This window comes from Chelon labrosus (genome assembly GCF_963514085.1).
Source record: "Chelon labrosus genome assembly, chromosome: 16".
Lineage (NCBI taxonomy): Eukaryota > Metazoa > Chordata > Actinopteri > Mugiliformes > Mugilidae > Chelon > Chelon labrosus.
The window spans coordinates 24929496-25073674 of record NC_140349.1 but is presented as its reverse complement, the minus strand read 5'-3'; the positions used below and the strand labels follow the sequence as shown (position 1 = coordinate 25073674).

Below are 144179 nucleotides of genomic sequence, written 5' to 3'. Positions count from 1 at the left end.
TCCAGGTTGTAAAAAACAGTAGTTCCCCTTTAAGTCCTATTCCAAATCATGAAACGGTGCAGGTAGACGTATGTAAGATGAGATGCAGTACCTTTAGTATAAGATGTACAACTAGCATATAGTCTAAAAGAGGACATAAGAAGTTCTCAAATAGCTGGACAACCGCTAACCCAAGCTGCCTCATGCCAGATAACCATCTGTGCAGCCAGGATATTTTTCTCAGCAAAATTTTGACCCAGCAAATCATGTCATCTCAAATCCAAAAACCAGCTGAATTGTTAAGAAGGGGAACTGAATAAGAAACTGTGCTCCACCAAATACTAAACACTCTGTATAGTAGACACTTGTGAATGTGTCACTGAGCAAGACACTTAACCCCCGGTTACAGTGGGTGAGCTGCTCAGTGCCTGGAAATTAAATGCACCATGATGCCATTTAGTGTGAATGGCATTACTAAAGAAAAAAAAAAAAAAGGGACAAAAAGGGACATGCATGCTCAAATAGTCTCAGTTCCAAGAATTTACTTGAAAAAACTTTGATCGGACCATTTGCCATGCTATCAAATGTGTGCACAAGCCTGAGTGACCAGCTTTAATGCCCAGGCGCTCTGGATTACACACACCACTAGTCCACTACTGGCTCCACAGCTCCAGTCAGAACCTTCAGAGGGGAGATAATTGAGTGTGTGTACATAGACACATACATAGTGACACTTTATATGAGCCACCATAAAGCCTGATCAAACACGTGGACAAGGAGCTACAGAATACTGAATTGCTTTTTATCTGTGATCTCCTGCGTGTGTGAAAGCTCTGCGTACCGTGACACTTATTGCTTTGTATGTGTTAATGGGACTTGCTGATCAAATATCTCTTATCATGGGCAAGGATATGTGGCTGACACAAAGTCAATTGACCCTCATCCATCACAGTGTACACGGGCATCTGTGTGTGCAGGGCCATACTACTATACTACTGTAAAAATGCTTTAAATATTTAATGAAAGAGTAGATATACAAAACTTTTTCAAACCGAGAAGACAAAAAGAATGAGCTTCCCATGCGCTTACGCCAAAAGTCCAACTGAAATTGGAATGCTTGTGTGTACAGAGGATAAAACTAAGGTTTTTAAAAGCAGGACCTTGTTGTGATGAGCTTGTCGTATAGCCTGCGAAAAATAACTATCTCCATATTGTGCTGATTTGAGATGCCTTTTCTTTTATAACAGCCCAGACTGGAAACCTTCAAGCAAGGCTAACAACCTGGTGGAGTGTTTCCAGTGTGCAGTTGTTGCTATCTACAGTAAGTAGTCCATGGAAAGACAGTTACCCAAGGCTTCTAGATGCACATGGGAAGAGGATAGTAAAGCTAGAAAAAGCATTGTGGTGTGACCTCCTTGAAGAACAAATGTAGAACAAATTGCTGAAAACGCAGTGCCGGCTATGATAGAGAGGTGTCAGAACATGCAGTCCCAGGCAGTCCATGGGTCAGAGCTGTTTTTGCAGTAGAGGTGGGACATACAAAGTATTAGACTGGTGGTTTTAAATGTGGTAAATGGTAAATGATCTTGTATTTATATAGCTACCTATTGGTACTCAAAGCGCTTTACAGTCACAGACACATCTACCCATTCACTCACACAAGTAAAGCCACATTTATACACTAATGCTACGCACTGGGAACAACCGGGGGTTCAGCGTCTTACCCAAGGACACACCAGCATGTGGCATGTTCTGGGCATGTTCAGGAATCAAACCAGGACAACCTCTTCACACCTAATGAGCTACAGCCGCACACAGTGTTGTGGAGGAAGAGTCTATAGTGGGTTTGTCAGATTACCACTTCTGTCAGTCACACTAAATCTCCACTTCCTGGTAAATACAGATGAAGATGAATCACTATTAGAGAAAAAGAATAACACAAATGCCTTATTAGAATCTAATAACCAGTGCACCACTCCTACATATGTTCCTGTGGGACAAAATCATGACAAAGAGGAAAAGAAGGTCAAGAAAAATAAAGGGAGATTTTGTACGTCCTTCCTGGTTTTGAACTATGGGAGCAGCATTGTGTTTGTACGCTACTATCAGTGACAGGATATGACAGCATAAGCCTGTTGTGTAAAAGTGATCCTGTCTCGTCACACCGGTGCTGAACAGTAAGATCTTGATGAGTGAACAAGATAAATATTTACGGCTCCATGACTTGGCCTATCCTGCTCACTGTCCACCAGTTAAAGGGGGTGTGTCGGCCTAATGTGAGAGGAAATGGAAATAAAAATAATCCCTAGCCAAAAAATAAGACCATATAAAGAGACCAATCTGGAGAAATTACATCCATGGGGATTTTTTATTTCTTTTTTTTCCGGCCTGGAACTGATATAAACTTTAGCTGCTCAACAGTCTGCAGGGAGGTAATTCAGTCTGACCCGGGCATCTAGAGGACTTGGAGTGGCTTCAAAACCTTCAGGGGGACAAAGAGAGAAACATAACAACGCAGCATAAGAGCCTAAACACAGGGAAAGAGATAGATGAGGAGGGATGGAGAGAGAGAAGGAGGTGATGAATGGTGTTGTTTTTCTCTGTAAGGAGGATAACTGTATCCTCCTCTGGGAGCAGCGGAGCCGGAGAGTGTCGGTGAGCACCGGTCATGTGTCTCGGAGACAGCCAATGGAAATGTGTTGATTTGGTTCATACGTGAGTTTACTGGGTCAGAGTCAGAGCAGCGGAGGAGGCAACAGCCAATCGGAATGCGGAGCGGCGTCTGGAGGATTAGCCAATGAGGTTGGAGTCTGGTGTCTGGTACCAGTTGATGTCTGACAGTTAGACAGACTGTATCTAATTACCACAGCCGAGGCTCAGCATGGGTCTGTGTGCACGTATGTGTGTGTGGGTGTGGGTGTAACTGAGGAGAGAGGGAGTGAAAATTAGAATTAGAAAGAAGGAAGGTGGTTTGGAGGTTTTGGCAAAAGTTGAAAACAAGGCATCAGATCTGGAGGGCTGCCACGTGAAATGAATCTGTGCCAAAAGACACTGTAGATATAAATATCCAAGGCCTGATTTCAGGATCAACTTATTAAATTAGCCATATTAGGTAGTGAAACATCCCATTGCTCTACATGCCTATTATTAAATAAACTCATTTATGGTACAGTGTGCGAACAAAGGAAACGTGTATAATGGCTGGATGTGAGTGTTGAAGAGTGAGGACATCTGTATATTTCTCCATTTCCTGTATGAATGAATAGACCCTGAAAAGAGAGTTGAGTTTCCCACAGTGTAATGGTCTATTATTGTCTCTAACACAATGTTCTTCTCACTACGAGCAGCTTCAATCCATTCAGCTGCTCTATTAGTGACTGGACAAGACAGAGACTGCCAGGTGTTAATGAGACACATAGACACACAAAGTGTAATCACGCACTACATATGAATACACACTGTACTCAACATTAGCCAGAGGTGAGCAGGGGTGACAGACAAGGGCAGATGGTTGGTGGGTTTTTTCCTGTTTTGACTGCTCCTGTCTGGGCACACACACAAACACACACACTAACACATTGCTCACATTGTGTCACACAATAGCTTTCACGGTTTGTTTTTCTCTTTTGCTTCTTCGCAGGCTTTGATACGCCGTTCCTCGGCTGTGGAGAGAAGTGGTGACACGAGATCAAGATGAGACAACTTTAAACAGCCCCAAGTGGGAATACTACTGATTTGAAGAATTATTTTGACATTTGCAGAAATACATGCATTAGCTGTCTTGCTAAAAGTTGGATGAGAAGATTGATACCACTCTGCTAACTGTCAGCAGCCTAAGCAGTTAGCTTGTCTTGGCTTAGTTTGGCTTAAAGACTGGAAACACAGGAAAACAGCTGGCCTGGCTCTGTCCAAAAGTAATAAAATTTGTTTGCCAGAACCTAAAAAGTTCACATATTACTGTATATGCTGTTTTATAAAAGTACACAAATGCATTCTAGTTAGTTACCATAGTTTTGTGTCAGTATATTTTTGTATACTGATAACCCATTAGTACTCCAACCACACATCTACCCATTTATTGACATGAGTACACACAGCCAGTAGGTAGAATGGGCTGTCCTCTGGTTCATGGATGACCTGATCTACCAACTGTGCCAGAACGATACACACGCCTTCCCACGGAAAACACACTATTCCACAGATTCTGAAAAGTGTTAAAAGAACTAAACTGAATACTTGCAGCAAACAAAACTCCCTCATAAACAAGGCATAATATACAGTACACCGTGAATATTGTCTTGATTGATCAGATTTTTAGGAATTCTTTCAAAATGTATTAGGCGCAGCGCCATCACAGTAAAAAAAAATAAAATAAAATAACATTTTGCTAATCATTTTCAACTGCTGTTTTCATGCTTACTTTGCTTGAGAAAAACACATAAACACTGTCAAACCAACATCCAGCTCAAAGATCCAACAGAGGTCAGCCAGCGGTAAACATGCTAGCGGGAATAGCTCATAGTGGGCCGTTGAGAGATTTCCATTTCCAGTTTCATGCTAAACTAAACAAACAGCTGCTGGTTGTAGCCTCATATTTAATAGACAGATATGAAAGCGGGGCTTTGCCCTCATCTAGCTCTCAGTCAGTATTGAGCATATCTGGTGTAACCACAGCTCCAACTACTGTGAGAGGTGAATTCAGATGAGAAACACCAATGCCAGCGTGTGAGAGTGCAATTATGTGCATATGTTAATTTGGTCTTTGTTTGTGAGCGTACTTTGATCGCTGATCAGTGTACTGAAGTACCTCATCCTAGTGTGACAATGGTCAATTTGTTGCAGCGATGGGTAATTAAAACAGGCTTGTCTTTTGCATGTGTTGGCCAAAGTTGGCTTCAGCTCAGCAGGCTTCGAATCCATCTGGCCAAAGACCTTCATTCAACTCGTCTCCTCTCTCTTCCTCTCACTTGCTCTCTCTAGGACCTCTCTCTTCCTGAGTAAAAACGTGGACCTTTACACGAAAGAGCAAAATCCCTGATCGAGGATCAGTATTAGAGAGATGAAATAATAATCCCGTGTTAGCCAGTCAGTAGAGAGCATCGTTGCTGATATTGCTCCAACCCGACGAAGGGCTGTTGTTGTTGTTCTTTGATCAGACCAGCAGGAATAACAATCTATAATTCATAATGCTCAGTCTAGTCTGGGAACACTAGGCACTGCACCTTTAATTATTGATCAAACAGAACAGATTTAATATCAATCACTGAAGCGTAGGCAGAAGTGAGCAAAGTAGGAGAAATGGCGGAATCTCTCGGGCTCTGCCATCTAACTCTCTAATGAAAACAAAAAAGAAATACAGCACGCTTAATACTGCAGCGGTGGTGTGCAAACAGGAACTCGGGCTTAGCTCGGACATGGATTGACTGAGGCTGCATGCAAGTTCTTTGAAGGCCGATACTGATGGTTTGGGATCTAAAGCTGCAGTTCTCAGTACTTTAACAAATCAGTTTACATTATTCAGTGTTGTCTGTGAATGTGATTCCAAGTAAGGTAGAAAAGCTTTAGAAGGAACACCCTTACATCTGAAAATAAGTGACACTCCTACTAGTGCTAGTATTGCAATCACTGCTGCAGTAGTAATACTACTAGAGCTACCGTCTCCACTTTTGTTCAACTATACTATTACTAGTACTATTTTAATTACTGTTATTGTTACTTCCACTACCACCAATGCTATTTAGGAGACAACCCTTACCACTTGCTATACTGCTATAACTACTGCAACTCCAACACTACCAGAACAGTTAGTGTTAATACTGTTATTACTCCTGCTATTAGTACAAATTACAACTAATAGCTGTATAAGTATTTACAAGGAGTATTTCCAATACAATTACAACCACTACTTCTGCTGCTCCTTTTACTACTATCACAACTACAACTGACACTGCTGTTGTAACCACCTCCACTAGTATTACGACGACAACAGGGGCATACACATGACAGGCTAGAGGTAATGTGGCAACCTAAGATCATGTTATGCTAACAGAATTCGGAAAGTTGTAGTGATTGTAGGCACAATAACAAAGTGGGCGGGTACCAGGTTGTAAACTAAACTCAGCTTTGATGTGATGAGACCAGTGGGAGCAAATGATATGGTTGATTGTCTCAGGATGTCAACACTGAGTTCTCCAAATGTTAGCCACAAGGAAACAACATCTAGGATTTTGGTTCCTACCGCACCGTTCCTCATTTTCCAGCCGTTCATCGCCAGGGTCTCTGACAAACCCAAATTGCACTCCCAATTTAAACAAGGATAGAAATCAAACATGTCATGTCAGATTACACATTTCTGAAACCATCAGCTTTCACGTTTAGAGTATATGTTGGTTTATACTGTAATTACAACAAGCTACAGCTTGTTTCACTCTGAATCATTTCAGGTGGAAAACATAAAAGAGAGTTATGTCGGAAACCAGAGTTAGGGATGTCCACCAGCGTCCACCTGTCACATACAAAGCAATGGGCAATGAACGAATTGATCTTCAGCTCTTAAGGCTACCACTCTTACAGTTTGACTCCCATTACAACAACTGCTACTATTAGGCTACTATTTCACCTGTAACTACTACTGCCACTATCACAATCATTTCTTTATCACTACTAGGACTGCTACAAATGATTCATTTTGATGAAACCATTAATTATTTTTTCGATTCTTTTCCGAGCAGTCAGTTAATCCTCCATTAAATCACCATAATCTTTTTTTACATGACATATTTTAGCATGAAATCTAGGAATGAAGACATCATTTCCAATTTTAACCTTTACTTCATGATGCTGTTCATCCCAAAATCTACAGTTTAGTCTGTGTAAATATCGCCGCCATTTATTAACAAAGACAGTGCTGAGGGTGATTGAACTTCAGTGACTTGTGTTGATTTTAACGGGAAATGCAGCTGTGATATTTATCAGCCACAGATGGATATCACCCACTTAGAGAAAGCTACGTGGGGTAGTTTTAGTTGAATCTTGGTCCTTGACCACTAACAATCAGACAAACAGACCAAACACTGACACTGAGGTCTTGTTATTTAGAGATCGGAAAGCTGTGGGGTTTTTTTGTTGAGATGCTAGAGCTTGTGGTGCTGTGATAGGCCATCATTTTATTTATATATTTTTTTTTTATGAGGGGATGAATGGAAATATTTCACATATTTACGTAATTAATATACTACCAGTACTACAACTGCTATTATTCGTGTACCACTGCCTCAGTAATTACCATTAATATTTCTAGACAAAACTCTGTTAGCAGTAGTATCACTTGTCGATTATTTCTCCTGTGAATGTTTCTTCAGTTACTACTACTTTCACTAAAATATTCTATCAGTAGCGATTCTATTATGATTAATGCCTCTAAAATTACTATGATTATTACAAATACTAATGCTATACCAGACTATTATTACTACAGCCACTACTACACGTGGACTGTCTGCTTTACCTCTCTACTACTTCCATGTGTCCCTTTGTAGAGGCATAGTGTCTTACTGAACCCAAGTCATTGAAACGGGCCGCCCCTAATCAGGCAGATAAAATAATCCATGAATAGGCATATATAAAATTGTATATAGCAGTATATAGATTAGAATGTAAACCATTATTTCAGCCAATAGAGCATAAACATACTATATATTGGTAATGGTACATGAAGACATCAGTCAAGAGAGTAGTGAGTCAAAAAGGTTTTAGTCCGCTGAGTGGGAGAAATGTGCAGCTGGAGTATACTGATTACACTAGGCCTGGAAGGGGCTTGCAGCTGTAGAAGCAATTGAAGACAAACACACGCACACACACGTACGCACACACGCAACCCAAAACCCCAACATATTTGCAGCTTCCTGCCTTTTACTGTCTATTGTTATATTTAGTGACACAGCTCTTACAGACCACTTTCAACACTTAGGGTGCAATTAGAAATGGGCAGACATTTTCTCACACTGTTGTGCAGTTTGACAAACACACACACACACACACACACCCATGCAGAGTTCCTGCAGTGTGAAGGGGCCCTTGCCTTCCACTCAATGCAGGAATGCAAGAGGAGAGTGGGAGCGAAAGAGAGGAGGAGAGAGACTGGGACTTTCCCCAGGATCTTAGAAAAAGGAGGGAGAGAGGAAGCAGACAGTGGGAGCGACAGAGGACAGGAACAAATACAGGAGGAGGGAAAATGGATGGGTTGTCTTGTGTATGGGCTCATTTCTCTTTCCCACAGTGGAAATGACCCAGTTATTACTGCACATTGTGTGAAGGAGGTCGTACAGCATGACACAGATGAGGACTGTAAAAACCACATGAAATGTATCAGCGAGATAGACGACAAGTTCCCCTCTTGTACTGCAAGGCTGGAGAAGCTGTAAGAAGTTGAGGCTGGAGTTGCAGAAATGTGTCTCACTCTTGGCCTAACGCTCTGCCCTCTGTCTGTCTCTATCTGTACGTCTCCCTGTCAAGGTTAATGGTGTGTCTCCAGAGCTTACTGCAGTTGCCACCGGTGTTCCCACTCATCCCACGCACAGCCACCAACACTGCTCCCCATACGGTACCTCTGAGGCTGTATGTGTACGTGTGTGATAGGGATCAGTAGTCTTGATTGTGACTCAGTTTGTGGTGTGTGTGAATGAGTGACGGTGTGTGTGGTCTTCTTGTGAGCCAGCTGCCAGAATGTAGTGCTGCATATGTGTGTGTGTGTGTGTGCGTGTGTGTGTGTGTAAAAGAAGAAGAAAAACCTCTCTGACATTAGCAAACCTGCCATGTCATCTCATACAGAAAGACCTCACCGTGATAAAAGAACAAGGAATCCTTTCACCCGAGTGTGTGTGTCCACATTAATCCACGGACTTGTGTCCACATGTGTGTGCCTTTAAATATATGTTTGTGTGCATACTTTTGGCTACACGTGTACTGTATGTGCAGGTCATTTTGTGTGTGTGTGCATATGCTCTTTTGTCTATCCATGTCTATATGAATGTGCATGCAGTTATGTGCGCCTTCAGTGAGGGTGGTCTCCACCTGTGGATTAAAAGGTAACGGCCTGAAGCAGTCATGAAGGAGGGACCTTCATTCCTCCAAGAACACATAGTTCCTCTGCTAAATAAAAGCCCAAATACCAGAAAGTGACAAGAAAATGTAAACCCCTCATTCTCCACTCACTAGAATATATATTTTAATTCTGTTTCACAGCTTTGGTTGATTATAAATCAACTGATTCACACAGGCAATGTGTGTGTTAGCTGGGCCTATCAAGTGGTTTGTGTGTTCTGCAAGAATGCAACATGCGAGATGACCGCTGTGTGTTTCAGGATGTTGTCCATTCATTCCAGTTAAAGTTACCCGGCGTACACAACACAACCACATTGTGCCACCCACGACACATGCTCATTAGTGTCTTTCCCTGGCCCAAGCTCCCCTCTCATGGACCCAGATGATGTCAGAGACAGAGGTTTGACAAGTATTACATTTGTGTGGTTAACATTACATTCTGCAGGAGCATGGTTGTTCACACACACAAACTGGCCCCATGACTCATAATGGTATGTAAAGTTCTCTCTTGAGTTGAGAAACTCAATTTAAGCTAGCTACCTCTACTCTAAAACTAACTAATCCTAACTATTTTTCACCACACATTGGTTACAGTGCATGCTAATTAGTAGTCAGCTACTAGTCTTCTTCTTCACTGCCTTTATGTGTTACTTCAGGAATGTGCCATGTATGGTACAAACAAAATGGGAACTCTCTCACACTCACTCTACAGCACTACTAGTGGTCAAAAACTCAACTGGGTGACTTTAACAATGTGCCCTCATTGTGTGGACAAAAACTCTAAACATCACTGTATTATATTTCTTTCAAAACGTAGTTGGTATTGTATTTTTCAAGCTGTATGAATTGGCAGAATTTGTGCGAGACATGTCGATTTAAGCGTTTCTTAAACAAATATGCTAGTTAACTCCAAAGTTTTTTTTAAAAATAAGATCTCAAATATTTTGTTAGCATTGCACAATTCATCCCACGAGCCTTGACTGCATCAGTCACAGCACTCTTGTTTTTCCCTGATTTCTCTCATACTTTAAGGCCGTCACCCATTTTGTTATTTCTATTGGGAAACACACATTTCTCATTGCCCTCAAACTCCACTGTGATAAAATACCATGTACAGATCCGAGGTGCCTCTCTGCACAGACAGACTGACTGCTGAAAGGTCTAGCTAGTCACCTTCTGTTAGCTGTTGCCAAAATCTCATGGTAGGACATCCATGGACCCTAAAATACACATGGTTTGCCCAATCTCTGCTAGTAAATCACTGATGCTGCAGTTGCTGAATCCTAACAAAGGTCTTAGACTTTTCCACAAATACACCCTTACTAGCTTTTGAACTTGGCTAGATTTTTTTGGAGCTTTGGAACTGTTTTAGGAGCACCTTGAGAAAGGATTGTTTTGCTAACCTACTGTTTCCCAGGGTGGAAAACTTTGAACACACAAACTTTTCAAGGTTTTCTGATTTTAGCAGTCAGCAGAGCAGTAGACACGCTCACAATAAAATGTAATGATTTTTTATTAAAAATGAAAAATCTCTCCAAGAGGAATTACACTGACCAATCAGAGAAACAGAGGCTAACAGAGGAGTAGCTAATGCTTATGGCTTCTATAGATATGTATGAAGGCAGTTGCCAACAGGGAAAACTGCTATCATCACGAAGTAATTTGTTTTGGCAATATTTTGGCTCATTTTCTTGATAAAACATGTCAGGCCATGTCAGTGTGTGGGATAGGAGGACTGACCCTGCATTAATAATGGCTACTCCAGCTATAGAACTGTCAGTTAAATAGCCCTACAGGGAATTCTTTAACAGTAAAAACTGTTACTTTAAAGACTGAAAATGTCAAACCAAAAAATATCAGTATTGGCCTTCAGAAATCCATATCAGTCTAACCCCAGCTGGCGTGTGAGAGAGAAAAAGAGAAAGACTGCAAACCACATCTTAGCCTGCCAAAAATCACATTTCCCCTCGACGGTATAGCTGGTCTACATTAGCTCTCACACATGCATGGCAAAGCCCGCATCCACCCACTTCACATTTCATTACCAGGAAGAGCTCAAACTGTTATACCGGCCTCTCCATTGCAGCAGAAGACTCTGTCATCTGAACTTAACATGAGAAAGAACTGCAAAAAGTGGTAGTTAAGTGGTGGGGTGAATCTATAGCAGGGGAGAGAACCAATATAAATTCATCCCATGGGATTAGAAGCTATGGAAACTGGAGATTCCAGGGTCAAACATGGCCTCTACATGGGTGATCTATTGCCCAGAGCAGTGCAATGCCTAATGGCAGGGGAATAGCCACATATCACACAACCTTACTGTTGTATTACAGTATGTTCATTTAATGAAAGTAGATGTCTAGAAAGCAAAAGAGAATCTATCCAAAAAGTCTCTGGGTGGAAAAACACATTGAAGTTTAAGATAATGGTTTACTTTGTATTTGTACAGGCATTACCAAAAGTATGGGAAAGGGCAAATGTTAGACCCATTAGTGAACTCTGAAGCACTGACAGATAAGCTTGTTGATTGGCGTCATCAATGTTGCCTCGGCTTGGGACGACCCGTCCTACAAAGCTGTAACACAGGATAAGTCATGGAGTGTGAAAGAGTGGGCATACGGGGTCCGTGACACTAAAATGATACATAGAGGGAGGAGAGGAAGGAGTCAGGATGATAAAGCTTTTTTTGTGGAAAAATAAATAGTTTCAGACACAAACTATTATGTCACGCAGTGTACATTAGCATGTGTTGCATGCGTTAAATCAATTTGTCTATTAAAAACACACTTATTGGCAACTTTCTTCCGCAACAAAATGACACATTTTCTTTAAAAACAAATGAATCAGTCAAATGAAAGACGGACAAGGCAGTGCAGTGTTACATAGTGTAACATATATGTTTGGCCCCTCATAGCAAAACACTATCCTCTACCAAAAATATCTCTTTTTTTTTCAGAAGCTGGTGTTGCCACTTGACCTGCTACAAAGAAGCATCTGGTATCCATAACATTCTGTCACTTTGAGTAATGTTATATGACATTACTGGGTCTTGGAGGAAAAGATTTATATGTAGATGTAACGTTGATATTACACTTGGTCAGCTTTCATGTTGTCAAGAGGAGGATGTTGGCATTCCACCTAAAGATTCTCTCATACGTTCACTAATGATATATCACTGTTTAACCCAGTGTTTAACTTCTCATCTCAAGCAGAACCCAGACACTGAACCCTATTTTAGCGAGCGAGGTGAGTGAATAAGTGTCTAAATGAGAATGAATGCTCTGAAGGTAGCCTTGGTAACACTGGGCGAGCGCCGCCGGGTGTTCAGCCACGCTCTGGAAAGGTTGACTGGTTTTAGTGAGGAGAGTCGGTCTGTTGTGACAACTGCAAAGCAGAGCGATGTGGACCCTGTGTGTGATCAAGTTAACACTGCCTTTACCCATTAAACTCATGCCCATTAACCGTGCAACAGATGAGAACTGTAACTGTAACTGCTGCAACCATGGCAAGTTTTACTAAAGCAATACTAGAAGAATTCCTTTAAGAGTAAGGGCCCCAAAACAGAAGAAAACTGAACACTGACCTGTCTATAGACTTTTGTTCATACAGTGTGCCCACTTCTATGTTTGTCTCTCTAGTGTGGATTCACTTATACACTTCCTTGACGTGTCTTTTAATCAGAAACACTGTTGCCAAAGCAGTGAGCAAAGGCTACTATTTCAAAAGCCAGCATGCACCAGTTCCTACTGTACTGCTATGTTTCCAACTGTATTAAGATGATGAAGTTTCTCTCTCTCTCTCTCTCTCTCTCACTCTCTCTCGCTTGCGCTCCCTCTCCCACTCCATATGGATCGGTTTAAACACGCCCTGGTTTGGCCCACTTTCCGAATGTCACAGGACATTTATCTTTATTCCCTTCTTCCTCTCCTTACCTTATAGAGGAATGGCTTTTACAGATGTGCTCTCTGTGCACTCACCTACCTCTCTCTGCCTCCCTCTTCTTTCGCTTTCTCTCTTTCTCTCTCTTTCTTTCTGTCTTGCACTTTACTGACATGGTTTTCTGGCTTGCGCCTCTGCTCCGTGCCGGTGTACACTTATAGAGCTTTCCATCTGGAAAATGTATCCTTCTGCTCGACATATAGAGCCATAGGAAGAGAGGGCTTCTTTCTTCCCCTTCCTCCTCCTCTAATCGGAGATGCATTCACTTACCAGCCAGTTCATTAGCTACACTAGTGAAAACAAATGCATCCTACTATAATACTCCTGCACTAAATCTTGGCTTGGTGAAGGTTATGGTATTCAGCATTTGTTTTCAGCTGAGAGAGCTGGTGATACTACTGTGTTCTCGTGTTGAGGGCTGTGGTTTGTAGTCCCATTGAAATGCGTTTGTGTTTCTATTATATTGGCAACCCCATTTCTAAGCAAACCACATCCTCCAGAATGATCGCCCAGCTGAAATACCACCTTTCTGACGCCGTTTCAACATAAGGTGAACTTTAGAACAGTCATGAAGGGGGATTTAGTGCAGAACTTATATATTTGAATGTATTTGTTTTCACTGCGTGTACCTAATAAACTGGCAAGTGATTGTAATACAACTAAAACTAGCTTACAGCATTTGAGGGATGAGTGTCAGGCAATGACGGCATGGACGGTGATTCAGATGAATGCAGGGATGTGATATTTAAAGGGAAATATAATGAACATAACTGACAATAACATGTTTAATATGATTAATGATAACTTTGATGATGATTAATGATACTACACTGGAGACAATGGGAAATATGTTTTCTATAAATAAAGATCTATTTTTGCCTCAGTCTCTGCCAACAAGTAGTGACTCAACCCACAGCTGAAAGCATGAAAGCTTTTTGTCGACAGCACCTCTGGCTCACAGAAAGTGCCCCCCCCCCCCCCCCCCCCCCAACTTAGCAGAAGGAGCGGCATAAATTTGTTGAAAGTACCTACAGAAATGTCGGTTTTGTCAACGGAAAGCCCAGAAATTTTAGGTCAGTAGCAAACACGTCTGATGATCAGATGATCGCAGAAGCGTCGCTGCAAAGCTCTTCGCCCTTGAGATTTGCCGTGCAAAATATGAATCAGCTTGTTTTTGGGCAAAATAATATCTGTCCATATTTGTCCATTTACATTTTTCGGTCAGTTTCCTCGAACAAAGTACAATCGGTGGTTTGACAATATGAATCAGACAAATGTGACCCTTTTAAGTGCATAATCCCATCATAATGTCTGCTCCTCGTTCAAAACGAGGCAGATAATCAATATTTTAACAACGTTAAACGCATCAAATAACAATGTTAGAATGGTGCAACGTTGTAAGAAAGGGTTGCTCAGTGTGGATCACCCACAATAACCTAAAACTGCTGCTCTGCTTGGCTTTAATGGTGTTTTAGAGAGTCGCCTGATCTACAGCTGGACGCTCTCGGTTCACTTTTCAGTCGAAGCAGGCAGCTGTTACTACTCACAGGCCAGGAAGTAAACCCAGCAAACTAGAAATGAATCTTACCTTCTTTAACCTGCACTAAAAGGATCTCTGAATTAAAGAGAATTACGAGGCGGAAAAATCAATCTTCTGATGTAACAGCGATGAAAAGTCTTGGGAGCAAGAGCAGTAACCTACGGGCTGCCTATTTCAGGCAGCGCAACAAGGACCTGATGGCAAACAGACATGAAAGCAGATGGAGATGCCTGTTAAGAGATAAACACAGTTGAATTGCGTTTTATTGGCAGCTGTAGGCCTCATGATGATATTTCTGTACTGCAGGTCAGCTGTTGTCTTTATCAAACACATCCCCTGCTGCTGTTGCTTCCAAGAGCCTCTCCAAGCAGAAGAGCGCACACAACGAGAACAACGCAAAACTCTGAAGAGTGTCAAGTCTCATAAGTCCGCCAATATTCGACCTTGGTCGGCGTCTAGACGAGCGGAGGAGCATAAACAGCACCTGAGTGCTCCTCCTGAGTGTGTATATCAGAAGCAATGACCCCGCCTGCCTCTGGCCCGCTTATATAAGGAAGAATTACACAAGTGCAAAAAACACCGCAAGGAGCAGACGAATATAGCACGCTGAATCGCAGTGTATACTTGCTCCGCCGTGTGAGCTAAAGCATATGAGAAGGGAGCAGCGAGGATGTGCATGAGTCTATATGTCAGAGAGGGGTGGAGGCAGACAGACAGAGATGGAGGGGAAGGAGGCAGGGGGTTGCACACATACCGTGGTTTGGTAGAAAGAGAGCAATTCATCATCTCGGCTCGACTTCTACGTGTAAACTGTTTGGGCTGTAGGAAATTCACATTTTATACAACTACTTCGGCAGCATTGTTTCTGACAAAAGTCACGGCAGTCAAGTTAATGCAGTGAATTAGTGTGAGAAGAAAAAAAGGGAGTTGGGAGTTGAGGGAGACAGGGAGAAGGCGGCGAGGTGGGGGGGGGGGGGGGGGGGGGTGGCGGAGGTGTGGGTTTGACTCAACCGGTAGAAGGACTGCTGGAGCAGCTTCCACACTTCAAGGGCTTTAGTGACAGGGAAGCTGCTCTGTTCAGCAGCGTCAGCAGTTTTACTCACGCATGTGTGTGTGTGTGTGGTACATGTGTGCCTATCCACAGGGAATGAAAACTCCCTGTGTTGTTGTTCCATAAAGCAAGGACACGTTGCTACATAGGCGCAAAGGACACATATGCTACACAGCCACTACACGGTGCTCTAATACATGGAACTTTTATTAAAACACAGATAGCATTTCGCAGAGATGAAATGCTTTTACTCAATATTTGATGGATAGTTTGTGGAAAGCCATTAAATAAAACTCAGTCTACATAAATGCATTACTGCGACTCACAGTTCTGTTCTTGAGACATCAATCGACTTCTCTGCATTTTACTCCATCTGAATAAGTAATGACTTTACTGTATGACTTATTCAAAAAGCAACTACTTACATTACATGTTACTTTACTTTTGCTCGGGACAAATTCCACAAATACATGACACTTCTTCTGCATGTAATGGATAATCTCAGTTTATTTCAGTCTGGTGCGACATTGATGTCGCTCTACAGGTCATACTAACTCTGAACTCTCCACCTCTAGATACTGTATATGAGGAATGTAAATGACGTGCAAACATATATCAGGTGAGCATGAGTTTCCTGCTGCTGTCCAAAAAAATATAAAAAAAATTAACGTTTTCAGGTCTGACCAAAACTAATTAGGTATAGTGATCAGCACAAGAAGATTTTTTTGCATGGCTGAGGCTGATATTCTGGAAACTCAGCAGCTTCTTTTTTCAGAAGATACATTCTTTACAGAAGATAAATGTGGTCGGGTGTAGTTACTTGAGAACGAAATTATCAGGTCTCTATAAAGACTAAATAAAACAAAATCAATATATATCAGCATTGTCATCAAAACCTATCCCTACACAACACCATCTTGCCCATTTTGCAATGGCGTCACACCAGCTGTGACAGCACAACGTTTTACACTCCCGCCCATGCCGTCCTTCAGATTGATCTCAACTACACACCTGTAAAGTTTCATGCCAGCATCTTCTAAGGCCACCTTGATAATGACACACGTGTAAAGACGTACATGCTCACAAGCTACAAAGCAAACCAGCCATGCTGTCACAGCTGCTAATGATCTTACAAGATGTCTTCACACACAAAAACAAACTGGCACGCTGACCTAAAGCTGGGTGATCAGGTCAGCCGTAGTCCCAGATGGTGATTCCCTATAAATAGCAAAATGGCTGTTCCAGAAAAATAAAAACTACAGTTGTAATTCCAAATGTCTACCATCACCAGTCCCTCCACTATATTTGTTGCACATTATCCAACGAGGGAAAGGCACTGTGTTTGTCCTTGCTTCAGTTTCATCTGAAGAGTCAGAAACCTACAAGTTTCCAAGGTTGTATGTCATGTCCCTGGTGGTATATAATATAGTCTCTGGTGGCCACATGGAATTCAAAGAACCTTAGTTCATTATTCTGCTCTGTCTAACAAATCGTTGCGGGTTGACGTAAAAAGCATTGCCTCGCAGCATGCTGCCGTCACAGACACTAGATTTAAAGCTCTATTATACTGTACAATTCCAATAGATTTACCTGGTGTTGATAAACTTAATCAGCATAATTTGAGCTAATTTGACAAGGGCTTGAGTGTAACTGAGGCCCGGCACATTACTTTGAAATGCACAGAGAAAAAAACGATATCAGTGTTTAGTCAAACTCCCCAGAAAACAGCAAACAAGCCAGTCCCTAAGGTGTCAAATGAATGGAGCATTACCGGAATAAGTAACTAATCACTGTGACGTGTTATAAATGCTGTATCTGAATAAAATCACAAAGTGGCTGTATTCTTCTCTCTATTCATTTTCATCTTTAATGGGAAAATGCCACTTTAAAGGCAGGGCTTGGTTTAGAAAATCCATTATCTGTGTGAAATCGATGTTATTTGATAGATCCGACATCGATTCATAAACTCCTTTGAGTGATTTATTTATTTAATATATATATATATGTATGTGTAATTTTCTGCATCCTCTCGTTGGATGCATTGAAATGGCCCCAGTATCCCGGGGCTGGTTTCACCTGACTACTCTCGCAAGATTGCACAACGAGATTAGTTCACATTTGAGGTTGATCCAAAACATGACAGAAGCTACAACTCTGAGAGCACTGTTAGGCCTGAAAGAATAGTGGATCTACAAAGCATGACAACAAAGAAGAGATGGGAAAAAAGCAAAGCCATATGCCAAGCTGTGCCAGCTAAAGGTGGAATATTGTGGACATACTGCAATTCTCGAACCAAAGCGCTTAAATAGCTCAGCAAAATTGTTTTAAAACTGAAATATCTCTACATGAATCCAGTCGAATTGATTCAGGAAATCAGCAGTGATACTGAGCCGTAATTAAAAGAAAGGAGAAATCTGCTGGTTCTCACCCCACACTGCTCATTTCACACAGAGACAAACGGCCACCAGGAAAAAGCTCACAACGTGTCAAGCAGACTGTTACTAAACAATAGCAGAGAAACCATAAAAGAGCACTTTGTATCATTCAGGAGGCTATGATGAGTGAACAAGAATGAACGTCTAAACACACACACACACTTGAGTCAGAGCGAGTCCGTAGTACGGTGGCACGGTGGCACCCGGCAGTAAAGTGCAGCCATCCCTGGCTGGCACATAGGACACCCATTCACTCTGTGACAGAGTGTCACACCACATGATTTATGACGGGTAATTATGGTTATGGAGGTGACATCATATCCTACTCGCTGGCTGCCGCATGTATCCACGCTGGGTGTATGTGCGCCCCGTACCCTGTGTGTGTGCGTTGTCGTGTGCGTTCGTGACTAATTAGTTATGCTGTCTGGATCCAGCAGCGACTGTCTTTGTTTTTCTACAGAACGGAAGACAAGGCATGTCACAACAACATAACTCGCAGTTCCTCCAGACGTGCAGCGATGTGCACGCCTTCACACGCACACTTAAACTCACAAGTACACGACATGTTAACACACTCCATATAGGCACACAAAATAGCGCCTCTGTTTCCCCCTTTTAATGCTTTGTACAGGCCAGGCACATTTTGTGTGTAGTTTTTCCCAGCAGGAGCAGGAACGGGCCAGAAGTAGCCAGAAGAGAACAGGGACAACGATCACTCGCATGTCTTGACAGAGCTAACCATCGGTTTACCACGGTCTGAAATTGGCGGCAGGGAGAAGCATACAATTAGAAATCATTACTCTGCACCTAACTGCTGCTGACAGGCATGGGCACGACAAATGAGAAAATGGAAAGATTAGAACACAATTTAGCTCTCCTGTACACATCTGCTAATTCACTTGCCAGGTCTAAATAAAGGCAATCATTTAAATATGATTTGATAAACCATGCCCACTTATTGGATCAGAAGAAAAAAAAAAGTGTATATATTTATATTTAAGAGGAAGAAGTTAAATCCAGCCACTACCTTAAAACTGCTTTTTACCACATTATTTTTTTTTACTCCTATAACACTCTAATGTTGTTGAAGGAAATTGGAGGCTAACCAACTTTTTCAGGTCACTCTCTGAAGTCAATGTGCTGAGGTCACTGCGGGGCACATGAATGCCCTCAATAAGTCAATTTGGAGGGAAAAAAAACGATTAGACCGAGTCTCCATGATGAGTAACGATGAGCAGCATGACTTTTTTGTTTAGTCATTTTCGCCAGTGAATGGACCCATTTAAATCAGATGCGCGGCCACAGCCACGGGGGCCTCATTTGGGAACGAGCTTTAAAAGTCCGCGTTTGAACTTTAAACCGCCATTAACGCAGCGCCAGATGATCAAAACGCCCCCTCAAAAAGTCGCCACAGATCAGCGTTTAGACGCGCAAGATATAAATCTCTTTGCTCCCTGACCTTGCAAATGTTTTCACAAAAGTGACCTTTTGCAGTTTTTCACCCTCAAGCATGAAAACCTCACAAGCTCTTGCAAGGGTGAGCTTGACTGTGCACCCACTGGCCTGAACTTTGATTCCAGGATCATAAAGATACGGTATTCCTATAGCACCGATGGGCTGATGTCCAAAACGCTTCTTTTCCTCTCTGTATTATTGTATAAACTCTTTAATTAAATCATAAACCACAAGAATCAGTTTACTGTACCTGATCTAGTCCGGTCTTCTCGTTGAAGGCATGGTTCCTGACATAAAGACAGCTGTTGTACGGTTGAGCCTCTACTCCCCTGCTCCCCTGCTTGTGCGCTCAGATGCATCACAGATATGTTTTGCTCTTTCCCCTCCTCTGCTGCCTGAGCATCGCACTGTCCCTCCTGCAATGCTCCCTTCGAGCTGCGTGATTTAGTAGAAGCCACAACCACCAAGCTGTGCTCCTACGGCATCGCATGCTAAGCGTCACAGAAACCACTCAAGTCTCACCATCTTATTAAAGTTACTATACTGCTTGGTGTTGATCTGATTATTGTACTGAGACATTCCAAGTTCATTCATAAGAGGGAGGGGGGCAGTCTCTCATCTCTGGGAGAGCTTAATAACCCAGAGTTGAACATTAAAAACCTGCAGGAGACGTGGAGGACTGACTTGTCGGAGAAACTGCCTGCTCATCGTCCCCTCGCAGATGATGAGGGCTAGTGATCTCGGCTGAGTCTGTCGTGTCTTTTTAAAGTCCACCGTCATCCCTCAAATGGCACGAGAACATCTCTTTAAAGCCCACCGCAGGATTTTCTTCCCGAAGACCCCCGCAGGTGTGGCTTTGAGCTTCAGAACCAATTCTCGGGTTCAGTAATCAAAAGCATCTTCACGTGCTCCGTTCCCGCCTGCCTCTGCGCTAAGCCCGGCCGTATCGCTGCTCAGTAGGCAGCCAGCCGAAGGAAAGGACAAGAGAGATGTCATCAAGCCTCCCATTGCTGTGTTTCGTGAAGGAAAAACTTTCATCTCAGAGACAGCACAGATCTGCTGAGAGCAAAAACAAACCAAACACCAGAGTAGTGTGTTCAGGTGTTGTGGTTAGTTTGTCTGCCTCCATCTGGTATTGACACCCTTCCAAACACCTCAGGCCCCTGTGGAGCTGTAATCCTACTACTGGAGCTGTTTAGCATATCCTGTTTATTTGCTGTCTGCTGTCACACCTTCCTGCCTTCTGCTTAATTGTTGCCTATACCTGAGCATATCTATTTCAAGGCACTGTATAAGTCATAGCTAGGGCTGGGTCTTAAAAAATCAGTTTTCCAAATCGATATGCATTTGAAAGATCCTATATCGACTCATCCTTGGATCAATATTTGGAATATATGCCATTTCCTGCATCCTCTTCATAGAAATCTTGCTGCGGTCTCACGAGACTGGTTTCGCATGACTAGACATGAGAGACCGTGGAACAAGAGCAGCCACATGTGAGGGGGATCCAAAATACGACAGAAGCTACAACTCTGAAAGAAAGCAGCGTCGAGCCTGGAAGATGAGTGGATTTAAAAGTATGGTGACAGAGAAGAGCTGGAAAAAAAGCAAAGTCATATGCAAGATGTACCAGCTAGAGATATTGAACGTGTAAGTATAAATCTCAGGAACCAATGACAACATTAGTTTGGTAAGTCAAATTGTTTCAGAGGTGAAATATAAATGAATCAATATTGAATTGAATCGGGGCCTTGTGAAACAATTTGGGAAATCGGTACTTATAGCCTATCCTGCACCATAGGTAACATTTAAGTGGCTCATGTTTTTCCGTCTATGTTCCTTCAATTTGTGCAGAGGAATTCCTTTCTTTACATTTACCCCTTATGTTATATCATCTTTGTCTGTGCTTCCAATCTCAAGATGTGGCCTCTCTAGATCTGGTGACTACTAATCCATAGAAATGAAAATCGATTGAATTTCTCTGTCTACTCAAGCTGAATAATCTATTGAACAGAACAGCTGAGGCAATGGCTCTTTTGGATTTAGACCACCTGACTTTACTGGAACACTTCAGGAACATTCCGTGTGTTGCATCAATGCATTTTAAGCTTTTCACAGGTCAATAAGTAACACGCAAAGATGGCGGTCTTCGATTGAGTACGCAAAATGTGTACCGATAGCATGTGACGTGATGCCGTTAAAGGGTACAGCGCTGAGCTATATGCTAATGTCAGAAAGCTAACATATTAACAGTGGCAATGCTAACATGCAGATGCTAAACAGATATTATGTTTATCATAACAGACCATTTTCATGTGCAGGGAAAGCACAGGTGTCTTACTGATGCCGTTATCTTTGTTAGCATGCTAGCAATTTACAAACTGGCGCTGAAATCAAAGCACATTGAGGCTAATAGAAATGTCATTGCTTTAGACATTGTTTATAAAAGGACAAATGTCAACTTTAAGAGCAGGCAGAAAAAATGTTTCATTGAACTTCTTTGGGAAATGTAACTGTTTTTCTCAGGACAATGTGACACTTGGGAAGGTGTGGATGCCATGCGCCTGCAATGAATCACCTGCTGCTTATTTACTCCTGCAGGTGAAGAGCTTAACCAGAACTGGAGGTGCATCATACCCTGTGTCAAGGACATGATCCCCGTCTGGCTTCTCACCAGCGATTGCTGCCAGTTAAATGGAATGTGGGGATTGAGTGCAAAACCCGCTATATTTTTAACTGGTTTCTGACGGTGAAAGAAAATGTTCTTTCTCTTCAATTGGACAGAATTAACAACTTTGATTTCATTTTTCCTTTGTTTTCCTCCGTGTTGGCACGGGCTCAGACAAGCTGAGCGCTGAAATTAAGACAGCTGTCCAAGGAGATGATGTAATTTAGCCCGTGTCACAGCAACAATGACACATTCCAACTGGAGCGTCTGAATTCACGCTAAATGTAGGTCGCCGGTCTCGAGGTACAGTTTTGTATCTTGGGTCGATGTAATCCACGTCACGGCTGAAAAACTACTTCCATGTCACGTATGAGCAGCTGCACACAGGCACGATTTCACCACTTTTAGCTACAATGTCAGTGTTCCACTTCACAGCAAATAACTCCATTCAGCACAACCAGACTGCGCACTCTGCCACGTACGTAGCTTTTAGAAATCATGATCCAAGCCTCAATGTTCTCAGAACTTGTCCCCATCCTTTCAAGCATAGCACAGTACAACACCTACCACTATGACTCAGAATTCCTCTGTCATGCTAAACTGTTTCAGCACAGTGCTTAACAATGAGTCCTCTATGTGCTGTACAGTGTTCCACAATGTCTGACTGCACACTCAGGCCCAATTCTGGATGTGGGAGGAGTGATACTGCCTCTTGTGAGTCCCACAGCATTAATAAGCACTTATTGTGAAGACCTTCTGCTATTTGCCACTGTCTCTGCTCACGACTTCTATTCTCTTAGCGCCCACCTAGACGAACTGTTTTGAACTTAATGTGCCCAGAGACTTTAAAAGTGATTCAAACCCAGATGCAACACAGGGCCGTGTAAAAATGATTAGGGAGGAGTGGTTGTGTATTTTTCAGAGGGAGGCCTTAATTGTTTTCGGAGAACAGTTTGTGTTTGAATTTTTTATTTTTATCCTCCACTTGAAGAAAGATTAAATAATGCACAATGGCCTCATGGTGAGGTTTTCGAGTCATGTTGTTGTGTTTTCTTTGAATATGTGTATATATGCCCTTCACAGGACAAGCGGTTACTGAAGATGAATGAATGAATGAGCATATACATATATAAAACTGCAACAAATGACAAAAAAGGAAGCATTTTGAAGCAAATTGCCACTTTCGAGAAGCTAGAGCCAGGATATGCTTATTGTTTTTGCTTGAAAAGTAACTAATTGTCAAAATGGTTGCCAGTTAACTTCCTGCCAACGAGCCAATTAATTAATTAATTAATTACTTTATTAACAGACTCATCATTCCGGCTCTGAAGTTCATTGCACAATACAAATCTTTATGGGTATATTTATGGTGGCAGTGATAATTGTTTGATTTGCAAAGTGAGCAGAATATAAATTCCTACCAATTAATTGCGATTGCCATAAATTTGGAATTAGCCAACTAACTAATTAGCCGATTATCTAATATCTGTATATACCTTTGGTGGATGTGTGAAATTGTATTTTAAATGAACCTATGTGATACGTATAATGAGATTAGATGAGATTTAAGAGGTTTCATTCGTAGCACATTTGCAAAACCACTTCAGTTTTGTTTAAGACACTTTAAGGAGATGTTGTTTTCTTGTAGGGAGTGGGTTTAAACAGAGTGTTAGTGACTCATTTGAAACCTTCACCCCCTTCCCACAGCAATCATTTTTCTACTTTCTCTAAATCAACACTGCCGTCAATCACAGTTCCTGAGGCTGCTCCAAGCAGAATCTACATCAGGATTTATTTGAACTGGCTGGGCTGTTGACAGATGTGCTGATAGATGTGATATATACACTTTACATTGTTTGTTATGAAAAGCAGTCCGCCATTAAAGAGCCACAGTGTTTACAACTGCTTCCACGCTACGATCCGTCAATTCGTGTCAGCTCAGAGTTTATCTACAGTTGGACATTTAATGGGGGCACTACCCTGTTTATCCAGCCAGGAGCCCCCGGGGGCAAAGATGTCCTCTGCCCACCCCTGCGCTGACAGAGATCATTTAACCCCTACACTAACTGCCCACTTTACTGGATTGTACTGTAATGTGCATCTGGACTCACAAGCCCACACCCACGAGCCTCTGTTGGTTGGACAAACAGACTGTGATCACTGCATGCCCAACACACGCACACAGACACACACACACATCATTCCAAGCAGCCGCTGTCCAGCTCTTGCTGTGCTGAAACAGAACAGTCTGCACTCCGAGCAGAGTTTCATTTACTGGACAAATCTAGGGGCACACTTCAGCAGACTGGAGTGTGGCAGAGGTTACCTTTATAGTCGAGAATCAGTGTCATACATCACACCAAAACCACCTATATACAGCTCTTTTTATACAACACTTAATCTCAACCTCTGAGAAAACATTTCTATTTACTGACTTCTAAGCTAAAGCAAACCGTTATTTTATAAATGAAAGCAAAAAAGTAATAAAGAAACTCAAAATGTAGAGTGTATATGAAAGCAGGTTATTAAAATCTCACCTGCCTCCTTCCATCGGTCTCACTTTTCCGAACTTTACGCACGGACGCCCCGGGTTTAACTCCTCGTCCTTTGTCTCCACTCATAACGCCGACACATGACGCGAAATAAAAAGTTCACACTGACTCCTCAAACTTTTTCTCCTCGCACTTCTGCCGGACAAACGATCCCCCAGCTTGCTCGACCTTGAAGAAGCTGCGAAGACGAGTGGCGCGCAACTGGCCGTCACGCGTCAAACAAAGTTGGGCTGCCTGCCATGACAGCGGTGTTTGTGTTTTTCTTTGTCTGTGCATGCATGACTTCGCGTCCCGCCTTCGACTTCACCGGCGGCAAAAAAAAAAAAAAAAAAATCTCCCTAATTCTACTGTAGCATTCTGCAGGGACCGTGAATGCATCAGTGGTGTTCAATAGCGCAGCGTCTGTGCAGATTCAATTGTGTTTTTATCTGCAGCGCTATCAATATGATATTCTATATTGCTCCCGTAATATTTCCGCAGGGACTTGTGGAGTACCAGCTCAGCGGTGAGCAGCGATCTGTTCTCACTTCATGGTGTGTTTATCTCATATGGCATCACGGTAATATTGCTAGGGACTTTGATAGGAACGGTGTAACTTATATTTGCTCAAACATGGTGAAAATACAGAGTGCAGTGAACATGTGCATGTGCAGTATATGAATAGCGCGCTTCCATGCTGTGATGGAGGTGTCTAGAGTTTGTAAATGGGTTAAATACACCACATATACAAACATCACTGTCACATAGTGATACTCCTAGAAGAGAAATGACAGGACACGGCAACAAGCTCGCTGCTGCACACTAACTTATTTGTCTCGTGGATCTTATAGAACCTTATGGAACAAACTAAATTCATTCCATCGTGAGTGAAAGTCCTGCACAACCTACTGAAGTCAACGTGTATCATCAACAAGGTGTACTTAGATTACCAAAAGCATTTATTTCACTGGAACCGTGCCCCCATGTGTGATACTGAATTTAATTTCATTGTTCCTTTTCAAGGAAAAGTGGCTCTTAAGTAGCTCCGTGAAGAGTCTCAGTCATCCAGGCCACGGTGTTTCTAAAACATCCGGACCTGTTTGACTTTTCTTGATCCAAGTGGCTTCTTCAGTTCTCTTGGATGAGAGGCGTAATGCCAAGAAGAAAAAAAACGTCACCTTGCCTTCTTTTCACCTTTGTTTTGGGCAGCTTTAAAGAAGCTTTAAATAGTTAGATAGTTTCCTTGAGTGGTTCCCAACCTATGTTAGGGCCTCGTTGCTTGAAGGAATTTGAGGGGCCGTGACATAATTACAAAGGTAGGACAGGCACAGTTACACATACACTGTCTGTAAAAGTGCTCTGAATGACTTTATAATGCGACTATTTTGTGAAATGTTGGATTAATTAAAAGCCCCTCATATAACCTAACAATGTTTTTAATTTTCTAAGCTTATCATACGTTCATTCATTCATTCATCTTCTGTAACCACTTGTCCTGTTAAGGGTCGCGGGGAAGCTGGAGCCTATCCCAGCTGTCATCGGGCAAGAGGCGGGGTACACCCTGGACAGGTCGCCAGGCTGTCGCAGAAGCTTATCATATGTTTGGACGCATATATAAAAGCTGAAAAGAAACCAGTAAGTTTAGATAAATGAGCAAAAAGTGCAATGTATCTACCAGAAATGTAGTGAAGAAATATAAAGTAGCAGGAAATTGAAACATTCAAGTGCGAGTACCTGTGAGATGTACTAGCACTGCTTCCAGGATTGATCCAGTAGACATATATGGTGAGAGAGTGAGATCAATCACAGGAAATTCATCACAAAGGTGGACAGAAAAATAGCTTAAATAAAGGAATTATTTTCCAAAGCGTACTTTTGTTCTGCTTTGCTGCACACTCACATAACTGCCGCGTTATTTTCGGCCTGCGTTCTAAGCGTACTGTCTTGGTCTTGTCTGACTCACTCAGGTTAACACAGGCAACAAATAAACTGTGGTAATCGGCCGTGAAGGTTAAGTGTGCAGTACACTCATGCATGCATCTCTATGTGGGTCAGTGTGTGAACGTGTGAGCGTGGACGAGGAGGGCATCGCCGTCTTTTTATTTCCCAGAATCCACCGCACTCTGGGGACTTTTCTCTTTCTGAAAACAGGAGGTGTGTGTAATGACCATGCCTTATCTTTTCTCATTACCCAGCCCGAGATGTCAGAGGCAAGCTGGAGACGACCCTGCTCTCCTGACAGAGAGAGAGATGGAAATAATTACCAATGTCTCTTGTGGAATAGGGCGTAAATTGATACACACTAAATACTGTACCTTAGGGGTCTCTCTCTCTCTGTGTTCCTCTCTCTCTTCCTCGTCAGATGTACTAGACAAATGAATGCATCCAGAAGGAATTAATTGGATTTGGGAGCAGTCTCCTGCACAATCCACCAGGACAGACAAACACCCCCCGTCTGAACCCTCTCCTCCCTCCCTCCTTTCCTTTGGCACACACACCCACAGACACCCACAGACAGACACACACGCCTCCTCCTTTATTCCAGTCATGCCTTGCAGAAATGTCTGCCGCCGCCCCCCTTCCTCGTCCACCCCACCCTGATGGATCAGTCTGTGTCCCTTATTCTTCGCGCACGTACACACACACACACACACACACACACACACACAGGAACGGCGTGCTGCTCCCCAGCGGATTGCAACCCCTCTCTTGGATACAGTGTTTCCATGGCAGCCACGTTTTCTGCACGTGTAGAATCAGACGGAGTAAGAGAGGGAGAGAGAGGCCACTCCTATCGATTCATGCTCTGGCTATTGATTCACAGTCTGCAGCTGCACACTTACCTACAGCAAACACTCACAGTCGGGCATGCATATTCACGGGCACACATGCACAAACAGAAAGTAGACATCAGAGTGGAGAGTCTGCACGAGGCTCAGCTACGGAATGAGACACTAAATAACTTTCAGCTATGAAAAAAACAAAAAAACAGGCATCAGTGTGTGCGACCGCTGCTGCTCTCCTCTGTGGCACTTCAAATTGTTTTGTAAGCAGACGATGCTTCTCCGTGCTCTTCTCAAAAGGTTCAAAGAGTGAATAACCACAAGTGGAAAACAGTTTGTACTTTTCAGTTCCAGCTGATTTTATTTCCTTCTTGGAAGAAAAGAAAAACAAATAAAAAAACGACAATCTGTACAGAGGTCTGAGAGGCAGTGATTGACCCAAACATTGGCTGGTTTTGAGTAATAAACATCAAATGATATTGGCATGATTGGACAAAACATGATCATACACAGCATATTGCACAAATGAAAAAAAGAAAAAGGACGATTGAAAAAAAAAAATGTCTCGAAGTTTGAAAAAAAAAAGAAAAAAAAAAAGAAAAGAAAGAAACTCCTGGACCACAATCATCTTCAACATAAGGATGTCCAAAGATGGCTGTCCTAGTGCCTGTCGTTGATCATCATCATACATAAAACACACAATCTTTGCTTATAGTACAGTCAGTTTACATAAATATCTTCATGTTATTATTCTTTTAAAAATCTTAAACACAACAGCTATAGCTACATATACCTGAATCTGAAATACAAATGCTATTTGCCATGCCATAATATAGGAAAACAATTAGCCTGCTATACTTAGCCAACAGGTACAGAAAGGTTAAATACTATTTTTTGATGCAATTTGCGCAATAACAGATGAAGCACTTCATACATCTCCCTCCCTCCAAAGTCTAGGCAAAGTGGAATGAGTGTGAAATTCCATCCAGTGGTTCAAATAAAACTTATCTTGATAAAAAGCACACAGAGGTATTAGCTCTATCCAAACAGTGACTCTCTGGGATCTTTCACTTATAAACTTTTAGGTCTGTGTGTGTACTGGAAACACAGTCACCACTCAGACTGGGAGTCTCAGTGGCGCTTTGTTTACTTGGCTGGTGAAACTGGAGTCACTGTGCCATTAAGAAGCATGTGGGTAAATACTGTAAACACTGTGTGAGGTCAGATTGTGCCAAACAAACCCCCCTCTGCACGTCTAAACACCAATGTAGATCCAAACAACAATGTTGTAGGCTACCCACTCGCCGGAAAACCCCCGTTCTATAGATTTTGTACAAAAATACAAGTAGAAAATCATGACACACTCAAATCTCCTTAAAAGTGAGAGAAGTCGGACATTTTAAATAAGATACACTTCTAGCCCTTCCGCGCTGGATACAGACAGGTGTATGTGCACAAACACAAACGAGACCTGTACGAGAACAATACTTCTATGTATAAAAAAGTTTGGCCGGTATAAATACATCAATATAAAAAAACGTCATCTGACACAGAGGAACTACAAAGTTGAAGCACTAGGCAGAAAGAATGCGCGTCGGGGAACATTGGTCCTGAATTGTGCACTGAGTGTTTAAAAAGGTTCAGAAAAGGGTTTCTGAAGTTTTGAATCAGTCTTTTTGTTTTTAAGTCCTGCCGTTGAAAGAGAAGCTGGTGATAGTGAATTGTGTCCTACGGTCACACAAATTGCGTAATTACGCAGCAATGAACATTTTTACGCATTTAACAACAACAAAATCCTCCTAATCGCGGAGGGCATGCGCGTTGATATTGAAACGATTTCGAGTTTGGAAAAAAATTACACCTGAATAGCAACTTGATGGTCAATGTGAATTGGCTATATCTTAAACAAAACCCAACATGACTAGCTCTCCAGTCTCTTTCCCCGACCCAAGATAACAATACTAAAAGTTCAGTCTCAGTCCTCATCCTCGGCGGATTGGGCTGAACATTTGAGCTGAAGTCTGTGTGTTTCACTGCTCTCTGCTTACATTCACTCCTCCTCTGTGTCCAAATGCAAACTAAGCATTTCCCCCGTCTGCGCGTTCCCGTCAAGCGCACCAAGCGCTGTCCAAGTCTGTGAGCGGCGCGTACCTGGGCTTCAACGCGCACAGGCCACCGTTTCTTTCCTGTTTTCACTCTCCCTTATTTAGTGAAAGAATGGCGGAAATATTCTGGTCTGGACGCGCACGCCTGTCTGGGGGTCGAACAGTTCAAACGTGGGGGTGGGGGGCGTCGCGGTGCCACTCCACCGTGTTTCGTTCAGTAGGTGAACACCAGGTTGGAGATGGTGGACTCCAGCCAGTCTCCTGAGATCATCTCGCTGACCTCCGGGGTGCAGTAGTCGGAGAAGTCGAAGTGAGATCCCGCCCCGCACTCCCCGAAGCTCCAGTCCAAATCCCGGTCCAGCTCTGTGTCGGAGAAACCCATGCCGCCCAGAGACATGCTCTCAAACCCGGGGCTCGGGTTCAGGTCGAGACGCTCGTCTTCGAACTCTTCATCTGACGATGAGGATGACACGGACGAGGAAGAGTGAGAGGCTGACGGTGTTGGAGAGGAAGCGCGAGCGTACCTGAGGCGCGCGGTGTGTGATGACTCGCTGGTGGCTGGACTCTGCTCGTCGTAGAGGCTGAGCGGGTCGCTGGACTCCGCCGAGCTGCTCAGGGTGGGACTGGCCGGGACTCCCACGGAAGGAGGTCCGCTCTCCAGGCTGCCTGCCCCGCCGAACATGTGGGTGCGCCTTGCCTCTCCGGTGCGCTTCTCCGGGATCTGCTTTGCGCCAGACACTGACCTGGATTTGAAGAGCGACTGGTGGTCACCGGGAGACGCATAGTCCTGCGCCGGAGCGCTCTTAGAGCTCCCCTGTTTGTGCGTCCGGCTCACTCCTTTGGACGCGGGGCTTCTTTTAACGCCGGCTTTGGCACTGCGCTCCCCGCTCTTCTCCCCGCGGTCCGCCTGCTTACTCGTTCCGCTTCCAGACTTCACCTTCTTCCTGGGTCGGTACTTGTAGTCTGGGTAGTCGGCCATGTGTTTGAGTCTGAGGCGCTCCGCCTCACGGATGAACGGGATCTTGTCCGTGTCTTTCAGCAGCTTCCAGCGCTTCCCCAGCCGCTTGGAGATCTCCGCGTTGTGCATGTCCGGCGACTGCTCCATAATCTTCCTCCTCTCGATCTGTGACCAGACCATGAAGGCATTCATGGGTCTCTTGATGTGCCCCGTCGGAGTTTTGCACCACGCCAAGTCGCTCCGCTCCCGGGAGGAGGGGGACTCCGGGGTAGGAGACGCATCCATCTCCAAGTCCATTTCTCCCGTGTCCGTGGAGTCCCCGCCGGGTGAGTGAGCGTGGGCGCTCTCTGTCTGGTTCATGTGCTGCACCATCTCTTCCCCCAAGTGTCTGGAAACACTCTGTTCAGTGCAGTGCTTTGACAAAGTTCAAGTGCGCAAAAATGCCTCGTAGGCTTTCACAAAATATTCCTCACTTGCTCTTATTTCAAGCGCCTCAGCACTAGACCACTGTTGAATGCAAGTCTAAAAAGTTCATCCAAGTCTCTTCTCTGTCTCTTTTCAGCTCAGCCCGTTTTGGAGTCGTCTTTTCTCCCTCTTTAACTTTTACCAACGAGCTTCGCGGAACCAAAATAAATCCCGAAACTATTTAACAGCAACTTTCAACTGCCTGTGCGACTGAAAACTCGCCCGGCAAGGCTGAAAACGCGCCGCTGTGGGAAACAGCAGTGCAAGTCCCTTATGTGAACCTGGCTGTCTGCAGCGCAGCTTGTCTGTGCGGTTGAGGAACCATGTGGTTGAATGGAGCGGCTGCGCTTTCTCATAGTCTCCCTGTTTCCTGCGCGCTCTGTAATATTACTGTAAACACAACAACGAGAACCTCGCCGTTATATACCCTCATCGCGAGACGTAAAGCCCAATCAGCGCCTGTCTCCATCCTGATTTTTCACTAAACCACGCCCCATGCCCTCCCATTGGCTGAATAAAAAAACTGGTAATAATAATAATAATGTGCAATGAGGAACCGTGTGTCTGACCTCATTCCTGTCAGACTCCACTGGAAGAAAGACGGACTTGGTGTGTGTGTGTGTGTGCGCGCGCGTGTATATATATTTATATATGTGTGTTTTAAGGGAATATAGTGTCCTTGTCCCGCCTGCAAGTGGAAGCAAAGATATACTTAGAAGCACATTATTTTCATGTGGATGAGTACTGACTAAATTTAGATCCTGAGTAATGTTGGGAGGGGGGGGCAAGGAAATGCTGAGAGAACACAAAAAGAAGCCACAACATGTTGTGTTAGTCAGACTGCAGTGTGGCGAGCAGGGATGTAGCAGAGGGCAAAGCCACCCAAACATAACTCACCCAGCCTGTTATTTGCAAATCATTACGACACCGGTTCCCATCATTACATCACAGCGGGAAGTAAAATAAACAGATGCAGCTCAGGTGATGCTAGCTTTCACTGACACTCTACATCAGAACACTGCGGTGAGCTGGAAACATGAAAAGCAATAATTAGGAATATTATGAAACAGGGCAGATTCATTTATGTACCAGGGCCTCACAGGGAAAGAAAAAAAAAAAAAGTCACCCTCACTCCAGCAGCAGCCTCCTGCTCTACAATGCACAGATTCCACCTCCTTCACAGCCCCATTATGTTAACATGTCAATGTCATGTAGGATCACGTTACAGCCTGTGTCGCTAGATGTCAGGCTAGAGCCAAAGGGAGCGGGCGGGAGTTGTGTGCATGCATGTGCTTGTGTATAACCGCATACAGCGGATTTGTCAGCGTCCTGTGATCGGGCCGCTTCGAGCAGCCATCATTAAACCGTGCAGGTGATGTCATCTGCTGCTGGTGGCAAAGGCCCCCTCTAATCCTGCGACGTAAGTCTGACATGGGTGTTTTCACAGCTCCACCATGCAAGACTTTTAATTAATGACTGGAAAACAAATAAGAAAAAGAGGATACTTTGTCTGATCAGGTCCCGCTCTGACATTACATCAGATGAGCACTTATGGTGTGTACTCTTGATTTATGTCAAGCTTTAAAAAAAGACTAATAAACTCTTTAAAAATTCACAACTCAACCCGTTTACCCCCTTCTGTGCTTACATAAATCAAACACATAAATAATAATGAGCTCCTTCATCAGTCTATATCTTTGGCTGCCCCAATTACAAGTGTGCACCTGCCACTAGATTAGCTTGCTATCGCTCCCTATCTCCTTCCCGGGCTTAACACACACACACACAGGTTTAAACAGGTGTAGCAGGTATACCTGTAATCTTATCTGATGTGTGAGAAGCAGCTGTCAGGTAGCTTTCCACCGTTTCGCCGGCAGATGCACTGCTGTGGCAGCGCTGGGATCCTGAGCCGCACGCCGGCCTATCGCTCTGTCATCTCTGCGAGCTGCCGGAGCCATGTGTTTACCCCAAACACACCGGCGCTTTGTCTCAGCTCTGTTGACGCCTAAAGGGGTAGTGTCATTCTAAGAGGGTGCTGTGGGAGGCTGGGGCACTTCCAGCGACTTCTTGAAAGTGTGCGAGGCGCTAACTAGACGGCTGTGGGTTTTTCGCGGATGATGTGCAAATGTTTAGCATTTTCTTGAGTAAAGACGTAAAAAAAAATTAATAAAAAAAAATGCTGGGCTTGTCTTTGCTTTTGCCAGAACTGTGTTGTTAGTAGGGCGAAAAAGCATTTTGCTAAGCCTGGGGTACATAAATGTTGATTTTTTTTGGCAGCTTTTAAGAAATAATGTTAAAATCATATTTACTGCTGTTATTTCTAAGCTGACTGACAGAGAGTTTAATATGTGCTTTTAATAAAACGTAAACATAACCTATATGTCAGGCTAACCTCGGAGCAAACTGTAGGCCAAATGAGCATGTGGCATGTGACTGTGTGTGTGTCTAAGTGTGCCTCTTCACAGGGAGTTGGGCTTAATTGTAACTGAGGCCTTCATGACCGGGCCGGGGGAGGAAGGGAAGGGGGGCGGGGGGTGGGCACAGTCGTCACAGTGTGTCGTAAAAAGTGAGAGATGAGATTAGGGATCCAAATGCCAGAAAGCGAAGCGACGGAAACTTGAGACGGAGGGAGTGCGTGCGAGTACGGGCTTCTCAAACAGAGGTGCTCATTACCATGTACTTGCCTTTTTCAACTGCCTAGGAATGACGCGCCACTTTGACCTGCCTGTTCGTCATCCGGGGTCAAACACAATGAGGCCTTTGTGTGCGTGTGTGCATGCATTTATATATATATGTGTGTGTGTGTGTGTGTGTGTGTGTCCAGCCCTAACTGAACTGGAACGTTTCCAGGGATTGAAAGTTTGAAAACCAGTGGGAAGTCCCTTCCACCTTTCCACCCCTGCAGTTAAACAGAAAAACTGAAGAGTAAGCACTGATTTGCATACTCTCTCTCTCTCTCCCTCTCTCTCTCCCTCTCTCTCTCTCCCTCTCTCCCTCTCTCTGTGACTCATCCACAGCCAGTTTGTTCCCTCTCTGCTTCGTGTGGATGTGGCAGACAGTGCAGGTGGCCATCTCACCATATCACCCACCTACTGCTGTCAGCCCTTACACAACAACACCAATAAAGTCAGTTATTTTTAAGTTACCACGGAACATACAGTACCTACTACTTCCTTGTATCGCTCTTTCTGTAGCGTTTCTTCCTCAACTTTGATTATCAGGAGCACAAACAGATAAACAGAGAGACAGGGAGCTGCTTCCTTCTTTGGAAATATTATGAGATGGTTAAAAGGACAAAACAACACCTCACAGTATAAAGCAAACCAATATAAGGAGAAAACTTAGATAGTTTGGTAGGCCTTATTTTTCAGTATTGCGGCATTGTATTCAAAAACAATGTACTGGTGTTCATGGCATGCACTGCACCCTCCTGTTTCCTCTCTTTTTCCTTCCTTCCTTCTTTAGATATGTTTGAAAGTCGAGCTAAAGTTTGGAGGTAGATAGAATTAACTTCTTCTTCCAGATCTCCTTCCTTCCTTAATTCATTCCTTGATGCCTGCATCCTTCCCTCCATCACGTTTTAAAATCCCAGAGATTGAGTGTCACCCGCATGTAAAGAAAGAGCGCACCTAACGCTACAGAGGCAAATTTAGCACAGGCTCTTCCTCCCGAAGATCTGGACAAGGCAGCAGGGGGAAAAGCAATGACAGTCAGATGAGGTGTGGTCATGGCCAGCGACGCCACGCCCCAGGAATTCCCAACATCCCTCGCTCTGTATAACGACGAGGCGGGTCAGATGGTTGCTGTGTCACGGCGATGCAGACGAACTCACATGAACACACAAATACATAAACACGCTGAAACCGCACGGCGAGACAGAGGCAGCTAAGCACCAACGTACTGCTGCAGGACCCAGACATGCTGCAGAGTCAAATCGAGAGCACTCACACACACACACACACAAAACGCGCGCACGCACACACACACACACACTCACCAAATTTGCTCAAAACACACACACTCAGCCGCTCTGGCAGCTGCACTCTACTACACTCAGACACTCTGATACAACGATCGTTTTTTTGGGGGCATTGTCTAAAAGCCAGAGGAGTGGGAAGGAGCGGAGAATGAGAGCAGAGAAGAAGGAGGGGATAAAGGAAAGGAAAGCAGAGCAGAATCAAGAGATGGAGAAGTCGTCTACGGAGCTTTTTCGGTCCTCTGTAAAAGTCGCCGTCCTCGCGCTCACTGGTTTCCGTCAGAAGGGCAACCGACACGAGACGGTTGGAGGACAGTTTTAATATTCATCAATTACGGGAAAGAACTGTCGTCTGTCAGACCTGTATCCGCGTGGAGCATCACATGAGTGGATATACTGCACAAGAAGAAAGAACAGTTGTTTCTTTCTGTTTTATTTTGGGAGGGAAGGCACCTCGGAGTTTCCTGGGTCGCTTTGGCTTTTGCAGAAACATCGACGGCTGCAGATGCAGAAGAACGGGGTCTGGGAAAGAAACATAAGGCATCGTGACGAAGTTAGTTAGAGAGTGGTGCAAGAGACAGACAGAATATGGAGTGTGTGCGCAGAAAGGGGGGGATGCGACGGGAACGCTGCATGAAAATCTTTCCCCAAAAACCTCTCTGTTGTTGTGCAGCACATCGGTGACGAGAGAGCGACAACTGCGACAACCTCAATCTGCAGCATTTTTACCTTTTTGCGTCGCCTCTCGCTGTCATACACCTACAACACACATGCAAACAACATGCACTGACTAAGCTTTTGAAAGTACACAGACACCCCATATTACCCTGCACCCCCTCCTCCCTCCTCCTCCTCCCTCCTCCTCTCTCCTCCTCTCTCCTCCTCTTCCTCTGTTGCAGGCACATCCTCCTCCAGGCACGTCAGGTCAGGCGGGCTCAGGCTGTCCTCACATAGCCCAGATAGCAGCGTCCTCAGCCGGAGCACAGAGGAGGCAGCCATGGCAGGGGTCGGCGAGGACCAGGCGCGGGACTCTCAGGCTCTCTGCAGCTCCAGACACGCTCCAGACGCACTGACCTACATCAGCCTCAGCGAGGCTGGGAGAGAGACTGCGAGAGACAGAGAGAGAGACTGAGAGAGAGGGATGTGGTGGGGGGTGCAGAGAGAGAGAGAGAGAGAGCGCGGGAGAGGGAGGGAGGGAGAGAGCAAGAACGACTGAGAGACTGGTAAACAGGCAAACGAGTGGAGAGGCTTAGTTGCGAAACAGCAATATTTATCACATCACAAACATAATGCGAGGAGGAGGGAGGAAGAGAAGAGAAAAAGAAGGAGAGAATCTAAAAAAACACTGATGGATCAAATTCCTAACTAACTCTCAAGCCTCCTATCACACTCAGAACGATTAAAAAATCCCTTTTTGTCCTCACCTTTTGCTAAGCTCTATCCCCGCCTCACACTTTTCCCCTTTTGCCTTTCACCCCTCCCCATGTAGCATCCCTCTCTTCCTCTCCCTCTCCTCCTCTGTCAGTTTAGCTTGATTTTCATCATACACCATCCGAAACGTCTCTCACTATGGGAGGATTAGTCCGTCTCTGGCTGCCTGCTTATCTGTCTGCTCTGGCTTTCGGCTGCAAAGAGAGAGAGAGGAGGAGACGAGGTGTGTGTCTGTGTGTGTGTGTGTGTGTGTGTGGAGGAGATGGTTTGGCATCTCTTGCTCAGTTGTTGTGGCTATATCTGTTCCACTCGGCTTATTGTAAGAGTGTGTGTGTGTGTTTTTTTTTTTTATGTCAGAGCAGAGCAGCAGAGGCTCTGCAGTGCTGCAGCAGCAGAAAGAGAACATTTTGTACCACTTGGTGTTGTGCTCAGTACTCAGATGTGTGTGTGGCTATCCGCATCTTCTTCCATCCACTGTGTCCATTCTTGCAATATGCGTCTGACTGGCTGTGTGTGATCATTTGCCCAGTGCCGGAATCGACATTAAGCACGGATCAATACCAATAGTGAAGCAAATCTATCTGGCTAACGTTAGCGCAGCTCCCCGGGGACCCTGTGTGGCAGTGGAAGTCAGTCTCTAAAGCAACATAGCTCAGTCACACTAACAATGTCTTTATCCTGAGGTGAACATCTATAGACCCTAGGGAGCTCGAAAATAAAGGCCCGTATATTAGAAGGTACAGTAAAATCCGTCTGGGTCAGTGTATCCTGGTAAGGTCAGCAACTCACAAAGCGATTTGAAAATTGGAGCTGGTCAAGGCATTTAAAGGGTTAGTTTAGTTTTCTTTTCTAAATCCTGTGTGAGTTATTGTGAGCTGTCAGTCGTCTCGCTGCATCTATGAAGGCCTAACCCCCGTGTTATGGCTGTGGAGGCATTAGAAGAACTGGTTTGCTAAGATTGAAGAGATCAGTGCCAATCAAACAAAACATTGGTGGTAAAAATCCTCCTTCTGCACCTTTAGTCCCATGTAACAGTGTGAGAAGGAATTTTTTTTTACGTGAATGACCCATGCTGTCCAGATAAAAGCTTATATTTCTTTCTTGAATTTCTCCGAAAACCAATTAGTTTCTTAGTTTGGAAACTCTAACAGAACCTTTTTAAATTGTTTAGTTAAGAGCTGAAGTTGCCAAGCAACTAGCAGACACCAACAAGATAAGAGTTCTTATAGTATATTAGCTATGTTTCACTATACAGTCTTATATAGTCCTTCTCCACAAGGGTAGATACAAGGACAAAAGAATAAGCGTCACAATCTTTAAACCTTGAACAGGTCCAGGGCCAGGTCAAAATATGGCCCACGGTCCATTTTCAATAAGCCCTCAGCAAAATATAAACATATACTGGAATATGGCCTACACATGAAACAAGAGGAAGTGTGTCCGACTGATATGCAACGAAACTGTTGCAGTGACGAAAGAGTATAATATTACTTTAATCCTAACCCTAACCAAACCTCAGACCTACACCGGTTCCGAACGGGAGCAAAAAGTTCAACAAATGGCAGCTACAGCTATACAATTGTTTTTTTCATGCCAACAAAACTCTGCAAAATGCCACAATAGTCCATTCCTCAGCTCATTGCCCGACATGGAAAAGCTTTTTCAGATGCTTTCATTAAAGAGTGGCTCAATAAATTTGCAGGAATAATGTGCTTGGGGAAAAAAAGGCAAACATTCAAGAACCTTAGCATGTCTAGAAAGACAGTTGCGCCAATGTCAACTGGCAGCTATTTTTTGTGCAGAAGTTGGCGATAACTTACTCCGCATTATAGAAAAGCAGACTGACCAAGAGCTATCAACCACCAAACTCACCCCTGCCCTGCCAACCACCCTTCAGTCCACAGCACAGCATCATTCTTCCCACTGAGTACACAACTGTTACCAGTAACAAAGAGTTAAAAATATATTCTACAGTACTCAGGTGATAATAAGCTCAAATTCTTATTTGCATACCAATCTTGAAATATACCCCATGTCCTCCACCCAACCTATCATTCTAAAGCAATCTGAAGGATGATAGATTGATAATCTGTGAATTTATTTGCCAATATGCCTCACCCAGCCTAACCCAGTATATTCTTCCATATGGCCCACAGTCCCTGCTTGCAGGTTTTATGCTAAGCTAAGCTAATCGCCTAATGGCTGTCGCTCTACACATAACACACAGACAAACAATTTCTTGCACTCTGTGATTTTCTACCTCATGGTTTAGTCACACTAGCATTTATGAGAGTGAAATTCTTCTACTTTGATTGGTTTCGTTTGAACTGCTACATGTAATGGACTTACTGGCAGAAGCAAACTAAACTTCCACAGATATTTGGTCTAGATAACAACTTCCGTAAAATTCTGGCCTGCAGATCTGCCAAGTTGTTTCGTAGCAAACATTCTGGACAGCAAACTTTTAAGGAACAAGAGAGCAATTTTATAGCCATACCAATAAATTAGCTTGATAGTTATTTGCTTAACCTCGGAGACAGCTGTTGACAAAAGTCCAAACGTGACCAGAATAGTTGTAAGGTTTTTATTATAAATAGTTTTTTATATAGTAGCAAATGCCTCCTACTGAGTCGAAAGCTCCAGAACAAGCAAATAAGTGCACATTAAATGCCAATAGATCGTTGTATCCATGAGCAAAACTAGACACATCCAATGGTAGGTGCCCACACCACCTAGTTTATGAGTGTGTACATAGCATTTTTGACAAGCCACTTTCTATTGTGATAAGTTAGTTTAAAATCACCGCTGTTTTTATAGAAGGTGTTGTTGGGAGCTGTGTTAAACTCAGACTGAACCTTTGAGGAAAAATTCATAAGTGAATGACCAGTTTGAGTGCCTGAATGCCAATGTGTAGCCTTAATCCACTCAAAACCTCAAAACTAAACAATGGTGGATTTATTTTCTACGTGGATTGAAAGTGCTACATGAAACATAAGCCGTCCACTTAAATCACAAAAACCAAGAGCAGATTTAAAAACAACATCAGTCCACTCTGTAGCACGTGTGTTTGCACAGCACGTTTCTATAGAGGATGGTAAGGAGAGCGTCCCTGATACCACATGGCACCCTCTCTGCTGCCTGATTATAGATGAAACTCCGACATGCTGCAGCCAAGTTTCAAAAGTCAGCCCAGATCAAGACCGATAGAGATGTCACCGTCTAGATTTCTTTCCCATTGCTGCTGGAGAGGGAAGTTATCAGGTCCAGATGCAAAGGAAAGTGGGTCACCACACTAAACATGTGCCAGACCCTATACTTTCCCCATATGTACAGGGACCCACTGCTTACACTAGTGCACATATTTACACTTGCCAAGTCAGACCATTTTCTTCCCCATCTCCCAAAATAGCACAGCAGACTCAGAATGCGTGTGTATGTGTGCCTGTCTGCTTCCATCTGGTGTACATCTTACATCTGCCCATACATCCCTGCCTGCATGCACGGTTCCCCTACAGTAAATCTCACAATTTTATCATAACTTTGGGGTGTGTTTCACATCGGCTTTCAACTTTGCCTGTTCCCCCCGCAGTCTTTTGTCTTAATGTCCTTCTCATATGACATCCAAACTAGTAGCTGCCTTAAACCCCCAGACCCTTTCATGCTGCGCCTTTGCCATAGCAAACAACAGCCATCTGACAGCGATGGAGCAGTGTGGTTTGGCCCGCAGATCTTTTTAATGGGGAGTTTAGATGCAAACAAGGCTATGTTTTTTACAGAGTTTGGAGTTGCTGGGATGTGGCCAGTGCAATTTCAGGGGGATTCAGCATGCGGAGCTCTGGAAATGTGTTCGAGGAAATTCGAGGATGTTTGTGCACGCTTTATTTGGGTTCTGTGTCACAGTGTATCATCCAAATGGCTCAAAGCTTCAGGCAGAGTTCTATTTATGAACGTAGATGCATTTAAGGCCAACACTGCTCTGTCAAAGCCTTCACCGAGTTATATAAATGCTGCCCAGACAGACCTCTTTCTCAGAAAAAAATAAATAAAAATGCAGCCATACCCGGTTGAAATCTGACACGCATTTTATTTTTTTCCCATCCACTTGCCTTCAGCTTTTTTCCGTTGCTTAACATTTTATGAGTAGTGACAAATTAGTTTGGTGAAAGCACCACAAAATAAAAGCAATATCTGGACGGGCCCGGCGCATGTAAACACTAAGGGCGCAGGCAAACACACACCAACGGGCCGGCTGGGAAGGGTAATATGATTGGAGTGGACAGCGAGTGTCAAGCCACGGGGCAAATCAGCTGTGTTATGATGCGTAATCGGTCAGCTGTCTGAGGAGGTGTGCGCTTGTGTTTGTGTGCATGTCACACTGCCACACACATGGGTCATTCCCGAGCAATGCCCAGGGTGTATTGCATTGATTAGCGTCTGAGGGTTGTTCACATCTTGAGCCAGCACTACTGTCAAGACGGGGGGACCCTTAGAGAGGCAGCCCCTTGTTGGTTGCTTTTCATTTTGAGTGCAATTTTGTGTGTGTGTGTTAGAGCTGGTGTCTATAAAGCTGACTCCTCACATCTGTATTGAACAACTATAACCATTCTTTCTATGTTTTCAATCAGTTACAAAGACATTGTACTCATCAAGTTCTGAGTTATGAGAGAAGTCTGACTAAACAGTCAGAAAAGAAATTAAGTCAGGCAGTGTTTGTAGACTTACTCCAAAACCGTAGCTAGTGTACTACAAGCTGCTCGTAAATAAAAGAAGGTAAATTGAAGTAACACCACACTTTTCCTAAAAGTGACATGTTACACTACAATTTAGGTAGCTTAACACATGCAATATTATTTTGTGTTTTTTAGTAGGGGTCTGTATCACGTATATGCATAGGCCACTGCTGTGCAGCCCAAGATTTTCATAGTACAAACTGTAGGTGGGTATGTGAGTGGGTATGTACACTGCTAAGTGGATTAAGTAGTAGTAATAAGTGTGAATTGGTTCAGCTAAAGTGTGTTTCAGTCTGTCATTTCAAATGATGCCCTAAACCTAGAGTCTGCTAAAAGAATATAGTACTAATTAATAATGAGAATTGCACTGCTACAACATTGTCAGAATTCATTGTCAAAAGTTATCACCTAAACGTTAGCTTCTAAACATTAGCACCTAAACTTTAGCGCCTACGTTACGCCCATAGTGCAGCTCATACCTTATGCTACTGTAGTTGCAGCTAATGTAGCCTCACATATGCCTTGAGCATATGTGAATGTGATAATTGGACTGAACACAGTAATTTAAAAGCCTCATAGTATTACTATTCTAAAAACAGTCATGGGAATAAATTAAAAAAGTTTAATATTTATGAAGTGTGAGCTTGTTTTTTTACATAAAGACTAGAGAAAACACAGTCATGTGGCATATACGTGCTACAACGGTGAAAACAATAGCTCTTGTGAAATAAATTATACTGTCGGGCTGTAGCAGCACCATACCAAAAAAAACTTGCAGTTTAGTTAAGTCAGTCTAGTAAAACTGTAAGTGCATGCTCCCAAATATTTGATTTAAACCCGTCAGCGCACAAAAAACTGCGCACACAGGACTACAGCAAGAACAGTGGGTCAAAGCTTAACCAAAACTGTAGTCTTTGATGGATGAACAGACAATTTTGCATAGCCCGGTTTGGCTTTCCATGTGCTTCCAAATTTGTTTGGCATTTCTCTGGGTTTTAAACTGATTTCTTTTGTTGCAGTGTTAGAGAGGCAGTTTTAGAATCTCTTTTAGCAAGTGCACTGTTACCAATGCTAAAAGGTACCATCACCAAAACTACAGATAGAAAGAAAACCGGAACCCTCCTCTAAGGAAGTTGGCTGATTGTGTTTGAAAGATCCCTGTTTGTTCTACTAAAGAAAGAAAGAAACACTTTTTAATGACATGTTATCACTTTTAAACAAACTTCCCCTCACATTATTTTGTAATCATGTAATGTACCCTTTCAGCATTCAATATAACAATAAAAAGAAAGTAACAGGAGGAATTCCCTACTACATAAAGTTTTATAAATGCTAACCAGCTTGTTAAAATGTCTATCTCTCACCCTGCTTTTTGCTCATTTGTAGAAAGCCCTCTTCTAAACTGCTGAGAGAAAGACAGATTTTTGCTCATTAACTTGCCGTGCTGTATGAGAGATGCTGAAATCAAACAAACGCCAACACGAGCAGATCAGCGGAGAATGAGTGTATCTGTTTGTTACACAACACTGAGTCAATGGTGTGGAGCTGTATGTACAGCAATAGCAGAGTGTTGGCACACAGCAAGAGCAGGTGGAATAAACACTTTACAGATGACAATATATACTGTATGTATGAGTGTATGTGTGAGCAGGAAGCAGCCAAATAGTTCACATTGGCCCAGACTGACCGAACAGTTATAATAATAATACCACTGCAAAGGCCTCCAGGGATTCCACGAATAGAAACTTTCTAGAGGGGAGGAGGGCAGTGAGACAGGCTAAGAAGTAACAGACGAGAGAAAGAAATGGGTTGTCTGTGTTTGTCACCCATATAGTACATGTATGTGTGTGTTCATCGCTTCAGAACGGCACATTCTGGTTTTCTTTTTTTTTTCTTTTTTTACCGCGTACTTTACACTTGCAGATTGCTTCTTCGTGTCAGACTCTTCTCCCCAGGCTCTTTGTTGCTTTTATAGCCCAGGCGGTCTTATCTAACTGGGTCTCTTGAGAAAACCAGAGACAGAGGGAGATGGAGAGAAGCTAGAAAAGCTGTAGACTGTAGAGAACGTGTGAGGGAAGTGGAAGAATTGAAAAGTCGTATCAGCAGAGTAGCGCTGCTCTGCACAATCCTAATGAGTCACACAGTCTAGCTTGAGCCTTCAAATGTTATTTTATTCTTAGAAAAAAAGCAACAATCTTGACAACTGAGTGAGTTTCGTGGAGAAAGTCACACAATGGTAATTTCCTCAAAACAACCAGAGCTTATCTGTAGAGAACTCCTGGAGCAAACTGCTTTTATAACAACTAGAAAGATCCACAGGCAAAATGAGACAAGTTAGTCAGACTATTGAAAGCAGGGAATTTTTAGGATGCGGAATTTTTTTGTGCATGAAAAAGCAAACTCTCATGTTTATGTAGACTTTTTGGAAACTGACCAATCAGCTCTAAGCTACCATCCACCTGCATGGTTGGCAACTCATTAAAAGAAAAGAAAGCTACATATGCAAAATGGTCTGCTCATGCACAGGTGAGACTGTAGCCCTGGGGCCTGTACTTTTGATTCAGGTGAAAATTTAGTTCTGCTACTGTAAAACCCAGTATTAAAGGTTAATCTTTCTACTATGGATACTGCTGGTCATCAGTGATCATTTTTACTTTCACTGACGTGCACATGAATTAGCCATAAACACGTGATTTAATCGGAAATCTCCTAGTTGTAGAATTTTTTGTGACCACTTGAGATTTATGCTTCTTTGTCACATCTATACTATAGCTTTGTGTCGTAGGATATACAGTAGCGTATGCGTTAGTATCATAGACACTATAAAGATGGACAGCGGAACTGCTCCTCAGAAGTGAAGAAGCCAAAGCAAGTAGAGCTCCCCCTGGTGACTGGCTGTAGTATAGGTCATAAGCTCCACCCCCTCCATGTTAGTGGAGGGCACTAAAATACACGTAAAATAATTGTTTTTCATTTCATGTAGTTAATAAAATACTGATGCAGATTGAAGTGTTAGTTAGTTATTTGATACTATAGAAACAGGATGTGACATCATGGCGACCACCAGTTGCCATGCCAACCGTTCCTTAAAACATCCTGGTATTTGTAAAAAAAATAAATAAATAAAGTAATTAAATGAAAATGTCACCCGTATCCCAGGGAAAATAGCATCAGTTTGGCCAATGCAAGGACGTGACAACACGTAGTCCATATTTATATACAGTCTATGCATAGTATCCATCTCCCCACAAATTCAAAACTCCACCAACACTCGGAGAATAAGGAACAACTTTAACAGTCGTTGTCGACCTGGTAATGTAGTTCCCTATTTAATAAGCATTCCTGGGGTCTTGGCCTCTTCAAATTTCTTTTCCTCCTCCATGCCCCTTGGAAGTTGTGCCAGAGTAACAATTTTGTGCACAATAACTGTTATTGGTCCCAAATGGATTTCCCTGTCCATGTCTTGACGAGATGATTTGTTCCTAGTCGTACAGGCACAGAAAATGTCATCCTTCATCTGTCTCAGTCAGTTTGTCCGTCATACACAACATCTACTCTCCAGTCTTTTCTCTGTTCTGTGTTGCAGTGATTTCAGTAAAATTAACTGTTGTTTACATTTATTTGCTCCAACTCCATGGCATTTTGGCAGTATAATTACAAAAAATGATGCAGACACCCCAGCGCACAAGTCTAAACCTTTTTATAAACATAGGTTATGTGTCAACCAGTTACCAAAGTATAAACAAACCTTTATAGTAAAGTCAGGTCAGATGTAAATATCCTTATTTGCCCATGTTTGCAATGGTCTGCATAGATCACTGATGTGGCGCTCAATGTGTCTGATAAGTGTGAGTATGAAATGTGTAAAAACTGGTACTTTCCCTTAAGGTAACCCCACCAAGCAAACCCACAGCCCATTTTAAAATCTTGTTACTACTATTGGCTCTTTATTGACAGTGACCTTAAAATCCAGTCACACTTTGGGTTAATTCATGAATAAACTCATTGTAATGAATCCTGTGCTTGGAGAATCAAGCAAATGTTTGCCAAAGTGCAGTTGTACATTAGCCAGCAAAATTGGCCGACTATGCACATGTCAGTGTTAGTCTTGCGCCAAAATGAGACGATACACTTCTAGAGTGGAAAAATAACTGCTGTGGAGTTTCTTGGCACTCCCTAAGCTTTCAAACCAGACCTCCTTGTTTATATGTCATCTTGTCACTGGTGCATTTAGCAGCATACTCATCACAGTGCCATTATGAATGCAGCCTAATGCACATGCTGTATATTTAAAAAAAATCGTAAAGTGTCTGTAAATACCATTAGGCTGGTATCATGCCAAAAGGGAAACTGGAAACATTTAGAGTTTTGAAATGTTAATGTATAATTGCTACTCTTAAGGATATTGTCAAATAAAACAAGTGAATAAAACAACCCAATTATGCAACCAGGCACAAGCTCACTTCTGACATGCAGTGGCATTATCTCCCTCGCTGCCTGAAATGTCCTCTTGCTTGAAGAAGAATGACATTATCCCCAAAGACTGAACGAAGGCATGACTGACTGACTGACTGACTGACTAACTGAGTGACTGTTTGGGGCGGACACATTTTGGCAGTGTCAGACCGTGTGTCTGGGGTGTAAGGGCCGCGAGGTCACTGCCGAGGTTATCAGACCGCTATCACATTCAGACTCCAAATGTCCGCGCGTTCCCCTCGCTCTCGCGCCGAGATGCACATTTATGTTAATGCCACACACTACTGTACAGCAGTGTTGCCTCGGCATCACATTACTGGAGCGTGATGTTCCCCGCTCCAGGGCCAAACTCTCTGACTCCCTTTGTGTGTGTGTGTGTATGGGTGTGTGTGTGTGTGTGTGTGCATCTGTGACTGTCTGTTCCAAATCTGTTTGCAAACTGCTGAGCACAAGCCAGGGAGTGGGTTCACACTGGATTAGCTCTGAGTTGGCTAAACACCAGATAGCAGTGATAACAGTGTGTATGCGTGTGTGTGTGTGTGCCCAAGAGGAGGGAGGGGAGGGGGGCAGCTGATATCAGCAGGAATAGAAGAAAACACTGATAAGGCTGTTTCGGGTTCTGCAGTTCTAATGGTCACGACGGTTAACGAACAGCTCCCATGTTTATTGACATTCATAGTGAAATCTTGTTTACAGAAAGCAATGGAAGGAAGTGAGGAAGGAAGAAAGAAAGAAAGAGATATAACAATGAATAAGACTGAAGGAAGAATAAAAAAAGTAAAGAAATGGAGCAAAAAAAACTGAACGTGGAGAGGAAAAATAAATAGAAGGCAAGGAAAGGGGACACAAGACAGCAAGAAAAAAAGAGAAAGACCTATCAGACCCCTCAGTTCACACATTTTTCATCTTTCTCTTCCTCCCACCAGCTGGAGCCAAACCCAGTGGGAGGAGGTTGTCATCTTCGCTTTCCCTCCTTTCTCCTTCCCCTCTTTCACCTTTACTCCAGCTCCATCTTTTCTCCCCAGAATTAAACCCATCAAGACGACGCTTCATCCCCTCGTTCCGTGGGAGGGGAAGGTGAATCTGTAAAGGCTCTGGCTGTTCCCCAGCCGATCGATTGATGTTAAAGTGTTTAACTCACAAAGGGCTGCATAAACGGCTCGGCAGCCCGTGCCTTATGCAGAGCACCAGGCAAATCTTCTCCAGGATTCCACTGATGTTGCTTGTTTTACCTGAGAAATAAGACGCTAATCCCCTTGATGTGCTCCAAACGGAGAGGAGGTGATGTACGTGGGGGCGAGAGGGGTGGACCTCCTGTCTGTCACCTAAACATGAGACAAACAAAGCTGCCTCCGCTTTGCTTCACAGCCAAGCTGTAAAAAAACAAAAAAACAGAAAAAGGAATGCCAATAGATGTTGGAAAAACCTGGAAAATGTATGACAAAACCAAAGAGGTTGCTGAACATCCTTATTCATATGTGAATTATGGTACAGAATTTAAGGCACTACCTTCTTCATTCAAACAAAAGCATCACTAATGGGATTGGCAGGTTCTCCCAGGCTCTGTGTTACATGTTACAGCATGTTACACATGTGAGAAAATTTGCTTCAATGTGAAATCTGCTGCACTGGTCCAAAAGCAGTTTGCTGCAGTCTCTCTTGCACAAGAAACAGGGGAATGTTGTGAAGGGTCTGTTCAAGAAACTCACGAAGCTCAGTTGCCTGTCAAGAAGAGAAACCTCAATTAAATTCTTCCGTCATATTTTCAAGGGAAGCCTTCACCAAGAACTACTGGGGCAGAGTTCCTAGATAAACTTACATTAGTCGAGCACAAACCTTGAAGTAAAACTGGAATAGCCACACACTTCTTAGCTGGGATCCAGATCTCTAAATCAACATTCACATCAGATTTGTGTTCTGTCCTTTCATGGATATTTCCGAAGACCTAGCTTGGAAATGTGCGCGGAAAAAATAAAGAGACCACAGAAATCGTGAGAAGCGTACATGAGCTTGGCGCACCAGAACAGATAGTTCTAAGAAGATGTAAACCAAGACCATTATCGGATTAGTGTGTTTCTTCAGGTTCCTTCAAAATGCAACCAGGAATGTGCGAAAGGGACTTTTTGGTCGAGTTTCGGTTTGTACTATAATTAGTTGAAAAGGAGCAAAAGGTGCTAAACTGACAAGGAGGCAAAAGAAAACCTAGATCTGGCTTGCTGACCTTGTGTAAGTACATATGTTATATACAATATGCAATGGATAAACAGAAGAATTAAGTTGGGCAGGAGGCCAGAGAGGACTTTAAGCCAAGTTTTCAGGGGGTGTTGTGTTTGAGATTGAGAAAGAGCTTGTTTTCTTTTAATTGCATCAGGACAGTCTTGGCATACATTTTCCCGTGCGCTGCTCGTCAGCTTTTTAGCAGTCACATAAAAACAAAAGTTAATATCTTGAAAGCGCTCAGTAATCGTCTGACTTTTTGTGTCTGCAAGTCTATAACAAAGCTGGAGAAAACACAATATACTGCTGTTCATTCCCCAGAAACACACCAGAATTCATATTTCTTAAACGGCTTAAAATAATATCTGCAAGCGAGGATGTCGGGGAGGATGCATGGCCTGACGGGTCCAATTTTCTACACTGAAAACCTTCTCTTCTTTCTTTCCCAAACCTCAGACCTGACAGTGATACATTGTCAGCCCAGCCCGAGCTTTAGTTGCCTGCCCTTGGCATTAAATCAGCAGACCATTCATATGAGTAATTTAAGATAAATGCAAATTTGTCAGTTAAATTTGAGAAGGGATGACATTAATCAGAAAAGTAGTTTTAAGTCTTTAGAAATGGTACTCTTGGCTTTCAAGGGGAGCTAAAATTGTACTTTATGTCTTTGTCACCTTGACACACATCTACACACACACACACATCCACACACACACACACACACACACACACACACACACACACACACAGACACAACTCATCTTTGTGTGTGAGAGTGGGAAGAGAGGAGGCTCGAGTCTCCACCAAATCCCTAAAAGCTGTCATTGGCTTCAAACACTGTGAATTCTTCACAGTGGAGTGCTTCTGCCGAGTGACAGGGCTGTGTGTCTTTATTTTTCTATAGGATCCTTTTGATATGCCCTCTGTAGTCCAGAACCTGCGCTCTACTCCCTAAGCACCATGGCTATTTCAATTAATCTGAAATGAGCCTTTGAAATCAGAAATGTATTTTTTTTTTTTAAAAACAAAATAAATGTATCTGTGCTTTTTTAATGCACAGCACAGGCCCGGACAATTAGGCTACATTCAGACAGACACAAATTCGATTTTTTTCTCTCATATGTGACTCAAGTCTTCTTCCATAACAGTGTGAACAGCACAAATTACACGGAATGCGATCTTTTTCTCATTTGGGAAACTTCCATTCGTGGTCGAAAATCCAATATAGCTCAGATCTTTCACAGTGCAATCTCAATCACAACAGGCTTCTAACACACTTTAGATTTGTCACAGTTCTGTGCTGGTGCAAGTCCGACATGGATAAAATCTGATAAACAGCGGCTCCAACTCTGCATCTAAACACTTCCATACAGAGGTAGCATCTGTTTTCATCTCCCCATCCACTCCGTATCCACTTCATAATGAAACTGAATACAGTCAGGGCCTTCCATGTTTGTTTCTGAATGACAGTCACGCAGGTCGGGTCTGGACCGTGACCAGTTCACGCTGATACTGGCCACAAGTGAAAGCCCAAGCACTGGATCTGAGCCATAAATAAGTAAGCCTCCACTGAATCTGGAGTTTTAAGATATGAATACAGATATTAGAGACTGTTGAATCGTCATATGTCAGAAGGAGAAACTGTATGTACAGTACGGTATGGATCAGTCTACAGAACGAACATTTACCAATTTAAACAGCAAATTAATTTGCATGAAGCATGCGTAATTTATGAGTGGTGTGGGTTTGCGTGCATCTATCAGTGTCAGAGTGACATGTGTGGGGTGATAATCTATTCTGTGACCCAAATTTATGTGTTGAAATGCTACAAAACCGCACTCCAGCCCTCCCATCCGATTTCACAGCTCATCACTGTCAGGACGATATACTGCGCGTGTGTGCGTGCGTGTGTGCGTGCGTGTGTGCGTGCGTGTGTGCGTGCGTGCATGCGTCCGGGAAGGAGTGTATGATAAAAGGAACGTGTTATCCATCTTATCCAGAGGAGATGTTTTGAAAGGAACTCCGTTATTAATAAATGCATGAGAGCCAACAGAAAAAGGAACATTCTGCGGCTTTTCAAAAATAAAAAGAAGGGGAAGTGGGTGGGGGGGGTGGGGGGGGGGCGCTTCTTGTTAGCATTCTCTCAGAGACTGCATGCGCTAGGAGCCACGTTCTCAATGAGAGCCATATTATTTCTGGTCAGCTTTCTTATCTATTATTCACAGCTCTGTGAGAAACACTGGTGGCGAGATCAACAGCAGTCACTTACAATATATCCCGGAGCAACGCTGTCCTATTCATGTGCAAAAGAAGCCTTAATAACCACGGCTGGAGATAGCAGAGAGGCTGCAAAGTTGGCAAAAGCTTGTGGAAGCACACAGCTTTGATTTTCAGGGCTAGTATGGATTCAACGCAAACCAGATTAAAAAAAAAAAAAAAAAAAAAGGGTCTGTTTTTGATCTATTATTCACTGGCAGGTAATGCATGGGTATTGTGCACTGAAGATGTTCAATAAAAGGGAATCTTGTTTATCCTTTAGGGCTACTCTCTTCTTGCTCTTTTTTGATTGTCTGTTTTAATCTACAGCTGACTTTAGACAGCAAACAACTTCCGCAGTTTATTGCTTTATTGAAAATTCCCAACCTGCATGACACACGGAGGCACGCGCGAGTCCCGCGCCTCCTCTGGCGCGCACAGATTGAGGACCGAAATGCGTCTGAAATGTTAATAAATTCAAGGGGAAATAGGTTCGTGTTGATCTGTAATATGACAAAACACCTCGACTCTGATCCCTGGCGCATGTTATAAGCCCACAAACACACAAATGGCATTTCAAATGCAAATTCCCCATTGTGTAAGGACTTATTAGATAATACGTGAACACAAAATGCGCCTTCCATGTGGACAATGAAATATGTGGCTTGATGCTCACAAACATATCATATCATATCTTTTTTTTTGTCATATTGAACATTATATTATAAGTGACCAGCCACCTCCTACAGATGCAATCGCTGGCCTGCTTGATATGCCACAGAATAAAGTAAAAAGAAACACACACACCAGCAGATGAACTGTTGGTTTGTGTACAGCTTCTACCGTATGTGCTTTTTTAAAAGCTGAATTTATAAATCTGGTTCTATGGAAACACATTTGGCTTTGAGTGTTGTCCTGGCAGGAAGAGAATATTTAACAAGCCAAATAGCCTTGCTTTTTTCCCTTTTTTTTTTTTTTTTTGCTTTTTAGGTACTTGGCTGCTGTCTGTTGCTATGCAACCGCATCCTCCAAATTGTCAGGTTCAGGGCCTCATCCCCCTCCTTTTCCTCCCCTTTTCCCTAAAAAAAAAAAAAAAAAAGGGGGAGCAGCTCCACCCTCAGGATTTCTCATTTAAATAAAACGCTATATTTCAATGTTTGAGCTCTCCTCAAATATTAGAATTCTCCTGGTTGTATTTTTACCTGCTCACCTTTGTTCAGCACACATCCGCCCTATTCTGCGTTCATTCAAGCCTTGCGATTTCTCATCTTGTTCTCCCCCGTTTCTGTTGTGTTCTTTTCATCAAAAATCATTCCTCCCTCACTGTGCTCATCTTTGTTTGTCTTCCACATCCACACACACACACACACACGCGCGCGCGCACACACACACACACCTCCTTTCTATCCGTGCACATACTGTATGTCTGTGAGGCAGACTGTCTCTGTAATTGGGTTATTCTTCTCTTCACTGGTCTGATGCACTGAGACACACATGCACCCGTGCACACACGGGCACACACATAAAAAGAGTATACGCACACACACACACAAAACACAAGTTTGATGTGTGGAGACGTTTTTGTACAGATTGTTGCTGAGGTAGGAGAAGCGCACCCATGCATTTCATTTAGGCCTATAAGGGAATGTAGGGTCTGCGTTTGATTGCATACACAATCCGATATCAAAAAGGACAACACGGACATCTATGGAACTCCTTACTTTAGATCTGCATGTAGAAAACTAGCTTTTGTGGAGTGTGTTCCATCCTGATTGCCCATCACAAAGTGTAGCTTTCCAAACAAATGGACCCAATAGATCTGACAGCATATCGTGACTACGTACTGTATATGTTTTCTTCACAGCCAGGGAGCACAAATACATATAGACAGATGCACACGGGAATACGATGATGATGAAAGGGCACATTTTCACAAGGTATGGTAAAGAGGGCACTCACATGCAACCCCTACCACACACCCCCAGCTGCGTCTCCCAACTCTCCTTCCTCCCCGCTCTGTGTCGCTCTCCCACAAACTTGAACCTCAGTGAGGTGACCCTCTTTTAATGTGAGCTGAAAAGGTCGCTCCAGTCCTGTCCACTGATTCAGAAGGGCCCTCCAAGGCCTGTATGCATGGTTGCGCTTCAGTGTAATACCTCCAGACAACGGGGACATTCAGTGTTTACACTACTGACACCTCTCTCTTGCACACACACACACACACACACACACACTCAAGTATATAAAAAAAAAGTAAAGAAATAACACAAAATCAAAGGCAATAGCACGCCTCAGTGGGCGTCAAACCTAACTGCTGAGGGATTTAAACCTGTTTGAAATCATCCTGACACAGTAAACTGCACTGTGTGACGGACCATCCTCTGCACTTGTGTTTTCCGGTTAATGAGGAAAAAGAGAGTGGAAAATAGGGCAACTGCAACAGAGCCAAAATGTGGTTTAGGGTGCAAACACGGTATAAACTCTCTGGTGGAGAAAAAGGGGTAGGAAGAAAAAGCCCAGCTAACGTTTGATGGAAGGCAGCATATAGTACAGGGAGGTGACCATGTTCAGCCCATTAGCTGTGTGTGATGTTCATGCAACTGAATCACTTTTGAAAACTGCTTTAAATTCATATCACCAGGACACTCCACTCCTGATCTGAGGAAGCAAGTGGGGCAGCATGGACCCCTACAGACTTCTGCTATTTTCAATTTGCCTGTGTATTTACATGGATTTACTGTTCGCTGCAACATCAACAAGTTTAATTATGTTTCACAGTACAATAGTCCATATTTGAAAACCTGGACCGCTGGCTCTGATTTACCACACTCCTGCGTTTCGGCGACTGTGCGATAGAATGCACATGCCACGTCCTGTGGCTTTGATGGTGGCTGTACAGTGCAGTGGCATTAGTATGTATTAGCTGGCAGATGGGCTACAGTGCTCCCCAGGTGCTCCCTGTAATGATGAGCCATGTTCCTGTTTATCAGACAGGACACACTCAACTCTCCCCTCATCTGCTTTTGTCTCAATCACCCATTCCCCTTCCTCCTGTCTGCAACTGTCTTTCTCTACAAGTAGAGACCGTCTTTCTCAAATCTGCCACACTCAGTGCATCGCCTTCAATCGCTTCCTCTGTTTAGCATTGCCCCACAGGAACGTCTCCATCTTTTCCTTCAAACGCAGTCATCAGGTATACGTGTGCATGTGCAACGATCAGACGCATCTTTGGTTGCATGACAGCTTTGCAGCGCTCTGGGGAGGAAGTCAGGACTATGCCAACAATGCGATGCGTCGCGTTAATTACCCCCCATTCTTGATGCTTCGCGCCAATATCTGTCCCCTAAGGTGAATCACAAAGTCTGCGCAGTTGTGTAACACAGATGGTTGACTTGTGCTAAGAAACACAAAAGAAGATAACTATGATTGCCTTGGTGGCTTGGGTAGATTGTTGTTTTGCTGAGGTAGCAATCTAGTTTTTACTGTTTATTTTAAAGTCTCCATAAAACTGAATAAAACTTAATCCAGATATAACCCTAACCCTATCCTAAACCTCATCAGACTAATAAGGAATATTTTACCATGTACCGTTTCAAAAACAACATGATGCATTTCTTGACTGAACAGCTGAAGTCAAAAATTATTCATTCATTTTCTGTAAAGGCTTGTCCTTTGGATAAATAATGCTGAATGGCATTATCTTTTAGCATTTACCAAAACATTTTTGTAACTGGTGCCTGTTGATGCAGTGGCATCTTTTATTGTAGTACTACAGATTAGTAAAGTGAAAGTAAATATAGCTTCTTTCTCTGCTGTATTTCCATGGAACAGTTCTAAACAGATCAAAGGCTGTGGCGGCTGTGGTTAGCGGTTTAATCCCCGGAATGTGCCACATGCTGAAGTGTCCTTGAGCAAGACACTGAACCCCCAGTTGCTGTATTGGTACTTTGAGTACCAATAGGTAGAAAAGCGCTATATAAAAGCAAGGCCATTTACCATTTACCAAATCATTTGTTAAACCAACTACAAACAAAACTGGATGACAAAGTTTTTAAGACTATATCCAACACTATTTGGATATTGCCTCATTATGTGTTGTCATTAAAAAAACATTTATCAAGATGCTTTTGTACATGTTTGAGTTTATGTGACATTTAAGAGTTTTCACATTGCATTACCCTGCAGGCCTGCACAGCACAGTGAAAGTGTTTATTCCCGCATACATGTCATAATTTTACAACCCTATCACGCAAAATGCATAATGGCACCAAGCATGAACGTGCGCACATTTTCTCACCCTTCACCTTCTTGACCTGTGTGAGCAAACTACTGTGCAGGTTTACAACCCTTCCCCCGCTCTACACAACGGGTAAACACCCCAGCTTTGAGTGATTATCCAGAGAATATCCTGACATGCTTCCCCAGGCTATGCTTGAGACAAGCCATATAGAGGCTGAACCCTTGGCCCAAAATGTCCCTCCGTAACACACACACACACACCACCACCCTCAGGGCCCTCACTTCTAACCACCTGCACTGTTTACAGGAGCCAGGAAGCGGCCTGGTAACAAGTGTGTAACGCTGCTACAGCAATCCCCAGTAACAAAGCAAGCGACTGTAGGCAGTGGGGAATACACAGACAGTCGATTATGACAGGAGCGCTAAATTAGCATCAGACTGAGACAGATGGTAGATGTAGCTGCGGGTTGAAACATATGGACATGCAAAAGCGCAACGATTGGCCATCAATTCAAACACAACCTGTGCCGCGCTTCCAGCTTGTACACAAGAGCCTACACGCACATATGACACACACATGCATAAAAACACATACACACAACGTTGCCGTCTGTCATTTCAGTTACGAGTGCCTTAGGGCTTGAGAAATGTTGGGTGGACAGATGATGCAATAATCTCATATTATGGATCAGAGTAATAAATGTAGGCCATACAGGCTGATATCGCTTGTTCTACAGTGTAAAACACACGCCAAGAGAGTATTAGCAGCTGTGTGAGAGAAATCACACATTATATATGTGTGGCAGTAATCTAGAACGATCTTAAAATGAAGCAGGAGAAATGTGGTTTTGAATCCCATAGAGTTCCATTTTTTATAAGTGGGATCTTTCCTTACGCTCTATCAATCCTTTTCCCATTCTTCTTCCTCAATACTCCACCTCTCTTTTTATAAAGCGTAATTGAGGAGAAGTGATCCTAATCTATGTGTGTCTCCATGATTGACACAAACGCATTTACCCCCACCTCTACCCCATAGCATTTCCTACCCACACATACACACCATTAAACACACAGGACCTATATATGTCACAACGATTGAGCGATCACTCCACACCTTCAACATATACAGAGGGGAAAGAAGCGAGTTGGGAGCGAGAAGGGCATCACGGGGGGTGTGAGGCCTTTGGCATCTATACGTAGCGCGGCTAAATGGCAGGGATGCTGTGGATTGGCGTGTACGTTCGTGGCAGCTCCAGCCAAGACGCCTGGGATTCTCGTTGGGGAGATGATGTCTCAGCCTAAGGCCCGGAAGACGGGGTGGCACTCGGGGCGAATGGCAAAGTTCCTCACACAATCGCACTCTGCTACGGGGCCGTGGGAGAGATCTGACATTTCTCGCAGCACTTCAGGTATCTGAATACGTCAGAATCCACAGTAAGAGCCGTGACATGCACATGACAAGAAGTGGGTGTTGGTTGATTGATGAAAGAATGGGAGCAGGGGATGTATGGGAGGATAAACCCAGAAAAAAAAAAAATGGGTTTACTTAGCCTTTTTTTATTTGCTGGAATAGATTTTACCAACCTTTAAAGTGCTGCCATGAAACCTCATGACCTAAATTCCTGCAGTACATCAAAGTGAGAGGCATTAACGGTAATAGAAAGTGGTATCAATATCGGATGCATGTTAAATGAAGATGAGCTGTCTGGAGTGGCATAAATTAATTACTTTCTAAATGGATAGAGAATGTTTATCCATATGATAATGACTGACGGGGTTACAGTTCACGCATGCACTATATATACTATCTTTTTTATTTAGGCCCTAATGTTTTAAGATGCATCTAATAAGGCCAATTTGCTTTAAAGGGAGTGTTTGTTGGATTGCTGTAGAGCGTGTGAAACCTGCCCCCCCTCCTCACACCTTTCCATTGTGGAACTGGAGTGCATCAGACTTTTTTTTAAAACTGACAATTCATCAAACAAGTCCCCTTCACACATTGATTACAATGGTGGAGGTGAGAAAGCAAGCGTTTTTTTTTTTTATTATTATTATTGTTATTATTCACGTAATCATTTCTGTGTGCACGCTGTAACCCAAGTCTGAAAGATAATTGGGTTCCACCCCTCAGGTTTTTGCATTTCACGCATGCTTTTGCATTTGGACAATCAAATAATAGACTCTTTAAATACCAAGGCATAAGGTAATATTCTTTTATGAAAATTAAAAAGGAGGAGTAGATGTCTGCAGAACAAATTCACAGTTTTTCCAATGAAGCGCCATAAAAATGTTGCATTATGGGTGCCAAGGGCTGTGTGACACACCAAGCTGTTGCCTCAAGTTGGACCCCTGAAGTGGCTTCTTTTTTTTTTTTCAATTCGGCAAGTGGAGTCAGTGGAGGAGCGCATTGGTGAGAGAGATCGTTCTCATTCGCTGACTGGCTTAGCAAACCAGTACACGAAACGTAAGAGACGAAGTTCCTAGAGCACACTCGGCGGGCTCTTCTTGTCTTACATCTTCATTCTTGAATTCAACCTGGAAACCTCTAACCCTGCGTTTTTATGTGAGTTTTATGAAATGTGAGTCAAATAAATGAGTGGAATTTGAGTATTTTGTTCTGATTGATTTGGGAAGTGTGACATGCGCAGCTATTTTAATTTTTTTTTGGAATGCACTCCACAGAACAGATTTTCTTGTTGAAGCACAACTTCTTTTAGTAGCCAGGAGAGCGCTATACAACGGTTTGTAGCTCTTCCTAGCTTCCCAGCCTCGTAGTCCTAATTCTAGCTCTTCCAGTTTCTCCTATTGAATGATGAATACAAACTACTGCCACCTGCTGGTATAAAGAGCATTTCCTTTTAGGTGGTAAAAGTTGGAAAAAATAAATAAACAAATAAGTACAGTGTATAATCCAACATTTCTTTTGAGTGAGTCTAGCAGAAGTGTGTGCAGGTCATCGATAATGCGGCTTCGTGTAGCTCCACTCTCGAAACCTTACTGCGCAGAATCTGGTTCCAAAGGGCCAATGCAAGGAAGTGGGGACGCATTGTCCATATTTATATACAGTCTATGGTTTGTGGGCTAATCAAACATTTTTCATCAGTCTGTTTGCAGTGTGCCATACGTACTGAAGTGTAGTTTAACCCAGTCAAATTTCTGACTGGGATAAACTGCTAGCCATCACATGTCAAAAAAATAAATAAAAAAAATGTCATGATAATAAGGTGGAGCTTAAAAAGACAGAATGCTACATGTAATGCAATGCTAATGCTAAATATCAGACTGACTGGAGTTCTGTGGGAAATAATTACGTTAGCGTTTCTACTTTTATAAAAGAGTGTCACTAAAGTCTGATAATGTATTGTATTTTGATAAAAAATTAGGAAGCAGGAAAGCAGGTGGTTGTGCTTCCTGAAATGTGGTGCTTTTCATTTTAACCATTATTTTATCATTTTGTTAGAAAGCAGTGCCAATACACTAGTGATTCAATTGAACTGAAAAAATGCATTTTTTTTTTTTATTGCCCAAAAGGTTAAAAAACAGCTATTTTAAAAACTAACCAAAATAACAGCCCTCAGCTAAATTCTCAGTCTATATTGTATGACCTCTAAAACTACCAAATGAGTTCTCCCAAATCTGAATCTCATTGCAAATGGAATGACCAATACTGCACCCTACATATATGCTATACTGTATATATTAAGTTTAATGAGCATGCATTACCAGTTCACACACAAGTGCACATACACGCACACACACAAACGCCCACAAACACACAGCTGCAGAAATTTGGCAGGCCGCCCTGAGCATGTGGGGGGAAATATAAATAAAGAGATTGAGGAATCAAGGCATAAATGAGGCTTGACACTCCTTTCCCTCACAATCCTTTTCCCCATTACGAGAGGGGACACCAGGACCAAATGATCACCCTCCATTTTTCCACTGGCTAAGAATGGAAGTAGACACCAGCAACAATACTCATTTACCTTCCGTCTATCTCACACAAAGGATGAGGCAGACTGAAGCTGACCTCCTGCACTAATTCAAAACTCACTCCGCCACGAGGAGAAGAAAAAAATCGACAGTTTCCAGTTTCACATTAAACAGAATTAGATATCATAAACACATCTAGCTTGTTTGTGGAACCTGAACATTGAAACTGAGGGAAGGAATGGGACTAAATAGAAAAATGTACCAGTGAGAGCCTAGAGAGAACCAGCCTGACACCGCTCACCCTTACAGATTATTGCTTGACATTTGGAGTCAGAGTCAGTGAAATGTCAGACGGGTTATGACAGGAATGGTGATAGGCAGATTATGGCTGACCTCTGACCTGGAAGTTCTGAAAGGTCACAGCTCACTCAACCGTCTGTGGGCTAATGTGCTTTCAGATCACGGAATGAAAGGTAAGTGAGCCAAATAGGACAACGCAGAGAAGTTTGCCCACATCAATATTTCACTGCGGATTTCTTTCTTTCATAGTGATGTTACGTTCGCGGAAAGCCAAAGTTCAGTCGGCCGCATCCACTTAGTTACAGCTGTTAGACCTGTCAGGTGCCCATAAGCCATTTTCAGACAGGATTTCTGGATGGTGATGTCGATACTGTTCAGCTCAAATGACAATTTTTGCTAGCAGATTGTTACATGATTTCTCATTTTGTATGAAACCTGACCTTAAGACACTGACACTGCACTGAAAGACTGAGGCAGAATCTGCATGTCCCAAGAAGAACTGCAACAAACGTTACTTAGTCAATTGATTTATCTCGCAATTATTTTTCGATCAACCTGTTTGAGGAATGGACTAATAAACAGTTACTTACCCCTCAATAATAACCATCACCTTCTATTCTAACTATTTCTTACAATGAAAGGAACTTTTACCTAATGATTCATCCCAATGTTTTTATTGAGTGTATACCTAATTAGAAAAGATTATATTCTGCTATTATTTAACGTACACAGTGCTGAGCATGATTTAACTTCATGACTTATCTACACAAAGTTGCTTACACCCAGGTAGAGCTTAACAGTAACGTACCTAAGGCTGATCACTTGCAATCGGATCTTAAACAGGCCCTCCGTTGTTTTGTTTTATAGGTCTACATGCAAATAAACTACTTCCATCTTCCAAACGCACTGGAGAGCAGTGTCGCTACACTAGCCATTAGCATCTGTTCTAGGGACACTTCATTTAGTTCTTGTCTGAAACACAATAGATAAGGACACGACAAAAACTCCCAGGCATTGACCACCAAAAAAACAATCGCGGTAACAGTCCAAATACCGACGCTGCTGCTGCTGTCTCATCGTTTTGATGATGAAATGCTAGCAGATCTTCAGAGGTGTTCGTAGCGTTTGTTTTGCTGTGTTTTTTTTTTTTTTTTTTCATCTAATCGGGTCCCTGTTTACAGAATTTCCACACTCGGTTTGGGCTTTCTCGTCTTTTTTCAGCACGGATTAAGGAAGTGGGAGCCTCCATAACGGCGGATGAATGTACTCATTCCACCCGAATCAACATTTATGTAATCAACATCACCAAGGAAAAGAATCAGCATGCCTTTTAGAAAATGTAGAGGAAACATGAATTAATCTGCTTTTTTAAGCGGTGAGCTAGTTAATCCTAGTCTTTTAAGTGCGATAAACAAAATTGCCAGATCTGGCTGTGCCTTCATTGTAATGTAATCTTGTTTAGCCGCTTAGCCTGCATACTCCGACAAGCAAGACAGAGATTCGGTCTGGCAAATGCTATGGCAAATGTAAAGCTTAATCAGTGAATGAGTTTGGCTGGGGTTGACTGAGATTGAGATGAACTTCCTCAAATCCAGTAAATAGCAGGGCAGCACCAACGACATTAGCCTAAACTCTTATGTTATACAACCAGGACTGTCTTGGTGTCTTGGTGGGGGGAAACCACATGGAGTGTTGTGTTAATTATGAACTGACATGTTTTTTCATGTCTAACAACACAAAACAATGTAGTATGAAATGCACTGGAAACAATTCTGTATTCCTACTGTAGGTAGCATGCTCGCCTGAAGCAGCACTGTTTTATTTATTGCTTATATCCTTGCTCATATTTTTGGTTTTGGACTTGACAAAAAAAGAGACCAAGATACCAAACTTTTTTTTTATACAGTATCTATTTTGCCCCCACATGCACACCACTTCACTGTGCGGAAATATTGAAACCTTTGAATGATTGGACAGTCACTGATCGAGGGAGGGATCCATTGCATAATTGATTCCTTCTTGAATAACCATGAAAGCATGATGTGCCAAACAAACAACCAGGAGAGCCTTTAACCACTTTAGGTTCAGCAGAGTTCAATTTATGGGCTCTGAGTGCCATGATACTAAACAGATTACCTTCTGCAATTACGTCAGCCTCCAACAATCAATATGTACCATTAGTGCTAATCACACTTTAATTAGTGATTTATGCAAGTCCTCTCGTTTACCTTGCGCGCAGTGTGTGCGTTCAGCCGGAGCTGGCGTGACGTCCGCCCACACCGAACGCTTCCAAACACTCAGCGGCCTCGCCAATGCAAAGCAGTAAAACACACTCTATCAGGTTACGCTTTAAAGAGATCTGAAGCGCTACCTGTTTCACCTGGGGAAGTCCCTTGCCTTTAACTATAAAGCAAATTACCTGAGCCCACAACGCTCTATCATCCAGCTCAGAGATCCGCTTTCTTGTGGCGACAGATCAGAAAACACTGAAACAACACGGATCAACCCAAAAGCTCCCAGAGAAGAAACAGAGCATGTACGGGCTTCTCTTACTGCTCACACAGCAAGGCATTAGCAATGCCTTTTATATACTGAATGATCCTCAGCACAGACTGAGAGGGGAGAAACCATTCGCCTTTGGGCATGAAGACGATGAGCTTTGATTATTGATTCACTGTCTCTCTTCTTTACACATAAGGTACTAGGTCGACCTGAAAGAACTTGCAAGCTTAAAAAAAGAAAAGAGAACAGAAGAAAGGGGTTGAGTCCTTCGAGGGAAACACTCATCGGGGGATTTAAGCCCAAGCTGAATTGAAATTTAACGGTTTGGAGTACAGGATGAAAAAAAGAAGAAGAAGAAGAAAAAGACAACAGATCAACTTTAAGCTTTATGTTGTATTACAGCTGAAAGGAGGGGGACGGCGAAGAAAACTGGGAAATTTATTCATTCATTCAAATTTGCCAACTTACTCATTCTGTTTTTGTTAAAAACATGTGAATGTTGCGGGGTAATTTTATATGAGAGTCTCTCCTTAATTTATTATGTCTTTGAAGAGGCTTTAATGGTCTCTGGTTTTCTGATGCTGTGTTTGTGCATTTACATAATATGTTATGCCAGATGATGTTTTTTTTTTCTTCTTCTTCTTTTTCTTTTCAAAGCCATGACTAAAAATACCCAGGATGTTGCAACATAACGGCAACTGGTGCTGTTTTTGATAGACGGTTTAAGCTACTCTCCAGCGCAGGCCTGGGATCGGTGCATCTAAAAACAAACCTCCCGAACCAAATTTAAAAAAATGACCCGATATATCTGTGTCCCATGTGTCTCCCCTTCAGTTGCTTCATTGTTAAGGCAGTCAGGGTGGAGATTAAAGTGCTCAAGAGTACCCATTCGATTTAATAAGCACTTGAAAACAACAAATGAAAGCTCCACAATCCCTGCTCTCCGCTAATGCAGAGATTAAAATACATTCTCATTTGTCTAAGATTGTTTTTCACCCTTCATGGTGAAAAATACTAAGTATCTCCTCGGATTGTTGGATGAACAAAGGCGAGCCCACGTTCTTGCGAGGCTCTGAAAGTGCTACTAAAGGCCGCGGCGCCCCGGCTTTACAAAGAGGAAACGTCTAAATTAGATTTGCTCGGGCAGAGTTATTGTGTGTTTTTATGGTGGCCTTCCTCGTGTTTATTTTGTCTGCTGATGGTTCTATTCACTGCGACTCAAGGTCGCTGTTTGTATATGCATCTTTGGCAGGGGATTATTTGGTATTTCTTCGTGTTATGGGCGCGCGCAGGCAAACTCACAAAGGTAGCAACAGGGGCTAAACGTGAGTGGCGAGCAAGCCATGTTGCTGAGCAGAACTGTCTATTATGGGTGGGTGTGTGCGTGTGTGTGCAAGGAGGAAGAGTGTGAAGGGTGTGTGTGCGCGTACGGGGAGGGTAGGGGGGTGGACGTCAGTGCAAAACCTATTAGTATGTCTGAGCCTGCATCTTCAAATCTTGTTACTCTGAACTGATGCAACAGGAATGCAATACAAACTCCCTCGCCCTCCCTCTCTCCCTCCCAGCCTCCCTCTAGCTCTCTCACCCACTTACTCGCTACCTGCTCTTCTATTGCAGTGCTTCTTCCACGCCCCCTGGACACACTCTTTCTCTCTCTATCCTTCCAATTCCCTGCTGAAATTCCCCTCTTTCCCCCTCTCCTTCTCTCAATCACAATCACTGTCTCTGGGCACCTTCTAATCTTTCTGTCTGTTTCTCTCTCTCTCTCTCTCTTTTTCTCTTTCCTATTGCTAAATATTCTCCCTTTTTGAAATGGTTTTGTGCTGCCCAGAGGTTTTTTTTTTTTTTTTTTTTTATGCCGCCTTTTATCCATTATTTTTTCCATAATTACCTTCTTGTTTCTTGATTACTACTGGTTGCTAAAAAATCCAAATTGTGGCGTATTCAAGCAAATTATAGCCTTGGTTTTAGTGCGAGAGCAGAGAAGCCTTAGACAGTCAACCCACTGCCCACATGATGAGAGGAAGTGTCAAATCAAAACTGGAAAATAAATGTCTTTTGAGCAAATATCACGTTCCCTTCAAGGAGAATGTAAACACTTCCATTTCCTTGTTTCCGTGAACCTGCAGGTTTTTGTTTTTTTTCTTTGAAGTGACGGACCAGCCCGGTGGTAAACATGGCCCTGCTGAGAACAATTTACAGATGTCACATTAAAAGATTTCTGTGAATTTGGGACAGAAACAGTGTAGCTTTTAAATGGCAAGTGATCTAAATATAAGTTATACGTTGCTACACCTTTTCCTACTAAATCTGCTTTAGATGAGCTATGAAAATACTCATACAGCTGCCTCTTAAAAGTAGTGCATTTTGTCTTGAAAGGTAACAAAGAGAACCCAGTCAAACAAATGATGATATTTATTCAAGATAATTTATCATTTGTACATATTTGTGCATTGCAGAAGTATGTAAACCCTTGTTCTAAGTATCTGGTGTGACCCCATGGCGCAGCGATAACGGTAACTAAACATTCCTCATAACTGCTGATCTGTCATCCACAGCAGTTGGGAGGGATTTCAGCCCATTCCTGAGAACCGCTTCAGTTATGAGATATTGGTGGGTTTCCTGGAGATGGGTTGTTTGATTTTTCTTGAAATGGATGATTATTTGACTGGATTGTCAGAACGCAGTGTGTACATGGCAAAAGAAAGCACTTAAAACCACATGTCAATCAGAAAATGCTTCATTTCAGAAAAAATAAATAAGTCTGCAAACAGAATAACCTGTATCGCTGAGCCATATTCATCTCACTCGCTTCCCAACACTGGTTACATTGACATTAGTTTTAATAATCACAGAAAAATGTAACAACCACAGTCAGACTGGCCTAATCTGATGGAATCTGCAGTCTAATGGAGAGGATGTGGTGTTTAACTATCCAATAGAAAAATAGTAGCAAAAATATGAGCACCTAATAACCATGTAAATGTCTGATGCAATTGTTTCTCTCTGGATGGAATACATTCTTTCCTCCCACGTGGGGTGATGTGACAAGTTTTCAAGGAGGACAGAATCGGGGCAAAATGAGAGCAGCAAATACAAAATAAAAATCAATAAAAATCCAGCATGGATGGGGGCAGCACAGTAGTAAATATGGGTTTGTCTTTCAGTCCGCCTCTATAAGCTTTCTGTTGAATGATTTCAGTGTTCAGTGTGTCCTTAAAGATAGGGAATAACAACTTCTTCTGCTTTGGCCTGATTCGCTCCATGCCTCAGAGCAGGCGGAGGCAATTCACGCATGTCAAGAAGGTATATTCCAGTTAGGGGCATATGTACACGCATATATCTTATTAGATCACTTGATTTAGTGTCCATGTAAACAGTTAATGTGAAATCTCTAATATGATTTCAATAAAATTTAATAAATCCACATAAATGTCATATGTAATGATTCATATGAGACTTTTCTTGTTTTTGATGAAAAGTCATGAAAGTCAAGTCATGAAAGTCATTAATTGCAAGACTACAAGGAGAATCCTGTCAGAAAGTAAATGTTAATCAGATGAGGACAATTTCTTTTATAAGGGAAAACTCTGAACACTTCAAGAATGCCAAAATTCTTGTACATGCAAGGGCCACCGCAAATACACCTGTTCTGAGATTTGGCTCAAGATCTGGGGTTAACCACCTTCCTTCCAGTTTACATATTAGTTGAAAATGAATCGAATTAGCTTAGTGGACAGTACGCACGAAACCACAGAGGAGATGGCACACAGATTTACAAAGGAACTGTGTTGAGCCTTTTATTCATCTACATCATGGGTGAATACACAAGTGAGAACTCAAGCATTTGAAAACCCATCTGTTTGAGGGTAAACCAGTTTGTTTCTATATGAACATGGGCAGACCATGCTGGATTAAACACACCAGTTATATAAGGGTGAGTGCAACGATCTTTTAATACATAGAGCTCATTAATGTATGTTGACGGCTAGGTCTATATTTAGCGGGAGCTCGGGACTAGTGGTTACAGGAACAGATTTTGGACCATGAGGTCACTTATTTGAATCCATGCATTCTATTCTATGTCCACAGCTGAGGTGCCTTGGGCAAAGACATGAACCCTGGGCGTCGCACGCGTATGTACGAATGGATGGGTTAAATTCAGAAAATGAAATTCCCCAAGGATTAATAAACGAAACAAATGTTGTTAAAGTCATGTTGGTGGCACATCCATGTTCCCAGTGGGAAAACCAGTCAGTGTGAATGCCCCTGCACCTACAAAAGACTCTTCTCTTTGTCTGGAGAGCCTCCCCACCCCAGGGATTCTTTAAGAGTCTATTCCCAACATGGATTGTTCACCGTTACCTCAAAGCACATGAATCCCTCTGAGGGGGAGCGTCGGCCCAACTCGCCTCCTCTTGTCACCACACCCTGAGGATGCTGCTCTCCCCCTCGGGAACACAGGACTAGTCTCCTCTGGAGTTAGATAAGTTATGGAGAATGGCAGACCTTTCCTTAAGAATAATTCATGGGCTGCGTTGCACTGGCGAGACCTATATCTTTTTTATTGACACATATCTAATATCTGCCCGCTCTAAAAATGTATGTTTCCATTGTTAACACCTGGCATTTCTCTGTGATGAACTACTTCATCATGTTAGCAGAGTCTGTGATTAAATGTGTGTTGTTTTATGACGACGGTGTAATTGAAGGAAAGGCGCAATAAAAGTTGCCCGGGGCGTCTTTTTCTTTTTCATCCAGTGAATACAGAGAGGACTAAATATGAGGTGGCCCGCTGAAAAATATAGAAGGTTTCTCCTTACAACTCCCCTGGCACGCCTGCAATGTTGCGGCTCTCAGAATTTGAAAACAGAGGTATCACACACAACGGCCGTGAATTGTGTCCTGTCTAGGGATTCGGAGAAATAACCCGACTCCAGGAGTCATAAATCTGGACGAAATTGGTCTTATATGCGGCCAAATAAAGCATTCGTGTGCCAAAGCCTGTGCATTAGAATGTCAGCTCAAGCTTGGCTGGAGAGGCGAAGGGAAGGGTGGAGGTGGTGGGGTGTGTGGGGGGGGGCACAGAAGACAAACATGTAACATATAATTTGGGATATGCATTATACATGCTGTGTGAGCAAGAAATCATGTCACACAGGAGCACAAGGCGCTGACACACAGGCAGAAAATATAAAGTGTGACACACGCACACAAACTCGCACGCAGACATCTGAAGGAACACAATGGCGAGGAGGTAAATCATTTACCTAACATTGCCCTTGAGAGAGAGAAAAATCATTTATATGAGGCCCAAACAAAACCGAGAGCACAATATCCAAAGAGAAAGCTGCGCCGGCGGAGTCTTGTCATTGTCATACTCCAGTGCATATCACAGAGGCCAGGAGTTATCGGCTTGTTATTGAGTTAACACGGTGCTGCTCCGCGGTGCTATCAGATCCACTTGGAGAGAAGAGAAATGTATCGGCAGCGGGTGTGAGTGAGCTGAGAAATGACATTTTCCCAAAAATGGTAAAATATTATTACACTGAGTCAAGAATTTCTTCATTATGGAAAGATTTTCCGCTTCGCTCTTGCTCAGCCTTGCACATATGCATCTTCACCCCTGCCTTTGACTTTACTGTATGCGATGCTAGGAAGCTGAGCCTGTCTTCAATTATTCACCTATGACGGCTTTTCAACTCCAGCTCCCTTTCTCCCCCTCATGTCGCGCTCCGCTCAGCCCAACTTTCTCTCTCGTCCTTTTTTCTCCTTTACTTCTCCTTTCCGCTTCTTTTCACACCATGCCTGCTCTCCTTTCATGCCTCAAACCTTTCATCCTCTCCTGCACCCCACCGCCATCAACACCACCAGCCCCTCACCCGCCGCCATCCCTCCCTCTTTACATCTCTCCCAATGTTGAGGTACCCATCTCTGCTCAGGCTTTGACAAGTAATGGGTGTGTCTTTCCTCCTTTTTCTCGCCTCCTCCTTCTACTCTTCCAAATCTCGCGCCGCCATCTATCTTCCCACCACACAATCCCCCTCTAATGTCAGGGAAACCTGTAGGCATCCGAGTGCTACTTTTGATCATTGCTTTTACTGGGATCCCTCACCGCCTTGCTCTGCCTTGGGGTGGCATGGAGAGGCAGAGAGTGAAAGAATGAAAGGAAGAAAAGAGTAAAGTTATGTCAAGTCTTGCTGACATGTGCACCAGGCAGCTGCTTGCATGCCGCGAAGAGCAAAGTTGGCACATGCAGCTCTCAGCTATGAGCAGTAAATAAACCTCCTGTTAGAGCTTTTGTGTATAGCACAACACAGGGTGACATACACGCTCTCTGTTATTACGGTGACATGCTTTTCTAGGTATTCAGGTATAATTGGAAGAAAGATAATAGGAAATAAAAAAAAACAAGTAAGTGTAAATACTGTGCTCCCACACAGAGCCCAAATAAGACCAATTAGTAGCAAGTCACCTCCTCTTGTTTTATTTTACAATTAAAATTCTTCCTTTAGTCTGGTGCAAGGTGAGTGTGCAAGGTACATGGAGCGACCTCTTTTAAACCATAGCCATAGCATTTATAATTGGAGCAACTAAGGAGGAATAAAGGTTGTACAGTTAAAGAGCCACAATAAAGCAGATGGTAGGGATAGGGATAGTAGGGAGGAGGTTGGGTGGATGGATGGATCAATGAAACACAAGAGAGCACTCTCTGTATCCCAACTCTTGAACCCTCCGAAACTGGACTGGACACACACAATACACACCCTTGCTCACAATCCCAATCAACATAAACCTACACATGCAAAAATACACAGGCTCACTCACAATCACATCATAACCTATATTCTGCCGTCTGAATCTATGCACACACCATGCTGCTAATCAGTCAAAGTGTTTACATCATCACCACTCATCATCCTAACTCGTGCTCTTAAACACTCTTTGAACTGTGTGTACTATTTTGCAGTCTTTGAACTGTCTACATACGCTTGCACATGCACACTTTATGCTAAAATGATGATTGTACTCAGTCCTATGTCTCCATGCAGCTCCTTGTTTCTGGAGAAACGCCCTCTCATCTCACCATGTACTGCACTTGCTATGCAGCATATGGTCGGAATGACAATAAAAACGTCTTTGACCTTTGCTTCAAAACAATAGCCAACATTTCTTTAAAGTGTGACCATTTCTTAAAGGGGAACTACTGTTTTTTACAACCTGGACCTTATTTCTGGCATAAAATACGATCGTTTACTCACCCATATAACTTTTGCGTGTATCCATATAATGGGAGTGACTGGGGCACCGCAATGCAGCCTCTAAATAACGCATTATCTGCCATGAAACTCATTCATTTCACCAATATTTTTTTTATGATACGCTAATGCTATTCCCCGTTGAGTCCAGAGTTACCTGTTATCATCATCCAGGGTCTGTAGATTGACCTACAGACCCCAGATGATGTCTTCTGACCTGGATGATGTCATCTCTGAGCGCCGCGCACACCCGTGACGGTCGGCTTGTTTACCTGTAATTTGCTACTGCTATGATTCGTCCACAACCTCAGAATCGGAAAAATATTCAGCCATGTTGTCATCATCCAGGTCAGAAGACGTCATCTGGGGTCTGTAGGTCAATCTACAGACCCCGGATGATGTTAACAGCTAACTCCAGACTCAACGGGAAATAGCAAAATATTGGTGAAAGAGTTTCGCGGCAGATAATGCGTTATTTAGAGGCTGTGTTTCGGTGCCCCAGTCACTCCCATTGTATGGGTATACGCAGATCTAAATATCTCCCAAAGGACTACAAATTACACAAACGTTATATGGGTGAGTAAACGATCGTGTTTTATGCCAGAAACAAGGTCCAGGTTGTAAAAAACAGTAGTTCCCCTTTAAGTTGTTTTTCTTCGCTGTCACCAGGTCTCACGTTGCGAAGAGCAGGGCATGGGGAGATTCTGAATTGTGGAATGTGCAAAGAGAGCATGTAGAGCAGTGCCAGTTATTATTAAGGTTTAATCATTTTCAAATTTACAGACAAAAAATTATGACATAAAACGTTTTGTTCGTACTTATGAATCCACAGAGCATTGTAACCCAACTGTTCTACAGTTCTCCTCGGATCAATTGAGCATTGCCCCTCATCATTGCAGTCACTTTCACTACTCTAGATCAATTAACCCAGTAACAGTAACAAAGAAGCTTTTAGGATTTTTAAAAACTAATTATTGGCAAATTTGGGACTTTTCAAGGTTCCAGGCAACTATGTTACCAAACCAATGGTGGCACAGCATGCATCCTCAGTCACAATCTTAGGATACATGCCATTTAAACCATGGCACCAAGGCTATTGTAGATCAGAGGTTCAATGCGCTCAGTACAATATCACAAATCATGCATGTACCTGAGATAATTCAGTGAAATTGATCATCTTCTAATACTGGCTCATTATCCTTCGGTGTCATCAAATCAAACTTAATTACTAAACTGCACAATGAGAAAACCCTGCAGTGGATATCTCATATGCTACAACACAATCCCAGACTATTATTTGCGTTGGATCAAGGTTACATGCAATTCTATTCCTATTTGCCTTAGAGCAAACATCGAAAACTTTCTTTGATGAGAGCTTCAGTGCTTTTATTCAGTCTGACTAATTTAATACCTTGGAGGAAAACCCAGCTGTGTTATCACATCTAATGGTCTCGGTTATGTGCCAAAGGGTAAAAAAGTGAAAGAACTACACAAAATGATTTCTCTCGATTATCCGGATAAAGCAATGATTAAACACTTAACACACAGGAAGGAGATTTTTTTTTTTCAGCTGTGAAATTCACTCTGAATAAGCAGCTTCACTTAATACAGTTCAAGAAAAATGAACAAGTGTTAGAGATGTATAGAGAAGAATAGAGTTCCCGAGCCCAGCCAGCAGTATGAGACATTAAAATCTAACAGAGGTGTTAAACTTTGGACGACCTACAGGACACGCTGCGTAAAACGGCAGTAAATCACACCAGTGAGGAGAAGTGCAGACTGCTGGAAATAAAAAAGTTATGGATGTGGCTGAGGGTGTGAGGTGAAAGTGTGCACACGTAGCCCTCCCAACGCACACACACACACACACACACACACACGGCCCTTCTCTGTCTACTGTCAGGTGGAATAAAAGGTTATGAGTCTGGCTAAGGTCGTAGTTATTGCCACAACCTTTATCACATTCCTGGAACAGACTTTGCATCGCTGTCAAGCTTTACTACACATTCAAAAGTTTCTACAATAGAACATAAGAAGTACTACTGCACCTAAGCTCTGAGGTTACATTGAAAAATGCATAAATCAAGAAGGAGGGCCTGCTGCTGAATGACATCTCAACATCTGTTAACATGTCTTAGGATGACGCAAAATGGATTTAGGTGAGGGAGGGCTTTGATGCGACATGCTGTACCTTTCACTAGGGAAATAAGTGACGTACATAAAGCTTGTTAGTCTATTTATAAATGGAATTTATGGAACAGTCAAATCAAGATGATTTATATAACAGCATCAAAGAGAATAGACTAGCCTACTTCAGATTCACGTTCTGTCCAGTAAGAGAGTGGTAGGGCTGCATCCTGATATGCTTTTATGCTCAGCTGTCTCCCTTTCCCCAGGATTCCTGACACTCTCAATGATCTCATCTCAGCTATCAAATGAGGGGAAGATGCCATCACTTATCACTGCGCTTAAAGGACTGCACTGTTTGTACTTCCCCTTTTCTCACAGTACAGAAATAGAGAACCACTGGATGTATTAGATGAATGGAACTTGCTCATGGAAGCTTATTTGAGTAATTCTCTTTATGAGGTGTTTAGTTACTCGGCTAAGGCTGTTTTTCAGTTCCAAAAAAAAAAAAAAAAACGTCATGCATTCTTCAAAAGACATTCATGTCTTAGTGAAATTGTGCAGACTGCTGACGAACAGGACCTCTGCTAAAAAAAAAAAATAGACTTAAAAAGCATGCTAGCGCTGTGGGATGCTAGTGCTAGGCGGCTACAGGTGTGCCCTCTTAGCTATCTAATTTTATCTGCCCATCAGCAAGCTAGCTCAATAACAGTTTACTCCTACAATGAAGCATAGTGGAACAGTTAAACATCAACAGAGGAGACTGAAATTGAAGCGGCTGCTACAACACAACTTATTAGATGCGATACTTCCTGCCTTTTGCACTCTTCCTCATATTCTTCTCACCTATATGCAAACCAGTAGGCTGATTTACTTTGTCTGAGTGATCATTCAGTTGTGACAATTTAAAATTACTTAATTTCACTGCAATATTTAGCAGGCTTTTACTGTACTACATTCATTTGCATGCACAAGTGGCAGGTACTATCCTCAATAAATGAGGGATAAAATAAATAAATAAATAAAATAACATACAGCACATGTTTCTTTACAGATCACAAGCGTTCACTGTAGCCTATGAAACTTACATGAATCTTGTAGTTATGGCTGTCAGAATCTAATCTCAAACCAATTGGACAGCCGAGGAAGAATCACGCTCATCCCACCATTATTTAATAGAATCAATTAACACTGAAGCTGACATGCATTGAAGCATACTTGAGTTCACACCTAATTTTTCTTTGTCATCATGTGATACTGTACTTTAGGAACCTCTCTGAGAGCTCCACATTGGCAGTGGTGGCAGCATCAGCGGCACACAGGGGTCGAAGGTTCGACAGACAGCTATAAAGCACTGCCTTCATTAATATGTTATTGACTATTTATTTCCAACAAGTAAACAAATCAACAAGGGCGTGGACCATTTCCCGCACTTAAAGGTCAGCCTCTCAAACTGAATAGTACTACAATCTTAGAGCATCTTCGAACATGTGACAGCAGTGGAAATCAATGCCTTAAAGGTAACAATTTAACACGAAAATGCACGGTTTGCTTTTGGAAATGGTTGAAAGCGATGTGATATAACTGTCAGTGAGGTCTAGTTAGTAAACAGATTTAATTAGACTAATTGAAATCTTTACTTTGCAAGCATTCAATTGCAGCCCTTCAAGTGAAAACCGTGAGAAAATGATTGTCCGTCACCAGCTTTTTAACAAAACTTTCGTAATGCGCACTGACAAACAAACACAGTGAGAGTCATTACGGTTGGTGACAGAAACAGTTATATGCCTGACTTCACACATTCAGTTTCTTGCTTTTTTACCCCCACCCATCCCTCTCCTGCTATTCTTCCTCTATCACCTCTTCTGTCTTAAGTGAGCCATTTAGCTGTCGGACTCTCGGAGCTGTCAGAGTCCCCGCTCATCTACCCCTCCACGAGACTGAAAGGCACTTATTTGCTGCCTCCTCCCCTCCTTTGGTCCGCTTCTGTCTTCTTTCAGTATTCTGCTCTTTATCACCCTGCTCCCTCTCACCTCCCATGAATTGCGAAGTTCACGACACAGCAGACCTGTTGTTTTTGTTCGACAAACGCCCGCCACTCGCCCTTGCAATCAAAGTTAATGAGCAAAGACACAAAGATCCAGCGCACGCAATCAGCGGACAAATAGTGACACTCTGGTAGTACCGCACGCATCCACGCACACGCACACACACATATTTGGAGCCTTAAGTTTTACGGGTGAGTGGTTTTACAAGCTTAAATGGGTTTTTAAGTACAGGGTACCTACCCATTGAGACCAGAACTACATCAGTCACTCTGTCATTACCGAGCACACACACACGTCACAGATGAAGGGGGTGCACATTTTGTGGCCACGATGAATTTCCTATGCCCTTCCTCCCTCTTCCCCTCACTCTTCCCTTTTTCTCTTCTCTTACTTTCATACTTCACTTTCCACCTCTCCCTCTCTTCCCTGACACTAATCCCTCCATGCCCAACCATACGGAGTTCACTGTTGGTGTGGCTGCTGTGTGTTTTGGCAGGTCACACTGAGCCTCTCCGCTCCAACCAGAGTCGGCCCAGCCTTGGCTGGAAAACCTCACAGAGCTTGCTGTAGGCCATCTCTCACACACACACACACACACACCGACACGCAGATTCACCCGCTTCCAACAGACGTACACACACTTCTTATTTTCTCAACAAGGCTTCAACACAGCGGCTTCTAGGCTGACCCCTGTCAGCTGTCATTTGTCACTGTGCTACTTTGGCAAGGGTTCGCGGGAGATGCGGTTTTTCCAGAAATGCCACACAAAACCACGCTCAGAGTCTTTTCCCTGAAAGTAGAAGAGGTGAATTATGTGTAAGACTTCAACCTGAACAGCTGTGAGCTATGGCCAATGTCAAGACCAGCGCCTTTCATTTTAAGAGTATCAGCCTTGTTCTGCACTGGGGATTGAAAAATACAGTTTGCATGCATTTGGATATTTGTAAAACCTATACCAACATATACTGTATGTTTGTGAACGTACTTTTATGTGGTATGAGCTAGAATTTATGCATACTTGAATATTTGGTGTGGAACTTTTTAAAGGTAACCATATAATTGAAGTCAGCTCAGTATAAATACTAATACCTTTGCATATTTTTACCTTTTCAAAAAGAATGTTAACCCATTTTTCAGCATATACATATGGAATCAGCCTCAAAGCACCAAATGTCTAGGTGGGCGTGTCTCACAGCAGGAGTTGACTGACAGCTAAAAACCGTCGTTGCTATAGCGTGACCCTGTTTGTGTTACGTTGCTGGCTGGAAACACCCTACTGTATGTTCTACAAATTAGTGCACAAATATCCTGGTTATAATTTTGTAGCATCCTGGTTATGTTCTGCACATGTAAATATCTGATCCTGGTTCCAGAAGCGTAAAAGAGTAACTGAAACAAGATACAGGAATTTTATCTTGATTTCTGAACTTTCCTTGTGGCCAAGATAGTGAAAACATTGAGATTCAACTGTGCACAAGTGACCAGAAACCTGGATAGAGAGACACAATCAGGATAAGTAAATTGGTTTTATGCTGCACCTTACTTTAAACATTTAAATATTTGTTCTCCTGTTTCTTTTCTTTTCCAGTAGTGGAACAGCCAGTTAAACGGCCCACTTATTTTTTAGCAGCTGCAAGTTAGCTTAGCTTGTTAGCAGTGCTGTTGTTGGCAGCTCCTGCACTCTCTGTGATGTGTTTAATCTGCTCAAAAGTAGCGATCTAGCTAACATTAGCTGTCTCACTTTTATGGTTACAATTTTTCAGAGCAGATTTCTTGGGCAAGTCTAAATGTCTGTTCTACAAAAAGGCTGGTGGGAAACGACCAGAGGTCATTTCCTGGTTTTAAAGCTCAACGTGGATGAGCTCCATCTGACTGGATGGCTCAGTCGGTAGAGTGCGTTGTCCACAAACCAGAGGGATAGGGTTTGATACCAGTACATGGATCGTATGCTGCTGTGTCCTAAAGAAATATTTAAATCAATTCAGTTGTATCTTTATAATGTCAGTAACAGTAAAAACTGTCTCAAGACACTTTACAGAACCTGATCTGAAACTAAGGCGAAGGTGGCAAGGAAGAAACCTTGAGCAGAACCCAAAGCCCAGAGTAGAGACAGAAATAGAGAGAAAAGAGAGCAGCAGGAGGAAGGAGATATGTAGAATACGATCATGATACAAGTACAAGATCCAGCTGATGATGCGACATGAAAGATGAATAATGAACATAAACCAGAGCATGGGACCGTAAAACTGTTACAACCATATTTCTATCACAGGTGAGTCGGGTGCTATACCAACTGAATATAAGGCGTATCATAGGCAGGTTGGAGAATTATGTATTCAGTCACTACAAGTATCGTGTGAAAGAGATGAAAGAGTCACTGGGACTATAAAGTGCTTTGAGTACCAACAGGTTTTCTACTTCAGGTAGAAAAGACCACTTAACTTACTCTTTACTATAGATATGGAGCATGAGTAGAGCAGAGGTGGGTGGGTGACGCCTCCACAGATAGCAATGAGCTTGACTCTAAGCCTTGATATAATTTAAACAGGTGAGTTACATAAAGTGTCACCCCCATACGTTTATCGTGAAATGTGAATTTTGCAATATTTTGCAAAACCGTTTTGTACGAGGCTGTAGACATTGAACATGCTTTTGATTCAAAGTTAGGCATTTTAACGTGGAGGTCTGCTGGGAATGATTCACTTTGGGAGCCAGCCTCAAGTGGCCGTTTGAGGAACTGGAGTTCCTTGCACTTCCAAGCTGGCTTAATTATTCAGCCCTGGGGCTTGCTGCTTGAGTAATACACAGAACATATATACTGTACATGTATAGTGCACCTACGGCATCCCAATGTACGGTAAAAAGCTCTCAAGTAACAGATGCGAATACCTACCAGCTATCAGCTACTGACTGCTAACCCAAATGGCATCCTTATAGCAGCCTGATTTCAGTTCATCTTTAACATTTATTCATTCATTTCATGTTCTTGTTGTTATTATTATTATTATTATTATTATTTTTTTTTTTCAGATTGTGAGGCCTACATCATTCTTAGGCTATTTACTGAAACCTCTAATAAACTACATTATCTCTACTGAAACAGGTTAAAATGCTGCATTACTTTAATTAATTTAAGTTAGAGAAAAAGAACATCCAACTGCCAATCAACTCCTGATCAGATCTACAACAAACTATCCGTAATCAAGTAAACTGCCAACTGCCGAGGGAGGAGGAGTGCAGACAGCACAGATTGCCTGATTTTTGGACGAGGCCTCCAGTACCAAATTGTGATTCGCCCTCCAGAGATAAAGACGGACTCTGGCTGTCTGTTTGTCTGGCATCCTCAATGTGACAGACAGATGAGTCATAACTGTGTCCCAGAGCTGACAGGCTGTTGAGACGAAAGAGTGGAGATGTGGAACAAGAGGTTGGAAGAGAGGGGAGGACAGGAGGAGGGGAGGAAGGAGGAAGATGTCTGTCTGCGGCTCGCCATAGACAGGTCAAAAGGAAAATGAAGTGAAAATGAATTTTTCAGCTTGTAGTCTTATTGCACGGACCATTCTATGCCAAAAAAAGATTGCATTTCCTGAGCAGGTGCATCTTCATCTTCACCATGTTTCTTGAAAGATAGGACTCTTTCAGAAAATAGATGTTACATCATCTATTAAAAAAAATCAAACCAATAACCCCATTAACCCCCGAGACTCTAGTCCCAAGGTGTCACAGTTGGCCTTGTTTTCGATACACCATGACCTGGATGACTGAGAACCTTCACAGACATACTGACGTCATTTTTTTCACCCACTCTGTCTGCAGATCACTTGAGATATTTTTAGGCCATACTGTGCAAGCAGCATGTGTAAGGTCGACCCACGGACTTTCAAAGACCTTCAAGCCAGGGGACTGAGCACAACTCCAAACGACTCAGCTTGATTTTGAGGACTGCTTTTGGTCACTCTCCCGGTGCCACCGGTTGACACACAACCAACAAGCAGAATATTTCCACTCAAGATGTTGGCATGGCGCTCATTTCATCATGTGCTCTCTCGGCATACCTTTGTGCTATTGTGGCCAAAGAGCTCAATTTGAACTTCATCTGTCTGCAGCACTTGTGTCTAAAAATCAATCTGGCTTCTCGAGATGTTGTTGTGCAGACCTCAGATGTTGTCTTTCGAGATGAGGTGGCATATCAAGTTTCCTTCTGATTGCTGTTTTAGGTTTGTGCCTTACCACTGTGCGGTGGAACGGTGCACCAACACTCTTGTGTCAACTCCTACGCAGTGATGCAGGGGTTGGTCTTTGTCATTCTGCAAAACAGATATTAAGTTTTATCTGACAATTTTCTCTTCTACATCCACAGTTTTAAACTCCCACTTCTTCAGAGTGCAGGAATTGCTCGCTGGAAGCGCTTTGATATTTTTAATATTCTTCCGCTGCTTTGTAGGCATCAATTAGCTTGATTTAGCTTCATTTTCAGATCCTTAGTGGCTTTGAGGAGGCCGTGGTTATCGAGTGCTACAACAAAGTTTGAAGAGTCAGAGTAATCATTTATCTTCTGTCATCTGCTGGCAGTTCCAAGTGACAACTGTTAACCCTGCTTTACAAGTCTAAATGAGGTAATGAAAGTTTTTAAAAGAAGACATGTACCGTTACTGCTTTCCCTACTTTTTGAGTTGATGAAATAAAAAGTGTGTTAACATTTAAAATTTAGATTTTTTTCAAAATAGTTTCACTTCAAAAATCAACACAGTGTGTCATTTAATTGCCCACATCTTTATATACAGCTGCTGACAAATACTTTGTGGCCATATTCCCTTTTCTATGAACAGCATACAGGTACTCAGGTCCTACTACACCTTTACCTAACTAAATGCATTACAAGTCAGTAAACCAAACACTATTTTACTTAAACAAAATTATGCAAGCATTAGCAGAAAAATGCACTTTACGTGCCGAATGTAAAACTCCCCACTATTCTGGTTGCAATCAGAGAGGGGATTTATTGCTAATGCTTTAGTACATTAGTATAAAGTGATAGGTTGTGAAAGGGCTAGATATTTCTGTGTTTTTGATTTTCCAATAGAAAAATATCTAATGTAAAAATGATCCTGTAAATCCAAATCCTAAAAGTTATATAAACCTTCTTTTAAAATGCAGTGAAGTGAAGAGACTTAAAGAAAATAGATCGGTTCTTTCCATAGCAATGTCCGTTTTTTAGGATTTTTGGAGCCAAAACTTAATATACTCAAATCCAAATGTAATAAATCACACTCTATCTGATCTCTCTATCTCTTTTTATTGTTTTTCTCATCAGGCCTGTAATAATACATACAACCCAATCAGTACCTGACTGCACTATGTCCCCGCTGTACCCTCATTTGATTTCATAACCATTGTTTGGGACGTTTACCTCGTTATGTCTGCGGCTTTTCTGCATGAGTGTGCATATGTGCGAATGTGATTATGTGCGCTCGTGTGTGTCTGCTGTTGCTAATCTCAGTGGAAATGCGAGTGTGTGTGTTTCTCTCCTAGCCCCGGGGCCAGCCGCAGCGAGATGTCCCCCAAGGCTTCTTCCTCACATATACCCCCCCGCCGTCCTCCCCCTTTTCCCCCTGCGTAGCTACCTCTCCCCTCCACCCTTTTCCCTCCTGTCCTCTTCCCCCCGATGCTGCCCCTCCTTTTGCCCTCTTTAGCCACGACATTTTGAATCAAGCAGAAATTAATGCAGATGATGCATTTACTGTCTGGTTGTCTACTTCATTCTGTGGATGTGTATCGAAATGACGGAGAGATTGCGGGGAACTACTCACGTAAAGCTTTTAGTGAGGCTGCTCATGTGCAATATGTGTAAATATAAATATAAATATGTGCGTACATGTTACTTTGTGTGGGTGGGAGAGGCATAGGGAACATTTTGGGCCTTTGTTACGTGTGTAAGAGACTGGTGTGTGTGTGCGCAGGTAAGCCTGTATAGAAACATATTTAGAATACTGTGTATACGCACAGTAAATATTCAGAAATGCAGTTTTGAATCAGTTTGGAAGTGTCTTTGTGATTGTGCTCGTCTGATTGTATTTAGTGTTCATACTGTACATGCTTGAAGGTGTTTTTTGTGTTGATGACGGTGCTTCCATCATGTGTCTGTGAGTGCGTACACATGTGCGTGTGACACACTGTAATCCGCCACCTGGAGAGAGCAGAAAGGGGTTATGGGTAATATGCGAACTGCTGTTTGATTGATGAGCCAATCAGGGCGGCACAAAGGATTTCATTAACAATAGACACCCTGCCACAAATCAGCAATCATCCACACACACACGCTCACTTATCAACACTTATCAGCGTTACACACACGCACACACGCACACACACGTCCCGCGAACACACTTGCAGTCACTTAGCGACACTTGCGAGCGCGTCAGCCTACCCCACCCACTCGTCTGCAAACACACGTCCACAATGAGAGGTGGTGCGTGCACGTGACACCGGTAACACGGTGTTATCACAAAGTCAGCAGTAATACTGGGGCCATTTCATCAGGACGGCCCGCGAGCAGCGAGAGCGCATGTGGGTCACCGGTTTGCTTTTGGGAGAAATCACGCATGCTGAATCAAAACTCAGTGTGTGTTGATTCATTCCCTGAACATTTGGCCTGTTTCTCAATCACTGTGCTTTTGATGAAGAGTGGGCCTACTTGACGGCAAGGAAAGAAAAAAAGAAAAAAAACTGAGCCGGCAGAATTGCTTTTTTTCTTTTTCTTTTCTAGAGTAAATTAGTTTTTACGCCCTGTGAGCCCTTTGCTCCGTTTTGATCTCCGCGCTTTTTTAAAGAAGGGGGACACAGCTGCTGAAACACACGCACACGCAACAACACACAGAGCATGGTAATAGGCTATACTTTCTCATTAGGGTGACAGGAGGGTTATTTTTGTGAGTGAGTGTGTATTGGGGTGCTTCGTTATTATTGATTGCAATAATAAGATATGTGGACGCACAGATTATTTGCATCCCTGAGCAGAGTTATTGTTATCGGGGGGGGGGGGGGGGGGATGATGTGATTATGATGGTCATATCCACACTGCCTGGGGCAAGACGCTGTCTGACTGCCTACACGTGTGTGTAAGTGTGTGTTTGATGGTGTGTGTGTGTGTGTGCTGAGGAGAGAAAGAGAGGGAAAGGGCTGAGCGACACTGACACAGAGAGTGCGTCTACGTGCGCCCTGCCATTTCCATAGCATGTCTATGTCTAATTGGCTCGGGCTGATTCCACCCCTGGAATCCATTTTACACGGTTACCAAGGTGACAGCATCCGTTGTCTCTATCGTCGGGTAGACAGAAACATGTCAGCTGGCACACGTATGAGCACCCACACACACACACACACACAAAGACAGGCAGGAGTGGTGGCGAAAGTGAAGGAGCCCCAATCCCTGTTAATTAGCTCCATCTATTAGCAGCAAATCCACTAATTAAAGCCGAGCCAAGACGCGACCCAAAGAAAGCTATCTACACAAGCCATATGGAGGGCTAAATGTGGAAGGGGCCCAGGAATGACAACATGCACACACACACGGAGACACATAGAAAGCTATTGTGCGTATCATGGAAGGTCAGCGTAAACGCTCGGCTGTTTTTATCTGACAAACCTTTACAGAGCTGCAGAATATCAGGGGTAAACTGCTTCTGAGAGGCAACTTAAAAGACTGCCATTCAGAGGTGTTCAGTGCTGCAGCCTTAGTTCATGTACTCATGGTGAAACACCGCAGCCCATGATGAAAGCCAGAACCAAGATAGAGACCGACAGAGAGAGAGAGAAAAAAAAAGGAAACTGGAGAATGAAAATGGAGTGGAAACAATTAAAAGAGACCTTTCACATAAATAGTAAAGGCTCAAGGCTGTGTAAGGAGGCTCTGTAAATGTTCTTCATTTATTTTTATCTTCCATCTCTTTTGAAAGGAAAGTAACCTCATAGCGCGCTGAATAGTAGCTATTGGTGAACAGGTGAGCTCAGCGTGAAAAGGAAAGCTAGGATGTCACATTTAAGTTGGGTTCATTCCGCTTTTGTTCGCGCCACGAGTGGAGCCTTCTGAGTTGGCTTTCAAGACATCGCACGGCCATTGAAATCCCGATGTTGATGAATGGAGCGGAGGCCCGCTGTGGAACTCTTCTGTCCCCAGGCCCCTCCCTCGCCGTCCACCTTCAGTGGAAAGCGCAAGATGAATGAGAGCAAACTGTGAAAACAGCAGAAGGACACAACGGCGGTGACCAAATATGTTACGAGGGAGGAGGATGATGAAACGACGAAGACGAGATGACAAGCAGAAAGTGCGAGTGATGGAAAAACATAGCACGCTCCCGGAATAGAATACAGTTCCACTTAATTCGAATGCAAATCCACTTGTCAAAATTTCCCTGAATAAATATTACAGTCTGCTGCTTTTTTCCAAATAATGACACTCCTCTCATCTACATTCTCCATTAAAAAGGTGCATTAGAACCACACAGTGGTTGCCTTATAATTACCATAATCACATCATGATCTAATAAACATAATGTGCTAAAAATTAGAGGCTTGAATACTTTATGGGGCAAACTGAATAATTAACGACATACCATTAAGTCAAATGTAATTCTCTGACGCACTCTGCAAGTTTCTCCTTCCTTTTAATGGGCTTGCAATTGACTTCAGGCAATGTGTAGTTATGGTGTTTACCAAATAAACATTTTTAAACTCGGTTTTAGACAAAATGTCTCATTAAAACTGATATTTTATGCAGTGTCAGATTGCAGGGAGAGCAAGAGTGTGAGCAGAGAATGGAAGGAGAGGTAAAGGGGGGCGGGTGGGGTGCTAGAGTTGGGGATGGGGTGCAGTGGAGGTGGGGGGTGTTGCCACCTAGCGGTTTGCTGCATGAACGCACATTCAGGTGTCAATCTCCTGGAGGAATTAGAAAGCTCTGCGTGATGCCACTTATTTTCTACCCTCAGCACGCTCCCTCTCCCCCTCTCTTTCTCCCTCTGTTAACCGAGTGATCAGCGCTGCGTTAGTGTTGGTATTACAGCGTCGCATTTCTCTCTCTCTCTCTCTCTCACTCAAAATGGCTTTACTCGCAGTTGCACTTACATGAAATTCATTTATAAATCCAAACTATCAGAATATAATAAATACCTTCCAGGTGTTGGTCTTTCCTTTAGCAGAATGTGATCCCCGCTGTACCGGTGGTTTGGATCAACATAAACAGATCTGGAGGTATATGGAGTATTTTTGCTTTCCTGTCAAAGTTGCCACGTTGCTATGTTTAGCTTAAGAGGACTAAACATCAGCGCGGATGTAAATACTGCAACTTAAAGCCTCGCTGCTCGCAGGAGCCACATTCTTAGACGCAGCAGGGGGCCACTTTGAGCAGGAATATTCAAATAAACCCACTGTATGCTAATGCCTACTTCTAAACTGCACACAGAGAAAGTTAGTAACAGAGCATTTCACTGCTAAATAGTCAAATATTTTTTTGGTTAGGACAAAAAAACTACATTACAAATTACATTAATTATTCATTCATTCATCTTCTGTACCCACTTATTCCTGTTAAGGGTCGCGGGGTCTGCTGGAGCCTATCCCAGCTGTCATCGGGCGAGAGGCGGGGTACACCCTGGACGGGTCGCCAGTCTATCACAGGGCTAACACAGAGAGACAGACAACCATTCACACTCACACGCACATGTACGGCCAATTTAGAATCACCAGTGAACCTAACCAGCATGTCTTTGGACAGTGGGAGGAAGCCGGAGTACCTGGAGAGAACCCACGCAGACACAGGGAGAAATACTTACATTGCTCTGTGTCAGTTGGATTTGTGAACAGATGTTCTGCTCAACTTCCATACACGCAGCAATGTTGAGGCCAACACACCTTGTTGTGCTATACAGACCATATTTGGAGGTGTCTGGGCGGCATTTGAACACTTATTTTTTTTTTTTATATATCCTGGCCACCTTGATTGACACCTTCTCAACTGCCATTCTGTGTGTTTTGCCTCATTTATTCATGCCATCATGAGTGATTACCAGAAAAGGCAAAAACACTGTAAGTGATGTGTGTTCATTAGCAGGGAGAGCCTTTTAATATCTTTTGACCGTGTGGCTGTTAACTTGCTAAATTAATAAATAAATAAAACGGCACAAGAATAAATTAACAAATTGAATGATTGAATATAATGAGGGTATGTGTAATTTCCTCATTTCATATCAGCATGTAGTTAATAAGCCGTGTGTTAGTCTAGGTATGTCTAGTTATGCAGTGTAGTCATGAGGAGCTGAGTTTGATGTTTTCTCAATTATGACTGGTGTCTTTGTTAATCTTCACCAGTGGAGTTTTTTTCCATTTCTGTGCTGCAAAACAGCTCAGCAGTGACATTACTGTGTGTATGGATACTTCCGGTGTCTTGTTATAATCTAAGCCTTGTAGGGGTTTCTAAAATAACAAAGGTTGGGGCGGAGATTAATAAATACATAATAACTTATTGTGTGTGTTTTTTGTAATCTATTTGCCTTTTAAATTTTGTTGTACATGCTTCTAAAACAACAGCAACAGTAGCAATCTATCATTTTGAGACAGCAGCAGTTTGCACCATATTCCTCTATACCGCACATTATACACTGGGCATTTAACTGAGATCATATCACAAGTGATCACTTGAGCCACATGTGGAGACACATGTTAGCTGCCCATGTGTACATGGAGCTATGGGTTCCACCAGAAATGCATGAGATACACAACTTAAAAACATGGCTGATGTGGTTTCCATGTAGACACATCATTAAGAAGTTTAGTCAGTTAAGTGGTGATGCACCGTGATCGTATGACAGAATGTTTGCCTCGGTGTCACGTTCAGGACAGGTAACCATGGTTTCCTAGGAATCTCTTGGACCTGCATGTGTGCTCATTACAGAAGCAACTAAAGACAGGCTATTGCTGGAAAAAACATCTAAAAAATATCTAACTTGGTCAAACTGCAGGAGGCATTTGCACAAACAGAGGGAGATTTTGGATTGTTACATACTGAATGCGAACAGCACCACAGTTGACAAATGGTCTGCTTTTGTTTCAAGTGTTTTACAACTATGATGAGTTTTAAAATCTCACAAAGTAAATCATTAAGAGAAAGCCTCCTGAAGCATGTTTTATATGAGCACCGGATAATTGAGCGGCTCAATTACATCCAAAAAGTTAATATGATTTTCCATGAAAATGATGCTTTGCGAAAGACTGCTGTCCTTTAGTAATTTCATGTATCATGGTATCACCGAGCAGCGGCAGAGCATGACGTAACTGTTCATGATGTAAGATTGTCATATCGTCTCCCCCTTTCTGTTATCTGACTAATGAGTGCGGTATTCTTAGCGCTGTGGGCGGGTGTCAGAGCAACAGGCCAGATTGCTGTCCCAGTCCTCCTACAGATCAAGTCCCGGCCTTCTGGGTGACAACAAAGTGATGCTGAATCCAAATCAGCCTCTCCTCCTCATCCTCCTTCTCCTGCTTCACCTGGCAGGCAACCTAGAGCCCCATCACCGTAGGATACCAAACATTTTTCTCAGCCCATTTTCCCCAGCCGTGCATCCCCACTTTAGTTGTCAGTTGGAGAAGGAGGGATATAAAGAACATTCTGGCAGATTATAGGGAAGGAGTGCAGATGGAAACCCTGACGTTCTCCACCTTTCCCCCTGTTGTGAGCCTTCTTTCCACCAAGTCGAGCTTGACGAATGTTGAGAATCTTTCAGGGTCTCTGCCTAAATTGTTTACCATGTAGCCTCGCGCTCAGCACTCTGTCTAATGGCCTGTGTATAGGTGGCACTTACATGAGCCGCCATTTTCAGCGACTATTGAACGTGACCCTGTCTTTCATCGGGGGCTGGCCTCCAAGCAGTCACTGTGCTGAAAATGCGGCTACAGGTATGTGTCCGTGTCCTTCTCTACACTGAGCCTTTTCAATTCTTTACACTCCATTGCTTCTGCCCTCCCCTCTTCTTTCACCAGACAAAGCGGCACTCAGTCTCTCTCCCCTCAAATCACCGTCTCCATCTATGGAGGGGGGGGGTAAAAATCAATACAACACCAAACAATGGCTTATAGGCCTAAGGGTGCAGTGTGCAGAAAGGTCACTGCTATACATTATGTATGGTGGCCAGCTAATGGTCAGCGTGCTCGCAGACAAATGGACTGTAAGCATCTCCCCTGTGTGATGATCGCACAGGGGAGATGCTTGCACACACACTAATACAACGGCACACATACACTTATGAGCAGAAATTGATGTAAACAAGTAGATGTAAGCACATGCATACAACGGTGTTCAACAGACACACACGCACGTCTGTACACGGCGCTACGGCAAAGCGAGTATGAAATTGGTGCACATGTATTCACAGGCACGTTCACGGCGGAACAAACACGCAAAAAACAGTTGCACTCGCACACGAGTACATACAAGTAGGCACACACAAGTACACACGTACATTCTATAATTTATCCATCTCACTGGTCCATAGAGCTTCTCATATTGTATCTTCAATATGATTTATTCCTGTTATTTTCTCTATAAAAACAAGGCTGCTGCTTTTATATATTCCTTACATTCAAGAAATCATTTCAAATGACCCGAGATTAATGATAATTTCAGCTAGTGTTATATTCTTTGTGTCCACATATACAGCGGGGACTGCTAGAGTTTAAGTGATATATGTGAGCCTCTGTCTGTCTGCCCCCACATCACCGCTCAAGGGGCCAACAGGCAGACTAGAATGACAGAACGATAAGGGAAAGGTATTAGTCCGTGGTGTTTGCAGCTGTCTATGTGTGCGTCTGCAAGGGAGTACAATTAAGAACTTCGACAAACTCTCAATACTTTCTGATCTTTCCAAACCTTGAGTTTTTTCATCACTGTTTGCCAAGCAGTCAACAGAAACTTGATACAGCTTGGAAAAAGTTCAGTCTAACCTAGGGGTTGTACCATCTAGTCGACTTTACTGCTGTGCCTTGACTAGTCACCGATCACGTGTCTATAACAACATGGAAGCCTCCAAAAAGACAAGTGAGGGGTCAGTCCTGAAATACAACAAATGTACTGCTGCAATACTCACTCATCTGAAAAGGCATCCGCTAACGCTAGAAGAGGAACAGTCCAAATCCCCTCAACGGCAGTCAGCTAACAACTTCACCCAACGCCCTGCGGTAACAGAAGGAAGGAGGCTGCACATCAACAATTTGCTGATAAATTTTATTGTCTAAAGTTATTAGATCTTTAGCTGCTATACACTATTAAACGCTATTGACGGTGCTGATTTATATTGGCTAAACATATCTGCTGCAAACTGTATTGATACGCTCATGTGTTTATGTTCATTTCTTAGTTAACATTGTTTTGACGCGTTTTTTGTTCTTGATGTCAGTGAACGCACCATGCCAGAGACATAAGTTATGGTCGAGTTGAGTTTTTTTGCAGAGCGAGAGCCGCATATTTGAAGCGTCAGACTGACGGTGTTTATGGTGTTGACGTGGTCTACAGCTGACAGTAGCCCGTGTTCAAGCTTCAGTGACCTTGCAGAAAAGCCTCCATAGCTTCCTTTGTGTGAGATGCTAAAATATGTGTTCAGGTCAAGAATATAGATTTCATTATCGCAAAGCATTACTTTCTACTGTGTTTTTATGTGTAACGTCATCGACTAGTCGACGTCGACTCGACTTTCATCACATATGAGTTGACTTCTCCAAGTCCCAGTAATCCTAGTATAGATAACCCTCGGTCTATACTAGGATTGTCAAAATTAAAAGTTAATAATACATTCCTTATAACCTTGAATGGGCGATTAACTCATGTGCATTCTATTATTATGACCTTAGCCCACCTGGTAGTTTGGGAAAGGAAGTGAGCAAAGCGGCAGTAACACTGTGGAAAGCAAGCGGAATGTGTAGGGCAGTAATACACCCTGCATTGTCAAAACTGCCCAAAATCCCAAAAGTAGCAGAAGAAGACAGCAAGCAGAAGCAAATGGAGCCAATCTAGCAGAAATGGATAAAGACACTGGTCTTTTTAAAGACAAGTTCAACCCTCAAAGCGCTGCCAGATGTTTCTCTCAACAAGACCAAATTATCTGCATTTACTGTCAGTGTGAATTGAGTTACCACCACATCAAGCAGCTGGATAAGCTGCAGTGGATACGCCTGGACAACAATATTCTGGACTGTATTTGTCATTTTTTTGGATTGTTCAATAATAATTACGAACACTTACATGAAGCAAACATATGTGTCTACTCCTATGTTGGGAAGAGTAATGAAAACTTTATCCCCTAAATTTAAAACAGATTTTATTTAAACGTGCGATTAACTTGTTTAACTCAAACAGGAATTAATTGTCCTTTTGTGTGTGTATGTGTATCTTACTTACACAGCAAGATTCCTGCAATACCATGTACATGGTATTCTGGCCAGCGCATGAGTGGCTACGTTTACATGGACAATATTTCTTCAGCCTGATTAAAAATAGTTCTGTCTGCTGTGAAGCGCCAAATCTGTTGTAAATACGACTAAATAAGTTTAATTTCCCCCTCAACTTTCTTGAAAACACTAAATCCTTTCAACAGAATGGACATAGACCCGCATCATTGTAGTCCCAGTCCACATTAATTCAGCTTTGTTAATCTATAATCTATATCTGTAATCATTTCAAAAGACGTAATTTCACCACCGCCATCCGTATGCCCTTCAGAAATTTCTGTTACTTGACGTTTACATCACGTGGGGAAAACATGCACCAAAAGAACTTATTCCACCCAGAGAGGAACAGCCAGAGCGAGCACTAATATTAGGCACTATGTTATTCTGATAAACAAAATACACTTGTCCATGTAAACGTAGCCAGACGGCCAATAGATTAGGTGCACATAACACTTTCCTTTCATCGGATTTAATAACAATATTAATAAAAAACTCCTAATCAATGAGTTTTATCCTTTTAAATTACCCTTTAGAGTCTGCATCTCTCACCAGTGTAACGTCATTCAGACTGCAGCATATAAATACATGATCTCATTTAGTCCTGTCAAACTCAGACACTCAAAAGGCTTGTCACTCCAACCATCAGACAACATACATTTACCCACTAAACACGCTCATTAATCCCACCAATCAAAACTACACCCTACCAGGGATCCGACCTATGGCAGCAGCAATGACGGTGACCACGGTAACAAGAACAGAAATCTCCAACCACCAAAAGGAAGGAAAGGAGGAAAAAAAGAAAAGAGTGAGAATGACTAAATCTACAATTATTGCCTGGTGGGGAGCAAAGTAGATGCATCAGTATGAAGTGTTAATTGCTCGGACATGCTAGTGGGGGCAGACAGCACATTATTTATAGAGGAGAACAACATGACAGGAAACACTATGTATGTGAGTGTGTGTGTGTGTGTGTGCCAATACTCCAACAGGAGAGAATTTGACCTTCATGTAGGAGTGCTAGAGTTGACACACGCATGTCTGCTCTGGGACAAGAGCTCAGGTTTAACAGGCATATTGAAAAGGTCAGAGCTGTCACTCACCCAAACACACAAAGATGTACACACAGCCAAAGTCTATGTCGTTCACATACACAAAACACACGCATGCACACCCCTACCTACACACACACACACACATTTGGAGATGCAGTGACTGCATGCCAAAACAGTGAACCATGTCAAATTAGAAGAGAAGTCTATGCACACTCTGCCCGTCTTCTTTTGGAGAGAGACTGTCTTAAACACATACACACACCAACACAACACACACACAAACACACACATTTTGAGCAGCTGCCAAAAATCCCTGGAGCAGGCAGTTTTTGCCTGGTCTTATTTTTCACCATCTTTCCACACACAAACACACACCCAGACAGGGTCATTGGTGTATAAAGTTGTTTTGGTCTGTTTATGGATTGTGATTGGTCGCCGTGTTGCTAGCCAAAAATATATTTTTTTATTTCCTCTGTAGTAACAGCTCTACCTCACCCCCCCCGCAGCCCTCCCAGTCTGCTAATCTGCTTCCTGATTGGTTGATTAGGCTCCTCACTCTCTCTTTTCTCTCCCTATACCTTTTCAACTATTTTTTTTTTTCTGCCATTCACACACAGGCGCAAACCGGCTGGTGCTGTGTTGACACATGCTGGCACAATCAAAGACTCACATACGCACACATACGCAGGGAGATTTGATTGGCACACACGTGATTAAAAACTGTGAGAGAAAGGGAAAGAGGGGCTCTAAAAATGTACGTAAAGCTGTCCTGAACATCTTTATTGCTGAAGTTAAATGGATAAAACCGTATACATTAAATATATCGGTATATAATTAGGTAACAGCAAGTTCAGCATACCGTATGTTCAATACATATCTATGACAAAAAATGTCTGAAATAAATTATGCTGTCACATAGTAATTAACGAAAACTTGCCATTCATTAGCTGAAGATGATATATTATGTACTTTACAATAACACCACAGAAATCAAATACGGAGCTCTGAAACAGATGGTAATAATAACGTTACATTAGAAATGAAAATAGAATAAAGTAATATAAACTTTTTCATCTTCCAGTCAGTAGGTTAAACAAACTAAAAAATACTTCTATTTAACTTTCACTTGGTCAGTTTCTCTGATTTCAGACTTGGCTTATGTAATAGGATGGGAGTATATCTCTAGAGCCGTTACTGGGTGAGAGAACATGCATGTTAGCGTCCTTTGATATTCAAGCCAGCTGAGAGCATGCACATCCAGGATATCAGCTGGCTGAGCCAACCACTACTACTAATAATCATATTGCTCTTTTATTTACTTTCTAAATGTAAGTGGACCAAAAGAATCTAATTCCAAATGTAACTGGACCAAACAGATCTAATTCCAAATGTAAGTGGACCAAAAGGATCTAATTCCAAATGTAAGTGGACCAAACAGATCTGACCAAACAGATCTAATTCCAAATGTAACAGGACCAACGGATCTAATACCAAGTGTAACCGGACCAAATGGATCTAATTCCAAATGTAACAAGACCAAAAGAATCTATTTCCAAATGTAACAGGACCAAACAGATCTTATTCCAATTGTAAGTGACCAAAAGTATCTAATTCCAAATGTTACCAGACCAAACAGATCTAATACCAAATGTAACCGGACCAAATGTATCTAATTCCAGATGTAACAAGACCAAAAGAATCTAATTCCAAATGTAACAGAACCAAACGTATCTAATTCCAAATGTAACCGGACCAAAAAGATCTTATTCCAATTGTAAGTGACCAAAAGTATCTAATTTCAAATGTAACCGGACCGAACAGCTCTAATTCCAAATGTAACCAGACTGAATGGAACTAATTCTAACCATTACTTTACTTATTATGAAAATGGGAAAAATGTTTGTGTAATAGGGAAGTTGTGATAATATGGTTTGCCCTCATGCGAGCTGGTAATGAAACATATTAAGTCCTTCCTTGTCCGCTATCATACTGTAGCAGTAATTGTGAAATAATTAGCAGTTATCTTGCATTACTGAGCAACAAAGTCATGTTGTTTGGAAATATGTGTAGGCATTCAGCAAATAGTGACAAGCTATATTCTATATAGTGGAAGCGAATTCAAGGTCAGCTGTTTTGAACTTCTGTGGATGTCTTATATTGGCGCTAAATATTTTGACCTTCCTTTTATTTTATATATATCCCATTCCATTTGAATGGTTAGCCATGCTAACAGTACAGATCTATAGATGGCGGTGTGAGTTTATCGGTCATTCCACAACTTCGGACCAAACAGAAATATGCCCAAAACATGGGTGAATAGCTTAATACACAGGCATACATGAGACCCCTGGCATTTGTGCGCCCATGGGGCTAACAGTTTTGGCTTTATGCGAAGCAGCTTGTCAACTACTGGATGGATTGCCGCAGAATCTGGTACATATATCTATAGTGCCCAGAAACAAAAAACCTAATGACTTTCATGGCGGCTTTGGCCACATAAAATTGCATTAAATCATGATACATCTTCTTAGAGCATCCTGACAAATATGGCCTATTATATCTGAAAATCATTTCACAGATGGTGGCATCAAATACACAAGATAAACACACTGATATGATTGATAACAGACATTGTACATCTGTATTTGCCACTTCTACACAGTTGTGCAAACTATCAGCAGGTGTCTTATATGCATGAATTAACTTTTTTTTTTCTCATGTACATTAGTGATGATTCTTACTGATAGCCATGATTAGTTTTGACAGTATAAGAGGATATATCATGCTTATGAAGCCATCATGAGTTTGAGTCAGAGAGAACCACAAAGGTGCAAGCCCACACATGCTCCTCTGAACACAGTGCCACACTTCCAAACACCTTCCCTGGTAATAATCTGTTGAAGGTGATAATTTATTCTCTGTCTTCAAAACTGTCCCCCCTCCTCCTTCAACTCTCTGCACTCCAGCTGGCACAAAATCCACCCGCGGTGCGTGTCAGATGGGCGGGACGTTACATTTTATGGAACAAGTTTCAGTGCTGCAGACGGGGAGTAATTGTCTCGCATTTGCTGCCTGACACTGTGGGTGTTTTTGAATGCAGAGTGTCTCCAACCCCGCCAGCTGTCGACATGTAGCCGAGCTGGATATTTCCACTGGATACCACATAAAAAAAAAAAAAAGAGAAGAAGCTGGCATTAGGCCAGGTAGTCTCTTAGACAAACAGACAGACCGACCGTCAGGAGGACAGGCAGGCAAGCAGGTGGCAGAAATGGGAATGCAATATTCATCAGGTGATACCTCCAGTAACACTCTATTATTTATTAAGTCTGAATCAGCTCTGTCATCATCCACACTCTAACAGGCTGAGCCTCGAGCACACCCATAAGGAGGGCGTACACAATATATAGATGGATTTCCCAAATGAATCAGTGGACCCGATGCAATCTGGTCCAAACACAGCTAATGAGAGGCCCGGTTTCATCTCAGATCTCATCTCAAACATATCATTTCTTAGCTGAGCTCTCTCGCTTTTGCTTATATTTCATTTCTTCAGGTGAACGGCATTGTGCTGCCCGGGTAATTTGTTTCTATTCCTGCAAATGGCATTAATCACGTCATATGTTCCTCTAATGTACTTCCAGCATTCAGTGTGGCCATTAACACATGAAACCTCCTGTCCAAATAGTTAATACGTGCAGCTTTAAATAGCCGTGGAATGGATTAATGATGGAGGTAATCATTTACAGTATGCTTTATTAATCTGCTCTCCTGTTATTAGGACAGTTATTAAGGCTGTCAGTCTTCGTGGTGAGATGGTGGTGGTGGGCGGGGCGGGTTCATTTAGACGGTAGGGATCTTTACTATTGATCTGATGTAATGTCTTACCCTCCATCCTTTCACTTTTGCTCATTCTGACATCAGTCCTATTACTAACTGCTGACAGTAAAGCTGACATCCTGACTTATGTAACATTAGCTTCAGAGAACCTACTGAGGCCTGTCCAGAATACTGTATGTACATGCCTGGTTTTAAATTCCTCCATTCAGGGTCCTGTGCCATGACATGTATATATGAATTGTGAAAGTCTTTCAATATTACATTTACTGGTTGATCTTGCCAACGAGTGCATTAAATTCCAAGTTGACAGGTAAAAGTACTGGGATTTTTAATATAATATATGACACACTTGGTTGTATTGTGATTTGTTTATAAGTTGCCAGTCATTTTGACAACTGCATTAGCGCGAAGCATCATGTGTAAACAAATTCCAGGCGTCGGCACAAGTAGGCGTTGCAGAAAAAGGATTGTTTAATTGAGGATCAGTTTCCTTTAAATCAGAACATCTCAGCTTAAGCTTGGACAATAACAATATTTAATCCAAAGCCCTCATTACAAAGATGGGGAAAGGGCTAAAAACTAAATTCTATTGGTTTAATTGTCAAACCTTCGGGCAGACACGAATGCTAGCGCTGATTTGATCGGATAAATGTATGTATAACAAAGATATTTAGGTGCTTTGTAACAAAATTAACCCAAGAACAATGGATTCAGCCCCATCTACATATAAAGTGATTCACTTTGTAGCTGACAGATGGTCACCAGTGGACGATCCAGGATGTGTTTGCTTAGGAAACGCTAATTTCCACCACCAACAACACCATTGCTCCATCTTGTTCCTACTGGTCGTTGCCTCAATTGCGTCAACTAAAAGCTGAGATGAGTTCCACTTTGTACATGCTCACTTCCCGTTGCCAAAGGTTTTCCTGCCAATCGTTGCTACAACTTTGGGAATTTCATTCACATTCCGTGGTCTCTTGTTGCCACATGTCTGCTTGTCTATTCCTGTGAGTATGTGCCTTCATGAAATGGAAAGTGCTCAGTGTTTTATTTCTTTCTTAAATCTTTAACATATCATGAACACAAGCCTGTCAGCAAGCTGAGATGCATTCACATGATAGTGAAATCCTTGGAGACATGGTAAACTACAATAACGTAGCTCATTGGAAAATCATCATTTCTGTGCTAAAAATAACTCTGAATGAGTCTGAATGTCTTCCAGGGGCCATCATTCACCATCGGTCTGTCACCGCAAACCACCTTTCAGTTGTCGATTATGTGCTGAAATTGTACGCTACGTATTGCAAGGATTTCATGGGGTCACCGGATTTTCATAAAATAACATCAATACCACTGCATGTCTTCTTAAACTGATTTACGCTGCTTCTCTCCCAACCGCAAGATTAATCACCCCCTTTCGGAAACAAGGAGGAGACCTGAGCGGGAACCAGCAGCAATAAAAGCCTCAGGAAACGGGCCTCATTCTCACCAGACTTTTTACTGCCACACCAGACTCCCGCAGCATCATGTTGGGAAGATGGGAACCCAGCCAACAAAAGCTCTGTTTTATACCGTTTTACTGCCTAGTATCTGATTTTAAGCCCTCGGCAGAGGTCGCGGAGGAGACTTTGATGCACGTTGACAAGACTGTGTCTATGTTTAAGGAAGCGGAGGGGACAGAAAATGATGTGCGACGCAATCTAGGCTCAGACTGAATAAACATGATCCATAATTAATAAGCTAAATGAGGCACTGCTATACAGTGCACCTGACTGCCCACTGAGATGAGCTTTCAGTCCAGTCAAGTGTCAACTGTATGAGCTGCTGTGGGCCCCATACACTATGCATGCAGTCACGCCTCGGCGCACACACACTTATTCAGAAGCTAATGAGGCCTTGGGAGATCGTACACGTCTAATAACGATTCTCCGTGTGCTTGCCTCTGTATATGTTTATCTGTGCATGAAGCTATTTGCCATACAGATACTGTACCGCATGTACAGGACATCTCACAAACTGAAGCTTCGTGAGCCCATTCGCCACACTCGTTTACCCCATTTCTGTTCTCCATGCTTCCTCCCATTACTATATTTGCATTTTCTCATCACCCGACTCAGAGAAGCATGAGGAGAACATTCCTGTCTTGAGAAAAAAACACGCCTTGCACGAAAAGAAGAAAAACAGCTCCTCTCTTATTATCACATGCACTATCACAGCTAATGTCCGTGAAAGTTAAAACGACGAAGAGCCTCTCTTTTAAGCGCATCACGCTTGCCGAAGTTCACGTACCAGGGTGAAATAGGAAGGGCTTTTTGATGGGAAAACACACAAATGTAAGTGGACGCACATGCAAACACACACAAATAACACACAAATACAGAGCCCGAGTGTCATAACTATTCCACATCGCGAGAGAGCCCCTGACTCCACTTCAAAGCTCTCAGGCTGCCAGTGGCTAATGATGAACACTCAGATGAAGAGCAAAGAGACAGCGATCCAGACTCCACATTAAAAAGGCCTCTTTCCGTCTTCTGCGCCGAGATAAAAGACCCAGGCCCGGCTACAGCTAATGTGCGTTTAAGCACTCATACATACATACATAAATGCGTACACAGGCAGACACACTTATCATGCAAATGTAGAATAATTACAGCCTTGTCTGCGGGAGAAATGCCGGGATGCCTTTTGAAGATAGCGATCCTCAAAAGATTCATTGATGTTACGATGGTTAATGCAGGAGAGACGCAGAACTGGTGCCTCTGATGCTTTCTCTCCCCGTCACAAAATCCACATATTCCGCGTTGCTTGAGACGACGACGTGTATTTTCATATGTTGTGCCTTTGGCCAAATGCACCACAAGACATCCATTCACATTCCAAAAGATGTGATCACCAAGAGCCCTGTGAGTGAGACTTGGGATGTCCGCCCTGGTGATTTCATTATGACTTTTCATACTGATGTCTGTCCACACTAACACTGCTACCTAACTTCTTTCTTCTCTTATGCTTAGCAATAATAGGATCACATATTTTTTTAAAAAAAAAGGAAAACCACCAGTTTTGACGGTCCATTGACGGTACATTTGGAATAAAACCATTTTGAATCCCAGCTTGTATGTACGGTGGTCAAAAAGGCATGGGATTAAAAAAACATGCAACACGTTTTGAAAACTTTAAAGACAGATAAAAAAAAAATCCAGAGTCTGTGTGTTTGACATAGCATGAACTCAGATTCAGTTTTAAAAATGAGAAAATTCCAGATTATAAATACGGACTTGTTGTGCCAACTCCTTAAGATCTAGCTGACCCCCCAGTTGCTGGAAAAGCTTAAAAGTGCTCTGAAGTGCTTTGCTTCATCTTTGTATTTGTGTGAGCAAGGATTATGTGTCAGAAAAGGGAAGAGGCAGAATTTCCTTGAGTTTGCTCAGCATTTTCCTGCACCACTTTTCTCAACCCTAACCCTGAAGGAAGTACTGCCTTGAAGGCTACAGCAAGGAGACAAACATCTCTCCATTCATTAAACAACAAAAAACAACGTGGAAGATTATAACTGGAATCAAAATCTGAGGCCATGTGAACTATCCAAGCATCAAGCACACAATAGTATACATTTGATGAAAAGCTAGGTACTGGGCATCCGTTTCGTGCACCATACGATGCATGATGTTGTTGCTGTGTTCCATATCCTTGACCCTTTTCTGTTCTTGCAGGAATGTTAACTGTTTTTTTCTCTTTTCTGTTTACATGTACTACATGTTGTTCAGCCAAATACAGCAAACAAATTAGATCTTCTTTTCGCTGTAAGGGAACATCATGTGTGCAACTATGCATACACCCAATTATAATACGTATAGAAGTGCGTGCAAATCTTCAGCTGTCCGCGGAAACCAAGAATAAGCCTTTATTCTGCAAGACGTGCAGTGATGAATATCTGTGGCTATTTTTAAGTTAGTACACACAATAAATTCACATCTGTAGAACTGGGTCTCACTGTAGTAGTGGTGCTCATAAGTAGAGGTCAGCTTTAGCACTTGCTTTCAGTCTTTGTGCTAAGCTACTGTAAGGGACTCTAGGGGCTTTATATTTAGTGTTCAACCATAACAGGTGACACGAACATTTTTTCTACATTTCTGCATAAAAATGACACAAGGAGGACACAATTAAAGGAATCAAAATGAAATATTATACTGTGTTTTTGTTCATTCAGGGAAATTAACCAATACTACATATCTGTGAGGTGCAAAAGTAAGTACACTTCTAGGATTGCAAGTTAATTTCAAGGCCAAATCGACCATCTGTTCAGAATGTTTCCAATGAATGTAATGAGACTCAGGTACTGTTCAGTGCAATGTTTTGTTAAAAAAAAAAATCAGGGCTCTGTCACAGTCTGGGCTTCCCAACACATGTTTGTGGAAATTTATAATGGCACGGACAAATGAGCTTTCTGAGGACGTCAGAAAAAGAGTTGTTGTTGATCGTCAGGCTGGAAAAGGTCTCAAACCCATTTCTAAAGAGTCTGGGATCCACAAATCAGACAAACTGTGAACAAATGAAGGAGATTTAAGACGACTATTAACTTCCATAGGACTTCCAACAAAGATCACTCCAAAAGCAAGATGCATATTTTCCAAGAGGTCACAAAGGAACCCAGGGTAACTTCTGAGTAACTAAAGGCCTCTCTATCATTGGCTAATGTTAATGTTCATGAATCCACCATCAGGAGAACACTGAACAACCATGGTGTACATGGTAAGAACAAAGCCCATTTCTGCCCATTTGCAGTTTGCTAAACATCAAGCCAGAAGACTATTGGATGGATTTTTTTGTGGACAGATGAGACCAAAGTGGAATTGTTGGGTTTACATGAGAGGTGTCATGCTTGGAGACAAAAAAACACTGGCATTCCAGCATCAGAACCTCATAACGTCTGTGAAACATGGGGATGGTAATGTCTTTGGGCCTGTTTTGCACCATCCAGGCCAGGATGGCTTGCCATCATTGACAGACAAGTGAATTCTGAATTATTTCAGCAAATTCTAAAAGAAATCTGAGATCATCTGAAGAGAAACTGGGTCATTCAGCAAGGCAACGACCCCGAGAGCACAAATCGTTCTACAACATGGACATTTTGGATGGGCCAAGTTTAAGTCCTGACCTTAGTCCAACAGAGATGTTGTGGAAGGACCTGAAGCAAGCAGTTCATGTGAGGAAACCCACCAACATCTCAGAACTGAAGCGGGTCTATACTGAGAAATCTAACATCAACAGCTAACATACCTTCTAGTCACTGCAGACTGTTCAAAAGTTACAAGAAACGTTTAATAGCTCTTATTGCGACACAAGGCGGTCACACCAGACACTGAAAACAAAGGTTCTCTTATTAATATACAGTATACTGTACAGTTTAATATAGCTAAGATACATTTGAGAAATTAAAGAGAAACATTAATAGTGTACAGTAACTGAGAGTTTGAGCAAGGGTAGCCAACAGCGGCTTACTGCAAGCCTTGTGTGTTCATGGTAAAACCAAGGCGATAGCAAGGGACCGAGGACATGTGAACACATACATGTGCATACAAATGACTAGGCAGAAATTTACACTCAAACACAGGCCATGACACTCACGCACACACACACGCATCCTGCACAGGCAAGCACACAAACTAATTGGCCACCCCATTAGTAATTTATTAAGCTTGTCCTTGTAAATTTTATCAGGTATCCAGCAAGGGAATAGATTTATTGATTCACTCTGCATTCATCAGGCCCAGAAAACCGAGTGAGAGAGAGCAGAGGAGTCAAAGAGAGGCAAGAGGAGAGAGAGAGAGAGAGGCAGAGAGTACGTTTATCAGGGCGGACAGCATTGGGGTTCCAAGCGGCTTTGCAAGAGATCAGGCTGGAGTGTGTTGTGATTCCCCCTGGGTCACCACTATATCCTGCTTCATTCACAACGCTGCCTTGCCTCAGCTCATCAATGTGCGCCTCCCGATCAATGGTTCTCATAAAACACCATGCAGGCTTTGGTTTATGCCGCCTCACGGCCAAAAAAAGAGAGGAAAAAAAAAAACAACAACAACCCACAAACCAAAAAGAGCAGTGCTGTCAAACTTCATCCAAACCCCCAGGAGCTGCAGATAAGCTGGAGGGCAAACAAGTACACACAGGGTCATGGATGCACTGGAAGTATATTCTAAGAATTTTCAATTTGGAAAAACACAGCCACTGTACAGTATGTATGAGGTTGTGACCTCATTATCCTACCACCTCTGGACCACTAGCTTCCTGGTTTTTCTTGTTCCCCCCTTCATCAGGTATTGGCGAGTAGAGAATCGACTGGAAGGGGAAGTATGTTGTTATTGTAATAACATCAGTCTCAGTGGCTCATCTGCCTTGCCTGTCAATTGTCTAAAATTCCTCACTGTTTGCAATCTCCAGCAGTCCACAGAGAGAAAACCTCCAACAGGAAACAGTGAGCTGGAGAAGGAAAGGAAAACAGCAAGAGTTCTTTTTGGCAACAGCGGGCAATAACTGTAGCCAGTTGGTGTGTGCTTGAATATATATATAATTCACCTTTGTGGGCGGATGGATGATTTTCCGCATGTGTGGGCACGTAAGTTAAATCGACGTGACAGCGAGGCGGCTCGACTGTAAACACCAGTTTCTGAAATGCAATCCTGTGTACACAAACACAAACTCTCCCCAGTTTCTTTTTTTTCCTCCTGAGGCTTGGAAGCGATCATTCTCGGGGTGGGTATCATAGAAACTCCTATGCTAGATCCCTTTCCCCTCAGGCATCGCCTTGACTAGTATTGTTCCAGGATTCCCCAGCATGGCTCACCAGGAGGTTAGGAGAAGCTTGCTGCACGATTGGTGGAGGAACCCCGAGTCTGGGATTTGGGAATATCGATTCCTAATCCTCTTCATGGCTTCCTCTGTCTGTGGAAGTCTCAGGTTGGAACATGTAGGTGGAGTGATGTAAACACACGTATGCTAAGACATATGGACTGAAGTGATAAGGCCTGTGGATGTTTTAAGTCCATTATTGTGTGGATGGTAACCATTTAGCCCCAGGCATTTGGCCACTGTATTCTTCTTCTTAGCTCTAAGAGTCCTTCAAAAAAAAGTGTTAAACTACATCTCCAGCAGCAGCAGTAGCAGCAAATGCGTGTTTTTACATCTCATCTTATATAACAACTTAGCTCTTTTCTTGAATCTCAGATTTTTTTAATTTTCTTACAAAATATGCAGTCTCTGCTTAGTAGCAGGATTTTCCTGCCCTACAGATCTTCCTGCCAGTGGTACGTATCCGTTTGTTTAATTCTTGAATTGAACTCAACAAGTGGGGAATGAGGAGAAAGTCAAATGCTTCGTTATCTTTGTGAAAATCCAAATTGTATGAAAAATGTCAAGGACCCAAAAATGCTGCTACATGAACCTTAAAATTTTCAGGCCAGCGTTGGAAACGGCATAAATGTCTGTTCTGTCAGAATCCTTGCCAATACTCTCCTGTTTTCTAGCCGTAGCCATAGTATTTATCTTGCAGCTGCATAAAACTGTGGCTAGTTTACCTTCCTCTGTGACCATTTTCTGACCCTTATTCCTCCGTCTTTGTTAAATAAGACGTTAAAAGCAAAGAAGTAAATAGAAAAGTAAAGGGTGCGAAGATAGGTCGGAGGTGGGCGTTGAGGCTGATTTGGAGGGATGAAGGGAGGGAGAGAAGGGAAACGGAGAGGATGGGAGGAGGAGAGGCAACAATCTGTGCTGGTTAACTTCCCCCCGTTGACCCTGCAGAAGGGGCCACGGCTCCCTCCATCTGCCAGAAATAATCTCCCACAAACATACACTCAGATGTGCATGAACACACACCTTCCCAAATAGCAAAAAAAAAAAAAAAAAAAGAAAAAGAAAAGATTAATGATATTCCAACACTTACACACAATCAGCCAGAATCCGTCACTCCAGTTTCTGCAGGAGTCCGGGCGTGCCAATGTGTGTACGTGTGTGTGTCACTTTGAAGATTGAAAGCGTTTGTGTGTGTCTGCTAGTGTCTGTGTATTACGTGGGTGTGTGTCATGTCTGGGGCACCATATGTTCCTCCGCAAATTTGTTTTCACCCCTAAAAAAGCCTATCCATACGCATATTAAGCAGCTTTAATTAAGACCCCCACAACCCACATGCATACTGTACGCAGATGCACACACTTCCTGAGAGAGGTAGTGTGATCTCCAAGCATCTCATCGCTGGAGAGAACACTTGAGAAACAAGTTAATTGACATTGGCTATTCATATATACTGGCTGGGCCGTGGGCAGATGGTGTTTGTAAGCTTCCATTTAAACCAGCAGTCAAAAAAGAGAAAAATGCTTCCTCAGTCTTGCCTGAAAAAACTGATGAGACCGAGTCTGTAGAAAGGAGTGTGTGCTTCCCAACAGAGCAGAGCAGTCATTCTGAATCCAGGTGGCCAGGAGCAAAAATGAGAATTTTCTTTATAAGGATACTGATTGCAGTTACACGGGCAGTCCTGAACACAGAGAATTTAGCCTTGTTGAGCTGGTCATAAGTCAGCAACTGACAATGCTCATGTTTACTTTGCACTCACCACCTCCTTTGCTAGAGTTCCAGAATCAATGACTCTGTCCATTTGGTAGAGCTACACAGTCGGTCAGTAGGTAGAGCGGATTGCCCACGTGGGTTAGTAGCTCCATTCCTGGTGGACCACATGCTTAGCAAGACGCTGAATCCCGAGTTGCTCCCAGTGCCGTGTGTTTGTGTGAACAAATAGGTAAATGTGACTGTAAAATGGATTGAGTGATGATACATAGAAAAGCGCTATGTGCTGTAAATACAAAACCGTTTACCGTTAAAATAATAATAATCCCCTCGTTAGATTTTTGTCTCTTTGCATATATGGCTCAGAAAATCGAGACTTGGGGACCGCCCTGACATCAGGGCAAGGTTTTAATAGCTAGGTAACTGACGTTAATATACATTGTTAAATAGCTGCCTGTTAAATCTGGCATACAACGGGGCAAATGGTTCAAGCCTTTAAAAACTTTACTAATAATATACTTTTTACTATTCTACTGGAAATCGTTTTGATTTAAGCAAACAGATAACACCTGGGTAGATCATACACTAGGCAGGACACAAAGTAAAATGGTTTTCTAAGGAAATAGTACTGTTCTAGAACCCTGTGATGGTACCTTAAACCATTATTTATTCATTATCCTGTTATCCACTACTAATCATTGCTCATGCAACCCATCCCTATTGTTGTACCACTGCCCATTACCACCCTCGCACACACAACACACAGTTGCATGTGAAACCTCCTATACATTGAATTCATTGCTTGTACCCCTGTGTTCTAGTACACAGTCATTCTGTATGGTTGGTAGAGATGTCTGTTATTCATTGTACTGTTGGCCTTTCCAGTGCTTATGAGCATGTTTCTTTTCTTAGGAAAATCAAACGAGAGTAGTTCTGTACTTTTAACTGCAGCCATGTGGCCACGATTAGATCTCCTATGTAGTAAGATTTAGTAGCTGACCCAGATGATTCATTTGTGACAGGGATTTGAAGGTGTATGTTGCCTCTTCCCAATAAAAAATGACTTATATTACATTTTATATTAAATGCACTGTTCCTGTGGCTAATTCCACACAAGATGTTTATTTCTAATAAATAAGAACAAGGGCACACACCTGTAGTAGTGTTGTTTTAGTGTTGCAATGTGTTAACACGAATGCTAATCAATCAGTCTCCATGTTTTTTTTGTAATGATCATGGGATCTCGTATTTAGAGACCATGTGGCTGTGACTAATTTTGCAGGAACTTTACATTTTTTTCAGTGGTTTAGTTATTTTCTTATTTCCTCTCCATGATTTGGACTCACCGCTTGTGCACAGGCTCCTGTTGTCTTTTGCCTCAAGGTTGGAATTTGAGATAGGACCAGCATGCGACGTGTGAGAGGATAGTGGGTACACCCGGGACAAGTTGCCACTCCATCACAGAGCCAACACAAAGGTGACAAACACATTCTTTTTCAAACCCACAAACAATACAGAGCTTCCTCTGACATGTCTGTGGACTGTGGAAGGAAACAGGTGCACCCAGAGACATGGCAAACACTTCAAACTCCACACTGGACAGACCAGGACTCAAAGCAGGCTCAGGACCAATGTGTAGATCTGGGACCTACTTGCTTTGAGGCTAAAGTTCAAAACAGTGAGCTCACTCTAAACACACAGTACATCATATTTAGTCTTTGCCATTCTGCATCTTTCCAGATGTGCATTCTGCACGGTTGGTTTATGATTGCCCTCTGGTTCCCCTAAGGACAACTGCATGCATGTATAATTTACCACCCTTGACTAGTCCTATTTACATTATTTTTTTGCTTTGATTTATCCAATTACAACCTGCATGGGGTATTTCACCAGATTTATTGTATAAATGAAAGACTTCTGGACAGATAGGGTATAGAGGCTAATTTTATTAAGATGTTCTGGTACTTTTGGCTTATAAACAGCTCCTGAAAGGTGCTTTTATAGTCCTCATTGATGCCTAACTGCATGTGTTGATTCATGAATGGGAACATACATTGTATCTGTAAGGTTGTAAGGGAGAAAGTGAGGTAAAGATGGCACAATGCAGGAGAAGGTATAGGACTCGTGAACGATGGTGTCTCTACCAGCCATGAAAATGGCTATGGCACCTCCAAGTCACACATTTCTGTCTGTGACGGGTAGGCTGTCGCCATGGCAACTCAGCTTTTTGGATTTACAGGGTGATAACAAGGTGGAGATGTGCTTAAAGAGGAAGGGGAGTGGGGTTGATGGGGATGGGTGTGCACAGAGAGAGAGAGAGAGAGAGAGAGAGATAAAGTCAAAATGCCGCTCGCAAAGTATTTTAAAGCCAGGACAAAGGGAGAAATACATGGAAGAATCATCCAGACACGACTTTACAAGTGTACCTTGCAATGTCCTTACATTCAAAGCATATATGTTTGAATCCATACAACCGAAATCCTAATTCCCACTATTGTTCCTTTTTCTGTGTCTTCTCTCTTGTGTGTTTTCAGATGCTGCCCTTCCCCCATGCTGCAGGCTCCAGTTGTTATCTGGTCATTTTAGTTGTTACTGGAAATGAATGGCACCATTGGAACTTCTCTGCTTTTTCAGTCCCCAGTTACTTTTTATTGTTTGTTACTCCCCTCATCTCTTAGGGATATCTCTGGGGATGTTCATTTTGAATTATCAAATATATCAATATCTAGAGGAGTTTCGAATACCTCCATGGCATGGCATCATATTTTCACAGTTTCTAGACGATCAATACAAGTGGATTCTACTTCAAATATTCCACCAGCGACACCACCACCATCATTAATAATAATAATAATAATATCCCTGCTAATGTACACAAGCTGGCGGCTTGATGGTGCTTCACAATCAGGTGTTGGCAAACCCCACTGGAGTGTAGATGTTGAAACTATTTCAACAGATTTTCCACTGCAGTTTGCTGATTACTGTTTCGGTACAAACGAAGTGTGACAAGTGTGGAATAAAATACTCTGCGTCCCAAAAATCTACAAAACAAAAGCCAAGGCTGGAAACAAAAACCTTTGAATGACACTTGTAAATATTTTGTAGCCTACATGCACAATGGACCCAATTGCTATGTGGAGGGGTCACTCTTAGTGAAAAACTGAAATTCTCTGAGGAGCATTTTACTGCCTTTCAACTCATTGTTTTGATGTATGGCCCACAAGCATCGTCTGTTCAGGTTCATGACCATGGACAGACTAAGCTAGGTACACTATATTGCCAAAGGTATTCACTCACCCATCCAAATAATTGAATTCAGGTGTTCTAATCACTTCCATGTCCACATGTGTATAAAATCAAGCACCTAGACGTGCCGACTGCTTCTACAAACATTTGTGAAAATGTCAGTGGTATTATAACAAAGTGGAAGCGATTGTGAATGACAGCAACTCAGCCACAAAGTGGCAGGCCACGTAAAATGACAGAGCTACAGACCTCCAAACTTGATGTGACCTTCAGATTAGCTCAAGAACAGTGCGTAGAGAGCTTCATGGAATGGGTTTCCATGGCCGAGCAGCTGCATCCAAGCCATACATCACCAAGTGCAATGCAAAGCATCAGATGCAGTGGTGTAAAGCACAGCGCCACTGGACTCTAGAGCAGTGGAGACGTGTTCTCTGGAGTGATGAATCACTCTTCACCATCTGGCAATCTGGTGGACGAATCTGGGTTTGGCTGTTGCCAGGATAACTGTACTTCTGTACGTCTAATTGTACTGTACTTCTGACTGCATTGTGCCAAGTGTGAAGTTTGGTGGAGGGAGGATTATGGTGTGTGGTTGCTTTTCAGGAGCTGGACATGGCCCCTTAGTTCCAGAGACACTAACTCTGAATGCTTCAGCATACCAAGAGATTTTGGACAATTCCATGCTCCCAGCTTTGTGGAACAGTTTGGGATGAATTAAAGCGAAGACTGCGAGTCAGGCCTTCTCGTCCAACATCAGTGTCTGACCTAGGGTTGCAAAGGGGTGGAAAATTTCCGGTAAATTTCCGGTAAATTTCCAGAAACTTTCCATGGGAAGTTAAACTGGGGAATTTTGGAAATATTCCAAATTAGAAACTTTCCATGGGAATTATTGGAATTATGGGAATTATTGGGAATTTATGGGAATTAACTGGAAATTGGAGGTAATTTAAACAAACTGTATCATATCCAAACATAAATGTAAATATTTTTTGTCATAAGCAGACATCCATGCAAAATAATACAAAAACATGACATTTCAAAAATAGCTTTCATTTAGCACCTAACTTACCAGATAGTTAGCTACTGTATTAATACATTTTTATTTAATATTTGCAAGTTAAACATTAATAACGTTATAGATCAAATATATTTACCCCATGATATTATCAAAACTTACTTGACTTTATATAGTCCGCGGGCTCAAATGTGTGGCTTCAATAGTCTTGTGCTTTGAGCTCAAAAGTGTGGCCTCCAGGCTTCATGTAGGGGGCGTGGCCTCAATAGCCCTGCAGTAAGCAGTGTGCTGTGTGCATGTGATTGAGGAGTGTACTTGCATTAAATCTGGTTGTTTTAGCCAAGACTATGCTACAATATATTCCCCCCAACTACATTTAAGTTCCCTGTTAAGGGCCAACCTTCAATTTTGTAAATTTCTCATTTATTCCTGTTTATTCCCATATATTCCCGTTAATTCCCGTTAATTCCCATATATTCCCGTTAATGCCCATGGAAAGTTTCCAACTTTGAAAATTCCCAGAATTTTGCAACCCTAGTCTGACCTCACAAATGTGCTTCTGGAAGAATGGTCAAACATTCCCATAAACACACTCCTCCAACTTGTGGAAAGCCTTCCCAGAAGAGCTTAAGCTGTTGTAGCTGCAAAGGGTAAACCAACGTTATTAAACCCTATGGATTAAGAATGGGATGTCACTTAAGAACATATGTGTGTAAAGGCAATATAGTGTATATTCGTCGGTCCAGATTGAAACTGCAGGTTGTGTAAATGTGAATATGCCTGCATAAAACTGAAATAATGTTAGACATTACTTTTTACAAGCAGCATCCAACAAATAAAAATCAACGATACACTATTCACTTTGCTGTCAACGTGGCAAGAAGCTGCTGCTCAAATATATAGAACAGAATTATAGAATATACTATATAAACATATTTTGTCTTTGTTGCAGTTTGTGCTGGAGAACTAAACTAGATGTATGCTTCTGCAACAGATCTATGCAGAGCCTCAGAGCCTTGGCCCTCCGCCAGTGGCATGTGCCGTTTACAGAATTTATACTTGTTCGGTGCGACTTCTATGCCGCTGTATCGAGTTTCAACATAATATGACAACAACGGAGAATGGAATTAAGCAGATGTTGGAGCTGGATCTCATAAATATTACAGTTAGTTTTGCTGAAATCACTGCAATGCAGAAAAGAGAAAAGATGCCAGAGTAGTACAACCATAGAACTGACTGAGGCAGAAGGAGGGTGAATCTTCTGTGCTTGGTACACATTGGTATACCTTTTAATGACACTATTTTCTACAAATATATGTCTCACTTGAAGTTATTCTTCTCAAACTGCTCCACATAACTTCCCTCATTCCATCTAAATCCAAGCCTAAACCAGCACCGTGTAAATGTCTGGACAAATTCCCTTGCTCCCCACATCTTTCTATCTCTGTCAAGACATTTGGTCTTCATTATGATAAAGCCACACACACGCAGCTCTCAATCCGCCTGTCTGAGTGGAGGCAGATGCTATCTCAGTCTTGTCTTGGTAATCAGCTCGTCAGCGCAGAGGCAGCAAAGCAACTAGCAGTCCTATGGAGTGTTACACACACACAGAAGCCGGCTAATCAAGAGAGTGGCTGGGACGCCGTCCATGAAAACCGGGCGACAGGAAGTTACAGCCATGTCACAGGAAATAGGATGTGTCTTTTCCCGGGGCTGCAGTATCCCCCGCGATTAGAGGGAGCAGATTGAGCTGTCTCGTCGCGTTACACACACACACAAATGCATAGGCATCCACGATTCCAAGCAGACATACAGGGGAAAGGGAGAGGAGATGGAGTTACGACACCAATCCAAGCACACACATACTCGCACAAGTTCACAAATAGACACGTTGACCTTATTTTCATCAGTGGAGGGGACTTCCTCTTCTGTGTTTGTTTAGAGCAACATTGAAGGGAAAGGCCTGGAGAGAGTGTGTGACCATTTCCTCCTGTTATGACTATCGCTGGCGGAGCACAACACAGCGCACACCAACACACACACACACAGATTCCTAACTGCAAGGTTGATATGTAGTGACATACAGAAGCTGATGTGACAAGCCGTTCAACATTTCTACAGTGTTTCCACTTCTCCCAATGACCGGCTACTTCCACATAAAACAGTCACTTTTTTGAAAACTATATTCCCCAAAGATGACTACTTTTTCTTTACTTCAGTGTTGGTTTCGTTAATTAAGGTAGTGACCTTCTGTGATAGGAATGTGTGTGGGCAGCTCCAGCTTTTCCGTTCAAATTTTTTCAAGAGAAATATTTCACATAACTAGACAAATTACGTTTTCATCACTCTCTTTTTAACTCATCCTTTTATTGCCCAGAGAAAAAACACACGTTTCGTTTGTGCACTTTTTCCGTTTGTACTGCATTTCTGAGAGCAAACAGTAATTAAAAAACATGCACCGACCGGACACAACATTAAAACCCCCTACCTGTGAAGTGAATAACATTGATGATCTCATTACGATGTAAAGCTCTTCTGGTCTTGGCATTTATGTGGTTGTTACTTTGATATGTAACACCACCTGAATGTTGTTTCAGACAAAGCACACACCCTTGGCAATGGCAAAGAGGTGTTCCTTGCATCCTGCTTCCCCAGATAAGTGGTGCCCACCCCCTTTCATTGCTCAGTGGTCCAGTTCTGAGGCTCACATACCACTGTAGGCGCTTGCATGGGGTCTGCACAGATACCCTGACTGGTCTGCAGCCCTGCAGTTCCAGAAATTGTGATGCACTGTGTGTTTTGACACTTGTTTACCGGAACCAGCGCTAACATGTTCAGGAACTGGAGCCACAGCTGCGCATCTGTTGGATCAGACCACATGGTCAGGCCTTTGCTCCTCATGTATATCAAAAAGCCTCATCACCGGTTCACTGCTTTTCCTTCCTTAGACCATTATTGGTAGGTACTGACAACTGACGACTGGGAACACCCCACAAGAGCTGCCATTTTGGGGATGCTCTGACCCAGTTGCCTAGCCATGAACGTTTTTCCTTTGTCAAAGTCACTCATATCCTTCCATTTGCCAATTTGTCCTGCTTGTATCACATCAAATTTTAACTTTGGGCCTACTGTAAGTCACTGACATGTGCTATGATAGTGTGATAATCGGTGTTGACTTACTTGACCACTGATTATGACCAGGTGGTTATAATGTTACAGCTGATTGGTGTAGTCTTCTAGCCTGGTCGTCACCATCCTACGTTTCCACCCGAAATTTGATTTCGGTCTGCCACGGAGTCTGGCCAAATTGCCCTTCTGCGGTTCGCGTGTAACCGCGCGGTCTTAGCCAATCAGCGAACAGTTGAGTGATGACGTGAAACTCGCCTGCCGAGTTGCTTGTAGTCCAGCCAGCGGAGCTTGTAGTTCAACAGAATGGAGAGCCAAAGTCCTGCCCCTCTACTTCCGGGTCATGGGACCTATCTTTCGAAAAAAATATGAACGGCAGTCTATGGAGAGATCATAATTATTTTTTGGTCCCGTTCGAATTGTGGCATGAATTTCACATATGATGTGTGTGAATTTAAAAGATAATTTTTCACGTCAAGAGATAAATTATTTGACGTAAATAAGCTGAACAACATTAGGTTTTGTATGAGATCGCTTAGTGAACTACATCTCTCGTATCGAACAATGTACGTCACTAGAGAACTATGGCTGTCTCCTTGTTGAGCTTTACCGTCTTCTTCCAGGACGAAGGCAGAAGCATCAAACGAGGTGAAAATCATTATAAATCGGGTCATGTCGAGAGCTGTAGTTACACGAAGGGAGTTTTGGTCGGTTCTGTACGCGCCAGCATGCGGGACTTGTAGTTTGTTTAATTACGTATTTTCCATAGCGTTTTACTGAACTATCTTGCGACAAACTGTGACATTCTTGACATATAAAATCATTTTTTATTCTGAAAAACAACATATGTATAATCCAAGGCACAAGTCGATCGGGACCAGAAATAATTTATCTTTCGCCATAGACTGCCGTTCATATTTTTTCGAAAGATAGGTCCCATGGCCCGGAAGTAGAAGGGGCGGGACTTCGGCTCTCTATAGCAACAATGGCGACGGAGGAAGAGACGCGGAAGTGGTAAGCGTAAGAGCCTGAACTCCGGCGCACAATATACGTCATTACCAAACGTTGCTGATTGGTTAAGGGAAGTCCAATGGTTTTAAACCTCAAAATAAGCATCTGCCCATTACGGAGACAGATTCCTATTATATTGGGCCAGACTAACGTGCAGACCGAAATCAAATTTCGGGCGGAAACGTAGGATGGTAGCGACCAGGCTAGTAGTCTTCCATGACTTTCCAAACCTGCACAGGCATTTAACCCTTTATAGTGCACTCACTGAAATACTTGGAAATTCTAAATTTCAACCCTAGAGTGTTATTGTTGGGCATAAGAAGACTTTTTACAGTTGTGACATTTTTCAAAATGTTTAGTTTTCATGTAGAAAATCAAGGTCAAAGAAGTTACCATATTTGGTTCCTTGCCCTTAACTGGTAAACAATGTAAATATGTATTTTGGACCATTAGAACATAAGTGCTGATTCAGGCACTTATGTCTACCTATTGGTACTCAAAGCGCTTAACAGTCACGGACACATCTACCCATTCACTCACACAAGTACCGCGCACTGGGAGCAATTGGGGGTTCAGTGTCTTGCTCAAAGACACTTCAGCATGTGGCACATTCCAGGGATCGAACCGCTCACCCTCTGGTTTGTGGACAACCCGCTCTACCCACTGAGCCACAGCCACCCCAATAAAGGAGTCACGCTTGGCGTTCATACAGAGGTGGACCTTGCAGACATATTTGACCTGAGAATGTTGCCTTGATCTTTGCTGATTGGCTGAGTGAAAAACACACGCTTATAAACCTCACTGAGAGGCATAGGGACGCAATAAAAAATGTGTGTGGAAGTTACCAAATATAGTTCCTCGCCCCATAAAAGGTTAGGCACACAGTACGAATGTTAGTTTAATTGACCATGCAAACAGTGTTTTATGTGGATTTTCTTTAAATCATAGCATCTATTCTAAGCAAAACAAGGTTGATCCATTACACAAATGTTCAGCTGTCAGAATCTCAAGGTCAAAACTTTCCATCACTAAATCAACATAATTTGGTCATAGTTCCACATCATAAAATGCTCATCTCATTTTCAGGTTTAGGTCATGAATATTAATGATAGTACCACTATAGTGTGGGCAAAAAGATCTGAATCTTTGAACTTTGCTTATTTAACTGCACCTCAATGGCTGGTATTCAAAATTTTTTTTGATTAAATAAGCAGACTCCCTAGTGGATTTAGATATTTTTAAATGGTATTGAACGTCAACCCTAATCACATCAATGGTGGATGTCTCAGGTTGACAAATCCACAGGCGAATATCTCAGTCTAAACCTCAAACATAAACAATGAAAGATAGATTCCCTTAAGAGCCATTTAATGACATTAGCGGGAATCTGATTAGCATTTATCAGATTAGTATGTCAAAGTGAGCGCCGGGTACAATTGTATAAAACAGAGCGAGCGCCGGAACAGAAGCTGCGGTGCTTTATGCAGTGCAGCAGATCAGATGATGGTGTGAGATAAAAAAGCTTTTGATAAGGGAAAGGATACAGGAATGTCAAGGTAACAATGTGCAGAGAGAAAGACAGGAAGACTGAGAGAAAGAACGGCAACAATAAGCGATCCGAAGAGAGAAAGTGAGGCAGAGTCATGTCCTGTTGATGTCCTGTCACACTGCAGTGCTGTACCTCATCCTTTTTATTTAGATTCAGAGCAGGTCCGTTCTGTGTCCCCGAGAGACCTCGGCCCGCTCTAAAACTTTACAAGATGTTTTCAAGGGAAGGAGTGCGAAGAGAGACACAATTCCGAGAAATTTACTCTCATAGCATTATAATCGTTTGCTGGTGGGATTTGATCATCTCATTTCCAGTCAGATTCCATGCAAAGGAGCGACTTCTTCACCTGTGGTTTGAGTCAACAACAGATCATATTGCTCCGTCTGTCGTGTTTGTGGTCACATACCAGAGGCTGGTGTTCAAAGCACCATCAACAACACGTAGACAACATCCTTTCCTTTGTTTGCATGCACTGGCGTTCACAGAGAGAAGGCCTTGTGCTGCCTGAGGGCTGACTGATAAGGGTTTTTCATTAGAAATATTTTTAGATTAAAGCCACTGACAGATGACATTTGGATTCATATGCTAAGTCATGTGAAGGAGGAAAAATGACATGTTATTGGTTCGCTTCGGATGTAGGAACGCTCACGTTACAGCGGTGGGAAATGTTAACAGCAAGAATTTTGTTTATAATTGACCAACCATCAACCTGATAAATTGATAAATCCAGTTAGCGGTCCCCTGAAAGCCACCGCTGCCCTCATATAATTAGCGTGGTGTTATGTGGCGGTGGCTGTCTGATAATGAGGAGAGCTTGTTACATGGTTGGAGAGACACTTAAGAGGTGCAAGGGTTTTCATTAGGCTTTGGTTAAAGGGATTGTTAGCCATGCTGGCAGCTGTTAATTGCTACTCAGGAGGCTTAAGTCTATAGTGTAAACTTCCATGCGCGTGGGTGGAGGGGTACGAGTGGTATTCAGGTTGAACTCATTGTCAAGAGGCCAAACAAGGTCATGGCCGTGGTTGTTCCTTGTTTCAGACAGCAGTAGGTCATGGATAAAACAAATGCACCAATCCTGTCTAGGGCTTGTAAATGATATGCGTTCTATATTCTACAGCTTCAGACTTAAAGAGATAGCATCAAACCACAGTGGAGGCTGCATCGCTACATAATCAAGCTACCTAATGCTAGTTAAGAATCCCTAGTTAGTTTGATGTTGTGAGAAATAGTGTGAAATTTCAAGAGTGGCGCAATATGGCCCAAGACTTACAGTATTTCCACTGTGGTTCTTACTGAAGAAAACAGATTCTGATAATGTCATGAAAACAGACTAGGCAGTGTTCAAAATACTTCTGATAAAGTGGACAGTCAGTAATTAACTCAGTAGTGATTAGTCCATTCAGATGAACACTGAATGCTTTCGAGTCGCACACAGCTGGAAATTCAGCATTTGTAAGATAAAACATGGCGCTGTGGGATTGTCACACTCCAGCTGTGTCTGAAATCTTCCATTGGAAACGCAGTAGTTCACTTAGTAGTGTGCAGTAATTGGATTTGTACACTTCGGAATCATAATTTTGCCTCAGCACCCTTAGCTGCACGAGTGTCATTTTGGCAACCCTAACATGCGCATAACATACACATAAATATGGCATTGCGTTCCTGACTAGAGTCCGTGTGAACGACCCCGTCTTGTTGTACTCACAACCTTAAAGGGAGGATTTTCAAAAAGCTTAGAGCTGTCACGCAATTGTTGTTGATGTTTTCAAAAGGGGCGGTGGCACTGAAGTTCATCTTTCGGTTGATGGTGAGTTAATGTACATACTACTGTAATGATTTAACTCTATTTCTTCTTCCTTTTCTATTATATCTGAGGAAGAAGCTGACATTCCCAACAGCCTCATCTTTTTATTTCGCCTTTACATTTCCTACATTGCGCTAACTGGTGCTAAACTGTTAGCTTGGGTGGTTTCTTTACACCAACTGTTTCATAGCAACGGTGTTCCCATGCCTTACGGCCATCTGAACAGCAAGCAATCTCACGTTGTCACCACAAGTTTAGGACTTCTAGTTCAAGGTAGCAACAAAGTCAAATTTAGATGGTAAAATGCACTATATAATAAACAAAAGATAATTCTGGACCGACTCTTTATTTAGTGGGTAACTTCTGAGCACTAAACTAAACTAAATGTCTGACAGTAAATATAGTGCACTTGTATTAAATTGAAAGTTAAATGGGTAGACACGGCAATAGTTGTATACTACCAAGTAATTAGCGCTAAGTAGCTAAAATGTTTTACTAGTTTTTCAGGCTTGCTAGCTCAAATGCTTTAGCATATGGCTGCAAGAGTTTGTGGTGTTGCCACAGGACAATATAAGGATAAATTAATATTAGATGCACTGGCTGGTGTAGTTTCATGTTAGTTACCTGCAGCAGTATTTGGGATTTGTATTCAGTGGTATTTCAGTCTTGTCTAATAACATTTTACTACATTTCTCACAGCGGACTCCATTTACCCGTTTTATCCTTTGGCCTTCGGCACAAATATAGACAGAGAGCAGAATGCATTCAGACATCCCGTGAACTAACACCTATTTTCTGTTTAGGCAACATAAGTGGATCACACATGCACACAAACACTTAAAATAAAAATAGTAAAGACCCCCGAACACCCACCCTGCACAGGCATTCACAAAGTGATGCATACCAGAACATCTCTCTCACACACCAACACACACACCGTACAGTTAATCCAATAAGCTGAGGGAGATCACGTCGGTCTCAAGGAGGCTGGGTTCCTTTACCTAGCTTCTGTCTGTCAGTGTGGATGTTAGCTGGAAACATAATTCAGAGTCACTGAAAGCAACTGGCCAAAGGATAAATCTACTATACGGTTCTAGACAAGTATTCTTTCCATTACTTATCTGGTTTGTTCCTATCTACAGAAATGATGGCACAGTGGTATGGGCGGTACAGTGGTATGGGCGGTACAGTGGTGTAGTGGTAAGCACTGAAGCCTCACAGCAAGAAGTATCTGGGTTAGAACCCACTCTGTGCTGAGTTCACATGTTCTCCCTGTGTTATGGGACCCAAGCGCTTACGGAAAATGAATGAATGTATCCATTCAAATAAATTCCCACTGAACCTGAACCAAAGCAAATCACATATGTCTAAAACCTTATATTGTGTTGAATTAATGTTTTCTTCATTGGTCCATATCAGCATCCGCTCTAACATACTGCCCTACATAACTGCAGGGTGATAGACCAGTCTGATAAAACCAGACCAGGCCCATAAACAGTAGAGTCCCAGTGGACACTGACACACTGGATGGCTGTAAAATGCATGGAAATGCTCAAGGAAAACTTGCTGCAGCCTGCAAGAGCGCTGCTACGTGGGAGAAAATTAATTTTCCAGCGTGACATTGAGTCCAAACATGAGGCCAAATCTTCCCTGGAACGGCTTCAAAAAAACAACGTTAATGTCTGGGAATGGCCAAATCAGAGTCCAGATCAGTTGAGACTTGATGGAGCTGGAGCAGCTTTGCACAGAAGTAAGGAACCATTTTCAGTGTCCAGATGTACAAAACTAACACAGATGTATCCACGCAAGACTGAAGCTTTGTTTCCAGCCAGCGGTGCCTATACAGGGATAAATATTGACCTGAAAGGGCTGAATAGTTTGGCAGCGAGTTTGATTCAGCTTGAACATCAGTTTGTATAAATCAATTTCTGTCATGATGAGACTAAAGACTCTTTGTCTCTTGTTTAGTGCCAAAAAATTTTAGTCCTGGGAATGAACTTTTTAAAACAGAGATCACATAAATACTTGTATGGAATGGACTGTATGTACATACTATACATATAGTATTGCATATTATTTCATTAAAGCTGACAAAAACCCCGGAGACATTACACAGCTCCAGTATGTAAATACACTTCAAAACATAAGCAAAGCTATTCGAACGCATAAAGAACAAGATACACATATACAGCATGTGTAGGCATACATAATGTAATATAAATGCATATGCACACGGGCGGGGGCAAACGTACACACGAAAACACAGAACCTGTAGCTAATACACAATAATCTAAATGTGCTGAGTGTGCAGCAGAGGCTCGACCGAGTGTCTCTGACTCATAATGACTTCAAACACCAGCACTGTCAAGCATGCATGAATAGGCACGCACGCCCTTGGAAGTACACGCGCATGTAAATATTCTCGGAGTTAATGCTGTGATAAGGGCGTGTTTGTACATTTTCACCAGCCGCTTAATGCACGCTGGCCGGGGAGAAAGTACGAAGCAGGAAAGCAGAGATATAAAAATGAAGAGACGGAGAGCCCACTGATGGTTTTAGCAGGAGCCTTATCTCACCGGGCTTTGTTTTGGACGCAAACAGTTTATCAGCACTACACAGTCAGGAAGAGGAGTGAGGCAGAGAGAAAACAGCCTTGGTCATCCTCCAGGAAGCCGCTCTGAGTGGATCCAGACTGTGCTTCTGCTAAGTGCGAGTGGAAACTATTTCTATTCTTTCTCCTCCACCCCCACCCCCCTCCATTCCTCCTTCTCTCTCTTTAACACACACAGTTCATTCAGTGCCTCTCACCCCAGTTCCCCTTTCCCTCCCTCTTTTTCTAGGACCATCGCTTCGATTCCCCTCCCTCTATCTCACCTCAGTTCAACTCAAGCTCCTCCCTCTTTACCTAAAGTCACCCCTGATGTTTGAGGCTAGAGAAGCAGAGCGAGCAGGCATGAGGGAGGGAGGGAGGGAGTTCAGATGGGAGGATGAGGAGGAAAGAGGAAGGGAGGAGAGGAGGAAGTGAAGCAAGAGAGGGATGAAGGGGTGAAAAACGGAGGTGGACGAATGAAGAAGACAGAAGGGAAGAGGAGGCAGAGGAGGCAGAGTCAGTGAGAGAAGATAAGGGTGGGATGAGGAGAAGGGAGGAGGTGGAAAAGGAGGGGTTGGAGGAAAAGGGAAACAGGGACAGCAGAGTTCAAATCAGTCCAGATCAAATGAGGAAAATAAAAATTAAAAAAAAAAAAACACGGTCCAGACAGAGATAAAGATATATTTACAATGAGATTCCATAGCCAAACAAGATAAATTACACACACACAGAGATACATTTATCTCTTGTTGTTTTAATTCTATTGAATTATTGCTTTCCCAATACAGTAAACAAAGACGACTGGGCATAGACAGAGACTATAGATTGGTACTTTGCAAACAGACTCTGCGGAACTAACTTGCTGCAAGGTGAAATGAGGACACAATCTATAGCCGCGTGTTTCTTGTGACAGCTGCAGTACCAGGCTGCTCTATATGCAGCACGCCGGTGTGAGTCACTGCGGCACGGATGAGAAGTGTTGTTTCTTTATGGGAGTCGCCACAAGATCTCATGACAGCGTGAGGTCACGTTTTATTTATCGTTGCTGATTTTGACCATGTGAGGGCACGGTGAACCAAGGTGAGCTTGTTTGTGGGAACTATTAAAAGCAAGTGTTATTTTTCATCAGTCTGATCTAAATAGGTTATAACTCATGCTCAGGCTGTTGTGCAGACTCCATTAAGAATACAGTACAACCCAGAGAGTAGGACAAGTTAAAAGAAAGGTTCAGCATTAAGGGAAACATTAGGCACTTTCAGACTAAACAGTTCTGGGAAGGTAACTACCCTCATTGGGGAGCTCCCCCGAGAACTGAATACCTGCAAGGGCTTTTTTCTGCATTTGCACCGCAAATGCGAACCCTGATGTGAAGTAATGTCCTTTGTCAGCAGTTGGTATAGCAGTGCTCTGCTGGGAAACGTTTGGACCTGGCATTCATGTGGATTTTCAGACTTTAAGACGTTAGGATCCATTCTGGGCAATCCAATCACAAGTGACCAGCTTTTGGTACACGTGTTTAGCCCTGACATTAACATACGTCTCCAGATCCAATCTCAGTTTGGCACTCTGTATGTAAATAAACCCCGAAACCCTCTGGTAGCACAGTAGAATATTGTAACAGTGGTTGTCTCTGATGGACATCTACCACTGCTCCAGTAGCAGGAACAGTGCTGGTTTTTGTGTGTGCGTCATGACTTTGGCTCACATGTTAAGTTGTCATTTACTGATCTCCACCCTGACGTTAGTTAGACCTGCACTGCACTCAGATTATAACTCCAACCCTGGAAGATTACATACACACCATAATCTCTGGTAATGAAGGTAAATAAAGACACAAGGAAATACATAACTTAACTACACAGGGCTCCTTATATATCAACATGACCGGATCAATAATTAACCACATGTTATTTAATGACAAACTCACACTCACACTCATCTGCCTTCTACGTGATCAGATCGCAAAGATCAGATCTTACTGCAAGGTCTGAACAGTCCCACATAGAGACCAGACCAGGGACCCCCACCCCATAGCAATGACACTACAGGATGCGGCCTGACACAGGCACACACACAAAAACGGTTTAGGAAAAAAACATGAAGAACAGCACAAGGTGTTGACCTGGCCTCCAAATTCACTAGATCCCAAACTGATCAAGTATCTGTGGGATGATCCACAGAGGCCCCTCCCGTCAACCCATAGGACACAAAGGGCCCCACACTAACAACAACCTGTTCTCAGAACTGTTTTGGAGGCACAATGGAGACCTACACAGTATTAAGCGGTTGGTCATAATGTTTCTCCATGTTTAAGAATCTTTGCCATGAGCTAAGTTAGCCAATTCTGGCTACACATTTACCTCAATGGGAGCTGGCAGCTAGGTGAGCTGTACCACCTTCATCTTCATCTGAATTTACAAGAAAGCAGAGACCTGAGAAAGCCTACCAGCCATCTGAGAGGTTTTTAACACACTCAAGTGTACGCTTTCTCCAGGCACTATTGACTTTATGCAGCTTGCCAACTTTTATCATCCAATTTCCTCTTTTGTCTTCTAACTTCCTGTTGCTGTCACCAGCAATAGGTGATGCTATCCACTGCAGATATTGAAGGATGATCTGCAGCCGTAGCATGAATTATCTTTGTCATGATGAATGACATTCATTCTTTGAATTAATATTACCTCTGAGATTTTATCTGATGTTGCGTGTAAAAAGCTGTTGTTACAGGTTTAACATGATGTAGACTATGTGTCCATATAAAAAAGTCAAAAACGAACTGACGAGCGTGTCATCCATGTACAGGTGCACAAATTCCTTGCTATTAAATATAATAACTTAGTTGATTTTGGCTGTTGCTTCTAATAACATTAGTGGTGGTTTCCCCTCATACTTCCCAAACCACAGACTGTATGTTTTGTACTTTGTATGTATGCATAGTTCTTATTTTGAAAAAAATCAGGGAAAGTAATTTTGTCTTTACGCTATGCTAGTACACTAAAGTCCTCATCCCATCTCTGTACTAAACACACAGCATGCTCTATTCTCTAAAAACAATTTATTTTATTTTGTTTTTTGCGGTTATGTGATCTAAATTAGTCCACTTGAACTGGTACGCAAGCGTCTTTACCACATCCAACAGGTTGTGAGGTGTGTGTAGCCACATGAATAGAGGTGAAAAATGTCAGCAGAAGTCGTTGACATCACTTTCACACAGGAAAGTGTAAAAATATGTTCGACACATCATACTGCGCACCATGTGTAACTCATGTCTGACACCTGGAGAGGGCTAATCAAGGTAGTCGGCGTTCACACAAGACGTCGTTCCACGCACACGAAATCACATGGGATTTCTCCCGTTTTGTTCGTTGAGCAGCGTTGTTTCAGTTGATTAGAATTGGTGTCGGCAACATTTCTGAAAGATATTCAACGTGACAGGGGTGTCAAAGTTGTCTTGCTATATATGATCCCTTCTCTTTATTTAGACCCCTTGTGAAATGTTGATGCAACCACTCACATCCCGGGAATGTGAGCAGCGAGGAGTGGGAGTGATCTTGGCCTGCAGCGCTGAGTGGCTTTTCTGAAAGTCACAGTCATCAGTGTTCACTCGCACTTGTACCTCTTTACTTCACAAGAACAATACACACTAATGGCCCATAATCTAACTAGAGGGTAGTATTAACCATGATGTGACGGTACTCTGTTGACATTATGGTGATAGAAGGAAGCAGAAAGACAGAATCAGGTCTGGAAATAAAGCAAGTAAGCTTCACAAAAGTCCTATTGCATGTGAAACATCTAAAGGTTCTTTCAGGACTTCATTTGCTGGCCACATTTCAGACCGTTCAAAGACAAAAACAAAGACATTCGCTCTGCAATACACAGCAATGGTCACACAACCATAAACGGGTGCTTTATAAATGGGAGCAACAGATGGTGTGACATTTCTGGGAGGTTGTTGTGGACACGTTTTACAGACATGTCAGAAATTTCAAAGCCACGCTTGAAAAATTGTGCAGTTGGAATGAAGGCTTGCCATTGGCAAATGTGTTTCTATCATAGCTGATTACACACATTGGTTTGGCAAAACCCACAAATGCTAAAAATGAGCACACAAAAACTGTGCCTTTATAATGATTTTGAGTTATTTAACCGTGCTTGTGGCGTGGCCCTGTGGATGGCAATGTTTCTTCAATCTGTCCACCCTTTTGGTTCATACTGAAATATCTCAACCATTCACTGGACTTTCTTCGGATGCATATCCAGGGGATAACCCATACAGACTTTGGGAACCCCCTAAATTTTGACCTTGAGCCACCTACAGGTCAATAGTTTACAATGTCAACATCTACTGGATGTATTGAAACTAAATTCTGTGCAGATGTTTACAGTTCCCAGAGGATATACTCTAACGAATTTGGTGAAGCCCTAGGTTTTCCTAGTCAGTCTACTGTCATTTTTCTTTTGAGTGGAAGACCTTTCGACTGTTGGAAAACATCTACACAACTACTACAGATTTCACTGGATCATTAGTAAGGACTTTGAAGATCCTATTACTTTCCACCTACTTCCATTGTCACGTCAAATTTGTATGTCTTTAACTTTAGTTTAAAACCAGCAAAATTAATGACATTAACTGATCTTAGCATGGTTAAAGAATAATGCCCCGTTCAGGCAGGCTTAACATTGTGTGGGATAATATTTGTTGCACCAATTTGACAAAACATTAAACCAACAAAGGCTAAAAATGGCCAACGGGTTGTATCTCTGCTGACAGCTTTAATTTACTCCTGTCATTGTGCTGCATATTTATTTTCAAATAAACTTTACTGTTGGTGTTAACAGGCATCCATCAGATTGGCAAAAAAATATATTTGAATTGGCTGTATTACAAAAAAATAACTAAGCTGATGAAATGCAGGAGAAGAAAATCTCCTTTGGGGGGAGGGGATTGGATGAACTGGGGTGAAACATTTCTCACATTCTGGACAAGTTTAAAATCATTAAAGGGACAGGTAATATTAAACTCATATGATCTCCTCTGGAGAAGCAAATCCTGTCCAAGCAGAGGTTAAGATTAAAGCACCTTGCATCACAAGAGACGTTTCAGTGGCTGTAGAGACGCACCAGACTGCCATTTGCTATTGTGCTCCCTTTTGTTCTCAAGACAAATCTTTGCCTTTTTCATTTTTTAAAAAAAAAAAATCTTTTAAAAACACTACTACTCTATGTCTCTTCTGTACCATTCTTCTAGGTACAGCAGAGCAGATAACTGTGTGCATGTGTGTGTTGGCATGGGCGTGGCCGCTACTGTCTCATACCCACATACCCTTTCATATTCACACACTCAGCAGTCAGCCCCCATGCGCCTGCCTGCCTGCCTGTCTGCCCGCCTGTCTGTCTGGAAAAAAAAAAAGGGCTGTTTCCACGGTGACTTGTCTCCATGACGACAGCCACCCCATCATCATCCCCCGTTTTTTCTGTTCAGTCTCTTGCCTCCATAATCCACCCCTCAATTCCTCATTCCAGCCTGTCATCTCACCCCATTTACACCCCACCGAGCCCCATCATCTCTCTCTCTCTCTCTCTCTCTGTTTCGCACTCTAACCCAGTGTCTCTTTCTCGAGCCTCCAGAGAGAAAGTGCGAAGGAGATAAAGGGGGACCATTCCTGACATGATCCTCTTTTTCTCCCGAAAGTAATGAGAGAAGCCGTGAGCAACCAGAGGGTGCAGAGGTGGATAGCGGAGTAGGGTGAGTGGTTGGATGGATGGAAAGAAAGATAGAGGTAGGGACGGGTGGAGGCTGTAATCCTCTGCACACCACTGTAACGGTGACCCTAATGCCTTATCCTCTCAGCAGCCAGGAAAAGGTAGGTTTTGTGCCAGAAAACACACACACACACACAAAGTGAGAGATGGCAGCGCGACTGTAGCTGCAGGGCATACATCTGGTGGAGCTGTGGGCCAGTGGACACGTGTTGGTGAGGGGAAGATGAATCAGGTCGCACAACACCGCCTAATGATCTCTAAGGGAATGGGGGGGGGGGGGGGGGGGTAAATATTCTTCATGTCTGTGTCATTAACCTGGGGATTGGCTGGGTGTGTGTGAATGTGTATGTGTGTGCGCACGTGTCTGTTACTGCAACTTATCATCAGGCTCAGGTGTGACACCCACCCATCACATACACACACAGGGAACCATGGGATTTTCCACCCCTCCGCCAGATGATGAGAGCAGATAGAGAGAAAGTAGGCCAAACAAACAGCCGTCGCTGCTGACTACCATTACATCACAGTGAAAGAAAGAAAAAACACGCACAAAAACACAGGGGCACAGGCACATGCACAGCCATAACACAGGGGCAGGATGGGATATCCTGTTTTTGTTGTGCTTGCACATGGAAAGCACTGAGAAGAAAAAAAAAATAAAAAATCTAAATTAAAAGGAAAGACATAACTAAATAAGTCAAGTCTTTGGCTCCGAAAGCAATTTTCCATTAAATCGAGCAGAGGGAGCTTTTTAAAAAAGTCCCTCTTGACCATCATCTTCTGCCATCCCGTCCCCATCTGTCTACATCACATATTTTCATCCAAAGACAACAGAGTGTTTTCCAAGAAACAACAGAATGTGAGAGAGACGAAGAGGGAGTCATGGAAATATCCGACATTGGAGTGTGCATTAAAACGATCAAGAATTCTAAGCTTCAGGGGAGTGGGTGGCTTGACGCGTATGCGAATTTCTTTAAATGACTGTGGCTGCAGCACTGAGTGCCGGATTAACCTAGCAGGGGGCCTGCGGCGAAAAAAAAATTTGCTGTTGGACTGTCAATTTGCACCCAACCCCCACACAAAACACCTAGCGCCATTCGTGCTTTGTGCACCCCGACTCTTCCAAGTTTTCATTTACTGCAGTCCACGGAGTAGGTGATAAAGAGCAGCTTTGTTGTGAGCGAGTGCCAGCATGATTCAAGATCTCTGAATGGCCACCCTCATCTACTGTTCTTTTCAGTGATTCAAAAAGGTAGCGCAATCTCAGTGGCACTTGCTTTATCAGTCGGCATAAAAAGCCCATACCTCAGCATAGCTATCTTCACCTGAAAAACCTTTGACACAAGGCCCATCCACAAGATACGATAATTACTCAGGGCCCAACTTATACAACTGATATACTTCAGTGATCCTGAGCCTGGAGGCAGTTCCCTGTTTTGCCAGTTTAGTAATCCAGCCTTGTGCTATTTGTACATTCCTGCATGCCTGAGAGAATCCTATTTGTCCTTGTGTGTACATGTTCTGAATATCACGTACGTGTGCTGAATGCGTTGCATGCATTGCTACAGTACTGTATGTGCTGCGCATACTATGCTTTTGTGTGCAGTCCTTGGGTGTGTTTATGTACAGTGTATTCATTGTATGGTATATGTTCCTCTGCATTTTTGCGAGCACCTCCAAGCGCGCCTGTTTGTGTGTGTTTGAGTGTGTTTACTCCCACCAGGTCAGTTAAGGTAGCAGACAGATCAGGCTGCATGTGTGAATCATCCTCAGGCCCGTTCACCGTAATCTCTCCTGCTCCTGTCCAGGCAGTAACTCTGTTTACATAATTACTTCCCCCGAATACATCAATGCCAGCCTCTTATTCCTATTCTGTGGAGTCATCCAGGTTCTCCTCGCTTCACGCCGCCCGCCGAGTCCGCTAATGACAGACTGAATTTGTTTATGAAGGATTGCTCATTGTGAGATTTCCAAGAAGGACACGATTACCACCAAACGCTTTGTCAACAAACCATAGGGTAATGCCCTCCTGATGTGCATTTATGAGAATGATTAGCAATTTCTCACAGTAGTTACCACTCGCACACTGTTTCATTTAGGCGCACACAATAAGACAGTGGCCTTGTGCTGCCTGACTCGGCAATGACAAAGTTACTAAGCGGGAAGGGTTTAGGTTTCCTGTCTCTGAGGTTGGTGGCAGTTTCGCCAACATCCTGGAATTCACACACATCTCACACTCACACATAAACTCACAGTGACAGATGTAAACAGTTTTGCATGCGCTTAACAGCTGGTCACATAACCCCCAGTGACTTGGCAGCTATAAAAACTTCAAAAGAAGCAAGCATGCTTGCTTTAAGTGTAGCTCAACTGCCAGTTGGTTGGTAGTTAAAATCCAGGCTGTTTATGAAAGGGAAATGGTTGTTTTTTCCCCATTATGTCCCATTCTGCTGGAGCAGCTGCCGGCCAATCAGAAATCAGCTGACAACATCATCAGGGTGCCAGGGTGGGGAGAGAGCAGAGCATGCTGGGAGGGAAATGAGGGGCATTGTGGGATGGATGTTCTGGCAGGGCGGAGAGTTGTTGGAGCTCCGTACCGACCTTGCCCCCCGCCGAGGAACGCAGGTTAGGGATTAGAACTGATGGATGGGGATGGAGGCGGGCGGAGGAGTCCTGCTGAGGCAGAGAGAGGGAGGACAGAGGAAACAGCTGGGACAAGCAGAGTGGAGGTGGGGGAGGAAAGAGAGGCATGCCAGCATTTTGTTCGAACTTCCTGGAGAGGCAAACACAAACAAACAGCATCGGACAGCTCAAGGGGGAGCGAGGGAGGGAAAAGAGAGGAGAGGTGAAGTGGAGAGGCAAAGCATGATCTCATACAGGAAAGTCAGAAAACGCACGGATGATTTAAAGCTAGTGTTTTTAACAACCTCATACTAGTTAGGCAGTGTTTGTATACTCTTATATGATGCAGCTGGATTAATAAATTCCATTTTATATTCAGTGCTCATGAAAAATATTTCAATTATTAAAGAATGATTATACATTTCACTTTTTTGTTCCATGTTAAGATGAAAAAACTCAAGATAAGCATGTGAGAGTTGAGAATCATGTGATTCTTTTTAAGGCACTGGAGGTGCATATATTATTTCTTTTGCTCCCAATCCGATCATTTTAACAACATGAGTATATGCTTGACAGTGGCCTCCGGGCTATGCAACAGTAAAGAAAATAAATGTATGTTGGTTTTTCAAGTTGTTACCCTCCCAGATTCGCAGCTCTACACCACAGAGTCCTAGCCTAAAACCAGGGCTACCTCTGGTATTAGGCTAGCTTCTTTAGCCTTGCTCGTTGCAGGTAACTTTCATGAACCAGGCCATTTACTTTTCCTTCACAAACCAGCAGCTAAGCACACTGCTCGACAAAAAACAACGTTGCCCCTTTTTGCCACATAAATGTTACCCTACATAAAGACATCAATGTCAGTTTAATTCGGGTAGCTATAAGCAGAGTTAGCTCTCCTGCACTTTCCAACAATAACAATGGTACTTAAGTCTTTAAGGCCTCTTCCCTTAAAGGGAAAGCTCAGCTGGTAACGCAGTAGAAAATCCAGCCACACAGCAGACATGTTCAAGTTTGGTTTTGGTTTAGAGCGGCTGTAAAGCAAATACAACAGGCCGTTTTTGGTCTTTGATCTGGTCAGGTCTGATCTTTTTCAAAATGGCAGATCAGATCGGTACATCGTTAGTATTCAATGAGATTGACTGAATTTAGCTAATTTGTCCTCTGTTTATCTCTCCCAAACAATCAGAGGAGAAATCCTTTCCAGACCTTGCTTCAGCCCAGATTTTCTGGTAATGTGAGGGGTTTGCAGATCCACTCTTCAGTGTCCCAAAGCGTGTGCAGACTGAAGGCCGCTGCACTGATTAATGTCAAACATGTTTGATGATTGATTTAGGAATTTGGCTGAGGAGGAAAATTTGGTGGATGATGTCCTTTCACAATACCCAATGGGACAAAGGAGTTTAGAAGGTGATGGAGCAGCTGGCAATGTTGTCAAGCAACAGTACACATGCTATCCCTTTACGCTAACGTTAGCTGGCATACTACTGTTGAAAGGCTGACAGTCAAAATCACACCTCCAGTCACCCATTTACTTTATTAGGACTATGACATATGTAGCTCACTGTTCAGCATTTTTCGATGCTAGTGCTGCTATGGCTGCTTTGTTCACAACATAACATCTATGAAGGTAGCAATCAAGGTTGAAGTTCGTGCATTTGGTTCTATGAAACTGTAGGATCTAGATCCCAGGTGGCATGAATAAAGACTAAAGTTTGCCAGACCAAAAAAAACCAGCAGGTGAAAAAAAGTGTTAAAAAACTATAAATAACTCGTTCCTGACCTTAAAAACAATTGAGGTTGCACATCCAACCCAAAACATAACATGTCTATACTGTGAAATTATACTGAATTTGACAGGAAGATATTTAATTTACAGCAATATAGAAATAGAAGAAGCAGGAATCAGCTAGTATTTTGCAACCCTCCTTCATAAATTAATTGTTGCTCAAATGAATTCTCCTGTACGTAAAAGTATTATTATTTATTATTTGTATATTTATCAAGTAACCATTTCAGAATTAGCTTACTGACGGTATGTGAGCCTGAACAGTGGAAGCAAACAGAAGAAGGAGGGGTGAAGAGAGGAATAAAAATATGAGGAATGACACAGACGCGGGGGGCTGCAGGGTTCAGGGAGTTTGTTTAAAGCCAGGGTAGTGTTATAACACCATCATGGCCTTTACAGTTAAACAGAGTCAGATGGAATTAGAATGAATCGAATTAGCTGACTTCCTCCACCTCGCCTCTCCTTATGAAGGCCATCTAATAATCTCTGCTTTTCTGAGAATGAGCCTCCAACAGAGGACACGAAGGTGGATTTTACGACGGTGCAGACGGGAAAGTTTAATTGTGGGTGAACGCTTGTTTTCATCATGCATGTGCATTGTTTCTTTTCCCGTACATGCTGATGAGGTTGCATTTTACTTGATTAACTCCCTCTCCCCGGTTCTCACGCATGCATCAGTTCACTTGTGCAGATTAAACCCACGTCGTGTCAACAGGGTTAGGCTGCATGCTTATATATCCATTTAACAACTAGCCACCGGCTGAATAACAGTGACTCATCCCCAGCTCCCCTCCATCTCTCCCTCCCTCTCGCCCCAAAGCCAGACTGATCAGGCTAAATCCAAGACTCATCAGTTGGATGCCCCGGATTCATCCCCTAGGATAAATATATACAATGTGTTTAACGGCTTAACGGGCCCGTGCGCATGCATGCACACACACATAAACACTCAGGCCTGTCTGTGTGTACATTTAGCAGTGCTGGCTGGAGACAGCAAAGGATGGTAAACAAGGCTGAGAGAACAGAATGACCTCTATCTGTGCTCTCTCTTTCAACTGTCCTCTTTTACAGCTCATAACTCCAGTTAGTCCTATAAAGGAATTTGGATCAGGTAAACCCACTAAAAAGCACTGTTTTCATTCTGCATTGTGGCATTGTTAAAGCATGGTGACATAAATGAGACTACCATTGCACAGCAACACCCATTAAAGTTTATCAGGATTGCAGTTTTTGTCAGGAACAAAGCAAGTCTGGCTTGGATTATGTCTACTTTTCTGGGCCCTGCTGTATTGTATTTGTGTTAAGACTGCTCTCCCATAACTTTGTATTAGCGCAAAGGCAGAAGGCGAGACCCCCCGCTGCATAACCTTACATCAGTGTTAAGATCCCCTGCAGGCTTGTAAAAGTGCTGAAGAAATAATTCCACCAGCTGCACGTTATCTGACCGAGATACAAGATATATTACAGCTCTTTAGCAAATGTGAATTGAACATGAATATTTCAGTGTCCAACAACAGGAGCCCAGTGGTCCACGGCTGTTACATGAGTGGAGACTGTTTGTCAGTCACTGACCCAATAAGACCACTGGAAGCAAAAGGAGAAAAAAAAGAAAAACACAAAAGGGTCTACAGTTTCCATAATCAGCTTTTACTCTTTGCTTTGGTACGGTGCCATGTGTGTTGTGCATTTTCATTATCGCCTCTGGGTGGAGAGAAAAATATAGGGGGACGTATGATGCAGTAAACTATGACCTTAAGATGTCAATAAGAAAAGAAATGAAATAAACTATTGTTGACTCATTATTTCTATTATATCTAATCGTGTAAAACAAATGTTGATTCTACTATTTGCAGTTGAATTCAGTGAATAACTAGCACAGCTAGCAAAATATGCTAACCAGCACATTTCAAACCAAATCCCCCCTGAGGGGTTCACAACTCGGAGTTAAGGCCTCACTGGATGAGATTTTCTAAAATTAAGGTGGTATTCATGACAATAAAGCTGACAGTGACTCCATAGAGAGGGGTCTTTAAGTCTAATGAGTTGCTAGACAAGTCTGTTAGCTGGCTACAGGCTAATGTTTGGCTAATGCTGACTAGTAGACTTCGAAAGGGTTTAGCTCAACTGAGCTGAAGCTAGGAAATACCTGAAATTTGGTGCCATATCTCTAACCACGGACCCACTAGCTTCTGTGCAAACTATTCTTTTCGTTTTTATGACAAACTGAAGGGTGTACGACGCGTCTATAAGCTAAGATACAGTTGGACACTGGCATCCATCACAACACTTGCTATCAGTCCTTACAGCAATGTCTTAAATTACATTGTGAGCTTGATTTCGCCCATGTCCATGAAATTCAACACTCCATTTTAGGACTTTATCGACATCTGAGTTGCAACTGGAGCTGTCTAAATATATGTGAAACTACAGGACTTCGCTGTCCCCTCTTATGGGAAATGTTGTCCATAAACTGCAGACTTAAAAACCAACACAAAACAAAGAAGTCTGAATAAACAGCAATGTTAGAGATCACTTGGGCTCTGTACTATTTATGACATCATTTGAGGTAAGAACACAGACCCTGACCAAAGTAGTAGCATTTGCACAGTAGCTGGGATGTGCCAAACCCATGAAATTGATGCTTTTATGAGGTTGGAAAAAAGAAAAGTGGTTTATCACGGTGCAGTAATGTATGTTTTGACACCAATGTGTGTTGCCCTTAAGATTAGCATAAGAAGGTAATCCTATCAGGGAACCTATATGGTTGCAAACTTCCCTCCCTCCCTCAGTAGCTACTACTCTGCTCTGAATCAGATGCCCAATCGATATGTCCCATCAGGAAACGGGGGCCATTTGGGCCAAACAAAAAAGCCCCGGCCTATTCTCAGTAGGCATCAGCGGCAGCAGGCCTTTTTGGTGTGAGACAGCGGCTATTGTCGTAGAACCACAGTAGAATAGACAGCCGATAATGACAGGGGAAATGGAACCAAGCGCACTAAATGTCACACTCAGTCTCTGGGGCGTTGCACAATGCTTAGCCTGTTGGTGGACCTGTTTAGAGCCAAGACAGGCTGATAGAGATGGAAAGAGAAAGAGGGAAATAAGGGAGCTTGGATGGAAGGACGGAGAAAATAAGTGAGCGAGTGACTATGTGCATGTGTGTGCGCGTCTGTATTGTCCGCGTGTGGTTGAGTGTGTTCTGCCTACTTCCATCTCCCAAATCTCTGCGTGTCTCTAATTCATAGTGACCTCTCCATTGTTGGGGAGCAGATGAGCTGGGTCCAGCGCTACACTGATTGAATGGAGTCCACCGAAGCTGTCTCTCTGTTTTCTACACCATTCCCCTGGCTGTCTCCATTCATTCTCATCCCAGAGCATTGTTACGGCAGAGGTGCCCGGAAAAAGCAACACACACACACAGAAACATGTATAGAGCCTAGGGCAAAGATAGGGGGCAGAGAGAGGGGTCCTTCTTTATTGCTCTGATCAAAACATTCATCCATCCTATCTGTCCCTCTCTCCCTCCCTCTATTACACTCTCCTTATTAAATCATTCCCCTCCTATTTCAGTTGGATTTATCCACGGGTATTACCTAGCACCTATACTGAGTATGAACCACCACACACCAGCGCGCACACAAATCTCAATATCCGGCAAATTTACGTATATAGGACATTTCTCGCCTTTTTTCTTTGAGATCAATTAGATGGAGCCAGGAATGTGAAGATGCTGTACGAAACAAAATCTGACCTTGACACACAAGCCACAGTCAAATGGAACGCACACATATCCATGTGCTCCACACGCAATAGGTCAGCCCATGCAACGAGCATGGAGTTGGAAGGGGAAGCAGGAGACGATGGGAGGAGATTCAGAGCTTTTTCTAAAGAAATGGGTCAGAGAACTAGAATTAGACTCCGCCGCGCCGCCACAACTTCTTGTCAGCGCTTCTGGATGTTTCGTGCAAATGGCAAGGGTCTCTATTGTCAATGTCTTGGGGAAAGTAGAAATGAGAGCAAAGGATGAAGCAGGGAGCAGCAAGGTTGCTGAGGAGGCATAAAATAGCACTCAGGGGTCTGAGCCTTTGCGTTTGAGGAATTCAGTAATCCAATTACCCAGTAGAGAACATATACTACTTTAGGGTACTGCGCGCACGGATGTTTGCGAACACGCACATGCGCACACACGCAACACAACACTTCAAAGACACTTGTTCCCAATGCGATATAATGGTACATGCTCCCCGTGCTGTTTTAAATGCATGCATTATCTAAGCTCAAACACACAAAAATAAGAAATTCAGCGTTTGATCCAAGATCGTCTTAGATGCTGTCAAATTAGCTTATTAGTAGCTTTCTAAAGGGCTGGATGCTCTATACAAAGAATACAATGAACAATAGACCACTGTGAAAACTATACATGCACACATCTGACGTCTAAGTCACAGGGTAATAAATTACAAAATAGTCTGAATTAAAAATAGTAAGAATAGCCTGAGTTCAAATGAAAACATGAATTCCATTCCTTTGATACCAAAATATAATTAATCAAGAGTTGAAGTTCTCATTACATGTTAAACTCTTGGAGTGATTATGCAATAACGTTATGACTTTTTTGTCATATGTGTGTTTTAGGAAACTGTCTTCAGTCCTCTGATACCTTGGTCTCAAGAGCCCATCACAAAAGGAGATCCACGAAGGTGAAGGTCCTAACAGCATTGTGGAGAAGTTGGCTGCTGAATTCAAGAAGAATCACTAGCATTTTGACAGCGAGGATGATGTCAGTGCTGCATCTTCGACTACTTTCTTGAAGTCCTGACGCTGACTTCTGCAAAGGAGAGACCTGTATGCTCCACATTTTTCTGAATAATTCTTAAGAACTTGGTAATTTAATACAATAATAATAAACAGAACTGTAACTTCGACTATTAACCTTTAAACCTTTTATTCCAAACAGTTTCTCGTAATATCATACGGTAGTATCTTTTAATGAAGACACAATTTCAAATGTTTACTTCCGGTTAATCATCTTTTTTATCACAAAAGTTCAGATTCCTTGATAGTAGACCTAATTAGGAAAAATGCTTTTTACTATATTCTGCTGTTAATTAGCATACATAATCTTGAGTATGATTCAAGTTCAATGGCTTGTCCTGATTGGAAATGTACCTGCATTATTTATTTCCAAGGGGTATTTTATGTGCACTTTGAGCGTAACATTGTTTAGTTTTATAGGTCTATATGCGCATTAACAAACTGTTTACAACTTGCAAGTAAGTAGTATTATTATTATCATTTGCTCCAGGGAGCCTTTGTTGAATTCGAGTTGTAAAAAAACATCACTGTAACAGACACTGTATTGTTATTTTGAGATCAGCGCGCGCATAGCAACTGCGGTGGCAAGTTTATCTTTTTTTTTCAAAAATTGTGTCGCTGGGTTTCCCTTTAAAGAATTTCCACACTTTTGACGATCAGGTTTAGGCTTTTTGGATTATCTCTTAGCATGCTTAACATAAACTGGGCATCAGAACAGATTTCTGCACACAGCTGTGGCCAAAATTATTAGGTTACCTGTCAGATCTGAAAATAATTACCTTTTTCTGCCTCCAAACCGTGATTTAATTGCATAATTTTCATGAAACATGCAGATGGTTGCTCTGAGCACGACAAATATCAGATGAAGTGAGTCCTACTGTTTTTATCCACTTTTAATATTTGGTATGTCCACAAGAAATTACAGAAATTACAGTAGTACACAGTGTCAATATATTTCCTGAGATCTTCAACACTAATGTTATCCCATGACGTTTGCAACTCAAGCCAAAAGCTTTCTTTTAAACGTACAATAGATCTGTCCAGTTTAATTTTTTATATCTCTCCCTCTCTCTTCGTTGAACATGCACTCTTCTCTTGTTGCCAAACTGCCAAACACTTGGACTTGTCAGTCCACAACACTTTAAACCAGTCGTCCTTTGTCCATTACTTGTGTTCTTTTGCAAATTAACGTCTGTCTTCTCCCAGTTTCTGGCACAGTTCTTGAAGACACTATTGCACCATTAGTCAATGTGGCGTTGATGAGCAGGATAGGGCTTTCACATTCAAAAGAATCCTACGACTTTTAATTTACCATGACCACACCTCACAATGATTACACTTTTTCTATGAAGGCCCATGATTGTGTGACATTGACAGTGAAAAAGGCTAAGCTGTGTTTTGTTTTGTTTTTTGTGAGGAAAATTACCTAAGTCTCCTTATAGTTGTGTGGTTAATAGAGCACAATGATGACTTTGTAGATATTTCATTTATTTTATGGGTATTTTATCATGGGTCCAATTCAACAAAAGAGCTGAGGCCTCTTAAATATGTCAAGTGTTCTAATAAATTTGACCACCACTGTATGTATACACAGTCTGCTCTTTCTCCACAGACAGAAACACAACCATTTTTTGAATGCAACAAGGAGTCAGTACACTCACTACCCTCCAAACATCAAAACTGTGTTGTTTCAAACAATCTTTGGCGAGGCGCCCATTAACTTGTAATGTGCATTTACTAGACGACAGCTATTTCTTTCACCAGTAGATTTGATCTAAATTGATCACAGCTGACAGACATAAAAATGAGAAGACAAGACCCATCATTGAGTTTAATGGAGGAAAAGTGGGCGGCGGGGAGGCACTGTGACAGGTCATTTTATAATTTTAAGGAGGTCCCTGTCTGCAACAATGCACCCTGGTTCAAAATGATACAGCGGCAATCACAATAGGACATAAAGTCCATCCACACAGTAATCATCATTGTATCAGTCCAAATCATCATTATTGACTGTCAGGATTTTGAGGTCAACAGCATGTTATATAAGCACACTGCCAACCTGACCAGATGCTCTATAGGCTGAAGCACAGCTGCTCACTGGGATTATCTCATTGCCCACAAACACACACACAACTCTTGACTGACACATGCTGCCCTCCACTCAAATCACACACAGATTTAGGAGAGGTGTCCAATGTGACTAATCTTATCACTCAGGGCAGATCGGTATATTGTAGACACATCTGTCACACCTAAATAAATCACTCCCACACAATTTCCCTGAGTCATACGCAGAGTGATATTGACCAAGGGAGCGCAAGAGAACCAATCCGCAGGAAAAAAAAGGGGGTCAATAAAAAAAAAAAAAAAAAAAAAAAAGAATGTCGTTGATTGATGTCTAAAACATCTGCTCCTGAATTACTAAGGCCCAAACATATGCAGATACACATTCTCAAAATATATACGGAGCAGCAGAGTCAATTGGTTTGTCGACCATATGATGCACTCAAACCTATTATGCTGATCCTGGCCCGGTCGTCACATTACTGCTGATGAGACTTGTTGTTCCCACACATCCTCTAACCTTTTGGTCTCAGGCTCAGTCTCTATCCGCGTGGCAGAATTATCCTCCACATTTCATAAGCGTTAGCCTACATTACTGTTATATACTGTTCTGTTATAAAAACATGGATTGAGAAAATCCTCAGTCTTATATCCTATACATCCTATCACAGTCCAAAACATGCTGTTTACAGTCTGCGCCTGCAAGTGTGTTAGCTTGAGCGTGCCGATATATAGGAGAGGCAGGGATTTGGGAAATGATAGGATTTAAAAGAGGGTGCTACCGAGGGTAGCTGAAGGAGGGAAACTTTCATAATGGGGAATAAAAATATAAGGACAGTGATTCATCTGGACTGTTAAATCATAAATGTTCACTTTGATTAAAGCGCTTTTTGGGAGCAATCCTCGCAGTAGTCTACAAAATCTCCCTCTTCATTAACTTGAAATGAGCAGCCCAATCATTTCCTGCCGACTTATGATTATGACATGTTGTGAAGTGGGACAGGGCCCACTGACTCGTGATCGCGGCCTTTCTCATTGGATGGTGGATGGTGAATGGGGTCATGGGATCTGTCACAGATGGTGCAGATGGGGTACCTCAACCCCTCCCTCTGAGCGAACCCCAAACTCCCCCTAATGACCATCCAACCCCCCCCCCCCCCACCAAATCACGCTGCATCCTAATGTAGAACCTTAATGAGAAGCTTCATGGGATATTGATCAGGTGGGTTGACCGTTTCATCGTGCAGAAAAATGACACAAAAACACAAAAACTCTCAAATAATGTTCAAGGCTACTATCTTGTTTGATTGTTTCATTCAACATGAAAGAACAGAAGTACTCACAAGGACCCTGCGTGAACCATTTGTGACTCAACCTCAGTTCTAACGGTGACTCTCAAGCTTCTGGCTCACAATACCCCCAAATAAATCCAGCTTTTCCGCCACTGTTGCAGGTATTTATATACAAAACTGCAAACTTTGATACCAAATAACACATTTTTATTTTCTCTTGACAGGCAATTTCAGTTTTTTAATTACAAGAGGGAGCCTAGAGGCAGCAAATATTCATTACTTGACAACTAAAACTCTTATTACCATGATTAAAAACAGAGCAGTTTTTCACATTGGGAATATATATTTCTACATTCGATAAATCATGCTGTGATCCCCTCCAGTGATGTATTATTTGAAACGAGTAACAAGTCCAAACGTGTTGGCAACACAATGTAGATAAAAATTCTGGTAGCGATTTCCACTTGAATTAACTTGGCAGGTTGTTAATCATTGTGAGAACTGCATCTGGGCTGCGAGCAGAGTTTGATACAGTTGACCTGATGAGTTCCTCACCTTGTTTTAACTCTTGGCAGCCACATTTCTGACAGACCATCACCCCTTCATTTGCTTCTGGTCATTTTACTCAACGACCCTTCCCCCATCCACGGTACCATCTGGCAGGGTTCGACCGGAATGGGCTTTTGAAGGCTGATATGAGAAACTCAATGTTTCCGAATTCTGTGACACCTCTCCCAAGCTTTCGTGGCAGGTCAAATTGTGAGGGGGGAAAGAAAATAGCAGGGAAGCCATTCAGTGCAGAGAACGGACTAATTCAATCTGATCAACTTGTCGTCAATATGCATCAAACCAAATCAAACAGAAATCTAATGCGTGTGTGTCTTGGTGAAATAAAAGACAAAGTCAGACGGATTCTGATGTGCTGCTGATGTGAGTCTGTTACTCCTTCTGCATGTCATGATCTCCTCTAGCCAAGAGACCTGTCTCCCTTGTGTGATGAACGTAGTAGTTAGATATTTTGTGTTTTATTTAAATGTTCCAAACTGTAAAGGCTGAGAATTTTAATACATTTGTCCACCGACCGTCTTTTTCCACTGGTTCCAGTTGCCTTTCACATTGGCAGATAGAACCGCCATAGTGACGGATGCCATGATCATAAAGACTTTACTTTTGAATATTGTTTGTATATTTGTATATATCTGTATATTCTGTACAAAACATCCTGTGGATCTTTCACGTCTTCATACTTAATACAAGCTAGTGAGGTGCCTCCAGACAACTTATCTATCCTCACCAGAAATGATACGTGTATTGAGTCTAAGGGCCTTTTCACACCTGAAAGTACAACCCAAGGCGAACAAAGAAAAAGCAATGAAAACATTCATTATGTTGCCACTACAATAAAGTTATTATGACATTGTGCACCGTTGCATGCTGCTCTTGCAGTTTCTATATCTTCAGGTGGCTCCTGTCCTCTCATAACTTCTCTCATCTCCACTGAAAGTGTCTATTATTACGGAAAGAGTGTATTATTATGAGTTTTATCCAACTGATTTATTCAAGACCAGAACTATTTCAGTTTAAAAACAAGGTCGTCTCCTCTCTACATGTGCTACTGCAGCCTAAATTCTGCTTTTCCGGCTCAGACCTGGTGTCTCTTGTTATAACTGGGATGCAAAGAAGAGCCATGATTCAGTTTGATCTGGTCCAAGGCCACCTTTGAATGCCAGACTAAGGTTGAGTAGGTTTGTTCTCTAATGTGGTCCGGGGGATGCTTCAAACCTGTAATTGTGGTACTCTGTATTAACTTACAGAATCATAATGCATAACAATGCTCCAGCGATGACATCAGTGTAATGTCCCTACGATAGCGGTGTAACAAATCATTTAAAGTGTCTCTCTAGAGGAAATGCTCAATCTGCTTTCCAGGCAGCAGTCCAAAAGGAAAAGAGGCTATGAAGGCATTTTAATATTACAAAAAGACATTTAATTTTCAGATTCTAAATAAATTGTAAAGACAATGTTTATTCTCCCAGGAAACACACCAGAAGTGTTAACTTAGATCCTTCTAAATAAAGACCTCAACTAAATCCACAACGGAGTTTACTAAATGTGTTTATAATTTAATACTCCATACACAGTATTATGTGGGGTTCCTCTATTGCTTTGTATTTAGAGCCGCTTTACTAAAGAATAATGCAATTTATTTCTTCTTAATAACTTCTGTCATATGTCAGTATGAACATATTGTAGGTGGCAGGGCAGCCAGCTCGAAAGGCCATCATAATTTGGCCATCCAGATTTAATTTTCTTCTGAGGACCTGACTTTCAGCAAAACTAATCATTTTAAGCATCACTTTTCTTCTTGAAAGATGCCTCCTCTTTTGGTCTTTGAATTACTGCTGACCTGTGTGGGATGGGTAATTTCCCACATTTCTCTGTGTGTATTTTTAGGAAGGTCAACAGATGCCGTGCTTGTGTGGAAAATGTGCTCAAAATGCGTCATTAGCATTCGGTCTAACTTCTACAAAAAAAGACAGTCACACACTCACTGTGGCACTCTTCAATTTCCCAATAAATATGTGATCAATCAAATAGCACCCCACCCCCCACACTCCTCCTACTCACCAGTCATTCTCACTCAATTGTAAAGCTCTGCTGCCCCCTTCCATCATCTCCACCCACCACTCCATCACTCTCTCCTCACATCCTTCCCTCTCTCTTCACCCCAAAAGCTACCCCCAAGGCTAAACCCTTATCATCGTCACCATAATCATCCTCATCACAGACTCCCCCCACCCTCTCTCTCATTTCTATCTTTAGTGGAAAACGTTGATCTGATTATGGCATTTGATCTGTCCCAAACAAACAAGTACAGCAGGAGGTTGCACACCCATATATATTTTTTTTTTTTCATCAAGTAAAGTGCTCTTCAAAAGCAGAATGAATAACAGTCGGACATCGTCTGCTTATTGTAAGGCATAAGAACCTTACCAGGAAACATAACCTCGCCAACATCAAAACTCCAGGGACTTGATGATAAGTCTCTAATCCTCTGTTTAGGTATGTGGCTTCAATCAGGTCCCAGTCCTAAGAGTGTTTTTGTGTGCATGTGTGTGATGCAACGCTGCATCTGGCAGAATTTGAGTCACAGTGCCTGGACATGGGGAATATTTACAGGAAAGCACACACATGGTCAAAACCAGAAACACAAACAGGTGTCCTGTTCAAAACTTTGCGTGCAATATCTGAAGTGGGAGCGAAAAAAAAAAGAGAAAAAGTCAAAGATAAACAACAAACGGCCGAGACTGATTCTGTTATAGTTTGGATTGGGGACAGATTAGTGGAATATTAGGATGGGATTAACTGGCCAGGTTAAGCTTTTTGATCGTCAACTAAATATGGCTTAGGAGCTGCAGACGAGCTGATGTCAGATGGAATTAATCCAGCCATGATTTTGGTATGATTTAGAAACTCTTTGGTAATCCACTCATGATTTTAATATGTTGTCAATGTTGTAGGAATGGTGGTGTGTTTGTGTGTGTCTCTCTGTGTGTATATGTGTGTATATATATATATATACACACACATATACACACATCACTCATAAAGCAAATGGAAATGGTTGAACCTTTTCTGTCATATCCAGCTCTGCGGCACCTGGTCATGGTTAATTCTATCTCTGTTTTTTGGGCATTTCCTGTTTTACTTTGAAAGTTACTTACCTCTAACTCTCATTACATTACAGATGTCTGCATTTCCTGTCCCCTTGTGGTCGCTGTGCCCCTGAGTTTTAGCCCCGCCCTGATGGATCTCACCTGTCCCTCACTGTCACCCTTCTACACCAATCAGGCATATGACCTGATGTCCTAATATTGTGTAGGTCTCCCTATTAGTTGTTAGTGGGGGCCTTTGGGTCCCTATTGAGGGGAGGGGCCTCTGTGGATCATCCCACAGATACCTGATCAGTTTGGGAGCTAGTGAATTTGGGGGCTGCCATCAAGGAGTGTCACTGCAATGGGGTGAGGGTGCCTGGTCTGGTCTAGGTGGGTGCTACATGTCTAAGTAACATCCACATGAATGCCAGGTCCAAAAGTTTCCCAGCAGAACATTGTATTGTCACAAGATGGTCAATGTTATTTTTCTCCTTTCAGTGGTTATAATGTTGTGGCTGATCAGTGTATTTAGCCTCTGTGTTCCCATCCCACTATGTCAGTTCATCTTTGTTCTTTGTGTCAGAGATGTACCAGCTTGTTCCTAATGTGCGTTGTGCTTTTGATATGTTCCTTGTGTTTGTTTAGACTTCGTCTTAGCCAGTATTTTTTAAGTAAAGACTTTCAATCCACCACCTGTGTCTCGGGTTGTGATTTTAAGTCCTCTTCAACCTGTTCTTTGTTTGATTTTCTGGCACACCTGAACTGGTTAATAGAAACCCTTCATACTGGTTGCACCGGTGGTGGGAGGTAGGCATCCCCTTTAAATTATGCAGAAAAGTCTACTTATAAATGTTAAACACACATTTATTATTTATTAGGAAAACATTTGTTTACTTGTATGTGTGTGTTGGCAAAAATGAGTGTGTACACAGGTTCTGCTTTCCTTCCATGTGACTGGACAACTGTCAAACTGCCTCTCTCTCTCACACACGTTGACCATTAGCTCTGTGTCCTGGCTCTACTCAGCTGCTCGTTGCCCAACATTACAGTTCAGGTTGAAGCACTGTGTTGGAGGTCTGTGCTGTTGAAATGATAAAAGCAACAAAACTAATGTTGCGTTCCACACACACTCTGATGATGTTGTTTATCACTTGGCAGCTAATCGGTCATGTATCTAAAACACAAGTCCAGAAGGGAAGCCAGTCCCTCTAATATATTGTTCTGGAGTCGCTCCAAAGGGAGAACATTATGCTCTGGCAAAGATCTGCTGGGCCAATCAGATCGTTTGGATGGGCATCATGAGGTGATTGACAGAAGACTAACAGCAGTGTGGTCATACATGTTTGAGCACATCGGAGTTGAATTTGTTTACAACAGAATGGCTCTGATTGGCTGTGGGACTATCCAGTTGCAAGCATTGCAACACGTCCCATAATGAAATGGAAATGGTGTGTTACCAGACTCACACCGATCAGACATAACATTAAAACCACTGTGACAACTCATTGTTCTGCCGGGAAACTTTTGGACCTGGCATTCATGTGGATGTTACTTAGACATGTACCAACCTGTAATAACTTTGTAAATAACTTTCTGTCAGTCCTTCTAATACATTAATATGCTTAACTTTTCAAGTTGTGTACTTTAACCAAGATTAGCGGAAGACAACTTGTTTCAATAGCAGGGATTTCTTACACTTAGCTTCGCTATTTTACAGTCATATCAACCATTAGCCAAGGCGCTCTTCTTAAAATAGTGTCCCTTTTTTTAGGATTTAAGAAAATTACATTACTCGTAGGGAGTTTTGGTAGACATTAGGTAGCATTACACAACATTAGCAAAGCTACTATTTTAAAATAATACAAGATAAGGAACACTTATGGAGCTCTACTTCATTTTGCTTCATGACTAATCTATTTAAAGTGTCTGAGGCATACAAGGAGCTTAAAATTCGAAACTGACAGGCACCAATTAGCCATTTATCGTTTTCTGAGTTGACTCATTTCTGAAATGAGCCGTGAAACCTTTAATTTGCCGAAAGCGGGATTTTTTTTATTGAACCCGTGTCCAATGTAAATATGTATATGTGTCATAGGTGGGTCTAATCAAATGCCTATTTATGGAGAGATTAAAAAGCTAATCCAGGTGTGAGTTTTTTTTAACCTTGTGCAAGTGTGTATCGATACACAGTGGTGGTGTGTGTGTGTGCGTGCGGACAGTGCTGAAAGAAGGGGAGTGCCCCGTATGAGACAATGTGCGTGCTCCTATCTGTACATGATTACTGTGTGTGTGGCGAGCGAGGGACTGTGAGATGTGTGTGCACGCGGTGGGGGAGGGGAGGGGAGGCGTGCGTGTGCTGTTTTTGTTTTTCAGCATTCACATCTGTGTCAAAGCGCCCTGGAACACCCCCACTCTCCCGCCTTGGTGCATGCACACATTCGCACACATACACAGAGACCAACTCCATGCTCCAAAATCCCCTGAAAGCTTTTGATCCTGCTGAAATGTGGAACTCCCCATTCTCTCTCACTGTATCTCTGTCTCTCTCTCTCATACACACCGTCTCTCATTCTCAGAAGTGGGATTAAAACACACTCACATCCGATCTGTTCCTGATTGTGGAATCTCTCCTCCTTTCCCATATAAAAAAAATAAAAAAATAAATAAAAAAAAACATTGACAGATCCAGAATCAGTGGGACATGTGTGGTTATGTATAGGTGCAGCTTTGTGCTATAGGTGGCGGCGCGTGTTTGTGACAGCTGTCTCCTTTACCGCCAGCATTCCCGTCTTCAAACGGGACCCAGCGGGAGCGTGTGGGAATGCCGGGTTCATCATCGTTTCCCTGACGGTCCCCCTGAGGGATTCATCCTGCATCCCACTCCCACGTCCCACCGGCTTCACCTCGCACAGATACGCGCCCCAGATGTGCACGCAACACGCCATGGTAAAGATGATGAAAGTGAGCGAGGGGTGACCTAAAAATGTCACCACAGGAAAAAGGGGGGGGGGGGGGGGGGGGGGGGATGCAGCTAATAGGAGCGAGAGAGAAACAAAGCAGGTGAATGCATGAGGAGGAAAGAAGAGAAATATTACTTTTTTAAGCAAGCTGTCTTCCCTGTGCACATGGGACACATATTAAGGAAGCTAAATAGCGTTTTCTTGTGCTCCCTCTTCCCTGCTCCTTCACACACTCATACATATATAACACTTTCGCCAGAGCGACTTTTTCTTTTGCTGACTTTACATTTAAATGAGAGAGGGGATTATCCTAATGTCTGACGCTTAGGGCACAAGTGTGGCGCGCACACCCTCCGCATGTGTGGAGCGGGACGGTGGTGTTCATTCCGTTACCATGGTGACAGACGGCCAATGGAAGCACAGCGGGGTAAATCTTGAGTCAAAACATTTGGCGCGTGCTGAGCAAGGTAGGGAGGGTGAAAGGGTTTTGATTTTTTTTTTGGGGGGGGGGAGTGGCGGGCTGAGGGTTCACTGGCAGTGTGAGCAAGATTTGGGCGGGGAGGGATGCACTATTAGGGTGTTCACGCACCACCCCACACACACAGACGGATACACACAGCCCAGCCTTATCTCCACCTTAACTCTCCTCCTCCTCCTCTTCCTTCCATCTCTCTCTCTCTCTCTCTCTGTCTCTCTCTCTCTCTCCATTTCTTCCTCTCTCGGGCAGAGAGATGGAGCAGAAAGTGGCGTGTAATTACATCCTAATCTTTGGCTGCTATCTGCTCTGCTACAGGGGCTGTTAGTACAGAGAGCTGTCAGAGACACACTAACACACAGAAACACACCTCCGCCAGAGATTTTGTCCAGAAGTCTTCGCATTAAATCTGTGGTTAAATGGCTGCGTATGTGTGCGCGAATTCACTGCTTGACTGATAGAACTGGAACATGTTCTACGAGACAGATGGCCAACTGATTTCACTTCACCATATATGTGCGTTTAGTTATATAATTGTACTTTAAACAGACCAGTTCTCCCACAATTAAAGGAAGCGACTGATAAAAACCAGTCCAGTTAAAACATTAAAGGCGAACATCTCGAATGTGTCCCGGCTTGCTATCGGCCTATTTTATAAGCCATCACGCGCATAGCTGACTCTTATCTGCCCCAAGTTCTAAGTCTTTCAGTGCTCTCTGAGCCAAAAGCAGCCATATAGCGAGACTATATATCTTCCACACAGACGAGCATATGTAACCAGTCTCTCAGTCGACACACAAACAGGCAGCGCAGGCAGGTCTCCGGGAGCAAGTAGCTAAAGATATCTCACTCCCCGAAGCCTGACGATATATGGATCTACAGCTGATGAGTCGTGCATTATACATGCAAAGCTAATTTGTTGTGCACACACGGAGACGTACACTTAACTCTGTTTAAAGTGCACTGAAGTTGTTAAAAGTAGGCCAGGACTTGCCGGGGCCGGAGAGCATAAACAAGTCCTGATCAGTTTGGTTCCATTCCAGTGGAAGGACTCTGAATTAAACATAACACAGACTAGATCTGTTTATGCCAGGGCCAGGCACCAACCTGAGGCTATGTTCAATCAATCTGGCTGCGGATTAAATCAAAGGATCACTCTGCATATACTATACTGCTGGTTATACTGCCAGGTAAATCACCATGGGGGTATCTTATCTCGAAATACAGCAAGATGTCAACATATGTATGTTTGTAATTAGCATTTTGATGTGGCACCAACTTTACAGTAAACACGGCGCAAGGCTAGAGCAGGCTTGAGCTCAAACAGCAAGACACATTATTTGATTTTCGAGTTACTGTTTAATGTGCCAACGTTTCCCTGTTGTTTTTTTTAACTTCTGCTCAGTATGAGGCTTACTGTGCACTAAAGTGATTCATTAACACACTCCCCTCAGGAGTAATCAAAGTGCGACAAAGCGAGGTCACAGCTTATCTTTCATCCGGCTTTGTTAAATACAGAGCAGAAGTACAGGGTCGGAAATACAACGATGTTAAGTTGATTTTTCAGTTGAACCATTTACAAAAGGTGTTTTGGGGAATAGTAGATTTAAAAAATAACACATCATAAAATAAGTTGAACATCCATCCATCCACTATCTATTACTGGTTATCATCTAGAGCAGGGATGTCAAACTCAGAGTTTAGACAATAGTTTATACAGCCTAATCTGATCTCAAGGGGCCCGGACCAGTAACATGATAGCGTAATAATCTATAAATGACAACAACTTTCCCTTCGTTTTAGTGCAAAGAAAAGTGATCACATTTAACGAACTATATTTCTAAAAAACATTTTATAAACCCCAAATTTCTTAAGAAAAATTTGTGTGGTTTCGGCTTATTGCTGCCATCTACTGTTTAGTTCTGGATCTCAGTGTTGCGTTATGTCCACCAGTCTTACTAAAACAGTACAACCCTTAGTGGACAAATTAGGAATAGGTTCCATTTTTATTGAAAATTTGCACCCTGCGGGCCAGATTTGACCATCTGGTGGGTCGCTTTTGACCCGCGGGCCATATGTTTGTCCCTCCTGGTCTAGAGGGTCAAGGGTGTCGCCAGTCTATCCATAACTTGAACATCCTCTGGGTGAGGTCGTTGCACAAGCCAACAAACTGTTTAAGACAAAAGAAAATATGAAACATTCACAAAAGTGCACATATAACACATAGACAGACAAACCAGTAGTTTAAAACTGTTGGAGGTAATAGGGTTCCATTGATAAATAGTAGCTAATGGATAAAGTCACGCCCCTAACTAGTGCAGGCATTAATGTTATCCTAATGGATGTAAGCACAAAGCTTGACAATGGTCCTTAGACTAGGGGTCATCATCACTGTTGAAACACTTGTGACAAGTCATAATGTCTCCAATAGGGCCATACGTGACCACCTCAGTCCACTGAAGGCCTTTGGATGGATGGAGAAGGATGCTGTTCAACAGAAACACACTAACCAGGTAAACACGAGATTTGATCGATTCTCTGTAGTTAGAGTAGACACACCCTTTCTACGTATGTTTGCCCAATGTAGGGGAAAACATCAGGTGACGTGACAAGTTTCCGGAATGTGAAACACGGAGGAAGCAAAACGACACGTTGCGGAATTGATGTGGGCAGCATCACTGAAGACATGTGTGGAAGACAGGTCTGTCTGGTTATGTACTTCTACTGCACGAATTCAGTGTTGTCAAGAAGTAATTCTTCGACTTGTTATGTTTCCAGCAGATGTGACGCGGGCAGAATATGCCCCCCAAAAAGAGTGTCTGCAAAGTTTAGTGGGCATGTAAACAACATTATCCTGTTAAGTGTTGTAATCACTATTCAGAAATACTTCTGTTAGGGTTGAAAATATATTGTCCATGCACCCGTTGCCATTGTCTACTTAAGATTTATGTTTTTAGTGGCCTTGAACAAAAATGTTTTTTCGAACATCCTAGCCGTTTGGGATAAACATTACCCCTCTGAGGTCTATAGTTTAATTGGTCGTTTTTGACTACTTTTGGTTTTAGCTTTATATTTCATCTTAAAACCAGTATACCTTGCCTTGTTTGCTGTCATTCTTTTCAGCACAAGCTCACATATGTGACTGTACAGTTATTCTTTCATTTTGACATACTGTATTAACACATTAGACCTAAAACCACACTAAAAGCATAAAATCCAAGTTGGAAAAAGTTAGATTTTTCACTTTCATGTTTGACAAGCCATTTTCATGACTTAGAATGCAAATTTAAACTGTACATTTCAAAAGCTTGTGTACAAACTTAGCAAACAACAGGTGTTAAGTCAAGAGGGTGTCATGTTTTGTTTTGGTTTTTTGCTTTCGAGCACTTGAAGCTGGCTAGTGCTGTCTGCTTGCTAGTGCTGTCTGCTTGCTAGCGGTTTCCTGTTCACTGTTTCTTCTTGCGTCAAACATGACAACAATATTGAGGAAAAAACATTGTGTAAATTATTTATATTAAGTTTTACTTGGCCTATCAACACAATTTAAAACTGGTAGATAGTTTGAAGTTAGCACTTTCTATACAAGTTGAAACACTAAGCACTAGTAAAAACTGCGCCTTGGTGCTACGTTGTCTTACATTGGTCATGTGATTTGGACGCGCCAACGGATGTTAGTTGCAAATGTCCAGTTAACATGTTAAGCAAATAATGTTATTGCCACCAACCTGATACTACACTTTTCACTCAGGACCTCCAGGAGGGCCTCCAGCTCGTCCTGTCAGTCTTAAATAAGCTAATATCAGCTTGAGCAGAGAGACATAAAACACACCAGATCCAGCTTTAGCTAGTCAGAAATAGCCAGACTAAATTCTGAATATGAGTCTGGTAGCACACCATTTGGATTTCATTACGGGGCATGTTTCAACCCATACACAGGACAAAAATACCTCTGCATGCAACTGGAT

The 144179-nt window shown here is 42.6% G+C and overlaps 1 protein-coding gene across 1 annotated transcript; it reads right to left on the bottom strand.

Moving 5' to 3' along the window:
* Window positions 1-27734: 27734 nt before the first annotated feature.
* On the bottom strand, window positions 27735-31419 carry sox4a (SRY-box transcription factor 4a). Its single transcript, XM_084563426.1, has one exon. It carries the CDS (start codon window positions 30916-30918, stop codon window positions 29803-29805), a length of 1116 nt encoding a protein of 371 aa, XP_084419552.1. The 5' UTR covers window positions 30919-31419; the 3' UTR covers window positions 27735-29802.
* Between the last annotated feature and the right edge of the window lie 112760 nt (window positions 31420-144179).

Coding starts and splice junctions, on each gene's coding strand:
- sox4a (XM_084563426.1), bottom strand. CDS start 30,918: ATGGTGCAGCACATGAACCAGACAGAGAGCGCCCACGCTCACTCACCC.